The sequence below is a fragment of the Schistocerca serialis genome, chromosome 2, assembly GCF_023864345.2.
Source record: "Schistocerca serialis cubense isolate TAMUIC-IGC-003099 chromosome 2, iqSchSeri2.2, whole genome shotgun sequence".
Classification (NCBI taxonomy): Eukaryota; Metazoa; Arthropoda; class Insecta; order Orthoptera; family Acrididae; genus Schistocerca; species Schistocerca serialis.
This window is the reverse complement of record NC_064639.1, coordinates 554,080,356-554,224,534: the sequence shown is the minus strand read 5'-3', so window position 1 is coordinate 554,224,534 and position 144,179 is coordinate 554,080,356. Positions and strand designations below refer to the sequence as shown.

At 41.9% G+C, this 144,179-nt stretch overlaps 1 protein-coding gene across 1 annotated transcript; it reads left to right on the top strand.

Moving 5' to 3' along the window:
- Positions 1-54,148: 54,148 nt before the first annotated feature.
- Positions 54,149-98,746, top strand: LOC126456207 (uncharacterized). The gene is made up of 4 exons (XM_050091961.1): positions 54,149-54,972; positions 66,244-66,343; positions 95,128-95,423; positions 98,623-98,746. The coding sequence occupies exons 1-4, from the start codon at positions 54,149-54,151 to the stop codon at positions 98,744-98,746; spliced, it is 1,344 nt and encodes a 447-aa protein (XP_049947918.1).
- The last annotated feature ends 45,433 nt before the right edge of the window (positions 98,747-144,179 follow it).

Below are 144,179 nucleotides of genomic sequence, written 5' to 3'. Positions count from 1 at the left end.
TTTCATCTAATTTTTCCTGCGTTTCTCTCTGACTTTGACTTTCGAACTTGCGTTCCATTATTGCTTCGATCATTGCGGCCAAGTCATTTTTTTCAAAAGCGGGAATAGTTTGCACACTACGACCAGCTTCTAAAACCTCGCTCGAGGCTGCTTCTGCCTCCGCTCGTGTACCTATCGCGCGTGATCGTAATGGATAGCCAGGTCCATTCGCATCACCGCTGTCGTGTGCTTTTGTTTGTGTCCGCTGTTTACCGTCAGCCATGTTCATGAATTATTTGTCAAACGTCAAAATGCTACAGATATTGTTTGTCACTGCCGTCAGTCGTTTGTCTGTGACGTAGTGCTATGGCTTACTGGGACCTAAGGTGAAATTTTAACTCTGGATAACAACTGATGTTCATGTACGCCAAGAAGACAAGATGGTTCCTACTAATTACAAACAAATGAAATATCACACGTTTTACCAGTTTTGAGCGTAATTATCCGCAATATCGTAATTTTTTTATGCACTGACAACAATGGTACACTTTCACTGAATTTAACTACATTTAAGAATGGACTATGGACAAATTGAAATAAAGCTATTTCAAGGCAAGGAAAGACAGGTTTACGTTCTGATCAACTCGAAAGATGCAACGTCACTACGAAAGCTTGGCTACTGCGTACAAAAATTTCACTTACTATGGCTGTCTTGATGGTGATACAGCTGGATACTCGCGTTTTTTGGTAATTTCATCAATCGTTCTTCTGAATTAATTAAAAGGTTTTCCCACTTCTCTTTCTCGGTTGAATTGCATCCACATGAAAAACTGAAACAATTATTAGAACAAGCACCGAAAAATTTTTAAACACGTACATGAAATGATTTTTGATCAAGTCCCTGTTCGGGCGCCAAGTGTAGCTTTGCTCTTGGGGAACGAAAATAGGAAGAATTGTTACTTTTTTTTTAATGTCGAAAAAATTAATATTTTGGTGGGCCACTTGGCAACAGAATCAGGGATTGATTACACTATTATAATAACATACGTTGAGCATTGAATACCTGACTAAGAGAAACATTATCATTTCTGTGCATTTTTATATTCGCGATGTAGTCATATCCGGAACAACACTAAGGGACCAGAAGATTAATAGACTAAAAGAAATGCAACACTAGACAATAAAAATAATTGGCTCAGAAATAATAAAAAAAAACGATAAAGTTCCTTCTGCCTCATGCTGCGTTCGGCCCATCAGCGTGATCGTAATTTCTTTTCATATTAAATTACAATAGATGACCATTGTGGTTAAATACTTTATACATAACAGTCAAAATGTCCTCTTGATGCTGCCTGTTCGTAATCAGTTACAAGAAACTACATGTTTTCTGATTGAAAAAAATAATAATTAGCATATTCACTCAATATTTTCACATAAAATATAAAATACAGTTGCGGAACGCAGCAAGTCCGCGTCCGCCTTTCATAGAATACCAACAGTAAAAGGTGAGGCGCCAAAAGCCTCATTTGTCTTGAAACAACAGAATTCTTTTTTATACTATTAATCGATACATGTACATAGAGATTTACAGGCACCGCGCAAGAACAGCAAAGACAAAGAATAATATTCTCTGTCACTGCTATGCGATGGTTCATTTGTTTTACTTTACAATTGTTCGATAACTTTAGGCCATCAGGCATTTACTATTGAGCGTATATTAATGTTTGTGAGGCGAAAACTACTAATATTACAACATTAAGTTCTCCATAAGGCATATGATATACTGGTGGCCGATACTGTCGTCTTGATAGGTGACTGTGAACTGGTTCCTCTGCTCAGCCGTACGTAGACCATCGATTGCAGTGGCGTTGTTCATTCATCAGTTCTGCATGCAGCGACTATACTTTTCTGTGGATTCGTTGTTAGGTGTCAACCTAGCTTTGGCCCCCGCTCTACGGACGACAGCACAATTCTCCCCTCTCTCCCACCCTCGCACCTAAAAAATCATCTTCACACCGGCGTTGTGTAGGGCAGGCGCACATGACGATGGCGTGGAGCGCGGGGGGGGAGGGGGGGGATGTAGGGAGGCAGAATGCGGAGGCAGATGAGCAGAGAGGGAGTGTAACTCTAACCAATGGCTGCTCACTGGCCGCACCCCGGTATCCACCTAGCGAGTCACCGGGAACACCGGCCGTGTGGTCGGTTGAACAGCAAAGCTGTCGTCCGGGAAGACGTGGTGACCGTCCCGGGGGCGGAGCTCCGTCGGGCCCAGAACGTCGGCATCGTTAGTGGCAGCGACAGCGCGTCGATCTTCATGGGCACCACCATGGATGGTGCCAGCCTTGACTGGTAGAGGGAGGGAAGCGACGGCAGCGACGTGACGGGTCTGCGGACAAACATTCTGCTGTAGAGTCACTGAAATACTCAGGAGCGCGCTGCAGCTGGTTTTGGTGGCGCTGCTGCAGCTCAACGGAATCTCGGATGACGTAAGAAGGAGGTCCGATGGCTTGCGGAACGTCTCTGCACTCCAAACGCTGCTTCTTCGTGTGACCTGGCTGAACGAATTGTGTCCGCGGTGGTCGCAAATGATGTAATAGGATACGTCCGTGTAACAAATCTGCCGGCGAATTCTCTGCCGGCGACTTCCCTTCACGTAGAAAGGATGATTAGGAGGGCAGAAAAACCTTTGGAGTTTTCTCTCGTGTACGGGAGGAATGGAGTTCCTGTATGTGGCTTTTGAACGTTCGAACGAACCATTCAGCTTCATCGCAGGTACTTTATTTCAGTTTCTATAGTAATGTGTCGCGTCACCAACAACTTTAATCTGAGCACAATTCAGTGCACCTTTAACCCATACCGATACAGACTCTGATTCATTTCCTTTACGACGATTCCTTGCCCCGAGAACCAACCTCATTGTAGTGATATAGTAAGATGAACCAAGATCTCTGTTATACACTTCACATATCTGAAATGTACGATAAGCAATAACTTCTCGGCTGTTAAAAGTCTCTAGTCCTGATACAGTTTCCACTTTACCACTACGAATTAGACCCACAGTAACCCAGTACGCAATCTCAAAACACTGAAGGACCATGAAGAATAACTTCCACACCTACTCCGCTCTTCGTAGTAACAGATATACTACCGATAACTTTATACACTGTAAGGCGCGTACGCCTTCTCCTCCTAAAATAACGCGGCATTACTGGTCTGTGTCGATGCTACTGGATGTGCGGCTGCTCGACGACTGACACCGTCTTACCAGAAACGTCACTGTGGCTCTAGTTCTTGGCGGTAAAGTGGAAACTGTATCAGGGCTGGAGAGTTTTAACAGCCCAGAAGTAATTGCTTATCGTACATTTTAAATATATGAAGTGTATAACAGCGATCTTGGTTCATCTTTCATGTCTACAATGCCGTTGGTTCTTAGGACAAGGAATCACAGTAAAGTAAATGAATCAGAGTCTTTGTCCGTATGGGTTAAAGGTGCACTGAATTGTGCTAAGATTAAAGTTGTTGATGATGTGACACATTACTATGGAAACTGCAATAAAGTACCTGTCCTTTCCTTGACAAGATATGTACAACTCTGGGTAGCCTGTTGCACTGCCTGTTAACTGAAGACAAAAATAAATACTATTTTAGTCAAGGCTAAGCGCAAAAGTCGTACATACCCGAAGATCGTGCATGTAAATAAACTAATTTGCTGCAATTTGCTTCAAAATGTTATGAGGCGAAACGGCCATTTGGACGCGCTTTAATAACTTTCTGATATTTTGAGCACACTTTCTATTATTTGCAAAATCGCCTTACGATTGTCGACATTTCGCCATTAGGAAAGGCTATAAAATAAAACACAAAACCGGTATAAGATGTGGAAGGTTGTTACACTTCACTGTTGATTAGAGACATAGTATAATGAGTGGAATATTACGTTACATCAATCATACTAAATTGTTTATTAGATATATTGTATCTCGTGAACAATCGCGAGACAAGTACCAACTATTAACAAGGGAAAAGTTGGAAGCCAGGTGGACTAAATCGCTAGGCGAGGATGGATACGTTGCACACGCTGCATTCGTTTCTTTACAACTAAGTTTTCATCGTCACATCGTATAAAAATCAGTAAACAGTTCATGGAAATCACTTTACAATTTTTTACAAAAAGTTATTTCTTTACAAAAGAAATGTATATACAACAGACCTTTTGAGTGGTCGAAAATAATACATTGGAAGAGGCCGCTGAGTGGCGATAGGGTACACGGAGCCAACTGTCCTTAACAAACAATTTTTGACAGCTTTGTTGTTGTTGTGGTCTTCAGTCCAGAGACTGGTTTGATGTAGCTCTCCATGCTACTCTATCCTGTGCAAGCTTCTTCATCTCCCAGTACCTACTGCAACGTACATCCTTCTGAATCTGTGTATTGTATTCATCTCTTGGTCCCCCTCTACCATTTTTACTCTCCACGCTGCTCTCCAATACTAAATTGGTGATCCCTTGGTGCCTCAGAATATGCTCTACCAACCGATTCCTTCTTCCAGTCAAGTTGTGTGGCAAATTTCTTTTCTTTCCAATTCTGTTCAATACCTCCTCATTAATTATGTGATCTACCCATCTAATCTTCATCATTCTTCTGTAGCTTCACATCTCCAAAACTTCTATTCTCTTCTTGTGTAAAGTATTTATCGCCCACGTTTCACTTCCATACATGGCTACACTCGATACAAATACTTTCAGAAAAGACTTCCTGACCATTTTCTGTGTGTTATTCGTGTGTTGCAGACGGTGTGACTGACTGTGCGTTCTGTAAGTAGCAGAATGTCCGGTATTCATGTCGGGAACAAGCCGAGATGTTGCTTGTGTACTGCCAAGCAGATGGAAATGGACGAGAGCAGCACCGCTGTGCCAAAATCAGTCCCCTCGCAGACACCAACCACGACACACAGCATTTCAAGCAATTTTTGGACGTTCGTGTGATAATGGGTCCTTTCAGACATGGAGGGATATGGCGGACTTTGCGTACACCTGGAGGACCGTGTTCTACAGAATACTGAGACGAACCCTAGTCCAGGCTCCAGGCAACTGACCCGCCAACATAGCGTAAAGCAAACTATGATTATATGTATCGTGCACGACAACTGCTACTATCCCTATCACCTGCAATGAGAGTGAGATTTATCAGCAGCTGATTTCCCTTTACGGGAAGGATTTTGTCGATGGATTTTGCACCAGATTATTTACATCTACATCTACATCAGTACTCTGCAAATCACATTTAAGTGCGTGGCAGAGGGTTCATCGAACCACCTTCAGAATTCTCTATTATTCCAATCTCGTATAGCGCGCGGGAAGAATGAACACCTATATCTTTTCGTAAGAGCTCTGACTTCCCTTATTTTATCTTTGTGATCGTTCCTCGCTACGTAAGTCGGAGTCAACAAAATATTTTCGCATTCGGAGGAGAAAGTTGGTGATTGGGATTTCGTGAGAAGATTCCGTCGCAACGAAAAACGCCTTTCTTTTAATGATGTCCATCCCAAATCCTGTGACACTTTCTCCCATATTTCGCCATAATACAGTGATGGGATTTATGCCGTCAGTTCTCTTTACCGATTAGGCAACCTTTACCAGAAGTGGCTTCATCAGATGGCATAATCGCCATCTGGGGTTACAGAAACGGCACGTGGTTAGAGCAACTTTCATTGGACAGCACCATCTACCGTGGCAATGATGCACTTATGGACACGTGTTCATAGGACATTTTTTGCTCCATTTCCAGTCAGGAATCTGTCCCTGCAGTACGTCGGTTTTATTAATATTTATCCCGTATTCAGGGCATTCAAACAATTTGAGAAGGCGCGTTCTTGAAACCCCATCCATCAATTCCATCGGTAGTATATGATAAACATCCCAGACTGCCTTATGTACACTACTGGCCATTAAAATTGCTACACCACGAAGATGACGTGCTATAAACGCGAAATTTAACCGACAGGAAGAAGATGTTGTGATATGCAATTGATTAGCTTTTCAGAGCGTTCACACAAGGATGGCCCCGTTGGCGACACCTACAACGTGCTGACGTGAGGAAAGTTTCCAACCGATTTCTCATACACAAACAGCAGTTGACCGGCGTTGCCTGGTGAAACGTTGTTGTGATGCCTCGTGTAAGGAGGAGAAATGCTTACCATCACGTTTCCGATTCTGATAAACGTCCGAGCGGTTCTAGGCGCTACAGTCTGGAGCGGCGCGACCGCTACGGTCACAGATTCGAATCCTGCCTCGGGCATGGTTGTATGTGATGTCCTTAGGTTAGTTAGGTTTAAGTAGTTCTAAGTGCTAGGGGACTGATGACCTCAGCAGTTAAGTCCCATAGTGCTCAAAAAAATGGTTCAAATGGCTCTGAGCACTATGGGACTTAACTTCTAAGGTCATCAGTCCCCTAGAACTTAGAACAACTTAAACCTAACTAACCTAAGGACATCACACACATCCATGCCCGAGGCAAGATTCGAACCTGCGACCGTAGCGGCTGCGCGGTTCCAGACTGTAGCGCCTTTAACCGCTTGGCCACCACGGCCGGCCATAGTGCTCAGAGCCATTTGAACCTTTTTTTTATAAACGTCGGATTGTAGCCTATCGCGATTGCAGTTTATCGTATTGCGACATTGATGCTCGCGTTGGTCGAGATCCACTAACTGTTAGCAGAAATGGAATCGGTGGGTTCAGGAGGGTAAAACGGAACGCCGTGCTGGATCCCACTAGCAGTCGAGATGACAAGCATCTTATCCGCATAGCTGTAACGGATCGTGCAGCCACGTATCGATCCCTGACTCAACAGATGGGGATGTTTGCAAGACAACAACCATCTGCACGAACAATTCGACGTTTGCAGCAGCGTGGACTATCGGCTAGGATACCATGGCTGCGGTTACCCTTGACGCTGCTGCATCACAGACAGAAGGGCCTGCGATGGTGTACTCGACGACGAACCTGGGTGCACGAATGGCAAAAGTTATTTCTTTCGTATGAATCAAGGTTCTGTTTACAGCATCATGATGGTCGCATCCGTGTTTGGCGACATCGCGGTGTACGCTCATTGGAAGCGTGTATTCGTCATCGCCATACTGGCGTATCACCCGGCGTGATGGTATGGGGTGCCATTGGTTACACGTCTCGGTCATCTCTTGTTCGCATTGACGGCACTTTGAACAGTGGACTTTACATTTCAGATGTGTTACGACCCGTGGCTCTACCCTTCCTTCGATCCCGGCGAAACCCTACATTTCAGCAGGATAATGCACGACCGCATGTTGAAGGTCCTGTACGGGCCTTTCTGGATACAGAAAATGTTCGACTGCTGCCCTGACCATCACATTCTCCAGATCTCTCACCAATTCAAAACGTCTGGTCACTGGTTGCCGAGCAACTGGCTCGTCACAATACGCCGGTCACTACTCTTGTTGAACCGTGGTATCGTGTTGAAGCTGCATGAGCAGCTGTACTTGCACATGCCATCCAAGCTCTTACTCAATTCCAAGGCGTATCAAGGCCGTTATTACGGCCAGAGGTGGTTGTTCTGGGTACTGATTTCTCAGGATCTATGCACCCAAACTGCGTGACAATGTAATCACATGTCAGTTTTAGTTTAATATATTTGTCCAGTGAATACCCATTTATCATCTGCATTTCTTCTTGGTGTAGCAATTTTAATGGCCAGTAGTGTAACTAAAACCCTTTCACCCCGAACATCAGTTTAACCAAAGCATCATCCAAGATAGAATCATTCAAAAACCAGTGGAATATAACTGAGGTCAAGACATCAGAAATGTATTAAAACAAATTTGTTCCTTGACTTGAGAGGTGTTGAGCCATGACTGCGGTCGATACTTGTATTACGAACTGCGGGATGCCGCATCAAACGGCCGCAACTCTGCACTACTCTAGTACTGCGAAAACAAAAGAAATGGTCATGTAGGCGGCTTTACAGCGCTATAAAGGCTTAATCCATTAAGTTTATGATGGAAACTGAGGGATGACACCGCTTCAGAGAGGACGGCCGTCCACCGCTGGAATGCGGGCGCGCTTTATGAGGGAATTACCGGGTGGGGCACGTATCGCGTCGCCTCGTGACGGCTGGGCCGACAGCGGCGCTCGTTAATATTGCAGGATCGCGGATGGAAGCGCGGAGGGCGACGCCACGTTTTGCAGGTGTCTGCCGCGAATCCAATTTCCTTAACGCGCCGCACCGCCCGCTTCGTTCCTGGCGGTGTGGAGTAGACGACAACGGATCCCCGTACGCTGCGCTGCGCTGGCTGCAGCGGGATACGCCGGGCGCCGCCTCTGCCGGCAGTGATCGCTCCTGGAACGGGCTGCCGGGCGTCGCGTTCCTCCACAGGCTGTATCCTGAGGAACGAAATGGCGAGGGAGCACGGTGCAGTCTGGCGGCGTTTCTCATTCTGTCATCGTTGTTGCGGCTCCAGAGACGGCGCAGTCGTGTGCTGTAGCACAAATAACTCCGAGAACACCGAGAAACCGTACGTTCACACTGCCGTGCGCTACGCCTTGTTTCTTACACCTTTCGCAGGAGGTACAACAGTTGCTCTTGCGTCGACAGTTTATGCTGGCACTGAAGGTCGTGTGGTGGCTCACCACTCACTGCGTACGTTAATCTGGAGATGCCCCACAAGGCCCAAACGCGTCATTGCCAATAAATAGATAAAAACAATTTGCAGCCAAGAATGTCCTGTTATAATAAATTCATAACCGGTTGCTGTACCAGCCACCCAGCATGGAATGGAACCAATTTTGCAAAATTTTTATTACAACGTTTTATTTTCACACTAAGTTTGAAGAGTTTGACAGAGCACTGAAAGATCTAAGTCGGAACAAGGCCTCATGAGTAGACAACATTCCATTAGAACTACTGACGCCGGCCGCGGTGGCCGTGCGGTTCTGGCGCTGCAGCCCGGAACCGCGGGACTGCTACGGTCGCAGGTTCGAATCCTGCCTCGGGCATGGGTGTGTGTGATGTCCTTAGGTTAGTTAGGTTTAAGTAGTTCTAAGTTCTAGGGGACTTATGACCTAAGATGTTGAGTCCCATAGTGCTCAGAGCCATTTGAACCATTTTTGAGAACTATTGACGGCCTTGGGAGAGCCAGTTCTGACAGAACTCTACCATCTGGTGACCAAGATGTATGAGACACGCGAAATACCTTCAGACTCCAAGAAGAATATAATAATTCAAATCCCAAAGAAAGCAGGTTTGACAGATGTGAAAATTACCGAACTATCAGTTTAATTAATCACGGCTGCAAAATACTAACGCGAATTCTTTACAGACGAATGGAAAAACTGGTAGAAGCCGACCTTGGGGAAGATCAGTTTGGATTCCGTAGAAAGGTTGGAACACGTGTGGCAATACTGACCCTACGACTTATCTTAAAAGCTAGATTAAGGAAAGGCAAACCTACGTGATGTGTCGACAGAAGTGCCGACACAGTGTTATTTTGAGGGGGCCGATAGGCACGCTATCTAACGCAGACGGGCGTGAATTCTGGAACAGGATAACTATTGAATGGTAGCAAGAAAAGTACGTAGCTGCTTTATACTTAACTTTAATGACTCCTTGTGATACATCTCTCTTGACTATACAAATGCGACTCGTAAGATACATGCACTGTTACAATTGGCGCCTTGCTAGGTCGTAGCCATGGACTTAGCAGAAGGCTATTCTAACTGACTCTCGGCAAATGAGAGGAAGGCTTCGTCCGTATTGTCGCTAGCAATGTCGTCCGTACAACTGGGGCGAGTGCTCTATCGTATATCGAGACCTGCCTTGTGGTGGCGCTAGGTCTGCGATCACACAGTGGCGACAAGCGGGTCCGACATGTACTAAATGGACCGCGGCCGATTTAAGCTACCACCTAGCAAGTGTGGTGTCTGGCGGTGACACCACACTACGTTTCTAGCATTTGTAGACTTAGAGAAAGCTTTCAACAATATTGACTGGAATACTCTCTTTCAAATTCTGAAGGTGGCAAGAGTAAAATACAGGGAGCGAAAGGCTATTTACAGTTTGTACAGACACCAGATGGCAGTTATAAGAGTCGAGGGACATGAAAGGGAAGCAGTGGTTGGGAAGGGAGTGAGACAGAGTTGTAGCCTTACCCCGATGTTATTCAATCTGTATATTGAGCAAGCAGTGAAGGAAACAAAAAGAAAATTTCGGGGTATATATTGAAATCCATGGAGAAGAAATAAAAACTTTGAGGTTAGCCGATGACATTGTAATTCGGTCAGAGACAGCAAAGGACCTGGAGGAGCAAGCAGCTGAACGGAATGGATAGTGTCTTGACTGGAGAATATTATATGAACATCAACAAAAGCAAAACGAGGATAATGGAATGTAGTTGAATTAAGTCGGGCGATGCTGAGGGAATTAGATTAGGAAATGAGACACTTAAACTTGTAAAGGAGTTTTGCTATTTGGGGAGCAAAATAACCGATGATCTCGAAGTAGAGAGGATATAAAATGTAGACTGGCAATAGCAAGGAAAGTGTTTCTGAAGAAGAGAAATTTGTTAACATCGAGTATAGATTTAAGTGTCAGGAAGTCGTTTCTGAAAGTATTTGTATGGAGTGTAGCCATGTATGAAAGTGAAACACGGACGATAAATAGTTTGGACAAGAGGAGAATAGAAGCTTTCGAAACGTGGTGCTTCAGAAGAATGCAGAAGATTAGATGGGTAGATCACATAGCTAATGAGGAGGTATTGAACATAATTGGGGTGAAGAGGAGTTTGTGGCACAACTTGACTAGAAGAAGGGATCGGTTGGTAGGACATGTTCTGAGGAATCAAGGGATCACCAATTTGGTATTGGAGGGCAGCGTGGAGGGTAAAAATCGTAGAGGGCGACCAAGAGATGAATACACTAAGCCGATTCAGAGGGATGTTGGTGCAGTAGGAACTGGGAGGTGAAGAAGCTTGCACAGGATAGAGTAGCATGGAGAGCTCCATCAAACCAGTCTCAGGACTGAAGACCACAACAACAACAACAACGCTAATACATCTGTCTTATTTAAATAAATTTATTACAATAGTAAAAATTTTGTACAGATCTGCCGGTGCCCCGACATTAGGGAGCTCCAATCAGTCACCTTTCTTCTTCTTTCGTTTCACCCTCTTTGGGGTACGCTGGATCAATCATTTCTTTGTGCGTTGTTCTTTTCTTAGGGCCCAGTATTTCTTCATTCTTTCTGATCTTCTGCTCCTCTCTTCTTCCGAGATGAAGGATTTGGACTTTCGTGTGGATTTGTCTTGGAACCTTACGTTTTCATCTTTAGTAATTAATTTAGCAGTTCGATCAATAAGTGAATTTTCTGAAATATTTAATTCCACTAGGTCTTTCTCAGTTTCTTTAAACCAGTTGGGCTTCCTTTTTGCGGTTACAGAAGAAGTCAAAGATTTATTTAGTTAATCTGTTGGAATTCATTCTGAGAAGATGACCATAAAAATTTATTCTCCTTTTTCGCATAGAATCTGAAAGTTTTTCAATTTTCTTGTAGAGAGTTTCATTTTTGATGTATATAATCTTATTGTTTTGAAATTTTGGCCCAATGATTTTTCTTAAAATTTTTCTTTCCTTTACCTCAAGTTTCTCCATTTGGCCTTTGAATTTCATGTTAAGTGTTTCTGCTGCATGCAGTGCTTCTGGCTTAATCACTGTCTTGTAATGTGTAATTTTGGACCCCCATGAAAGGGATTTTTTGTTGTATGTATTTTTTGTTAGTGGAAGGCCAATTCAAATTTATTTTTTCTGGATTCCATTGCTTTGGTTTCCCCAGCATTCCAACTAATCCATTCTCCGAGATATTTGAATTCTTTTACTATTTCAATCTTCTGTTCTTGAACTTTGAGGTATTTACATGAGTGCTTGATGTTTGTCAATATCTTAGTTTTTTCAGAGGAGATGTGAAGACCAATTTTAGCTGCTTGTTTCTTTCGTTCAAGGATTTGCTCCCGTGCTTCTTCCATTGTTTCAGCAAACAGGGCCGTATCATCTGCAAAAGCACTGCAATTTACGTTAAGGTTCTTCTTTTTGCAACCCAGTCTTATACCACTCTTAATATTTGTGTTCCATTCTCTGACTACTTTCTCAAGCGCACAATTGAACAGCAACAGTGAGAACCCATCGCCCTGTCGCACTCCTGTTTTTATTTCAAAGTGTTCAGATAGTTCGCCCATAAATTTAACTTTCGAAAATGTATTGTAAGGGTCGCTTTTATAATATTAGTTGTTTTCTTATCCAAACCCATTTCTTCCAGGACTGATAACAGAGATTCTCTATCAATCGAATCATATGCTTTTTTGAAATCAATGAAGGAGATTACGTATGTCTTTGCCCTTGATTTTTGGTATGCCATAATGTTTTTGAGGTATAGTATTTGTTCCGAATATGATCTACCCTTTCTAAAACCTCCCTGGTATTCCCCGATTTGCGGATCCAATTGGGCTCTGCCCTGCTGAAAAGGACTTTAGAAAGAATCTTGTACGTTATATCCAGCAGTGATATTCCTCTGTAATTGTTGGGGTCTGTCTTCAAACCTTTCTTGTGGATAGGTTAGATGAAAGCTGTTCTCCAATCTGTGGGGATCTCTTCTTTCCAGATTTGATCGAAAACACACTTTAGGGATGTAACTGCAATTTTGTCAGTCTTTTTCCATAATTCGGCCACTATTTGATTTTCTCCGGACGCCTTGTTGTTTTTAAGTTCTGTTCACCTATTGCACACACAAATTTTTTTTTAAATTCTGCACAAAATGCTTTCCGTTCAACCGGTTGCACCGGAATAATGTGCATTAAGTGTGGTCCAGAGAATGCCAGAACGCATTTCAGCAGTTAGATAACGCACTGTTATGTCGTCGATGCTTGATTCATTTTGACCCAGTGAAGCCCGTAGTGTTATCTTGTTACGGGATGAGAGCTGAGTTCTCCCACAAAATTGGTCTTTCTGATAGACCTATTCGTTTTTATTCCAAAACTCCTAACATAGCGCAGTGTAAGTACAGTCAGTTTGGAAAACAGGCACTAGCCATTACCTGTGGTACTACGAAGCTTCACTCGTATTTGTACGATCGGAAGTTTTATTTGCTGACAGATCATCTGCCTTTTACGGCTTTGTTCACTCCTGCCAACCCTGTCCCGCCTTCGACACTGCAAAAATTGCAGCGTTAGGCTCTGATATTGTCCAATTAGCAGTATGAATTATTGTACAGGTCCACAGCCCAACATTCTAACGACGATTCGTGTCGGCTACCGGTCGCTATCGATACAGCGTTTGATTCATCTGAGGATTCATGTTTTCACACCGATTCACAGGATTCTCAATGTCTTAAAAGTTTTCCTCTCAATTTACGACGTGTTGTCGCAGCAATTGCATCTAACGAAGCTCTTCAGGTTGTTTTGCGATACTTGCGCGATACGTGGCCACGCAGTTTGGAAGAAGTCCCTCACCCACTGGCGCGTCGCTGTTTTTCGTAGCGTTACGTGCTGTCCACAGGACCACGTGATCTGCTGTTGCATACAGAGAGCGACGAAGTGCGTATTGTAATTCCTCACTCCCTGCAGCGGAAATTTTGTCATTATTGCACCACACCCTTTCGGACGTATTTCGCACTAAGCAAATAGCTAGATATCATTGTACTTGGCATGGAATGGACACTCAGACTGAGCAAATGACACGTCGTTGCAAAGTTAATGTGGAGCATTAATAAGCTCCCCCACAAACCTCTTTTTGAGTGGCCACGCCCGTCCGAACCGCTTCAGTACATTCATATTGATTACGCAGGTTCGTTTTGGAAAACGCAATGACTGTAATACGCGCCTATTAGAAGTTCCTTTTGTTGTCCCCATACATCCACCACTACTGCTTTGTCTACTACTTTATGTCTTAAAAGTCTTCCAGAGGTCACTGTCGCAGATAATGGACCACAATTCATCTCAGACGATTTCCAACAATTTTGTGCTGCCAATGTCTAAGACATGTCTTATTAGTCAGTATAAATCCACCTGGTGATGAAGGTGTAATCATCCGAAACACATAATAGAGATGAAATTAAACTGTGGCTGGCTACAGTAACTCGTAGTTTCAATTGATATTTCACAACAGTCGCGGCAAGGCATAACCTAAAGTGTTCGCATTTCAAGTTCAATGGTAGTAAACGCTGTACTTTTGATGTTAAGCAAGCACTTATTGTGTGACGTAGACTCTATTTAGGTCGCTCCTGGAGCAATGGGACAACGGCATAGCTATGGACTGGAGATGCCTGTATCATATTTCTTAATCTGAAAATGAATACAGACTTATTAAGAAGACAGAATAAGATTAACACACGGCCACTGTGATAATACTTGAATTTGCTTTCTTATAACAGATTCAGTCAAAGAAACCAGAATAAGTGTCCATCAGAGTAAAAAGTTTAGAGACTGAAGCACTAAAAGAAAAAGAAAATAGTTAAGATTGTGGTTTTCACGCTTCAGATGCTCTTTTCAGGTGTCTCTGCCCCCTCCCCTTTCGTGCTTGAGTACTACGCACAACAATGTGAAATGCTCAGAAATGGCATAGGGAACTTTAAAGTGGCGCGATGTTCGGCCTGGCGCAGCAGAATCTAAGTCTACGATCGACAAATAAGAAGAAGAGATGATATTTTTAGAATTTTCTATAGCTTCTTTTAGGGTTTTTAATGATGTTATAGTCCTGATTTAATGTCTTACGTTTTACGCTTAGGAAGGTTTTTATGTATGAATTATTTCTCTCCATTGACGGCTCTTCTGAGTACTACTGGTTTTAGGATCGCCAGATGGAAAGAGGAGAATTTTTTTTTGTATGTTTTAAAGTTTTTAATAATAATCTCCTCATCTATGTTTCATATGCTACATTTAAGAACATCTTTAATTTATTCTTGAGATCCATGGAGGGCACTTTTGAGCGCCACAAATAATTGATAAAGTTGTTTTAAATTACTTTAATGCCATCAAATTCCACCAACGGCCTTCCGCAGTGGAAAGACTGGTTCCCACAAGATCAACGACGTTAAGCGGTGTCGGGCTCAGCCAGCACTTGGACTCCGGGTCTGCCGAGCGCTGTTGGCAAACGGGTTGGCCAACTGAGGAGCTACATAATGGAGAAGTTGCTGCTCTGGTCATGAAAACTGACAATGGCCGGATGAGCAGTATGCTGACCACATGCCCTCTATATCCGCAGGCCTGCCCGGGCAGAGTTTTATTAAATTCCACCAGTGTTACGCTTATGAGTATTTTTTAAGAATTTCATCAGACCACTCTCTGCAAATAGACGGCGCTTTCCAGTGCTGTAGGTGCTACACGAATCAGCATTCTTTAAAACATCTTTCAAAAAGCCGCAGAAAGCTAGTGTGTGGCTAGTTATCACAGTGAACTTAAAGTTTCGTATTCGACAGGTTACTCTGCAAATTGTATGTTACTCAGCTCTTTTAGTATAGGGTCTAACTGACAACTTAAGAAGTTTGACGCTTTCTCAAGGTAAATTTTTTAACCGCGTGTAAAATGAACGAATTGTAATTTAAAATTTTTGGGAATAGGTCTGAAGATAGGCAGCTGGCCCCACTCGTTGATGAAATAAAGAAAAGCGATCCGGAGACTCAATTTGGACATTTTTGGTCAGAAAAGTCCTTCTTGGAGATACTGTTCAACTCGCGCATCACCTTTGCTTGAATGTCGGTTGCGTCGTCAAAGCGGTGATCCTTGATGTGAATTTCCGCGTTTTACTCTTTTGTGGTAGGCTCGTGTCGATAACGCTAAGTCTCGTTACTCGGAATGATTTTTTCCAGGTAAGAATTGTCTGGGTTTTGCATTTCAGTAAGTCGCTTCTGGCTACAAGTTCGTTGTTTTCTCTTCTTCAAAACATTCTGGAGAATGTCTTGTACATTTCATGTAGAGATGTTGTTCCGTTACGATTTGTGGCACAAGAACGTTGATACACTACAGGCACACATCGACTACTTAGCACTGCCTGCTCACAGATGACTGGTCAAATGCACATCTGTTGTTTACAGTTGTTTGTTCAAGTTGCTACCGTAATTAATGCGCCGATGTAGCTTATACGCCTGGAGTAGAGTCAGGCTCGAAACTTTTTAATCGAACAGCGTGTACTGATGTACGTGTTTAAAAATCTTTCAGAATGTTAAAAAAAGAGGCAAAGAGAGCTCTGCAGCAGGTAAGTGGGTATGTCATGTATTGGGACAGTATGTACGGATGTCGGATGCCTCCCATCACTCTCGAAGATAATTTAACAACTGTACATTATTGGGACGATGTTCTGCCGCCTACTGTCTGGTTCCAGTTATGTTAAGACGATGCGTCTGTCTCAGAAGGCAGAGTAAAGGCACAACTGAAGAAATGCAAATCGACTTCAATAGCGTTTGTAGATTTTGACAAAGCTCTTGACAATGCTGAGTCGCTCACGCTCTTTGGCATTCGTAAGGTAACAGGGATAAAATACAGGGAGCGAATTGTTATGTACAACTTGTACTGAACATGGACTGCAGTTATACAGTCGAATGGCATGGGGGGGGGGGGGGGGGGGACTAAGACGTTAGCGAGACAAAGTCATAGTGAATCTCCTTGTAGTTAAATCTGTTCATTGAGAAAGAGAAATTTCGGAAGAGCACCAACGTTTAGGGAGAAGAAATAGAAATTTTGTGGTTTGACGGTGACATTTTATTTTTGTATTAATCGACAAAAATCTTGGAATACAGATTAAGTAGAATAAATAGTATTATCTAAGTAATAAAAGACGAACATCAACAAAAGGAAAAGAAGGGTGGGTAATGGAGTACTGTCGAATTAAACCAGAAGACGCTGAGGAAATTAGGTTAGGAAATGAGAGACTGAAAGTGAAAGACGACTTTTTTTATTTGACATGTAAAACAATCAACGTTGAAGAATTAAAGGAACTAGAAAACACAGACTGGAAATATCGACGAAAGCGTTTCAGAAAATAAGAAATATTCACGTTGGGGTGTACCCGAATGATTGTTCTTAGAACTTGTTAAAACTTACAATGCCACGGTGGAGGTGGAAACCTCGCACACTGGGTGGTCTCAGGAGGGTCGTTGTCAAATATTACTAACAACTTGAGCAACTACGACTCGACTATCATCTAAAGAGCATACTTAGCGGATTTGTAATATGGCAGCAACCACAGAGCGGAGCAACGTAGTGATGAGTGCTACCCAGCAACATGTTTTGATTTCTCTGGTTTTCAAAGATGTGTATGTAGGAACGGAATACCTTTCTTTAGATGTTGTGCTCTTATCTCTCTGGAAGGATATATCGTTAGACTCAGTAGCTTTATTCTGTCAGATACTGTTCCCCTTGAATACAAGCCTACGCAGTTTTAAGGTAAGGAGTTGGAGCATAACATTTTTGCGGTTTATATTTAGTCCTAAGAAAAGAAAAATGTCCGACTTAAAATGTCCGACTTCACTTATCATTTGATCACTTTATGGCGAAAAAAAAAATCGCGTCAACCGTATTACTGTGTCAGTGAAATTGACTTTTAATTCCGTGCATCACCCTTTAAACCTTTCATGTTAACGGGAGTGATCAATGCTCTTCCCCAGGTGCGTGATTATGTCGCCAACGCGAGGCTTTCCGAATGAACATGAGATAGAAGAGGAGGTTTATCCGCATGTGTGCATCTAAAAATTGTGGTTTAAAGGCCCCAGCCTTTGCTGATATTCTCTTCCTGCTTGCCCTCCCTTGTAACAGCCTGCTGCCTTACCGTTAATCTGATGCACCCCTCCTGCTGCATGTTTCAGAGCGAAGGCTACTACAAAGATCTAAGTCTAACGTTCGCATCAGAAGCTGACTTCAGCTTCTTCTGCACCTCTTCCACCCATGGAGAAACACCGTCTTCCTTATCAGAGGCCAAAGAATTCTGCAGTCAAAAGTTATAACAACGCTGGGGGAAATTTTGGTTTCGCCATTCCATTTTCATTTTCTGGTTTGCCTTTACTTCTTAACACTTAATCATAATCTAAGACATCCATCTTTCGCAATAAAATATATTATAGTGCTTCAAGTGAGCTGTTTTATACATTTAGTATCAGGTGAAAACGACGTTCTGCAGACTTCACATAGTGAAGTGGTCAAGAGTCCATGTCCACTGCAGCTGTAAAGTTGCCAGTTGCGGCCCAACCAACAAGTAGAGTAACCACTGAGTGTAAAGACCAACTAAAATTTCCGGTGACGGAAGGAAGAGTTGAGCTCCTTCTTGAAAGAAATAGGGTATTTCATTGTGCGCAGAATACAGGGTAGCTTGTTCCTGAAGCGGGCGGCAGCAACGGAGAACAAGTTTACAAAATGGTTTTTATGGATGGACACAAGTTACAGAAAACCATTAAATTCTCGATGGTGCGATAAGAATTCCTATGGCCCCTGCGGTTGATACTCATGCTCGACGTCTACTTGTAGATCAACAGAATCTGGTGTTCAGGCTCCATTGTAAGTAAACCTGTATTTGAACAGCTTCTCTTCCTTCACAGTCAGAGCTTCTCTGAGCGGTCGTGACTTGGAAAAACACTTCGGTTTGTAACATGCATTTAAGAAGGCCATTCAATCTCGTATACTTGCTTGTTGAACAAAAATGACTTAGTAAGGCCTTGGATTCACACTGGCAGTTTCAAACGAAGTTTGGTAAGTCTGCAATAACTTCCTCTACCATCAGACCAAAGTTTTTAACACATTCCATGTTAGAGTGTCCTCTAACTGGAAATACTATTCTGGCACTATCTAATCCCTTAATGGTATGAACGACAAACTGAGGGTGCATGAACACTGCATAGTTCTTATTCTGTTCTGAACACGAATCACAGAATATTACAAGAAGCCTTCCTTTTGGACCAAGGATGTACTCACATAACAGTGCAAAAAATTAGAATTTTATTCGCTCCTTTATTCCTTCAATCTTTAGTTAAGTATAAAGTATTACATCACTTTCGGACATTTGATGGATACTGGAACAGTGAAACGATAATTCCGTGTAAAGCAAAGAACATTTTTTGGCAAACAGGAATTTCACTCATGGTATCATTACGTTTGATTCTTACAATGTATCGTAAAGAGCAATCTCTCACATAGGAACTGTCATGCCTAGGCCTTCTACGAGTAATTAATACCATTGAAATTAAGCTGATTAAACAGGAGGATTTGTCATTCTAGTCACCTAAAAAATTGATAAGCTGTCCTCTTTCGTGGAGTCGATTTGTTTGAATCATACAAACAACAAGCATTATCAGTCGCTGCCTAACTAATGAGAAATTGCCCTAAGGTCCCTACATACTTTACTCATTATGTCATAATTTTTTCTCTTTTTAGCTGACTGATTAACAGATACCTTCTGAACTTAATCTTTTGGTGATCTATGCATTTTGTAGATCACAAGAAGACCACACTACTACAACAGTTCAGATTTAACACTGTAACTATAAGGAAACAACACAGAGTAAGAAACTCAACCGATCATATTTGCAGCCGCAGCAGGTGTAATTCGAACAGTTGAATAAATCTTGGACTTGTACCATTCTTTCCACGAGAAGAGCGAATTAGAACGTTCTTTCCGTTACCACTAAAGGCAAAACTCTCCGTATCCTGAAGCCTCGCTACGTTATTCGAAAGTCATTTCAACTGCCTTGTAATACAGACGGCTTGCCATAAACTCATTTTCTCCGTTGGATCTTCAACTATCTTAACAGTTTACGAATCAGAATGTCGACGCACGGTAGCAAAGTCATCTAGTGAGGAAAACAACGAGCAGTTACAATGCTAAAATGCAACTTCACACATAGTAATGTGAAAATTATTAGATACATTACCTATCGTTGCAGAAGGACAAATGACATCATGCGGTTCCGTAATAACACTTTTGTAACTTGTAAATCAGTTGATATCATCAGAAGGAATCTTTTTTTCCCTAACATTGCTGAACATCTAAATAAACCACGTACTTCTGTCTGGACATCTGGCATCACTGTGTTCAGTAGACTATTTGGGACGACCCTAGCATAAAATGTGTAGTGACTCAAGAAACATGGTGACTGGTCAGTTACTTGTTCTTCAGCAGTGTCCCGTTAGATCCTGGCTTTCGGTCTTCTTATTAGAACTTAAGCAATTACAGACATATTTCGGAAGGAGGTATTTTTATGCAGAATTACTTCAATAGCACACTCACTACACAACAACCAGCTGCTCAGAACTAGCTTGCTTCCTCACGGTTTAGTATCGTAATGATGCCAGGCTACAGCATACGACGTATCACGCAATATTTCATTGTTGGAAGTGTCTCGCTGGACCGGTGTTACATAGCAACGACTGTACCACGGCTTTTTATCAACCATACGTAAATCATAGCTAATTTTCAACTATCGCGATTCTTCAGAACAAAAATAATACAATGTTATGAAAACCATTAACAAGGACTTCAAGCACTGAACACACCATTACTGAACGTTAAATCGGCACCGTCCTATCCTTTTATGCAACATAAAGCAAACGTTTCTCGTTACAAATCTGTTGAAGAGAAGCTGATTTTCTGCTAGAAGTAGTTACGATTTTCAGCAGTTACGTGCAAATGTCTGAAGAAACGTTTAATAGCCATTTAATAGCTACAAAACTCCGAATTTCTATGTTACAAAACATTTTACTCTAATGAAGAGATCACTGTACAGAAAACCTTAAAAGCTGTAACTTAGCAACGGTAGAGATGAGACCTTCAGCCTTATCCATCCTTTTAGATAATTTCAACATGCCGTTTTGTGTAGCAGCGTACTTCGGGTCACCAGAAATACCCGAAAAATTATCCTTTCCTTTAAATTTTTGTGCCTATGTAGCTTCCATTTCACCCTAAGTACCATTCACAAGGAAAAAAAAAATTACATTTTTGTACAATATACCGTTTGCCTTGTCATGTAGCCAGAGTAGATGCTCAAACCTAGAGATAAACCAACATCAAATTGATAATACATATAGCTGTATATAGTATTTGACAGAATTAAAGGATAACATACGGGGCACTTTCATACTGAATTGAACCATCAGCCGTAGGGTGAATATGACTGCTATTAATTTCACTCTTTTCCTCAAGTTTCCTGGAATTTTGTACCTAATATGTCAAAGAGAAAATTTACGAATCGTGAATCTCTTCCACAACAATAACGCAATTCATGGTCTGATTTTTGTACCGGTTGCACATAACCTTTTGCTCGCAGTGTGTTACCATTCTTTATTTTATCTTCTGAAAAGAGTCGCAGGATCCGTAATGTACCCCGATTTCTGCGGGTGCCAAAGTGAACTTCTATCAAGTCGGCTTCCATCAAACGTTTCCTTCTTCTGTAGGTATTTTGTACTGCTGTTCTATAAACATGAATTATGACCTGCTGTTACGGCAATTTTCACACGTTCCCTTGCCAGCCATTTTGGTATTGTCAGTATCACAGTTTTCAAAAGTGTTTTCTCCCATATATCTTGTATGCCAGATTGAACAGGTTTATCGACTACGAGGAAGGGAGCTGTTGCGATGCACAGAAATCCCACAAATCTTGGCTACACAGGGCTGTTCCCTTTTAACATCTCGAAAACCGCGCATATAAAATTTTTCAGGTGAAACTTGTGTTGGGAAATCTTTATGCATGAACTAAATAATAAATAAGCTTGATCATGTTGAGCACTACTGCTGACACTAATGTTAATGATTAATCAGAATACCTCAGAACATCTGCACTTATTATTTTACGACCGGTATCGTTCGTAGATCATCTTCAGGTTGTCGAGTACACAACTCGACAACCTGAATATGTTCTACGAACCAAACCGGTCGTACCAGAATAAGTGTGTAATAATACAGCTGAGGTTGTTTTCATTAATCGTTAACGATCATTAATAATCGTCTGTTACTGGAAAAACCATGAAACTAACCTGAGAATTTCAGATACGAAAACGATGTACAAGTATCACCGAAAACAGCTCTAAAAGCTAAACTTTTTTTTAAAAATATATCTGTGGTATATTACATCGATTTAGATGACAAAAGAAGACATTTACAAAATGGTTCAAATGGCTCTGAGCACTATGGGACTTAACATCTGTGGTCATCAGTCCCCTAGAACTTAGAACGACTTAAACCTAACTAACCTAAGGACATCACACACATCCATGCCCGAGGCAGGATTCGAACCTGCGACCGTAGCAGTCGTGCGGTTCCGGACTGAGCGCCTAGAACCGCTAGACCACCGCGGCCGGCCAAGACATTTACAAAACAGATTACAACACTTAAAGATGAAAGACAAATGTTTCAAAGTACTAGACGTAATTAAAATGTTGTAATATAGTCAGTTTTATTTTTTTATGTAATGTAGTGACTCTTCAACTTCTCCGGGCGTAATTCATGAGGATATAGTACAGCCGGATGTCAGTGTCCATGCAAACCTAGCGTACGATAGTCGGAGGAAAGGCGGGAGAAGCTGCAAGAGCGGCGCCAGCTCCTAGGCATTCAGTTCGTCAACGTACTTGATGATACCAACGTCGTCGTTTGCCTAAACGACGTTCCCGTTGGAGAGTGACATCCAGCCGTTCAACTGTGAACTATTTCGTCAGTTATTGTATTTATACATTTAACAATTTTGCAACTACAATTTTTGTTCGGAAAATCTACTTGTTCATACTTCTTACGAAGCTACGCATTTGCGATTCTCGCCATAGTATGCCAAACTCAGTTTTTCTTGACGGCCATGCATTCTATAAATACAGTTTCTCTTATTCGATTTGGAAGAAGGTAACCAGACATGACTCGTCTTGATTAATTCACAAGATGGTTATAAATTAAACTTTCTCTGTTCGAGAGGGCTCCCACGAAAAATAAGAGATCGTATGACAATGAAACGTTGTGAGAACGTTTGTAAGGTAGTACGGATGAGAAAAATGACGAATAAACAATTGAAAGTAACACATTTTAGTTTCCGTATGAGAGGTTAACACTTGTTTACGTTACAGATCATAAACGTTCGCAAGTGTGACAACCGTCTACATCCACAAGAGCCTGGAACAGCACTAGATATAACATTTCACAACTGTTCGCAGCACTTTTCGAATGGTGGAGCATTGAATGTTCAGTTGTCGCGACACAGCTCGTGTACTGCTTGAAGATCGCACATTGCGTCCAGTACTCTCAGCCATGGCAACAGTCACTTCTTCAACAATTTGTGGCGCAATTGGCCGTCGGCCTCTCCCAGGACCAGTTTCCCAATCGACAGACAACTCGAACTTCCAAATCATGTTCTTCAGCCCTGGATCCGAAAGAGGACCTGTGTGTATTCCTCTGATGCGTCGATACTCTCGAAGAGCAGTAGCACTATTGCAGTTGTTTTGATAAAACAGCTTTACAAATAAACCATGTTCACTCCAAGTGTAATGCACACTGATATTTCTGCTTCAACCGTACTTTACCTTGCCGGTCCCCGCTACTAAAAGCAAGTCACGATACTAATACTATTAACAACACATATCCTGCATCAGACAGTTTGAAAATCATTGCTGTGAGGTTTGGTATCCACACGATAAACAGTTCTCCGTCTACATTGCTCAAGTAGCGAAAGTATTTCGAAATGTATCTAAGATGCAGTCTGACTGGCTGCTTCGAACAGCAGCGATATTTCGTCATAACGAAAGTCCTGACAGCCAGGAAACTACTCTTAAGTATAAGGTTGACTGGAATGAAACATTGATCAAACAAATGGTTCAAATGGCTCTGAGCACTATGGGACTTAACATCTGAGGTCATCAGTCCCCTAGAACTTAGAACTACTTAAACCTAACTAACCTAAGGACATCACATACATCCATGCCCGAGGCAGGATTCGAACCTGCGACCGTAGCGGTCCCGCGGTTCCAGACTGAAGCGCCTAGAGCCGCATGGCCACAACGGCCGGCCATTGATTTAACCAAAAACATTAAAATTTTTCTTGCGATAGTTATAGCTATGTAAGGTATAATAGTTGTATTACTGATACGAATAAATTGGTCTATGTAAAGCACAAAGTACAAAATGTGAACCAGTACTCCACAGACAAAATCTCATAGGTTGTTGCCTGCCGGTGTGGCCGAGCGGCTCTAGGCGCTACAGTCTGGAACCGCGCAACCGCTACGGTCGCAGGTTCGAATCCTGCCTCGGGCATGGCTGTGTGTGATGTCCTTAGGTTAGTTGGGTTTAAGTAGTTCTAGGTTCTAGGGGACTGATGACCTCAGAAGTTAAGTCCCATAGTGCTCAGAGCCATTTGAACCATCATAGGTTGTTCAGGATTGTTCAGGAATATTTTCCGAGTATTTTGGTACAGAGAACTCACGGCGTCCGATGTCTCATAACAGAGTAACAATGTAATTAAATGTAATTACGACGTTTTCGGGTTTGTTATCAGAATTACCTTTGTTTCTGTGAAAATTCTTTCACGACATTGATAAAGCCTGTAATACGCAATCATCAATGCGTACCAACACGAATGGATCCGGTTATCCTTGGGCGCCTACGTACACATGCAAGACTATAGTGATGTGATTCTCGTCACTGCGGGAATAGCTGAGAATAGTGTCGTTGTGCGCTTTTCCATTGCGTTCAGTGAACCCATTCGCGAGGTGCATATCTGTCAACCCATCTTTAGTATCCACGCTGCTGTGTGTCACTAACATTGCCGCATAAATAAACCCGAGACAAGAACCGAGCAGTTCTGAATACTTCCGGATCAAGAATAAAGTGGGACTTATTGTTGTGAATAGCGAGTGAAAGCAGCAAGTGAAAGCCACAAATCTGATTCCAAACAAGAACCCCACAGCGCATACCGACGACAATTGTACAGTTGTGCAGATGTTTTAAATGTAGTACAGATGCAAGGGGTAAGAATTTAAACGAAATGAAACTACTCTGCGACGAGCGACAACAGACCACGGTTCCCTTACACCAAAATTCACAGAAAATATCCCTGAAAAACATTCGAAATTTTGTCACTGGATTTTTGGTTCACCCTGTAGCAAAAGGGGGTTTCCTCACAAAAATACTTTGGAGTGCTGAAAACTAATATATCTCCGAATTTTTAAGTGAGAAGTCCTACAGTTTTTTTAAATAAAACAAAAGTATTAAAATTCATCTTTATTCTTCACTAAATATTTGCAGGCTTCTTCTGGTATAGGGCTCGGACCCATAGTGTGTAACGTAACTATGTCGATGCGTGAGAAACAGTCTGCTGTAATCGTGTTTCGAATTCAAAGAATTGGTTCATACATGAGCAACCACGCCTTCAGCTTAATACCATACCACATACGAGCGCTGCGACATCTGCATCAGTTCGACGTCTTGGGTTCACTGTCGTCTATCATCCTCCATAAAGTCCCGACTTTGCCCCATACGATGTTCGTCTGTTTCCAAAACTTAAAAATCGCCTCCAACGACTTCATTTTGATAGTGTCGAAGTGGTACAAGGAGATGTGAGGCCGTGGCCCCGTCAACAACTGTGAAGGTGTCTGTGTAGAGAAGAAAGATGTGGGTTATTAATCACGTTTGTTTGAGGGTTTTTACATAAAGAATTCGGGGGTATTACTTTTCAGCTAGGCCTCCTATTAAGCGCATTGTACGCTTGCTTCCCTTTAACTTTGCTCACATAAATGTTTGCACAAAAGTGTGAATTCATTGTATTCGATATCTGAATGAGTTCAGAACTACACTACTGGCCATTAAAATTGCTACACCACGAAGATGACGTGCTACAGATGCGAAATTTATCGGAAAGGAAGAAGATGCTGTGGTATGCAAATGATTAGCTTGTCAGAGCATTAACACAAGGTTGGCGCCCGTGGGACACCTAAAACATGCTGACAAGAGGAAGAGTTTCCAACCGATTTCTAATACACAAACAGCAGATGACCAGCGTTGCCTGGTGAAACGTTGTTGTGTTGCCTCGTGTAAGGAGGAGAACTGCGTACCATCACGTTTCCGACGTTGATAAAGGTCGGATTGTAGCCTATCGCGATTGTGGTTTATCGTATCGCGACATTGCTGCTCGCGTTGGTCGACATCCAATGACTGTTAGGAGAATATGGAATCAGTGGTTTCAGGAGGGTAATACGGAACGCCGTGCTGGATTCCAACGGCCTCGTATCACTAGCAGTCGAGATGACAGGCATCCCATCCTCATGGCTGTAACGGATCGTGCAGCCACGTCTCGATCCCTGAGCCAGCAGATGGGGACGTTTGCAAGACAACAACCATGTGCACGAAAAGTTCGACGACGTTTGCAGCAGCATGGACTATTAGCTCGGAGACCATGGCTGCGGTAACCCTTGACGCTGCATCACAGACAGAAGCGCCTGCGATGATGTACTCAACGACGAACCTGGGTGCACGAATGGCAAAACATCATTTTTTCGGATGAATCCAGGTTCTGTTTACAGCATCATGATGGTCGCATCCGTAATTGGCGACATCGCGGTGAATGCACATTGGAAGGGTGTATTCGTCATCGTCATACTGGCGTATCACCCGGCGTGATGGTACGGGGTGCTATTGGTTATACGTCTCGGTCACTTCTTGTTCGCATTGACGGCACTTTCAACAGTGGACGTTATATTTCAGATGTATTACGACTCGTGGCTCTACCCTTCATTCGATGCCGGCGAAACCCTATATTTCGGCAGGATAATGCACGACCGCATGTTGAAGGTCCTGTACGGGCCTTTCTGGTTACAGAAAATGTTCGACTGCTGCCCTGGCCAGCACATTTTCCAGATCTCTCAACAACTGAAAATGACTGGTCAAAGGTGGCCGAGCAACTGGCTCGTCACAAAACGCCACTCACTACTCTTGGTGAAATGTGGTATCGTGTTGAAGCTGCACGGGCAGCTGTACCTGTACACGCCATCCAAGTTCTGTTCGACTCAATTCCCAGGCGTATCAAGGGCGTTATTACGGTCAAAGGTGGTTGTTCTGGTTACTGATTTCTCAGAATCTATGCACCCAAATTCCATGAAAATGTAATCACATGTCAGTTTAAGTATAATATATTCGTCGAACGAATACCCGTTTATCATCTGCATTTTAATGGCCAGGAGTATACATGTTTCCACGTTACGTCATTTTCAAAAATTTGATGAGCGAGATACATCATGAGGTGGGAAGAGATGAAATACAATCTCGGATTGTTTAATAACGCAGTGCGAATCCACGGCTAATCAGTAGATTACCACGTTGACGTAGCAAGTTGTAATAAACAAACTGTAAGTTGGGGACGAAGAAAGTTGGTGCTTCGGCTCGAAGCAGCCATTAACGGTGACCTCAAATGCACGGAGGCCTGCAGATGGAAGTTTAATTTCCGTTCCATTAAGGATGTCCAATTCATCTGCGCGGCCGGCCCGCGGGTCCCGCGCCTGCAGCTGAGCTGGCGGTGCCTCCTGAATGCCTCCAGCAGGTAGCCGGCAGCAGCAGCAGCGGCGGCAGGCGGGCACAGTGGGCCTTTGTTCTGCACCGCCTCTGGGGCCCTCGCTCTGCACTCCTGTCTCGCTGGCCCGCCTCGTCTTTAACAAGCACTCGCTGCCAGCGCGTCTCCCTCATTCATTCTGAAACTACGCAGGAAATTCAGCACAATGTAAGTGAAATAACAAGGTCTAGCGAAGCAAATTAACTCAGCGACGTTCCCTAAATATTAAAATAACTTCTTATTCCCTATGATATAAAATGATCCAATTAGCTAAAGTTATTATCTGAGACTACGATAGCAACGGAGACCTGTACCACAATGTTAGATTTGTTCGTTGATTTTCTAGATCTTGAGAAGGAACACCTACTGCGAAGGGCGTTCAGCAAGTAATGCAACACTTTCTTTTCTCGACTAATTTCAGTTGAAAAAATTCGAAATTTGTTGTCGAACACTGTGGAATACACCCGCTTCAAGCTCTATAGGTTTATGGAGTTCCAATAGGTGGTGGACTATATACGTAGGCCTCAAACGGTGTACATTAAAAGCAGAATGCCGTCATTGAGATTCTTTTGGCGATAAACCAGAGCATAACAGATATTCATAGACGCATACACAATTGACCACGGGGGCCTGGCAGTGAACAAGAGCACGGCGAGTCGCCGGCGAGACATCTGACATCATCGCAAGAAGGTCGCACAAACCAGTCCGATCTTCAGCGAGCCGGCTGGCCGCTTACAGCTGTGATCCCGCTGGAACGTGCTGTCACTGTCATCCGAGATGATGGACGGCCACAATGAAACACTTCGCTGCACAACTGGATATCTCCGTTTGTAGTGGTAACACACACGTACACCAGTTGGGGTACTCAAAGGTGTGTTCCCGTTGCGTTCCCCGTCGCCTAACAGAAGACCATGTAGCTGCTTCCGCATTGAGAGGTTAATCGCAAATTTTTGTCAAACATCGTCTCAGGCGATGAAACAAGGGTTCACCACCTCTAACCGGAAAGCGACGGCAATCCTTGGAACGGCGCCAACAACGGCTGCTCCGAAGAAAACGTTCAAAGCCGCACTCCCAGCCCTCACCCGGTAAAGTCATGGCGGCGGTCGTCTGAAACTCTGAAGAAGTTATTCTGCTTTATGTTCTCCCTCACGGTGCAACGATCAACTCTGAAGTGTATAGCGCTATCCTCAGGAAATTGAAGGAACGACTTCGGCGTGTTCTTCGCCGCAAAAATGCAAACGAATTTCTCCATCCTGTAAAAAAGTGAGGCCTCACAAAAGTCTACGCACCCGAGAGCAGCTCACAAAACTTCATTGGACTGATCTTCCTCATCCGCCCTACAGTCAGCCCAATGAAGGATGCACTTCGCAGGAAGAAGTACTTGTATGATGGGGAGAGTATTGATTCAGCATGACGTTGGCTCCCACGTCTGCCGGTAGAATGGTGCCAGTAGTGGTATCGTGCGGGTATACAGGTCTTTGCAGGCCCTGGTGTAAGGCAGTCACAGTGAACGGAGATAACGTTCAGAAACAGTGTTTTGCAGCCGAAAGAATGGGAAATAATATGCTGCATTGGAACCCTGAGTAAAACCGTCCTGCTTTCTGGAAAAGTAGTGTTGCAGTTACTTATTGAATGCCCTCGTACGTCAATTAAATGGCACAATTAAAGTGTGTAGACAACGGCTTGGCGTCGCGAGAATGAGTCAGTGGAAAGCACCAGGGCCCTGCTGTAGGCGAGAGAGTTGGGAGTGCACGAATCACTTATTAAATGCACTATAGTAGTAAGTCTCCGTGCTGTCGTAGAAAGAGGTCTAAGCTTTCCAGACGCACCGGGCTGTCCGGAAACGGCCGCCTTTAGACACCAAGAAGATAGAGGTTCTCGACTGCCCTCAAACAATGCAGGCCGCGCAAAATTCCGTGCGAATCAGCCTCTACTATTAACAAGCATTCAAAACCCGCCAGGATAGCCGAGAGCGCTAACGGTAGCTTCCTGGACTCGGGTAGGCGCGCCGGCCCCGGATCGAATCCGTCCGGTGGATTAACGACGACGGCCGGTGTGTCGGCCAGCCTGCGTGTGTTTTTTAGGCGCTTTCCCACATCCTCCTAGATGAATACCAGACTGGTCCCCACGTCCCGCCTCAGTTCCAAGACTCGCAGACATTTGAAACACATCCACACTATTTCCCGATTTACACTAGACGCAGACAGCGGGGGTACACTAATTCCGTCCCGGGCGGTGTGGGGTGGCGGCAGGAAGCGAATCCGGCCACCACTTAAAATTAATCATGCCAACTCCGTACTTAACCCTGCCGACCCTGCGCACAATGCGGGATAAAGGCAGTAGCCAAAGAAGAAGATTAATAAGCATTCAACATTAGGTTCGTCATTAGTTAGAACAATTTTCCTTTACGGAATAGCGAGGGAACGTTAACAGTGTCCAAAGCTCCCCCAAGACCGCCCACGGAAGAAAATGTTTGCATGTAGTTGTCGATGGTATAGTACAGGACTTGTAAGAATTTGAACTTCACGTTTAAAGTACGAGTGACATCCCCTTTCCGAATCATTTCTTTAAAGTACATAGAAAATTTTCAGCAAATTTTACTTATAGCGGCCTCCGGCGTGTAGCTATGAGGTTACAGTTTCCTCAACACTGCGTTTCTGTGATCTCGTAAGTAGCAGCAGTCGGGAGTTTACGTGCGAAGATCTACCGCTGTAAAGAGTTAGGTGAACAAAAATTATAAAAGAAAATTGCATTGCAGCAGCAACGTATAATCTGTCGCAATTGGTGCATCGCACGCACGCACGTAAAAAATCCGTCGCAAGCTATAACATTCAAAGATTTTCAGAATCAGAACGAAGTTCGCCGGGTATAGCCAGTTTATATCATAAAATTTACGCAGAAAGCTCCTCCCACCCCTCATGCTCTAACCAATGCGCCAAGAAAAAATCTTGAATACGCCCAGACTGTAAATGTCATCGTCAAATCTTTCTCGCTACCTTGCAGTATATAGTAACAATATGTTATGGTGTAAAGTTCGATACTGTAACCTATGTTTTAACTATACACCGATGAGGCTAAACATTATGACCACCTGTTTAATAGTGTGTTGATCCACTTTTGAAACACAGTACAGCAGAGATTCTGCTTGACATGGAAAGCTGTAATCCTTGATAGGATTCCTGAAGTATGTGGAACCAGATGTCTACGCACAGGTCAAGGAGTTCCCGCCACTTACAGGTTGGTGCGTAACGGGCACACAGTTGGCGCCCGATATGTGTTCTAATGAGAACAGATCATGCACATTTACTGGCCACGACACCAATGTGAGTTCACAATAATTCTCCTGAAACCACCGTAGCACTATTCTGACATTGCAACACTCGCAGTCATCCTGCTGGATGATGTCACCTCCGTAGGAGGAGACTTCAAGCATGAAGCGACGCAGGTGGTCCGCGTTAGCGTTCACGTTGTTCACTGCTGTCATGAAGCATTCTATTACCACCACAGATGTCCGCCCCGGTAGCTGAGTGGTCAGCGTGACAGACTGTCAATCCTAAGGGCCCGGGTTCGATTCCCGGCTGGGCCGGAAATTTTCTCCGCTCAGGGACTGGGTGTTGTGTTGTCCTAATCATCATCATTTCATCCCCATCGACGCGCAGGTCGCCGAAGTGGCGTCAAATCGAAAGACCTGCACCAGGCGAACGGTCTACCCGACGGGAGGCCCTAGCCACACGACATTTCCATTTATTTACCACCACAGATCCCATGGAAGCCCAACTCAATACATCCCATGGCATAATTCTGCCCTCACCGGCCTGCATCTGTGGCGTGGTGGATGTTTTGTGCAGCCATTCGCCTGGATGACGGCATGTAAGGATCCCGCCATCGACCTGCTGTAACAAGAAATGCGACACGTTTCTACTGATCCACGTTGAAAACTCAGTGCAGCTGTGCCCACTGCAATCATAACTGACGATGTCTTTGGGTCAAGTAATGTGGAGCAGCATGGGCTTTGAACGGTGTGCTCCGAAACACCAGCACAGGCACGAGCATTGTGATCTGCCGCCGATCGATGCCTATCCTGGATTACACAGTGGGGGACCTCTACGTTTTGTGATGAGACGTGGTCGTCCAACAGCATGCGACTTGCTCGTTATTACACAGTCCTTCAACCATTTTCCACAGGTGCTCACGACAATAATACGCCAACCGGGGGCCACCTTCGCCGTTTCAGATATTCTCGTTTCCATCCGCAGCTCCACAACAATGTGTATCTAGTCAAAATCGCTTATATCAGTTTATTTTCCACGTTTTCTGTCCGTATCTTCACTATAATTACTGCCCACTCGTCCCTCTTTCGGTTACATTGTTTCCTTACTGCGTCACGCGCCGCAACACCACTAGGAGGCGTTCAGCGTCGCGGTGGACAGCCATCATAATGTTTTGGCTTATATGTGTAAACACGATACACGTAAAGCTAGAAAGAACTGGAATACGTCGTTACTAAAATGAATTTCAGTGTGAATTGTTAACGCCTGAATTTTAATCTCACTCCTGAAACTTTCCTTTTATTTCCTTCTTTTCATCTCCGGTTACAGACTGCGCTTAGGTACAAAAAATTACGTGCTTGTGTTATATACTTTCTAATACTAGCACCTTGTTGTAGATCATCCATTCTTATGTTTTCCTCGTGGTTGTTGCGCATATTGTACTTACATCCACTTCCTAAAAATTTAGATCTTACGTCATTCTGCATTGGAGACGTAATCATGGGACGGTGTCTTCTTTCCTTTATCAAGCGCAGCTTAGGAACTGCCTTTCTGGGGTCTTTACATTTCCTACTGTCAAACAGATAGTCATCTAACAGATACCATTAACACTGCCCCATAACGCGGAAGTCATCCCAAGACTTCATCTTACACATAATGCGGAAAGTCACATCCAGCATAACCGCCTCCAATCAAAGATAGCTCGCGACTCCCTCTCACTCTCCCACACTCAGAACTATATCTCCTCGCTAGGCGGCCAACCGTCTCGCTTCTCATTGGCTGTCAGCACTTACGACCAGCGAGAACTCACTTCTAGGGCGCGGCTCGCGCCAAAATCTAGCAAGCACCAACCACTTCTCTAGGCTCATTGACGTCATCAAATTAAGTAACACAAAACTCTAATTAAATAAACAAAACAAAATGAACTATGAGCTTTACTCTACATCTGCAAATTTAGTATGTAGTCGCGAATATTCTGGCTGTCTTATACATAAGCATACATATTTGGACATCCGACATTCACTAGTAGGGGAACCACTAGTGGATTCGTTCCCACCTTACACAGTTGGAACACTTGCCAGTTCCTGTAGAGAATTACATGAATAATTTTTAATAATGCCGAACGTCCCACATACTCTCACGCACGCATTCTCATTCACACGCACCCTAACACACAATACACATATTTACTTAGAATTCTTGAAATTATTATTATTATAGAAAAATTACAGAGGTTTTCTGAAACTAAAGACTTTCCAAATTTATATATGAACTCTGAAAGTGTTATCAGATCATCGTACATAGTCACTGAAGGTGAACTATTACATCACTGTATTTATTTAAATTCTTGACTGACGGAAAATTACGTTTTTTATGGAATTTTACTAACTTCCAAAATACAACTATTTTTGATCTCAAACTTTGACATATTGTTGGTTTTTACAACAGAAGGATGTACATCAAATATGACGTTCCTCAGGTTATATCTTTATTAGTTATTAATATTTTTAGTTTCGTATAACGTAAGGGGCCTGCCAGCACTACTCCACTGCTTTCACACGCGCAGCTGCAACAGATGGTCGTGACGTCAGTCTGCAGGACACAACTCGTTCGTTACTGACCGTATAATACTCTACCGGCTTACATTGCAGCCCACATACATTCTGAAGTAAAGCTTTTAATAGACATATGGGCGATCGCGCACTAGTTGCGACGCCACAAGCTGACCCGGCAAACGTTGTTTTGCCATATAAATTATCTCTAGTCTATAAGAAAATTTGTATATGTGTAACGCAATAGCCGTTGTTGGTGGGAGCTCGTGACACAAACAATAATAATGGCGAAAACTGTGTAGAGAGTGAGAAAAGGCTTAGGGGGAAGTCCGGCAGTATCGGCCACTATTAGTTCTAGCGTTTCTACGGTAGATCACGGAGGGTTTAACAATTGCAGTCGGTACACGGCTAGTCCATGAGCATACAAACAACGGCAATTTCGTGTCGAAACGGGTTCGCCAACATTATGAATAAGGGCAAGTGCACACGTATCGACTTTTATCGTACATATAAATATTGTACGATTAAATTCTTTTAGAGGAACAAGAACATCTTTGTTCCACTAAAAGAATTTGACCGTACGATATAATTCCGTACGATAAAAATCGATGATGGTGCGCTAGGCCTAAATGTTGGATTGGCGAATGACGCCTGCTACCTACTTAAACTTTTCGGTCTAGTTACGTCGGGACATTCGAGGCGGTGCTTTTGGTACATTTTCTTCAATTACCTATCTATCGAATAGTGAAAGACTATCACCAGTAGACACCTGACAGGGATAACTGATCAAGTGATAATTGATCAGTTATCGGCCGGGGTTGAAAATTATTAAATTACTAAAATGCTATTAAAAATAGGGGTTCGTGGTAGAAGGATGAAAATCTAGGGTTGCGTGTATTTTACAATGAAATATCTTAAAAAATATAAATAAAAAGTTGTGTCAAAAAAAAGAAAAAATGTTGGGGTTAGACCACCCTCATCACTTAGGGGTAAGAAAAATAGATTACGACCGATTCTCAGACCTACCGAATATAGATTTAAAATTTCATCAGAATCGTTCGAGCCGTTTCGGAGGAGCGATACCAGTATTTTATATGTAAGGATTTTGACTCAGTTTTCACCATTTAATTTCAGCCCAAATATTTATCGATGTTAAGCAAACACTCATCGAAGAGTCCTTGCCACACTTACTTTAACAAGTATATAGCTGGCGTGGTAATTTGGAAAAGTAATTCGCAACTTCCTCTGGAACACTGCAATTCACAGAGCACAAAGCAAAATCACTTAACCTATTTTGATTTATACTGTTCCTGCTGTAGGGCATTAACCGTCTTAAAGTAAGAATGTCCCCTCAGTTGAGCTGGGAGGATGACCAATTTGGAACATAGTCCTAATATGGGGGTAACATATTGATTTGCTTGTCTCTAAAGCCACCACCGCATTATCTGGTCTCGTACTTATCTTTTCCTTGGGGCATTTTTTTCCGACCTGAAAATTGTCCAGTTGAAAACCAAAGTTCTGGATACATTAATTGATAGAATCTCACAGACTTCAGTTAACCTTCGTTACTTGAGTTAACGCTCTCAATGGATCTAAATAAATTTTTATTGCTCCGAAAGCAGTCGTAGAACTGGTTCCTCAACTGATGCAAGAAAATTAAGGATACGTTTATCCTGTAATATCCGTGCTGTCAGGACTATTGGGTAGATGTATCCTTATGGACACAGGCCTTGGCGCTGTGATTGTCACTTCGACTTTTTCTGCAAATTTCTGAATTCTTTGTCGCTTCCCGTACCATTTCTTGTATGATATTGGATACGCTGCTGACAGATTCCATTGCTGCAACAAGATTACAGTTAATACTTTGAAGTGCCCTGCAAGGAGAAGTGGTCAAGAAGAAGATGTTTTCTGGTAGTACGAGAGAAACAATGAACTGCCTATGACTGACTGCAAGTAACAATGGATTCGGTTTTAGAGCAGTTTCTTTTTAAACAAACAATTAAAATTGTTAAAGAGAATGTGCTATGAATAAAAAAATTTGTTTGCGGTGCAGAATTGCCTTATGTTTACAAATCAACCAAGTGTCGCACATTGCCAGATGTATGGAGTGTTTGGTCGCTGGTACTAAATCTTTGACAGAGCATTTTAGTACGTCATTATGTTTAGCGGGTCTCCTAAAGACATTTACTGTGGATTGGACTGTTCGTGTGCTATTACTGAGAGCCTGTAGAGACCACGAACAAGGTAAGGCTGTATTGAAAGTGTCGGCACCGTAATGTATACAGGGTGTTACAAAAAGGTACGGCCAAACTTGCAGGAAACATTCCTCAAACACAAATAAAGAAAAGATGTTATGTGGACATGTGTCCGGAAACGCTTAATTTCCATCTTAGAGCTCATTTTAGTTTAGTTCTTCTACCTACGCTCAGTGAAGCACGTTATCATGATTTCATACGGGATACTCTACCTGTGCTGCTAGAACATGTGCCTTTACAAGTACGACACAACATGTGGTTCATGCACGATGGAGCTTGTGCACATTTCAGTCGAAGTGTTCGTACGCTTCTCAACAATAGATTTGGTGACCGATGGATTGGTAGAGGCGGACCAATTCCATGGCCTCCACGCTCGCCTGACCTCAACTCTCTTGATTTTCATTTATGGGGGCATTTGAAAGCTCTTGTCTACGCAACCCCGGTACCAATTGTAGAGACTCTTCGTGCTCGTATTGTGGACGGCTGTGATACAATACGCCATTCTCCAGGGCTGCATCAGCGCATCAGGGATTCCATGCGACGGAAGGTGGATGCATGTATCCTCGCTAACGGAGGACATTTTGAACATTTCCTGTAACAAAGTGTTTGAAGTCACGCTGGTACGTTCTGTTGCTGTGTGTTTCCATTCCATGATTAATGTGATTTGAAGAGAAGTAATAAAATGAGCTCTAACATAGAAAGTAAGTGTTTTCGGACACATGTCCACGTAACATATTTTCTTTCTTTGTGTGTGAGGAATTTTTCCGGAAAGTTTGGCCGTACCTTTTTGTAACACCCTGTATAAACAACGAGCTGTCATTCTTTTCTAATGAAAGCTTGTTCTCCGCATAAACGATCACTCGTTGCCATTGCTCCATCTCACCCACGAGAAATTCACGGCCAACGGATCGGTTTCAAACCGGATGATTCTACCTTCGCCAGCCCATGTCCTTTTAAGCGGGATAGGGCGTCAAACGCGCCGGATTGGAGCAGGAGAGGCACCACAGGACTTTTAATTTCCAATGCCTATACTTTTAAAAATAAATTCATGAAACTTTGTCAGTATGACCAAGAAGGATTCAGAATTCACACTCATAGCAGTGGAAGTTCAAAAACATAGCAAAATAATTTTTTGTGTGAAATTTCATAATTTTTTTCACTTACTATTGGCTGCATTTGTTGCAATAGGTACACTTTTTTTCATAAGTAATAGAGATTCTTCGATGAATTTTGCGCAGCATACAAACCATACTTACAGGTGTATATAACTCTAGAATTTATTTAATTTACGAGAAAAATGTATGAGCTGTTACATTTTAAACTTTATGTTTAGAAAACACTCAAATTTTAAAGTTAAGTATCTCAATTTTTACCACAGTTTTTAATAGATATGGAAAATTCTAGAGTTTCACACTCCTGTAAGCATTGTTTGCATGCTGTGGAAAATACATCTACGAATCTCTCGTATTTATGAAGCGAAGTGTACCAATAGCAACAAATGCAACCAATAGTAAGTGAAAAATTTATTAAATTTGACTTGTCAAGAACATTTATTTTATTATGTTTTGGAACTTCCACTGCCATGAGTGTGAATCCTGAATCCTTCTTATTCGTGCTGACAAAGTGTTATGAATTTATTTGTAAAAGTATAGACGGTGGAAATTAAAATGTCATGTGGTGCCTTTCTTGCTCCAAGTCGGCCCGTTTGGTGTCCTACCCCCCCCTTAAGGCTACAACAGGCATAAAGGTCAGGAGGTCTTTAAAGACCATAGGTCTATTTTATTGCAAATCTGCATCACGATCACAAGATGAACTTTGCTCAATTCTTGCAATGTATGGTGTTTCGTCAGTGAGAACGGCTAAGAACGTAAATCATGGTGAACCTTTCCGCTGTTCAATTGATACAAAACACATGTCTCCAATCTTCAAAAAATTGTAAATGGAATCGACATATTTTTTATGATACATTGTCTTTGCATGACCTATTATTACTGTCCACCATTCCCGACAACGTCTACAAGGCGTAACGTACGCGGTACGGTACCGCCGCAAAAATGAGATTTCGGGCCCAGTAAAATAAAATGTATAACTTGTCACTAAGTAACGTAACTTCAATTCCGAGAGGTAGAAGTAGAAATGAAACAAAACAGAAACAAAAGCGGGATTGTTCATTGACTATTTTTGAAGTATTAATCGTAATAATTAATACTGGTTTATTTTATTAAAAATTAAATACATTGTAGTGACTGACAGTCAGTACCAGTAAGTATAGGCCAACATTTCTACCTGTTGACTTATGAATTTATCGAACCTCAGGTACTCCGGTTGATCTCTAGTGACAATGGACCATGTGTCTTGCTTTCTCTGATGCGAAGGCATTGATGTCTTCACTGTCAATGGCTATAGCTGTTTCACTTTCGATACTGAGGATGTTGAGTTGACTGTGTCTTGGGTCGAAGAATTCCGAAGACGGTTCTATTTAAGGCTAAGCTTCGAAAATGCACAATTAGCCGAGAAAACAATGACAGGAATGGTTACAAACAGGAAAAATGCTATTTTGTTAAGTCAGCTACAGAGGTTAATGAGGATATGTCTTCATTCAGAACATTTTTGAAACCTATAACCCGGTCCGCGAATTTGCTATACAAGTATTGTGAATTTCTTCTTCTGAAGCATATATTAGATAAGAAATTAATTTTGAGAAAATTGTTAACATTATGCGTACCCTCAAATGTACTTTTTAATTCGGATACAGTAATAGTCAAAAGGCCATCAAAACAGCAGCTCTGAAATACATATTTTATCCACTTGTCTATTATACTGAGCCGGCCGGTGTGCCCGAGTGGTTCTAGGCGCTACAGTCTGGAACCACGTGACCGATACGGTCGCAGGTTCGAATCCTGCCTCGGGCATGGATGTGTGTGATGTCGTTAGCTTAGTTAGGTTTAAGTAGTTCTACGTTCTAGGGGACTGATGACCTCAGCAGTTAAGTCCCATAGTGCTCAGAGCCATTTGAACCATTTATTATCTTGACACAATTCATCAAAATGTTTTTTTCGCTTTTTGAATTCTTTTACTTTCAAGTTGTGGTGAAGTGCCCCACTTCTCTGTCAAAGATGCAACTGATGACACTGCTTCTTCAAATTTTTTTCGATAGTAAGATGAATTACCAGCTGCATTCTGAACAGGAGTAGACGCTTTAGCAACCTTTACGTTTCCCGATTGCATAATTTGAGGTGCTAAATTAGTAAAATCTAAAATCACTATCTGAAAACAAACTTCTCTAATTGTTTTTTCAAAACAACAGTTGTTCTCTTTCTTCCCGTTTGTTGGATATAAACATTGTTTTTGACATAAGCATAAGGAAGGATTTTAACAGATTACTATCCCGAAGACCAACGTATTGGGCAAAGCTTTTTTAAGGTACAAGAAGGTATAAAAGTTCTCATCTTTTAATACTACCACTGAAAGAAATATACAAACTTTCTGCTCTGTCATAAAAAGACTTCACTTCTTGAATTACACATGTATTTTCGTTAAGTACGAGATTTAAATTATGCTTTGTACAATTAACATATTTTGCATTTCTTTGCCTTTGTTGAATTCACCTACTAACACCTTTGCAGATGTTTGACGTATTGCTACAACGATCATAAACCTCTCCACGGCATTTTGTTAAAAAGTGTCATTATTCATCTGTTGCAGCTATTATTTTCTTTTCTATTCCTAAAGCAATTCAATCTTTTATTTCACAAAAACCTAGAAAGCTTGGGAAACTGTAACATACCTAAATATCTGAGTTAGTTGACCTCTTTTTGTAATGTTCAACGTCGTATTTGTAATAAAGACTGGGTCGGATTTAATGTCATTAATAATTTCAGTTTCAACGGCACGGGATAGGACATTTATTAACACATGATGAATAGAAGGGCTAAGGTACTTTTGCGTATTTTTGGTTTCTTTATTACATCGCTTAATACGGGATCGTGCTTTGCGGGAAGTTCGATAAATGCTAAACAGATTATACTGCTTTTTTTTTCAGTTCCCTTCGTATGACCCCAAAAAGCTATATTATTGGAAGCCAGTGTTAACTTCACATTCACAATACACTCAACGATATATTTTCATAAGTTCTCACTTATCTCTAGCTTTTAATCCATACCCGCTTCAACTATGTTTTTCTTACGACACATCCGCTTTAATGTGCACAGCTAGTTTTTGTTGCACTATCTTTGGTTAGTCACCTCCCTTCCAAGATGACGACAATTTATGTCCTCTAAAGAGCCTAGAAGGTTCACAGTGCTGTGATACTTTTAGATGAATAACACAGTAATTCTCTCCAAATTCTTTATCCTATGAATGTGAACTTTTCGTAATGCTTAGTGGAGAAGGACGTGTTTTCCTGCTTAACACCTTTGGGGAATGGACCCGCCACCTGATAATGGTTTTGTCTAACAAAGACCTTCGTAGTTTCATTGCTTGTATCTAACCGACAAACTGCCCGATCATTTCAACAGTCTGCTGTATTAATAGACCTAATTATACTTATGGCGATTTTGTGACAGTCTTATTTTTCGCTTTCACGACTGCTGTTGCCATTTGCACTTCCGAAGCGCACTCATTTCTATAAGCATTGAGTTAGCACTAAAACTATGAATGGAAAAAAAATTACTCAGTTTTATTAAATTGTTTTTATTTCTGACACCATTTCTTTCATTATTTTATGAGCCAGTTATTTGTTCGTATTTAATTTCAAAAAGTTCCATTTTTCTGTAAAAGTGCACAGATAAATACGGAGAAAATGCTGAACTTTAAACTGTTCAAGATTTGGAATTGCCACATCACTTAATGAAGCACGCATTGTCAAATCCCCGTGTAGAGCCTTCTTCTTCTACTGGACTGGATGTTGACTGGTCGTTACACTAGCACAACAGCAATTTGATAATTGGTATTGTAGTCAAATAAAGGTGTGACAGATGTTAAATGTTTAGAGAAAATGTGCAAATTGTCTCAGTTACTAATACAATCTCATGTAACTACACACTAAGCAAGAATAATTTTCTACTTGCATGTGACATTTTTATATACATTTTCACTGTTTTCATTGTTTTGTAATAATGAATACGCGCTGCTTCTTTGAGACGATCGAGGAACGTGCTGCAAAAGAAGGGTTACGAGAGACGACAAGGACAATCATCTCAGCTCAGCGTCGACCGACTGTACGAAACTGTTTTGATCTGGGCTTTTTTTTCAGACTGCCGTTTGACTTGACTATCTTGTACACATTTCCGCTTTTATGTTTATATATACTTTAATTTTTTTATATGCACCGTTCGTCCGCAGCTCGTGGTCAGGTGGTTGCGTTTTCGCTTCCCGGGTTCGATTCCCGGCGGGGTTAGGGATTGTTACCTGGTGTTGTGTCGTCTTCATCATCACCATTCATTCCCGTTACGGTCGGAGGAAAGCAACGGCAAACCACCTCCATTAAAGACTTTGCCTAGTACGGCAGTGCAGGTCTCCCGCATCGTTCCCCTACGCTCTGTCAAAAAGCATGGGACTTCATTTCCATATGCGCTTTTAACCTTAATGATAATAACAATAATATTTTATTTCTTTTTCTGAGGACTCCTTAAGTACCGGGCCCGCTGTATTGAAAGCCCTGCGAGCCCTAATGTTACAACCCTGACTGGTTTACAAAGAGCGGAACATTTACAAAACTCTGCTCTATGTTCAGAACGTACAAACGAGGAGTACCCGAGGAGCTACTGTTTTTGGAAACGAAAGTTTCTCTTGGAAAATGCCAGAAATACAGTCTTCAGGTGACACACATGGGAATATCAACAGTTTTTCTTTACAGAAGCCATCAACGTCAATGTCGCTGGATATCCATCAATAATTCGAAGTGCTTCATTTACTACAACTCACGTGAATTTCAATTAATTTCGGATGTGTTTTCAATTGGGTCATGACGTTCTTCTTTGAGGTAATAACATTGAACTTATGCATTAAACACGGTAATCACATTCAAAACTTTAAGTTCCAACCCTTGTGAAAATACGACACCACATGCCATAAAGAATACTGTGCGTGGCGTAGCGATATGCATGTAGGAGACTGCATGATTCGCCTTAGTGGCCCAGAGCCCTACAGAGGGCGTGCCCATGCTGTGGATTTGGCATCTGTCGTCTCTGCACTCGCACGTTGCAAGCCCGGTCATGTTTCTTAGATCCTTTTAAATCGCACACTAACTTGGGAAGTACATGTTCTGACACTTTAATGTGACCATTGTCTACGTTCGACGTCATTGTGGATAACTACTCACAGACGGCAGGTGGGTTCACTAGCAGTGGAAGGTACACAACGTGTGTCGGGGAGACACTGGAAACAGTGCACTCGTCGACGTAATACGGAAAAGGAAGTGCTTTTCTGACCAACAGAAGGGAATTATTCATTGGCATTCAGGCGAAAGAAGGATGGAAGAATTTCCGAAACAGCTGAGACTGTAAAACTTTCACGTGGCGACGTAGTTAAACTATAACGTGCGTGACAAAGATGGCAATCCAAAACTGGGGGCGAAGCCGTGTGGTGCACCAGGGGCCATAGATGACAGAGGAGAGCGACAGCTGCGGAGATGTGTACGGGCGAATAGACATGCAACTGTTGAGCAGCTGATCATCCAGATGAACCAAGAGGCTACCAGCGGTGCCTCCTCAAGGACTGTTCAGTGAACGCTGCTGTGAGTGGCCTTCCGCAGCAGGCGCCTGCTGGTCCATGCACGCATGCTGGCTGCTGCTCGTCGGCAACAAAAGCTGCACTTTGCATGCCAGTACCGCACTGAGTGGTGGCAGGTGGCCTTCACGGATGAATCACGTTTTATATCCCATCGGACAGTTAGACGTTGGCGCGTACGGAATGAAACGTCTGAAACCTAAGATCCTGCAAAAGTTATGGTCTGGGGAATGTTTTCGTGGCAGTCCCTGGGTGATCATATCATTCTGGAAGACACACCGGATCAACGCAAGTACGAATCTGTCCTTGGAGACCATGTCCACCGCTAAATGCAATTTGTTTTTCCTCGGTATAATGGCATCTACGAGCAGGAAAAAGCAACCTGTCACACACCCCGAATTGTACGTGTGTGATTCGCAGAGCACAAGTAAGAGTTTACCGTAATCCCCTGGCCAACAAACTCCCCGGATTTAAACCCACTAGAGAATATTTGGGACCACCTCTATTGGGCTGTTCGCGCCATTGATTCTCAGCGGCCGGCCACTGTGACAGAGACGTTCTAGGCTACGGTCGCAGGTTCGAATCCTGCCTCGGGCATGGATATGTATGATGTCCTTAGGTTAGTTAGGTTTACGTAGTTCTAGGTTCTAGGGGACTGATGACCTCAGATGTTAAGTCCCATCGTGCTCAGAACCATTTGAACCATTTGATTCTCAGCGGAGCAACGTAGCGCAACTTGCAACGGCACTTTCGCGTTCTCGTCAATACGGTACCAGAACGTTTAAGTTCTATCACTGTAAAGACGGAAGATCCGCGATTCGGAATGTCAGAACTGTGCAGTAAGTAGCGGCAGGAACACAACTACAAAATTACGCAGCACTAACACTCCAAACCATCGACTCTCGGAGAGAGATTTTAACCGTGTTCAACCTAATGGTAAAGTATCGAACTATTTTTCTCCAAATCATACAGTTTGTGGGACAAACAGTGAGAATAATTACTTTTGGAAACCTTTTAACAGACAAAGCCTGTTTCAACAATAAACCGGATTCCTTAATAAAACGGCCGCCAGCCCAAATCGAGCACAGTGCCTACACAAAAAGATGAAGTCGATTTTCGACACTGAATAAATAACTACTTTCACTTACTACGTAATTTAAACACAACTACTTAATTTCCATTTACTACGGTCACTTGGCAGTAAGTACTATTAATTCCACTTTCTGTTACTTATGGAATTTATCACTATAATTCAGTAATTATTTACAGAAGACACACATATATTTCAACAAGGATACAGAAAATATTATACTTATACCTATCATGCATATGACCAAAACTATTGTTTACCACGACTAAATTTCATTTCTTTAGGACTGTTATTTGTTAATGTTTTGTCTGGCTTTCTTTGACATGGAGAAGCAACACGAACAATTACTGTTAAGATTGTTGCAGTTAAACAATTCAGTTACTTTACTTTCAGAAACGCTATTGAAAACTTATCCTCATGGTCACGCAAAGTGGTGGCCCTTAAACTGATACGTGCAAACTTTAGTATTTAATAATGATTTTCAGAATTTACTACCAAAACAGTACTATTGCCAGTAATTTACTATTATTCAAGCTTCAATAAACATCAGGATACTCGGAATAAATTCGTTTACGAAAGGACCCTACTGAGGTAAATGAAATAGGAAAATTACCGGCCCGCATCTCGTGGTCGTGCGGTAGCGTTCTCGCTTCCCACGCCCGGGTTCCCGGGTTCGATTCCCGGCGGGGTCAGGGATTTTCTCTGCCTCGTGATGGCTGGGTGTTGTGTGCTGTCCTTAAGTTAGTTAGGTTTAAGTAGTTCTAAGTTCTAGGGGACTTATGACCACAGCAGTTGAGTCCCATAGTGCTCAGAGCCATTTGAACCATTTTTTTGAAAATTACGGTTAAACACAAAGGTACATTTAACACTTATATTACACTGATTGAATATGGATGGTTCATATTATGATACACTTCTAAATAAAGTACTTTGCCTGTTACTGATGTCGAAGGTGGTGTGAGGTGGTGCTGCATAGTAACATTGCGCAGGTACGGCTCTTAATGTACATAGCTCGGTCTTCCTCTTGGTGGCGACGATAAAATTGCAAACTTCTGAGCTATTAATTTATTGCCGTACTGCGCCAATCATGTAGAACACTTCCGAGGCCAAAACCCAGTCTTGCAGGTAAATTCGGGGCCTCTAGTGCTTGACCAACGTAATGCGTGTTCACCACTTGCAGGGCAGCTACCGACTGTGTGAACCACTTGCCCGTCAAACTCACTCTCGCTCCCCACCACCTTTTCCATTCCACCACAGAACGGAGTTCCGTTCTGCCTATGATCCCTACACCTTTTCAATTTACACTTCTGCTTACAAAAACCCTAAGTATGAACCATCTACAGTTGCATGACGGCATATACATACAAAATTGACATAATTAATTACAGTTGTACTTGAAATATTACATAATTATTTACAAAATATGTTTTAATACGTTTATTCCACCTACGTCAAAGAGGTTATTTTAAACAGATAAATTACACTTAACAAAAGCTTACTTTCGTTATAGTATTTGCTTAATTTTTCAAAATTATTACGGAACAAAAAATTTTAAAATATACAGATTAATGGCAGTATTATATTTACAATAGCATTACAAACTGACCACGACACTGCAGTCGATATGACTCCTTATCCGTGTCAGGAACTTTCATAATCTCATTGTCTCTCTTCTTGCACGTTCTCCCGAGTCCGCGCTGCAAAAGGTGATTTTTCATGCTTTTGACAGGTGATGGCATTAATGTAACTGGACAGCGTAACCAAATCATTTTTGTGTTTGCTGTCCTTATTCCTTATTTGCTTCTACACTTTTGGGGATTGGTCCCGCAGTGCACTTAAAATTTGCCTAGACATACCAAACCTCCAAAAATAGTAAAGTCGTTTCCCATCTACTAATCGGTATGCAACTTTATGTAGCCTTTCAGAATAACAACTGTTAAATTCCGTACGCATTTCTGTTTTACACCTCAGATATTCAAAATTACCTACGTAAAATTACCTACAAGTTTTCTAGCTTTTGGCCGGCCGAAGTGGCCGAGCAGTTCTAGGCGCCACAGTCTGGAACCGCGCGACCGCTACGGTCGCAGGTTATAATCCTGCCTCGGGCATTGATGTGTGTGATGTCCTTAGGTTAGTTAGGTTTAAGTAGTTCTAAGTTCTAGGAGCCTGATGACCTCAGATGATAAGTCCCATAGTGTTCAGAGCCATTTGAACCATTTTGTAGCTTTCAATTAAAAGCAGCATCGTGACCAATTAATATGTGTTTTGTGCATTCAACAGAAGATGTTTTAAATTAAACATCTTGCCGATAAATTGTCAATTAAATAGTATTTTGTTCCTGACAGTAAAGACATATATTTTGTTTTCAATTTTAAAACCGTTATTATTATTATTAGTTGTTTGACATTATTAGCTTCGATTAATGTGTTGTCAAGGTCAGTGAGGGGTGAATAGAACATTCATGTTATTGTGAGACTTGGTCTTGTCAGTAATTAACGATGTATGGGCGTGTGCATCACATAATGTAATCGTCAGTGTATCATATAACAGGCATGAAATGGTTGTTGTAATTCAGCCAATCCACGGATTCTAGAAACGGAATTTTCTGTCCTTAAGTAAGGGCGGGATTTATTGAGTTTATTTGTTTTCGAAAAATACAAAAAATTGGAAATAATTAAATGATATTCTGAGTTGGGTTTTGGGAAGGAAGGAAATTCTACTCTGTCCGTGAAAATTTATGAAGGTGACTGGCTGCATTATATTTCAGCCATAAAGAATGGAGAACCATCGTGTATTCTGCAAGTAGCAGAGATTTGTTCTCGTTCATGTCGAGGTGTGATGATTGACGATTGGTAGAGAGAAGATAAGTAGTGATAATTTTGTGAAAATGTAATTCGTTTAGTCCAGACAATTATTGTTTCAGAAACTTTACAGATCTGTTGTACATGACGCTTCTGGAAGTTTCGGGACTTATTGACGAAATTATGACTTTTGTGCTGGTGAACTCCACGTAGCAATCAAATTACTGAGTACTAGTGAAGCGTGTAGTACCTTGCGACCATACTAACCTGATAACTATGATGTGAAGTTTCTAACTTTTTACTGACCGGTAAAGTAGCGACTCACTAGATAGCAGGTTTCGAGTTCTGTCTTAGAGAGAGAATGTTCAATGTGAATTAAGGAAGTAATTCAAACTACGTGCAAGTCTATACTTTTACGCCAGGAATTCATTGTTACGGCGGACTTGGTAGAAGGATTTGTATTACTAAAGAGAGAATATACACTACCTGACAACAAACGTAGAAAACAAAGAAGGAGAAGAAATGAGACCTCGCGGGTTGAGACGATGTGTGACGTTATTTGGGTGATTTCAATCGCAGAACCGCGATTCATCGCTGAACACAATATGACGCCATTCATCAGCAGTGCCGGCCTCTGTGGCCGAGTGGTTCTAGGCGCTTGTCCGGAACCGCGCTGCTGCTGCGGTCGCTGGTTCGAATCCTGCCTCGGGCACGGATGTGTGTAATGTCCTTAGCTTAGTAGTTGTAAATCTAGGGGGACTGATGACCTCAGATGTTAAGTGCCATAGTGCTTAGAGCCATTTGAACCATTCATCGGCAGTCCATGCTGCACCTCCACGGCAACACTCTACACGCAACAGTCCGTATTGTGTTGTTAATGGCAGTGTGCGAATGAGAAAGTGTTGCCTTAGTCCGGTTACCCCTAGTCTCCGACCAACTGTACGGGCTGACAGGGAATGTTACATGGAGTTCTCGGGAGTCGAGCGCCGATATGAAGGGATTAGGATGTGCCTCGTACGCAATACGACGATCCTCCATAGTGGTAGTCCGACGTGCTCGACCGGAACCTTGGCGGCGATTGTGTCTAACCTCATGTTCCCATGGAGCCCTCAACCGGGCTACTTCCACAGCCGAACGCCCACAAATCTGGATACCGCACGATCCCACCAGACAGTCAGCTGCATGATAAATCTTTATTTGTGATCCAACTACTTTCACGGCGTTAGAGCCACAGATTCAGGAGTCCAGTTGTATGTAAATAAGAGTAAAAACGAATAAAGGTGCTGTTTCGGTTAAAATGTAGTTGTACTATACACGGAACAACGTAGGAAAAATTATGTACTCACATTTATAATTTATTGCAAACGATAAGCAGTAGATACTTTGTCGCAAGACGTCGGTAGCCCATTTTAAAATAGAGCAGAATGAGTGGAACATCACTCAGAGACAGGAAAGTAGAATAAGAATAAAGTGGTGAACCAAATTGATGCCAGAGATAAAGCAAGTGATGTATATAGGTGGTGAGTACTGGCAAGGTAAAATAAATCTCAAAGCAGAGCTTGTACGATTGTATGATAAGTCAAGTTTAGATCAAACGCTGCACACATAATAGACCGTCATCGAAATAAAATGGATGGAGAAAGGAAAGCACAAAATTTTAAACAGACATAGCTAAGGCGTAACATCGTCGTGACAACATGAAGTTCGCAGCGCCCGCCTAGACTAACTGAGATGAACCGGCACCGGCGGTGGTTAGGAAAACGGACGCAAGCGCGTACGAAACTATGCGAAGGAAGGCGACAGGGGAATAGTATTCGAAACAGTGGCAGAGAAAGTTAGGTAGCATATTTGCAAGAACCTTTACACGTTAAAGGTGGAAGAAACTATAATACAACTGTCATTATATTTTGTTTTTAAAACAAGAGGGCAACCACGCATAGTTGGATAATATAAAATAACTTTAACAATAAACTCCTTTATAAACATGGTTAAAATGGCTCTGAGCACTGTGGAACTTGACTTCTGAGGTCATCAGTCCTCTAGAACTTAGAACTACTTAAACCGAACTAACCTAAGGACATCACACACATCCATGCCCGAGGCAGGATTCGAACCTGCGACCGTAGCGGTCGCGCGCGTCCAGACTGTAGCGCCTAGAACCGCTCGGCCACCCCGGCCGGCGCTTCTTTATAAATCGCCAATACAAAAACAGTGTTGTTGAAATCTCACAGTGCTTAACAATAGTAGAGGTTAGGCACGGAAAAACGGAGTAGAGAAATGTCGCTTCAGGAACGACTATGAAATAGCCGCGTGTAAAAATGGTTTAAATTAGTGAATAGACCTATCTACATCTACATCTACATCCATACTCCGCAAGCCACCTGACGGTGCGTGCGGAGAGTACCTTGAATACCTCTATCGGTTCTCCCTTCTGTTCCAGTCTCGTATTGTTCGTGGAAAAATGGAATTACATAGAACTTTAACAATAAACTCCTTTACAAATCGCCAATAAAAAAACAGTGTAAGTTGTTCTGTTTAAGCAGTAGAAGTTTGATAAACTATTGCAATGACGCAACTTTAGCTGTCCAATGAGGCTATAAATTGGGAGATGCTTTTTGCACCTTGATTTTTCGATCTCTTCGAGAATGTTGAGATTATGTTCCTTCTTTGCCCGAAGAGCAATTTTTAAATTATTTTGCAAATTTGTAATGGTATGTCCCTCCTCACGCCGAAGCTTACTTCAAGCTGACTTATAGTTAGCTCCATTTAGGCTCTCTTTAAATATAGCTCAGAAGCTCCTGCCTGTTTGTCCAAGGGACATAATCTGCCCGTTTTCCTTATCAGCTCTGGCGCCGGTTGAGCTCAGTTCGTCTAGGCGGTCACTGCGGACCTCATGTTGTCGCTACGGTGCAAAGCCTTACGTATTTATATATAGCATATTATGTTTTCCTTTCTCCAGCCCTTTTATTTCGATGGCGGACTATTTTGTATGCAGTATTTTATCTGAACTTGACCTATCGTACATCATATAAGCTTTGAGATTTATTTTAGCTTGCCAGTGTAACGTAGCTTTTACCACCTACTCATATCAGTTTTTATATCATTGACATCCATTTGATTTACCACTTTATTCTTATTCTACTTTTCCTGTATACGGCTGATGTTCCCTACATCGATTTTAAATTGGGCTACCGACGTCTTGGGACAAAGTATATTGGCTCATTTACTGCTTTTCATTTAGAATAAATTATAAGGTGAGTACATAATTTTTCTTACGTTCATCACGGTCTGTCAGACAAACATAATGCTGTCTCACATGAGTACGCACACATGCGCTCACTGTCGTACGTTGGAAAAATTTACTCTTTACGGCCTGTATACTCTACCAGGCCTGATAACAACGCTAATTATGACCAACACTATCGCAAGCTGGTGCACATTCGAACGGTCACAGAGAATTGCAACTCTAAACGTTTTCATAACCCACGATGGTGTATACTCGTAAAAGTCTGAAGTTACATCGACATTCGACCATGTGTTCTGAGTGTTTCAGTCCTTTTTTTCAGGCTGTTCAAATGGTTCAAATGGCTCTGAGCAGTATGGGACTTAACGTCTGAGGTCATCAGTCCCCCAGAACTTACAACTACTTTAACCTAACTAACCTAAGGACATCATACACATCCATGCCCGAGGCAGGATTCGAACCTGCGACCGCAGCGGTGGCGCGGCTCCAGACTGTACCGCCTACAACCGCTCGGCTACTACGACCGGCTTAAAGGCTGTGTAGCATAGAAAATATTACGAAGAACTTATTTAGTAGCTTCAGTCAGTCCTGACAGAACAATATTTGCTGCCTTTGTTTTAAACAGCTTCTCCGTGTTCAGAGCAGGCCGTGGTCCTTGTTAAAAAAAAAAAAAAATAAATTGTTCAAATGTGTGTGAAATCTTATGGGACTTAACTGCTAAGGTCATCAGTCCCTAAGCTTACACACTACTTAACCTAAATTATCCTAAGGACAAACACACACACACACACACCAATGCCCGAGGGAGGACTCGAGCCGGCCGCAGTGGCCGTGCGGTTCTAGGCGCTACAGTCTGGAACCGAGCGACCGCTACGATCGCAGGTTCGAATCCTGCCTCGGGCATGGATGTGTGTGATGTCCTTAGGTTAGTTAGGTTTAATTAGTTCTAAGTTCTAGGCGACTGATGAGCTCAGAAGCTAAGTCGCATAGTGCTCAGAGCCATTTGAACCATTTTGGAGGACTCGAACCTTCGCCGGGACCAGCCTCGCAGTCCATGACTGCAACGACTTAGACCACTCTGCTAATCCCGCGCGGCGTGGATCTTGTGATTTCATTTATGTAAGTGAGTAAATTCCAGGAAAATAACGACCTTGCTCGATCTCTTGTGTACCATGGAAGATAGGATTTTGGAAACGTAGATGAGTAGGGAGAGCTCATTCCCACTGATCAGCTACTGTCGTCAGACAACGCGACCTCCTCTTTTGCATTAGGAACGCGTTAGGAGTTGTTCCACATACGGTAAGTGTGAGAACACAAAGGAACCAGGCATTCACCGTGCCGATCCCATGCGCAGGTCAACGCTAACACCTGCTCTAATGGGAAATCTAACTCCTACTCACAATACTCCAGGGGTCGGTTTGAATCCCCAAACCTGCTCTCCTTTGTGCATACGCCATGCGTTTCGGTGCTGACACGTGCGCGAGTTGCGAAAAAATGTCTCCTGGTTCTAGGTGACCTGTATATACATCAGATCTGTTTATTTACGTTCGATCTGAAAGAAAATCCCTTTCACTTTGGCATCTGTTTCACCTCCATCGTGCCATCGTGGTCTCTTGAACATAATAATGTAGTAATTGAAACAACGCAAAAAGCTGCCCCCCCCCCCCCCCCCCTCTATTTGGAAATTCAGAAAGTGAACTCGTAGAACAAACGTCAGTGGAGTTCAGAAAATTCTCATCTTACGTATGCGAACGATATAGCATAATCTTTTTTACAGAGAAAAAGAGCTAACGAAAACACCGATGATTATTTCACTCACGTCAACGCAGGACCACACACTACCAGTGAATCTATGATAGGGTAACGGAAATTTTCTTCTAGCAGCAGTTTACACTTTGTAACTTGGAATGGTCGTTATGTCACGAGAGGGTGACACGGCAGCATAAACGTTGGGGCGGGGGGTATTGTGTTGCAAGCAGAGGAGCAGTAACACCAGAATGGGTCGTTTAGGAGAGCTTAGTGACTTCTAACGTACAGCAGTCATTGGGGTCATCTAAGTAAAGTCATTTTAACCCTTCGTAGCTGCCCAAATCGACGTTGGTAATGTGATTATGTCTGAAAGCGAACGAACAACCACAGGTAAATCAAGACCAATCAGACCTCGTTTTCTGACGGACCGCGACCGTGGAGCACTGTCAAGGACGGCTACAAAATACCATGAACTCAGTGGAAGGAATCACTTGTGAGTTTCAAATTGCTACCAGCAGTGCAGATAGCTGGAAAATTGTGTGTTTGAAGTTAAAAATAATGGGGTGCATCTGTAGAGGAGCTCCTTATAAGACGCATATTTCTTTCGGCAACGCTAAGCGGTGCTTGACGTGGTGCAAAGAGCGACACTACTGGGCAGTGGATTACTGGAAACAGTGATTTTTGAGTGATGAATCATATTATACTGTGTGGCAATGAAATAGAAGGACTACATTTTGCGAATATCTGGAGAAAGTTACCTGCTATCATGTATAGCGCAAACACTTAACGGAAAAGATGAAGTTACGTTGTTGGGGTTTGTTATCTTGGTTAGTTGTTGTCCCCTCACTGGGATTAAGCAAATACTAAATGCAGAAGCATATGAACACACTGTACACAACTGTGTCCTGTCTACCATACAGGAACTGTTCGGAAACGACGATTGTATGTATCAGCAGATGAAGCAGCATGAGTGACTCAGTGGTTTGTGGACAGTAATATTCCTGAAATGGACTCATTTGCACAGAGTTCTTACTCAATTACAACGTTGATTCGCTCGAGAATCCAGCGTCCAACGTCACTACCGTCTTTGGTTTCATCTCTTGAAGAAGAATTGGCTCTGTCCCTCCACAGATATTCAGACACCTCGTTCAATATGTACCCGGAAACGGGTAGAGAAACCTCAATATTAATCTTCATTAACAGGTATCCTGATACTTCCGATCATATAATGTATATTCCCTAGGAATGAAATTAGAAACAGGTGCGATGAATCTAAATAAAATGAATGAAAGGAACTTGTAACCGAGAAAGAAATAGTCCCAAAAAAATCTGACTTTGTGTCCGGAATGTTAATCATTATTTTGGAAACTTAAAAACTTATAAGGTTTGAAATACGTAGCAGGTGCGTGAAGGGAGCACGAGGAAGAGTTGTACAAGCAAGACGTCAAGAATTTTATGAATCGACCTAAGTTGACATCGTGGTACCAACAAGTAAATACTATGATGATTGACACGGTTTTAATATTGACATTACATTTGTTTTTGCTGCCAGACTATAACTCAGCATTTCCACTGTTATTAATTTTTATGTGGTATTGGTAGAGCTCCTTGTGCTTCTCGACAAGTCTTCTATAGATCCCAATGAAAATTTACGTTGAATATCTTGTCTTAATATCATGCTTGCACTACGGTTCGTATATTCACTAGACTCCATAGAATTCCAGATAGACCAAGTGCACATATGGTAACTTATCATTTGATAACAGAAATAAAGTCGCTGTTACTTTTCATTTGGATGCAGTATATTATGCGCTGTAGGGACTCAAAACCGAGCGACACTAACTTGACAAGACAACGACGCTTACCCAAGGCCATTACTAATCGTGCAACGTTTCATCAGTTTTCCTTGCCAAATTTTGCGTTTTACATTACCAACAGAACCACTGAATTCCTTAGGTTTGTGTTTTCTAGTGTATTGCGTTAAGTTCGTCGGTTTATTCTTATTTTTCTTTTGCTTTCTATGACCTCCCTAGTCCTTTGATTACAGAAGTTTATACTACTGGTAGTGTGTTCGCCATGATCTAGAAATATTAGTTAACTTTCTCGATACCAGTATCTCTTTTCTTAAACTATTAATGCTTGACACGAATTTGTATGTCAAGGAAAGCGAAACGCATGCAAGGAATTGATGTTAAGGTGTTCAGTGTGTGACCTGATGTATAACGCATTCATATTTTCCTTTGTTTTGTCAACATATCAAAAACGTGTCCATGGAACCAGAGTCTCTGGATAAGACCACCTTTACCTGTTCTCCAGATGCAGATGTTTTCCGATCCTTTAAGCACGTGCACATGAAATATTTCACACAGAACTACCGAAACGATCGCTTCATCACCCGCTGAAATATTTACTCGCTGAAAACCCTCTAATTAAGGGTAAGCGTATTACAGAAATGTAAACGGCGGATATAAAGCCTTTGTTTATTCTTTAAGAGTTTCACAGTGTGTGAACAAAAGATCTGCCCGTGCACGTATATTCTGTTTGATTTGAAACTTGTTATTAACTCCACTGAGGCACGAAGCTTGCTATGCCGTGCCTTTTATAAATATCGCACAGAATTTTAAGCTTACCTCCGTATTATACCGCGTTTAATGCCGCAGTGTACCTTCCATTATTACATTCTATGCTACTAATTAGAAGCTGCGGCGTTCGGAAGTCGTATTCTCTCTTTTTTTTCGAGGCAGAATAACAGGTTTCTAGAGAACAGCGAAGAGACGAGAAAAGTTTATGAAGTTTTCTTTCGTAAAGGACGAGTAGGCTTTGTAGATGGATTAATCTACGTTAAGACGCTGACCTGGTTAACATAGGCGGGCCTAAACTAGGTTTTATGATCCACCCTATTATTGCCAAGACTAAAATGGAGCGCAGAAACACACATGACGAGGCGACGGAAGGAGACGTTCTCACGTGGGGAGACACTGCAGACTCTGTGCTGAAGTACAACATCCGCCAGCTGAACGTGTGGGGGGTGTGGCCGTTGCCCGGCTCGGCTCTCTTCCATGCCTACACGGTCTTCATATTCGCGATGGGCCTCGGAGGGCTGGCGCAGGACCTGACGGGCGTCTGCGTCAGCTGGAGCGATCTGCAGGAGGTCACCATGGCCCTCATCCACATACTGTCCGTCTGTGGCGGCTTCGTCAAGCTCGCGTTCTTCATTCGTCGGCGGCCCATGTTCAATGTGCTGGTGCGCCGTACGGACCAGCTGGTATCTGCCCAAAAGGAGTTCTGCGCCTCGGACGAGAGCCTGCGAGCTATGTTCAAGGCGTCGCACAGGAAGGCGGTGTACATCACGCTGCTCGCGTACGGCTACCTATTCCTGCAGGGCGGTATCTGGCTGCCGATGCCACTGATCGCCTACCCTGGGCAGCGGAAACTGCCGTTCGTGCAGGTGCCGGGCGCCGACACCACCAGTGTCTACCTGTACGCCCTCTTGTACACTCTGCAGTGCTTATCGTCGATGTTCATCACCTTCGTGGGCGTCACCATCGATTGCTTTTTCGCCGTCGTCATGATTCACACAGTGGTGCAGTTTAGGATTCTCAATGCCCGCATCAAGGCTTTGCGACCAGATGTAGCAGCGTCTGCCAGCTGTAGAATTGTAGTAGGCAGACAGACGAATTTTCACGATAACATGTATAACCAGCTGTGCCAGTGCATTCAAACGCACCAACGTTTGCTCAGGTATGTCCGTGCAACAAACGGTCAACAGTGATTTTTGTGTGCCATCAAACACAAGAACACCTACCACAGGAACAAACACATGTAAACACACACACACAGACACAGACACACACACAAACACAACACACACACACACACACACACACACACAGACACGCACACACACATTCAATTGATCGATTCCTGTAGTACCATTAATCGAAGTCACATATATTACTGCTCTAAAGACAACAATCTCTAATACAGTGAGAGCGAACGAGCTGGCCTAGTGGATAAAACACCGGACTCCGAGAGAGCCGAGAACCGATTCTACGTCTTGTCGTTCAGACTGAATTTTTCCTTAGCTGACCTAAATCGTTTCCTTTGAAAACGACACAACCGATACACTGATGCGCAATTTCTCAACCACAGCCCGTATAAATCAGAATGTTCCCAAGAGTCTATAAAAATGAATAATTACATCTTATGAACAAAATATAGTACAGGAAAATAAAAAGAAAGTAACTGCGAAGAAACCGTGGATAACAGAAGAAATACAGCTGATCGATGAAAGAAGGAAGTACATGAATGTTCAGGGAAATTCGGGAATATAGAGACACAAATCACTTAGGAATTAAATAAAGAGAAAGTGCAGGGAAGTAAAGGCGAAATGGCTGCTTGAAAAATGTAAAGAAATCGGAAAAGAAAGCCAGCCGCGGTGGCCGTGCGGTTCTGGCGCTGCAGTCCGGAACCGCGGGACCGCTACGGTCGCAGGTTCGAATCCTGCCTCGGGCATGGGTGTGTGTGATGTCCTTAGGTTAGTTAGGTTTAAGTAGTTCTAAGTTCTAGGGGACTTATGACCTAAGATGTTGAGTCCCATAGTGCTCAGAGCCATTTGAACCATTCGGAAAAGCAATGGCAGTCGGTAGAAGGACTGACTCAGCATTTAGTAAAGTCAAAACAATCTTGGGTGAAATTAGAAGCGAGGGTGGTAACATCACGAGTGCACTGAGAATTTCTCTGTTAAATCCAGGGGAGAGAACTGATAGGTGAAAAGAGTACACTGAAGTCCTCCACGAGAGGGAAGACTTGTTTGTTGTGATAGAAGAAGAAACAGTAGTAGATAAAGAAGAGGTAGCGTATCCAAGTATTAGAAAAGCCACAATTTAAAACAGCTTTGGACGACTTAAGTTCGAATAACGCAGAAAGGATACATAACATTCCATCAGAATTTCTAATATTATTGGGGGAAGTAGTAACAAAATGACTAGTCAAGTTGGTGTGTAGACTGACGATATGCCATCTGACTTTCGGAAAAACATCATCCCCACATTTCTGAAAATAGCAAGAGCTGAAAAGGGTGAGAATTATCGCACAGACAAGTAAACAACTCATGCATCCAAGTTGCTGACAAGATTAGTATACAGAGAATGGAAAAGGAGATTGAGGACGTGTTAGATGACGATCAGTTTGGCTTCAGGAATGGTAAAGGTACCAGAGAGGTTACTCTGATATTGCGGTTGATAATAGAAGCAAGACTAAATAAAAATCAAGACACATTCACAGGATTTGTCATCTGGTGCTAGGTGTTCGAAATTCTGAAAGAAATATGGGTAAGCTACAGGAATAGACGGATAGTATACAATATGTACAAGAAGAATAAGAGTGACAAACGGAGAACGAAGTTCACGGATTAAAAAGGGTGTAAGACAGGCATGTAGATCTTTCGCCTCTATTGTGCAATCTATACATCAATGAAACGATGAGGGAAATAAAGGAAAGGTTCAAAAGTGGAGTTAAAATTCTTGGTCAAAGGATGTCAACGATATCATTCGCTGATGCCATTGTTATTCTCAGTGAAAGGCAAGAAGAACTGAAGAATCTGCTGAATGAAATGAACCGTCTAATGAGTGAAGAATGCGGTTTGAGAGTAAGTCGAAGAAAGACGAAAATAATGAGAAGTAGTAGAAATGAGAAAAGCGAGAAACATAGCATCAGGATTGATGATCACGGAGTAGATGAAGTTATTGAATTCTGCTACTTAGGCATCAAAACAACGAACGACGGACGGAGCAAGGAGGACATCAAAAGTAGAGTAGACTGACAAAAAGGGCTTTACTGGACAAGAGAAGTCTTCTAGTACCAAACATAGCCCTTAATTTGAGGGAGAACTTTCTGAGATTGTACGTTTGGAGCTCAGCATTGTATGCAGTGAAACATGGACTCTGGAAAAACCAAAAAAGATGAGTATCGAAGCATCTTAGCTGTTGTGCTGGAGAAGAATGCTGAAAATTAGGTGGACTGATTAGGTAAGGAATTAGGTTCTCTACAGAATCGGCGACGAAAGGAGTAAAGTGAAAACACTGAGAAGAAGGGACAGGATAGTAGGACACCTGTTACTGTAAGACATCAGGGAATAACTTGCATCGTAATAGAGGGAGCTTTAGAGGGTGAAAATTGTAGAGGAAGAGAGAGATTGGTTCTCATCTAGAAAATAATTGAGGACATAGGTTGCAAGTGCTACTCTGAGATGAAGAGGTTGGCACAGGAGGAGAATTCGTGGCGGGCCGATTTTTTTTTTTTAACGTCCCGTCGACAACGAGGTCATTAGAGACGGAACGCAATCTCGTGTTAGGGAAGGATGGGGAAGGAAATCGGCTGTGCCCTTTCAAAGGAACCATCCCGGAATTTGCCGGAAACGATTTTAGGGAAATCACGGAAAACCTAAATCAGGATGGCTGGAGACGGCGGGATGAATCAAACCAGTCAGAAGACCGGTGACTTTATCAGCTGATAGCTGATAGCTAAATGTATTTTTCAGTCTCTTGCTTCTAGTGCAATAACGTGCTCATTGCTTTTCTGTTACACAGAATACATATGAGATATTCTGAAAGAAGGTCAGCTCTTTACATGAAAGGTAAAGTTACAGTCTAACAGAAATTAAAGTTGGAAAAGTTGTACCAAAAATAATGTAAGGATTATGTCTGGAAGACTGAAGGTTGAAAGGCAGCACATTAGTCACAATTTTGCAATGTCTTCAACATTCTCACTCAAGTTACAAATGTGTGGTTGTATGTTGCTTCTGTAACCACTTCTTCTAAAATCACAGTAATTTTTGTAACCTAGTTATTTAATGTACACACCAATATCTCCTCTCATGCATCTATTACGAAATTAATCACTGCAACTGAAGGCTATAAATTTTATGAAGCAACTGTAGGTTATGGTAAGAGCAACCGTTGGCACCATGTTTGAGGCAGAGAACAAAAAATCTGAAACAGATTTGGCTTAAAATGTGTGATCAAAATATGGAAAATCCCACATGAACGATGTATTTCGCAAGTGCACCGCGACTTGAGGTTCTGCTTTTTCTTCGGTGCCAGCACTTCAGAGTTCAAGTCAAATTTATTGGTGGAAATGGAAAAATGTTCTCTTTTCCTCCAGAGAAAACTATCCATTTAATTTTTCAACTTTTAGTGCAGATTTCGATTAACAGGAACTGCTTGTGCTCGGTTTCCCACTACAAGTCTTTGATCGTTCTTAGTGGACAAGAAACGCCATTTGATAGGTACGACATAAAACTAATTTTCAGTGTACTGAAATATCTTAAACATGTGACTGTAAAGATTTTATTTTTTTACAGTTTTTGATGTTACGTTTCTGCTCTAAACTGGATTGACAACGCCTTCGTTTGCTTTTCTCGATGGGGTTCTGGGTTCAGTTGACTAACTGTAAACCGCCATGTTGTTCGTTGATGTAATTTATCTAACTTGGTAATCATTAACATTTCAAATGATAGTAGCTTCGTAAGTTTCAAGTTCCGCTCATTGTATCCTACCTTCCTCTGTACTGAGACTATACATTTTATACAAATGTGCACTTCACAAAAGCGATTGTGTGAAATAATAATACTGACAAATTGCCTGTTACTTCGGTCTCAGTTTCTTCGGCCGACTTTTGTTTGATAATTTTTCTGTCTTTTCGCTACCGTGGTGGCTGGCATTGCCGAAGCTTCTCCCTCCATTGCTGATGGTAGACTGGATTGAGCTTCGCGGTTGCGGATTAAGTGTACCTGGTGCGTCTACGTCCAGGCGTTTTTCTGTGGTCATTTGCACTGTGGTTCTCTCGTTGCTGCCTGCAGCGGTCGTTCTCTGCAGCATTGTGATCCAGGATCCGATCACCTTGAGTCTATCTTCTTTCTTGTTGAAGCTGTTCTCATGTTCGTGTGTTTCTGTAGCTTCTCTGAACGAGCGGGTGTGACAGCTCTTCTCTACAGCAAGAACTTCCGTGGCGGCTAATTTCAGTACGTCGTCGATCTCATACAGCGCGTGTTCCGCCATAGCCAGTTCTCTATTTGCCCGAAACTGCAATTCCGTTTATGTTCAGTGATCCTACTGTTGATTGCTCGTCCAGTCGTTCCAACACAGACATTTCAAAATGTACTTGGTATTCGATATATTCAGGACATAACAAGAGGGTTCCTTGCCTCCTTCGCCGATTTTTTTTTAAATAGTCGTTACACCGTGTATGCGCAGTAGACGACCGCTTCTGTCCGCCACTCTGGAAATGTTTGGCTGAATGATCGAACACGACATTTCTTTTTCCATTGTGTCACTTCGCCGAGTGTTTGATGCTGTAAGACTTCTTACGTAACTGGTGGAGTACCCATTGCTTCTCAGAACACGTGCCAGGTGTTGCACCTCCAGCCTGAGGTGCTGTGGCTCACATATTGGGCTTGCTCGGGTTACAAGCGTGTTGATCGCGTCTCTTCTACGAAATGAGACTCTCGATGGCCTCATGCGGTAAGGAACTTTTTGTTAAGAAGTTTGTTAGCCCCTCTCTCAATACTTACTGCGGCGTCAGCGCCGATCCTGCGATATCTTGAATCAGACGGACAACGCTGCATCTTTTGAACGTAATCCTGCTTGTGCAAAACAACTGTAAGTGACGAAATGAGACTCAGTCCAATGTCGGTTTTCACGGGTACAGGGGAGGCGTAAGGCTTTGTGTCGTGCAGTCATCGAGGGTACACGAGTGGAAATCCCACATCGATGATGTTTCGTTGATTGGTTCGTACGCTGACACTTGGTTGATGGCCCAGCATTGGAATCTGCACCATTTTGCAGAAGGGTGGCACTTCTGTCACGTTGAACGATTCTCTTCAGTCGTCTTTGGTCTGAAGATCTTGCAGCATCTTTTTCCGGCCGCAGTGATGTCAGACATTTGATGTTATACCGGATTCCTGGTATTCACGGTACACTTGTGTCGTACGGAAAAAAACCCACGTCATTGCTACCTCGCAGATGCTCTGTCCCATCGCTCGTGTGCCGGCTATAACACCACGCTCAATCTCACATAAATCTTGATAACCTGCCATTGTAGCAGCAGTGACCGATCTAACAACGGCACCAGGCACTTGTTTTACGTAGGCGTTGCCGACTTCTGCGCCTTATATTGCCTGTTTACATATCTCTATATTCGAATACGCAAGCCTATACCGGTTTGCTTGGCGCTTCAGTGTATGTTGGTCTGGAGACTGTTCAGATGTCATAGGGTGTCACTGAGCTGTTCCTCAGCCTGGCACCACACAACGAAGGTATCGTCGACGCATCTGTACCACACCTTAAGTTTACAAGATGCCAAGTCCAGCGCCTGTGCTTCGAAATTTTCCATGCAGACGTCGGCCACCACTGAACTACGTAGACTACGCAAGGTGACACCTTCTAGATGTTACTGAAAGTTTCCGTCCCACATGAAATAGCTTGTGGTGAGACATACATGAAAGAGCTTGTCTTGCGTGGGAATGGAACCGATATACTCCAGCAAATTGCTCAGTGGCACTTTGGTAATCAAAGGAACGAAAGCAAAGCTGATCAGGATGTCGTTTGGTCCAAGTTTTAGTCTCTACAGCTTCTTCATGGAATGTACTGAATCATTTATGTGTATGACAGCCTTTCCTATGTGTGACCGGACCGAGAAGCCAAGTTTATCGTCGGTAGATCAGAAGCGCTGCCAGTCGGTCTTAATGGAACATTATTCTTATGGATATTTGGTAATCCATAAAGCCGAGGTGGTAGGGCTTCTGTGTTGAGCAGGTTCCCCTGTATGTCCGCCGAGAGAGAAGATGCCTCGATTAACCAAATCGTAGTCCGTGTGATCCACTGCGTCGGATCTGTGCTTCGTTTTCGGTACGTCGTCGGATTTAGCTGGTCCCGGATCTTCTGCTCATACTCTTCGTTCTTCATTACGACAGTTGCATATCCCTTATCGGAAGGCAGTACGAATATATTTTTGTCGGCTTTATGAATCTTGATAGCTTGTAACTCTTCTTTCTTCATGTTGCAAGCTAGTGGTTTTATTCGGCGCAGTATCCTGGCAGTTTCAGCGCATATTTTAGTAGCTTTCCGAATAGCCGCTTCGGCATTAGAAGTGATATTCTCCATAGGTATAATCCTCGAGATAATAACGAAATTCTCTTGATTTGGAAGGACAGACTGTTCCTGACTGATTAGTTGTCGTTCGGTGAGATTGATTACTATGCGTGACATGTCGGTAACTGCCTTCTTAATTTGCTACTCGCATCTCGCAAACTTTTTCTTCTTTCCCTCAGTTTGTTCTGCAGGTTCCTGTCAGTGATTCTGTCGACCTCTTCCCAGTCGTCTCGATGCATGTTGCCCTTAGTCGATAGAAAATGCACAGAAGTTCCTCGTCCGTATTTGCGGAGTATCTCCGTGTTACATGAATTCACTCAAGAAGAGAAGCTCGTTCCATTCTGCCATAAGTAAGATGTGATTGGGCGGTGGTGATTAGGCCCTTACATTTCAAGAGCTCTGGTGTGGTCCCTTCAGCTCGGCACCGCTACAGAAAAGCGAGAGATAACATCAATCACACCCTCTTCTTCCGTCGTTGGTCAAGACGTCGGCAAAATCTCTGAGTCTCCTCCCCATAGAGGCCTAGTAGAAAACTGTTAAGGTTTTCGTGGGCACTTGTTGACAAATGCCTGTTGGCTTCGTCCCAGGTTCTTCGGCCGACGTTCGTTTGAATAAATAAATCCAGCTGCATGATCATTGAATGGTACATGTTGTTCCATACATGTCAGAAAGAATAAACACCACATTTATAAATATATGCGCCTTGATGGTAAATAATGATACCTTCCGGATGCACTTTTTGTTCACCTCCATCGGGAATTAGGTGTGACTGCGAGAAATAAGAATAATGGACAGTAACATTAAGTATGTGGAGTGTGAAATAGAGCTGTGGAAATTTAGGATGGATGGGAAGTATGTTTAGACAGCTAAAGTGATTATTGTGATAAGCGAAAATATGTGTTCCGGTCCCGGATCCGGTACGAATTTTCGCTTGTCACCACTGAATTTATTTCTACGTCCGATTTCAACTAATATCGGAATTTCTCTTTCGTCTAACGTATACGGGTGCACGATCACTAATGGTGTCTGTTCTTTCGGACCTCTTTCGAGGTTTTACGGGAACCAGGTGACGTTGCGGGCAATGAGGATAATTGAGAGAGAACACTACGTATGTAGTGTGCGACATATGGGAATTTGGAATGTACAGGTAGCGCGCTCGGGTAGCTGAAGAGGTTGAAGCGACCGCTCGCGATGATTGAGATATGTGGATTCGTGTCCCAGTCCGGCATAAATTCTCACCTGTCGCCGTTCGGTTTATTTCAGTGGCCGACTGCAGCTGATGTCAGAATTTCTGTCATGTATATACGGCTCAGAATCGTTATGGTGTCCGTAATGAAATGGAAAATAGACAAGGATATCTGGTTAGATGAGTATAGGGTAATATCAACAGCAGCAGAAAATGGTACAATGGGAGTAGGATTCGTTATGAATAGGAAGGTAGGGCAGAGAGTGTATTATTGTCAACAGTTCAGTGATAGAATCGACAGTAAACCAACACCGACAACGATAGTTCAGGTATACATGCCGACGTCGCAAGCTGAAGACATAGGGAAGGTATATGAGGATATTGAAAGGGTAATATGGTACCAAAAATGGAGCCGAAAATCTAATAGTTATGGGGGACTGGAATGCAGTTGTATGGGGAAGGAGTACAAGAACGGGTGACAGGAGAATATGGGCTTGGAACAAGGAATGAGAGAGGAGTAGTAATAGCGAATACTCTGTTCAAGAATCACAAGAGGAGGAGGTATACTTGGAAAAGGCCAGCTGATACTGGAAGATTTTAGTTAGATTACATCGTGGTCAGACAGAGATTCAGAAATCAGTTACCGGATTGTAAGGCGAATTCATGAGCAGATATAGACTCAGATCACAATGTAGTAATGATGAAGAGTGGGCTGAAATTCAAGATATTAGTCAGAATAAATCAATACGCAAAGAAGTGGGATACAGAAGTACTAAGGAATGACGAGATACGCTTATAGTTCTCTGAGGCTATAGATACAACAGTAAGGAATAGCTCAGTAGGCAGTACAGTTGAAGAAGAAAGGGCATCTCTAAAAAGGGCCATCCCAGAAGTCGGAAAGAAAACATAGGTACAAAGAAGGTAACTGCGAAGAAACCATGTGTAATAGAAGAAAAACTTCATTTATTCGGTAAAAGGAGGAAGTACAAAAATGTTCCGGGAAACTCAGGAATACAGGAATACAGGAATACAAGTCGCTGAGGAATGAAATAAATAGGAAGTTCAGGGAAGCTAAGACGCAATGGGTGCATGATAAATGTGAAGCAATCGAAAAAGAAATGATTGTCGGAAGGACAGACTCAGAATACAGGAATGTAAAAACAATCTTCGGTGACATTAAAAGCCAAGGTGGTAACAATAAGAGTGCAACGGGAATTCCGCTGCTAAATGAAAAGGAGAGAGCGGATAGGTGGAAAGAATACATTGAAAGCCTCTATGAGGGGAAAATTTTTTATGCTGTGATAGAAGAGGAAAGAGGTGTCGATCTAGAAGAGGTAGGGGATCTTGTATTAGAATCAAAATTGAAAAGAGCTTTGGAGGACTTAAGATCAAATAAGGCAGAAGGGATAGAATTCCTAAAATCATTGGGGAAAGTAGAACAAAACGACTATTCATGTTGGTGTGTACAATGTACGAGTCTTGCGAGATACCATCCGGCTTTCGGAAAAATATCATCCACGCAATTTCGAAAATCTCAAGGGCTGGCAAGTACGAGAATTACCGCAGAATCAGCTTAACAGCTCATACATCCAAGTTACTAACAAGAATAATATACAGAAGAATGCAAAAGAAAATTGAGGATGTGCTAGATGACGATCAGTTTGGCTTTAGAAAAGGTAAAGGAACGAGAGAGGCAATTTTGACGTTGCCGTTGATACGGAAGCTAAACTAAATAAAAATCAAGACACTTTCACAGGTTTTGTCGACCTGGAAAAAACTTTCGACAATGTAAAATGGTACAGAATTTTCGAAATTCTGAGAAAAATAGGGGTAAGCTATAGGGAGATAAAGGCCATATACATTTCATGTTTCATGAGCATCGATCGTCTTCGCGACCGATATCTGTATTGTTTAACACCGCTAGTTCTCAGGAAAAGGAGAATATAATATTGTGTTACCAGGTGTTTTTCTTTGAAGGTTTTTAACAGGGTTGAAACTGAAACATTTGATGGCTACCTACAAGTCACCATTGGTGTTCGGGTCTGCCCTCCCTCCCCCCCCCCCCCCCCCCCCCCCCCGCTCCACCACCACACATTCCCTGCTACAAACGTCCGTATAGGGGCCCTTGTCCATGGCTTATTGATGAAGCCATTCCATTGACCGCCTGAAGTTGCATTGGAAACCATCGACTACTTAAATCAGGATTACAAAAAAGTTATTGGAAACTCGAGCTTCCTTAGGAGAAATACAGCCTATTAACTAATCATCTACCTCACTCGCTCAAGCCGTCATCAGCTGTAGGTCATATTTGTGAATCCTTCAGGTTTTGCGTCTGTATTCATCATGTAAGCTCCTTTGCATTGAAGTAGACTCCTCTGAAGCAAAATGTAGTTTCTAAAATCTTTTGATGAGTCCTGATTAAAATTTACCTTCCATCACGTGCTTTTCGTACCGAAATATAAAGAGGTTCACTAAATTGAACCACTTGTTACTATGATTTAAATCTATGTTGTAGATTGTGGAAGAATTACGAGGCCAGATTATCCGAAGCGTCGTCACAGAATTCTATAACTGTCATTGTCTCCTACCTTTTCCGCTGAAGAAACAAACGAAATAACTTCAATACATACCGTAGATTTGATGGTGGGATGTGGCGCAGAGAACACTGGCCTCAAGATCTGGAGGACGACCGTTCAGTTACCCGTCCAGCCATACAGATTTGGGTTTTCCGTTATTTCACTAAATTGTTAAAGGCAAATGTCGGATTGGTTACTTCACAAAGGCACGGCAGATTTCCACCCCTAACCTTTCGTAATCCAAGCTTGTGCTCCGTCTCTAATAACCTCACTGCCGATGGGAAGTTAAGTTCTAACCTTCCTTCTTTTTTTAGGGTATTTTTGGTAAGGGCACGAACGATTTTGCCGCAGTGGTAACACCGGTTCTCCTCAGATCATCGAATTTAAGCGCTCCCGGGAATGGCGAGCACATTGATGGACGAGCGTCCAGGTCTGGAGTCTCCAAAGTGTTGTTGGCATGTTGGGTGCACTCAGCCCTTGTGAAGCCTATTGAGAAGCTACTTGACTGAGAAGTTGCGGCTCCGGTAACGAAGTCTGACCACATGCCGCTCCATATCCACATCCAGTGACTGCTATCGACTAAGGATGACAGGGCGGTCGGTAGGTACCGTTAGGTCTTCCGAGGCCTGTTCGGACGGAGTTTGTTAAGTGCAAGATGCAATTTCAGTAGGAAGGGCCAACACTGTACCATCAAACTAGTGTAACATGATGTCGCGAATGAGAGCATTTACCTAAAGGTGGAGGCTAGCTGTGCAGCGAGTCTTTAACTACATTAAAACTTCAGTGATATTTCTATGTACTGTAATAGGAGCAACTGCAGTACGACTGCCACAAGGTGTATCCGCGCGGTCTCAAGTGCCTTGACACGGTTCGCGCGGCTCCTCCCGTCGGAGGTTCGAGTTCTCCCTCGGGCATGTGTGTGTGTGTGTTTGTGTGTGTGTGTGTGTGTGTGTGTGTGTGTGTGTGTTGTCCTTAGCGAAATTTAGTTTAAGTTAGGTTAAGTAGTTTGTAAGCCTAGGGGCCGATGACCTCAGCAGTTTGGTCCCATAGGAACTTACCACAAAATCAAAATGCAGTGCGACTATATTGTCTGTTGCAGGTTTGTCAGCTTCCTGGATTCTGTTATGAATCCAATTGTTATGACACAGTTCACTTTTGGCGTCATGGTTGCAGGAGTAACGCTGTTCCAAGCAACATACGTAAGTTAATGCCCTACTATTAAGTGAACGTTTCTACTAGTTTCGTTGTCAGAAGACGTTGTACTATTGGTCACTAAGGTTGTTAAATTGTTGATGATAGCTATCTGATATACGACTAGTGTAATTTCAGAATTATATTTGATTTTTTAAGTAAAAAGTACTCCAGTTATACAAAATTATTTCCAAAATGGTTATCGATTAAATCCCACCCCTCGAAACCGCTTTAAGCTGTGCACAGTTTATTATAGACTCTGACGGATTCAAGAAGCTTGAAAGTAAATTTTAACTTCACTCCTATGTTATGTAGAGAGCCTACGAAAAATTATAAAATTTACATTCTCACTCATTCAATGTACAATACATGCAGAGTAATTTACAAAGAAATTATGTATAATTTCTACATAGCACTTATTCACCATCTCCTAACAGAATGTTATAAACAAAATGAAAAATTTGCTATTGTACAGTGTGTTACAGGTAAAACGCTCAACTCACAAATTTCCTGAAGCGTTTAAGATACCGTAAATCATCTTTCACCCGTATAAACTGAGAAAAACACTCACAAAGCTACGTACAAAATCTTTTCGTAGCGATTATAATTAAGAAAACACTTACATAAATTTAAATTTTTCAGGCGGAACTTATGTGTGACGCTACTACCCAAAATGCGATTAATGGTTTCGGAGAAACTACAATATTTAAAAATTAATATTTATATGGTTTGTTCATGAAATCTATAGCCTTACACAGAAAGATCGCGTCAGTGCGATGGGGTGCTCCAACTTGACGCAGCTAAATAGAGTCTGCTTACAAAAGCGCATTCGTGAAGAAAATCTTAATTTAAAACTGAAACTAATGACATTCGGTAGCATGAGTTTGGACAGGCACATCAACTAGAAGGTGAAGGACGTGGCGTCTCAGGCTCATTCACCAGTTAACCGCGCTAACAATTCTGCTGTGCCACAGTTTTGAAAGAAAGTTGCACATAAAACAGAATGGACTCGTAAATCGCGGAACTGAGATAAAAACAACGTTACATAATAACTTCACGTCATGACAAACACACTTAAGCCGCAAATTACATCCGCAACAGCAACAGAAGGAAAATCGCAAATAATGTGGTCATAAACACTTCCTTGAAATTACATTTATATCACAAGGTGTTAGAATTTCTCACCGCCTGATACAAGTTTGCAGTCGCTATTGCAAAGAATTCTAGACTGACAGGAGAGCTTCTTATGATATTAATGAGTGTGCTCCAACAATACGATTTTTTGCACTTGTTTTACCCGTTGAGGTTTCTTTAACGAAGCAAGAACCAAACACGTAGTCTCCAATACTCCCACACCGAATGTTCACACTCCGTTGCCTCCGATGTTGCGGATCCTCAAGGAAAAATAAAGCAAACACTACGTGATTAAAAGTATCCGTACACCCCCATAAACATACGTTTTTCATAATAGGTGCATTGTGCTGCCACCTACTGCCAGTTACTCCCCATCAGCGTCCTCAGTAGTCATTAGAATGGGGCGCTCCGCGGAACTCACGGACCGAACGTGGTCAAGTGATTGGGTGGCCCTTGTGTCATACGTGTGTACGTGAGATTTCCAAACTCCAAATATCACTTTGTCCAATGTTTCCGACGTGATAGTGAAGTGGAAACGTGAAGGGAGAAGTAGAGTACAAAAGCGTACAGGCCGGCCTCGTCTGTTGACTGACAGAAATCACCGACAGTTGAAGAGGGTCGTAATGTGCAATAGGCGGACATCTATCAAGATCAACACACAGGGATTCCAAAATGCATCAGGATCCACTGAAAGTACTTTGACAGCTAGGCGGAATGTGAGAAAACCTGGATTTCATGGTCGAGCGGCTGCTCATAAGGCACACATCACGCCGGTAAATGCCAAACGACGCCTCGCTTGGTGTAGGGAGTGTAAACATTGAACTATTGAACAGTGGGAAAACGTTGTGTGGAGTGACGAATCACGGTACACAATGTGGCGATCCGATGGGAGGGTGTGGGTGTGGCGAATGGCCGCTGAACGTCATCTGCCAGCGTCTGTAGTGACAACATAAAATCCGGAGGCGGTGGTGTTATGGTGTGGTCGTGTTTTTCATGCAGGGGGCTTGCACTCCCTGTCGTTTTGCGTAGCACTATCACAGCACAAGCCTACCTACATTGATGTTTTAAGCACCTTCTCGCTTCCCACTGTTGAAGAGCAATTCGGGGATGGCGATTGCACCTTTCAACACGATCAGGCACCTGTTCATAATGCACGGCCTATGGTGGAGTGGTTACACGACAATAACATCCCTGTAATGGACTGGCCTGCACAGAGTTCTGACCTGAATCCTATAGAAGACCTTTGGGATATTTTGAAACTCCGATTTCGTGTCAGGCCTCACCGTCCGACATCGATAACTCTCCTCAGTGCAGCACTCCACGAAGAATGGGCTGCCATTCCCCAAGAAACCTTCCAACAATTGATTGAACGTATGCCTGCGGGAGCGGAAGCTGTCATCAAGGCTAAGGATGGGCCAACACCATAATGAATTCCGGCATTCCGATGGAGGGCGCCACGAACTTAAAAGTCATTTTTAGCCAGGTGTACGGATACTTTTGATCACATAGTGTGTTTCCTACATTCAACTTTCCATGATTTGTAAAACTAACTTCTTTGAAGAAAGAATGTATTGTTGTGATCTCGCATCAGAGTACAGAGCCTGTGTCGCCTGGCCACCAAGAGCTGTTCTATAGCGATTTCATCAAGGAATCCAGTTATATGGCACCTTCCGTGTATTGCGATTTTACGACTATGACGTGTGGGTATTGAAGATGGCATCAATGTAATGCTGGAACTGGTAGCATATAAGAAGTTCATAAGATAAATTTCTACAATACATAGGGCTGTTGGTAGATTATTGCATCCAGAAACTCATGAATCACTTTGGTGTTGTTGCTGTTGTGGTCTTCAGTCCTGAGACTGGTTTGATGCAGCTCTCCATGCTACTCTATCCTGTGCAATCTTCTTCATCTCCGAGTATCTACTGCAACCTACATCCTTCTAAATCTGCTTATGTATTCATCTCTTGGTCTTCCTCTACGATTTTTACCCTCCACACTGCCCTCCAATACTAAATTGGTGATCCCTTGATGCCTCAGAACATGTCCTGCCAACCGATCTCTTCTTCTAGCCAACTTGTACCACAAACTCCTCTTCTCCCCAATCCTATTCAATACCTCCTCATTAGTTACGTGATCTACCCATCTAATCTTCAGCATTCTTCTGTAGCACCACATTTCGAAAGCTTCTATTCTCTTCTTGTCCAAACTATTTATTGTCCATGTTTCACTTTCATACATGGCTACACTCCATACAAATACTTTCAGAAACGACTTTCTGACACTTAAATCTATACTCTGTGTTAACAAATTTCTCTTCTTCAGAAGCGCTTTTCTTGCCATTGGCAGTCTACATTTTATATCCTCTCTACTTAGACCATCATCACTTATTTAGCTTCCCAAATAGCAAAACTCCTTTACTACTTTAAGTGTCTCATTTCCTAATCTAATTCCCTCAGCATCACCCAACTTAATTCGACTACATTCCATTATCCTCGTTTTGCTTTTGTTGATGTTCATCTTATATCCTCGTTTAAAGACATTGTCCATTTCGTTCAACTGCTCTTCCAAGAACTTTGATGTCTCTGACAGAATTACAATGTCATCGGCGAACCTCATAGTTTTTATTTCTTCTCCGTGGATTTTAATACCGACACCGAAATTTTCTTTTGTTTCCTTCACTGCTTGCTCAGTATACAGATTGAATAACGTCGGGGAGAGGTTACAATCCTGTCTCACTCCCTTCCCAACCACTGCTTCCCTTTCATGTCGGTCGACTCTTATAACTGTCATCTGGTTTCTGTAAAAATTGTAAATAGCTTTTCGCTCCCTGTATTTTACCCCTGCCACCTTCAGAATATGAAAGAGAGTATTCCAGTCATCAATTCTGAAAGCTTTCTCTAAGTCTGCAAATGATAGAAACGTAGGTTTGCCTTTCCTTAATCTATTTTCTAAGGTAAGTCGTAGCGTCAGTATTGCCTCACGTGATTCAACATTTCTACGGAATCCAAACTGATCTTCCCCGATGTCGGCTTCTACCAGTTTTTCCATTTGTCTGTAAAGAATTCGCGTTAGTATTTTGCAGCCGTGGCTTATTAAACTGATAGTTCGGTAATTCTCACATCTATCAACACCTGCTTTCTTTGGGATTCGAATTATTATATTCTTCTTGAAGTCTGAGGGTATTTCGCCTGTCTCTTGTATCTTGATCACCAGATAGTAAGAGTTTTGTCAGAACAGGCTCCCCCAAGGCTGTCAGTAGTTCTAATGGAATGTTGTCTACTCCCGGGGCCTTGTTTCGACTCAGGTCTTTCAGTGCTCTGTCATACTCTTCACGCAGTACCATATCTCCCATTTCATTTTCATCTACATCCGCTTCCATTTCCATAAATTGTCCTCAAGTACATCGCCCTTGTACAAACCCTCTATATACTCCTTCCACCTTTCTGATTTCCCTTCTTTGCTTTGAAATGGGTTTCCATCTGAGCTCCTGATATTCATACAAGTGGTTCTCTTTTCTTCAAAGGTCTCTTTAATTCTCCTTTAGGGAGTATCTACATTTCCCGTAGTTAGATAAGGCTCTGTATCCTTGCATTTGTCCTCTAGCCATCCCTGCTTAGCCATTTTGCACTTCCTGTCGATTTCATTTTTGGGGCGTTTGTATTCCTTTTTGGCTGCTTCATTTACTGCATTTTTATAATTTCTCCTTTCATCAATTAAATTCAATATTTCTTCTATTACCCAAGGATTTCTACAAGCCCTCGTCTTTTTACCTACTCGATCCTCTGCTGCCTTCACTACTTCATCCCTCAAAGCTACCCATTCTTCTTCTACTGTATTTCTTTCCCCATTCCTGTCAATTGTTGCATTAAGCGCTCCCTTAAACTCTGTACAACTTCTGGTTTAGTCAGTTTATCCAGGTCCCATATCCTTAAATTCCCACCTTTTTGCAGTTTGTTCAGTTTTAATCTACAGTTCATAACGAATAGATTGTGGCCAGAGTCCACATCTGCCCCTGAAAATATCTTACAGTTTAAAAGCTGGTTCCTAAATCTCTGTCTTACCATCATATAATCTATCTGATACCTTCTAGTATCTCCAGGCTTCTTCCATGTATACAACCTTCTTTCATGATTCTTGAACAAAGCATTAGCTATGATTAAGTTATGCTGTGTGCAAAATTCTACCAGGCGGCTTCCTCTTTCATTTCTTACCCCCGCCCCCCAGTCCATATTCATCTACTACGTTTCCTTCTATCCCTTTTTCTACTATCGAATTCCAGTCACCCATGACTATTAAATTTTCGTCTCTCTTCACTATCTGAATAATTTCTTTTATCTCATCATACATTTCATCAATCTCTTCGTCATCTGCGGAGCTAGTTAGCACATAAACTTGTATTACTGTGGTAGGTGTGGGCTTCGTGTCCATCTTGGCCACAACAATGCGTTCGCTATGCTGTTTGTAGTAGCTTACCCACATTCCTATTTTCCTATTCATTATTAAACCTACTCCTGCGTTACCCCTATTTGATTTTGTATTTGTAACCCTGTATTCACCTGACCTGAAGTCTTGTTCCTCCTGCCACCAAACTTCACTGATTCCCACCATATCTAACTTTAACCTATCCATTTCCCTTTTTAAATTTTCTAACCTACCTTCCCGATTAAGGGGTCTGACATTCCACGCTCCGATCCCTAGAATGCCAGTTTTCTTTCACCTGATAACGATGTCCTCTTGAGTAGTTCCCGCCCGGAGATCCAAATGGGGGACTATTTTACCTCCGTAATATTTCACCCAAGAGGTCGCCATCATCATTTAACCAAACAGTAAAGCTGCATGCCCTCGGGAAAAATTACCACTGTAGTTTCCCCTTGCTTTCAACCGTTCGCAGTACCAGCACAGCAAGGCCGTTTTGGTTAGTGTTAAAAGGCCAGATCAGTCAGTCATCCTGACTGTTGCCCCTGCAACTACTGAAAAGGCTGCTGCTCCTCTTCAGGAACCAGACGTTTGTCTGGCCTCTCAACAGATACCCCTCTGTTGTGGTTGTACCTACGGTACGGCTATCTGTATCGTTGAGGTACGCAAGCCTCTCGACCAACGGCAAATCTCATGGTTCATGGTGGGGATCAGTTTGGTTATGAAGTATATAATCGGGAGTCTCTAGCTCTTTCGTTTTCTCAAGCGACGCTACTATACACGTAGCAATTGTCAAATGAGAGCTACATTTCATTCACATATTATATTTGTCAAATTAAGACACGACTGCACCTACAGAGAAGTCACACAATATTATGTAACGTTATTTCATTCGGGAAAATGGTATTTGTGTGCCTTGAATTGGGATTATCATACTTGAAGAAACATAGGACCTACCAAGTTTCCAAGGTGCTTTGGTTGTTGCGGACGGTGTACAATTGGTTCTGGTCGGCCAGCGGCACTGAAGGGCCAATCTTCCACAACGTCAGCCACTCGTCGGTCTGAGATTGTGAAAAAGAAACCAGCAGACAATAAGTCAACAAGAGGCCGAAAAGCTTTAACAGTCGATCTTTGCTATCTGATTGTGCCTTCCTTTAAACGATAGTTCAGTTACGGACTGTAACACAGACACCTCACGAAGAAGCGAAACGAACTAACTAGTCCACAGCGGTTTCAGAAAGGGGTCGAACATCAGTTTCGACTTAGAGCATTTCCAAACCCGACATTGGCCACAGTAGGCTTGCTTCAGTCTGTCTAACAGCACCCAACAAACGTTCGCACTTTCACCTGAATCATCTGTCCACATGGCGGAGTTACTGGCTCCATAGAGGCTTTCTATTATGGCACACAGACATTCAAACCCGTATTGACCCCCCGACCTTATAAAGCATACTGCGGTTCAGTATTTGATAAAGAGACAAACATGACTTAGACACGCATTGTGAATAGATATCTGTTCACTCTGAATGAAAGAAAAGCATTCTCAATAATGAAACTGTCGATCGCCTCACCTAGAGATGCATTACGGAAGGACAGTTACTCAACACCTCTCCATTATACTGGTCTCAAATCGGCGATTAAGGAAGCTGTTTATCACGACTGTAACTGTGAAAGGGACATATCCCATCACTATAAGGGCTGACACATTGCGACCATACAACCGAACGTCTGTTCTCAGCCACGGTTCTCCTTTGTGAAACTTAGTATACGTCATGCGACTTCTATCATTCGCACGAGGCTGGGACGTAGGTGTTAATCCGTCCACCTAAACCAGTTAAAAATTATCACTTCTGGACACAGCGATAGGGACAAAACGGCAGTGGCAGGTCTGAACCACATTATATTCACGTGTATAAAGCAGACTGCCGCTTTGGCGTTCCTGAAGAGGAAATTGGTTGCTAGGGGTACCCCATACATACAAGTGACAAGCGTTATTTCACTGGTATGACATATGTAAGTACAATTTTCTCGTGAACTATTTAAAAGTCGCCTGTATCCAGCTTTAAACAATACGTTGCTACGGATCTCGTCTTCACATGGAACCAGCTTGGCTCGATAACAGGGTCGTAATTTTGTGTTCGTATTTTACATCACTAACTTATATTTGTACTTCTAACTTTCATCATTGTTCTATTGCGAAATTTACAATTCTCTTAAGTTGTCAGTATTTAACTACTTTTGGCTGTGTGTTACTCGTCATATTGTGTTTTTATTTTACGTTGGGAACTTATGTTTGTAATCAGACTCTCATTACTATTCTACTGTGAAATCTGGAATTTTGTTAATCTGGTACTGTTGTAACTACTGCTAACTGTGTAGTAATTGCTGCCCAGAGGCGATATAAACAAATAAAAAACTGCCTCAGAAGTTTTATGGAATAAAAGATGTTTATCATATGTAATTCGACGTGCTGAAATGTTGTAGCTGCGATCAGAAGCTCCTAGACACAATATCACGCAGATATTGCACACACATTTGCACAGTTTTACATGTAGTTGTAGCACAGCATTTCCCAATTCGGCTACTTGCAAAATGACAAATAGTTACTGAATTCAATGTACAGTCGATATACCGATGATACGCATCCAGTTGTATTAAACCAGTAGAAGTTGGGAAAAGTCCGAAACTAATCTAGGGGTACACAGAGAGTTCGACTTGATTTTGCGTTTATTCAATAAACTATATTATTTGTTCAAGTTAAGAGTCACCGAGGCCAAAACACGCTGCGATGAATTCGTTTAACTGACAAGTTAGTATCAAGGAACATTAAATTTTTCCTGCACGACATAATTTCCCATAACCCTCTCTGTCATCCTCTCGTGACGCAACACATTCCTAGTCCTTTTCCTTTGGACAAATAGTGCCGCATTGCGCTACCTTATCGAAATTTCGTCAATCGCCACACCATTGCCTGCGTTGCCCCAAACAGTTGAAAGTAATCTGGTTTAACAGTAGCTGGAACTGAGCAAATAAATACGAGTGTTCAGTCCACAGAATAGTATACATCTGCGGACAATCAGGACCTTCCAACAGACGAGGCCTGTCGTCACTGTATGAGAATGAACTGTCAGACATCCTACGAATGTCATATTTCATGGTCCAATGGAGGAATTTTCTAAGGTTTTGGCCCATTTTCTACCCATCTGCCGCAGTGAGTGCTACATACAGCTTCTAATATGACGATACAGCAAAATACAGTAGAGAGGACACAAAAATGGTCTTGTTCCATCACAAATTTCTCCTTTGGAATTCTTTGGTACCAGTGGAGCTAAGGTATTTAATGTTGTCATAGCATTCCCTATATTGGTAACTCCTTTACAATCATTCACGCCCATTTCCACACCATGTAGTCACTACTACCATGCATTTATTCGCATTTCAAAGTGAAATCGTGTTTTGATTACTTCTGCTGCTTTCGCATTTCTTGCATACTATCTTAATGGCTTAAATTCTCTCTTTCTTTCTCTCTCTCTCCCCCTGTGTGTATGTGTGTGTGTAATGTTCGTACAATTTCTAGTGTTTCAGTAGTGCCTTATTTCGTGTCTTTTCTGCTGAACGCACAAACTACTAAACCATAAGCACTAGATAGACACGCAAAGTACCATTAAAATTAGCTCTTCATACAAAAGCCCATTTGCAGATGTACTAAAATTGCATTGATGGTGTAGTTTGTTGAACAAAGAGACATGCATAGTTTCTGTTTAGATGTAGCATAAAATCAGGATTGTACTTCCGTTTCTTTGCAGAGTCCGAGCAACAGCACTATTTTCAAGTGTGTCACATGGCTTCCCATGCCGAGCACTCAGATTTTTCTGTACTGCTGGGGCGCCCACGACATCATGGACCAAGTAAGATATCCCATACATTTCTCTATTTAAGTCTAATTCTTCATTTCTACTTCCAGCAGCCGATTTTGCGAATGTGTCCTCTTCACAGCCCCGAGTATTTATGAGGTTAAGCCACGTAGCATCGACACCGGTGAGTCATACCAAGTCTGTTCGACGTTGTGTCCTTGTGTACATGTGCTGTTGGGTGGGTTTCCATTAACCACTATCCGCAAGTAGTGGACACTGTCGTTGACATACTGAGTGCCAATTTTTTGTGTCAAATTCAGCCAGTCTCGCAGAGGCGGGCACTTAGTTGGTTAGTTAGTTACATGTTCATGTGCCTCTTTCCACGATATATTGTTCTTACTCTTTGCTATTTCTTCAGTGTTTATCTATTGTTCATAACTAATAAATTGTGGGCAGAGTCAACATCTGGCAACTGGATATGTCTTACAATTACAAATATGATTCCGAAATCACTTACTAGTATATAATCAATATGAAAACTTCAGGTGTCTCCAGATTTCTTCCACAAATACAACTTTCTTTCTCGATTCTTAAACCAAGTCTTAGCCATGATTAAATTGTCCTCTGTGCAAATTTCTTCTAGGCTGCTTTCTATTTCATTCTTTTTTCCCCCAATCAATGTTCACGTGTTATTTTTCCATCTGCTCCTTTTCCTAATATCGAATTCCTGTCCCCCATCACAATAAAATTTGCTTCCCCTTTAACTATCTGAATAAGTTCTGTTTTCTTATCTCGTCTTTCATTTCATCAATCTCTTCATCGTCTGCAGAGCTAGCTTTTTTATAAACTAATACTATTTGATGAGTGTTGGCTTAGTATCTATCTTGGCTACGATAACGCGTATACTATGGCTGTACTACCCCTGTTTGATTTTGTGTTTATGACCCTGTATTCCCCTTGACAGAGGTCCTGTTCCTCCTGACACCGAACTCACTGACTCCCACTACATATAATTTCAACCTATCCGCTTCCCTTTTTAAATTTTCTAACTTCCTTATCCGATTAAGGGATCTAACATTCCACAGACCTACTCGTAGAACACCATTTTGTGTCTACTTATGACGACATACTCCTGAGTAGTCCCCAACCGGAGACGCGAATCAAGACTACAGGGCTATTACAAATGATTGAAGCGATTTCATAAATTCACTGTAGCTCCATTCATTGACATATGGTCACGACACACTACAGATACGTAGAAAAACTCATAAAGTTTTATTCGGCTGAAGCCGCACTTCAGGTTTCTGCCGCCAGAGCGCTCGAGAGCGCAGTGTGACAAAATGGCGACAGGAGCCGAGAAAGCGTATGTCATGCTTGAAATGCAGTCACATCAGTCAGTCGTAACAGGGCAACGACACTTCAGGACGAAGTTCAACAAAGATCCACCAACTGCTAACTCCATTCGGCGATGGTATGCGCAGTTTAAAGCTTCTGGATGCCTCTGTAAGGGGAAATCAACGGGTCGGCCTGCAGTGAGCGAAGAAACAGTTGAACGCGTGCGGGCAAGTTTCACGCATAGTGATGTGAAAGATTCCGTGTTTAAACTTCCTCTACCAAGAAACGTGCCAGAACTGCGAGGTCGCATCAACAATGCTTTCGAACTCATTGATGGGGACATGCTGCGCCGAGTGTGGGAGGAACTTGATTATCGGCTTGATGTCTGCCAAATCACTAAAGGGGCACATATCGAACATTTGTGAATGCCTAAAAAAACTTTTTGAGTTTTTGTATGTGTGTGCAAAGCATTGTGAAAATATCTCAAACAATAAAGTTGTTGTAGAGCTGTGAAATCGCTTCAATCATTTGTAATAACCCTGTATTTTACATCCAGAACATTTTACTAAAGAGGTTACTACCATTATTTAACCATACAATAGAGCTGCATGCACTCAGGAAAAATTACGGCTTTAGTGTCCACTTGCTCCCAGCCATTCGCAGTACTAGCACAGCAAGACTATTCTGGTTGATGATACAAGCCAGACCAGTTTGTCATTGAGACAGTTGCCGGTGCAATTACTGCAAAGGTTCCTCTTCAGGAACCACATGTTTGTCTGGCCTCTCAATAGATACCCGTCACTTGTGGTTGTACATACGGTACGGCTATCTTTATCGCTGAGGCATGCAAACCATTCCATCAACAGCAAGGTCCATGGTTCGTGGTTTAGTTTCGTAATGGTTCAGAAAGAGTTACCCATAAGAACCTAGTTCTAATTTAGTTTACGTGTCAGGCAGTTAATACCCTTGGACAAGTGATCACAGAGTCTGATAGCAGCATTATTAATCCTTTTTGAGCTAAAGTCAGGCAGTAGTAGCCGACCGCGACAGATGCAGCAACAGATAAGTAAACCGCTTTTGTGACAAAAAAATGTTCAAATGTTTGTGAAATCTTTTGGGACTTAACTGCTAAGGTCATCAGTACCTAAGCTTACACACTACTTAACCTAAAATATCCTGAGGACAAACACACACACCCATGCCTGAGGGAGGACTCAATCCTCCGCCGGGACCAGCCGCACAGACCATGCTTTTGTGACATTTACGAGTTGCTAACCAGGAAGGAGTTTTATTATATCATCTGTGTGCTTTAGTAGTTTAGTTTCTTGCGTTACTGCGTGTAAATTTAAAATCTAATAGCCACAGTTCTCGTGTTTTCGTTTGCGTCAGAAAGTAAACTGATTTTGTGACATATTACAAGTTCCTTATCAGGGGCAAATTATTTAGTTTTTATCTGAGTGCTTCGGTAGTTAGGTTCTTGAATATCTGCATATCACTAGACACAGTTCATGCGTTTTCGTCAGGGTCTACATTAGAGTTGCGCAGCACGTGGCAATAGTCCGTTTATCTGCGTAGTTTAGTTTTCCACGGTCTTTGGTATGGACAGGGACTGCGATTGTTGCGTGCGGACGCGAGTCCAGTTGGTGACACTTCGCTCTCAACTTCAGGCTGTGATGGCTTTGGTTACACAGCTTGAGGCTGCAGTGGATGGGCACCACTGTTGTGGGCCGGCCGTGAGGATCCAACGGACGTCCAGCGCGTCAGAGTCCTCCGATCGGTCCTCACCGATGGCCAGCCCAGTTACTCCTCGTACTGACCGCTCACCTGTGGTCGAGTGGGAGGTCGCCCCGGGGCGAAGCAGGCGGTGAAAGACTTCCCAGGCGGCCGCACGTAAGGCCTCCCCGGTTTGTCTGACAAACAGGTTCCAGGTGCTGTCTGTGGCTGACACTGTCGCTGAGCATGATGCTGTCGCCTGTCCCGTTTTAGAGGAAACCACTCAGCCTGCAAGATCCGGGCAATCGCAGAGGGTGGGACTATTGGTAGTTGGGAGCTCCAGCGTCAGGCGCGTTATGGGGCCCCTTAGGGACTTGGCTGACAAGGAGGGTAAGAAAAACAATGTCCAATCCGTGTGCATACCGGGTGGAGTCATTCCAGATGTGTAAAGGGTCCTCCCAGATGACATGAAGAGCACAGGGTGCAGCCAACTGCAGGTGGTTGCTCACGTCGGTACCAATGATGTGTGTCGCTTTGGATCAGAAGAGATTCTCTCTGGTTTCGAGCGGCTAACAGAAGTGGTAAAGGCTGCCAGTCTTGCTTGCAAGATGAAAGCAGAGCTGACCATTTGCAGCACAGTCGACAGGACCGACTGCGGACCTCTGGTACAGAGCCGAGTGGAGGGTCTGAATCAGAGGCTCAGACCGTGTAGGCTGCAGATTCTTCGACTAGCGCCAAAGGGTGGTTGGGTTTCGGGTTCCGCTGAGCAGGTCAGGTGTCCACAATACGCACGAGGCGGCTACACGGGTAGCAGGAACTGTGTGGCATGGACTGGGCGGTTTTTTAGGTTAGAGGGTCTCGGGAAAACACAAGATGGGCTTCAATCACAAAAGGTGCAGGCTGAACACAGGAAGAACATAGATACAGAAACCATTGGTATAACAGTTGTAAATTGTCGTAGCTGTGTTGGGAAGGACCAGAGCTCCAAGTGCTAATAGAAAGCACTGATGCTCAAATCGTTATAGGCACTGAAAGCTGGCTAAAGCCGGATATAAGCTCAGCCGAAATTTTTGCGAAGAACCTAACGGTGTTCCGAAAAGATAGCCTAAACACGGTTGGCGGTGGCGTGTTTGTTGCTGTTAGAAGTAGTTAAAATTGTCGCGAAATTGAAGTAGATACTTCCTGTGAGTCAGTGTGGGCACAGGTTATTGTTGGCAACCGGAATAAAATAACAACTGGATCCTTCTACCGACCTCCCAGTTCAGATGATACAGTTGCTGAAAGGTTCAAAGAAAACTTGAGTTTGATTTCAAACACGTACCTGACTCATACGATAATAGTTGGTGGTGACTTTGATTTATCCTCGATATGTTGGCGAAAATATATGTTTAATTCCGTAGGTACGCATAAAATATCATCCGAAATTGTGCTAAATGCATTCTCTGAAAATTATTTCGAGCAGTTAGTTCATGAGCCCACGCGAATAGTTCAAAAATGGCTCTGAGCACTATGGGACTTAACAGCTGTGGTCATCAGTCCCCTAGAACTTAGAACTACTTAAACCTAACTAACCTAAGGACATCACACACATCCATGCCCAAGGCAGGATTCGAACCTGCGACCGTAGCAGTCGCGCGGTTCCGGACTGCGCGCCTAGAACCGCGAAACCACCGCTGCCGGCCACGCGAATAGTAAACGGTTGTGAAAACATACTTGACCTCTTAGCAACAAGTAATCCGGAGTTAATAACCAGCATCAAAACCGATATAGGGACTAGTGAACACAGGGGTGTCGTAGCAAGACTGAATATTGTAATCCCCAAATCCTCGAACAATAAGCGAAACATATACCTATTCAAAAAAGCAGATAGAAATATGCTCGACGCCTTCCTGAGAGACAATCTCCACTCATTCCAAATTAATAATATAAGTGTAGACCAGATGTGGCTTAAATTCTGAGATATAGTATCGGCAGCAATTGAGAGGTTTGTACCAAATAAACTAACAAACGACGGAGCTGATCCTCTTTGATACACAAAACGGGTTAGAACACTGTTGAACAAACAACGAAACAAACATGCCGAATTTAAACAGACACTAAATCTCCAAGATTGTCCATCATACACAGACGCTCGAAACTTAGCGCGAAGTTCAATGCGAGACGTCTGTAACAGTTTCCACAACTAAACTTTGTCTCGAAACCTGGCAGAAAATCCAAAAAGATTCTGGTCGTATGTGAATAGTGTTAGCGGCAAGAAACAATCAGTGCCTTCTGCGCGCGATAACAATGGAGATACTATCGAAGACAGTGCTGCCAAAGCCGAGTTACTAAACACAGCCTTTCGCAATGCCTTCACTAAAGAAGACGAAGTAAATATTCCAGAATTCGAATCGAGAACAGCTGCCAACATGAGTAACGTGGAAGTAAATATCCTCAGAGTAGTGAAGCAACTTAAGTCAGTTAATAAAAGCAAGTCTTCTGGTCCAGATTGTATACCAATTAGGTTCCTTTCGGAGTATGCTGATGCATTAGCTCCATATTTAACAATCATATACAACCGTTCGCTCGACGAAAGATCCGTAGCCAAAGACTGGAAAGTTGCACAGGTCACACCAATATTCAAGAAAGGTAGTAGGAGTAATCCAATAAATTACAGGGCCATATCGTTAACGTCGATATGCAGCGGGATTTTGGAACATATTTGTGTTCGAACATTATGAATTACCTCGAAGGAAACGGTCTATTGACACACAGTCAACATGGGTTTATAAAACATCGCTCCTGTGAAACACAACTAGCTCTTTATTCACATGAAGTGCTGAGTGCTATTGATAAGGGATTTCAGATCGATTCCGTATTCCTGGATTTCCGGAAGGCTTTTGACACTGTACCACACAAGCGGCTCGTAGTAAAATTGCGTCCTTATGGAATATCGTCTCGGTTATGTGACTGAATTTGCGATTTCCTGTCAGATAGGTCACAGTTCGTAGTGATTGACGGAAAGTCATCGAGTGAAACAGAAGTGATTTCTGGCGTTCCCCAAGGTAGTGTTACAGGCCCTTTGCTGTCCCTTATCCATATTAACGTTTCTGGAGACAATCTGAGCAGCCGTCTTCGGTTGTTTGCAGATGACACTGTCGCTTGTCGACTAATAAAGTCATCAGAAGATCAAAACAAACTGTAAAACGATTTAGAAAAAATATCTTAATGGTGCGAAAAGTGTCAGTTGACCCTAAATAACGAAAAGTGTGACGTCATCCACATGAGTGCTAAAAGGAACTCTTTAAACTTCGGTTACACGATAAATCAGTCTAATCTAAAGGCCGTAAATTCAACTGAATGTCTAGGTATTACAATTACGAACAACTTAAATTGGAAAGAACACACAGAAAATGTTGTGGGGAAGGCTAACCAAAGGCTGCGTTTTATTGGCAGGACACTTAGGAAATGTAACAGACCTACTAAGGAGACTACCTACACTACGCTTGGCCGTCCTCTTTTAGAATACTGCTGCGCGTTGTGGGATCCTTACCAGGTAGGACTGACGGAGTACATCGAAAAAGTTCAAAGAAAGGCAACTCGTTTTGTATTATCGCGAAATATGGGAGAGAGTGTCACAGGAATGATACAGGATTTGGGCTGGAAATCATTAAAATAATCTTCTCACGAAGCCCCAGTTACCAACTTTCTCGTCCGAATACGAAAATATTTTGTTGACACCGACCTCCATTGGGCGGAACGATCACTACGATAAAATAAGAGAAATCAGAGCTCGTACGGGAAGATATAGGTGTTCATTCTCCCCGCGCGCTATACGAGATTGGAATAATAGAGAATTTTGAAGGTGGTTCGATGAACCCTCTTCCAGGCACTTGAATGTGATTTGCAGACTATCCATGTATATGTAGAAGATGATTTTGATGATCTGTGTGGTTTAAGAAGCTCTAAAAATATGTTATTTCTATAATCTAAATTGTCTTCAATAATCATCATAAAAATACATGCAGTCTATTATCAATGAAGTGTGACATACATTTTTCTGTATTTCTTTTTGTTACGTATGATGAGAGGCAAGTTTTAGCTGCACACTATTTCTTCTAACAAAATGAAGTGATTTATACGCCAAACGTCTTGGACAGTTCACAGAAAACACTGAATGGTGCTCTTTTTTTATTGAATCCTTGTAAACTATGGCGAGTGACATATTTATAGCACTATCAGTTTAGTATCTGTTTTGAAATCAAAATTAATAACTGCAAAATATATTGTTATTACCGAGATGGAGTAGTATTTTCTAGAGTAAATTACTTTCTCAAAAAATTTTAAAAAGACTTCAGCAATGAAACAAATCAGTAATTACTAACTCTTATCATTTCTCTTATAATCGGGATTAATTATTACATATGTTAATCTATATGAAAAGTATATCCTGATTTAATGATGAATTAAATCTCTTAGAGAGTATGATGCTTACTATATTACGCATCTCTGGAACTTTATTGCCGGCCGCGGTGGTCTAGCGGTTCAGGCGCTCAGTCCGGAACCGCGCGACTACTACGGTCGCAGGTTCGAATCCTGCCTCGGGCATGGATGTGTGTGATGTCCTTAGGTTAGTTAGGTTTAAGTAGTTCTAAGTTCTAGGGGACTGATGACCACAGATGTTAAGTCCCATAGTGCTCAGAGCCATTGTTTGGAACTTTATTGACAAGACTATCAGCTCCGTATCGGTTTTGTTTTAGAGACAGGTTACTATTTTCTTAACTTCAGGTGATGAAGTGTGTGAGAGAATCAGATTACTAAATTTTAAGGAAGTTGCTTTCTCGATACTTTACTTTGACTTTTTTGCTGAACTTTATCATACTACAGTCTTTGCGAGAATAGCAAATGATAGTTTTTAATATCTGTTACCTGTGAATCACCTTCTTCCAGACACTTAAATGTGATTTGCAGAGTGTCCATATATATGTAGATGTGAAACCGCTCCATTCAAATCAATAGGTATATAATTTTGTTGTGCTAACTTTGTTTGCTCTGTTTCTTGTTTATAAATTTTCATTTTGTATTTATGAGATAATATAATCTTATTAGAGATCCATGGCTCTTTGTAAGCTATTTAATGTCTTTCCTAATTAATGTGCTGGGAAAATCACTTTCAAATATCGATACATACGTATTTGAAATACGTTAAACGTGGCGTCGATCTTTCGTTGCCAGTAAGTGTTACAGATGTCTTCCTTCTTCAATTACTTCATATGCTCCTTACTAGAATCGTTAAATTTTTCTAACCGGTTACCAGAGTGATTTCTCAGTACTGTGACAATGTCCCATTTATTCTAATTACCTGCACTTCATAATCTGAGAGTCGATAACTAATTGCATACATATTTATTTGCTTGAGTTAAATTTTTTCTATAACAAAGTTATCAATATGTGTTGTACTGTTTTGATCCAAATATATTAGGAAGTTAATATAATTGTATGATGAAATATTGTTTTTTGTTATATATCCTGTCAGAATCCGTTGAGACACTGTCCTGAAAACACACACCATTATTTATTTATCTTTGTCTAACATTTAACATAATGGAGACACGTTGGTGCTTTTACGGTTATTACAATTTAAGCAGCAAGACGAATGTCAAATACACCGGCATATGGAGGAACTCGATCGAGTAAACTGTGTCGGAATCTACGTATCAAGGGCAACAAGCACTGCATATCATAAATTTTAAGTCACAAGGTTCTGTCTCCACATCGGCGAACTCCAAGAGCCAATGTAACACGCAGACAATTGCGGAAAGAGATACGCAATTCTTTTTTGTAGAACGATGGCTGCAAAAGTTTTTATTACTTTTACCTTCGCATGAGATGTAGTTTTGATCAATATGGGATGAAGTTGATTCAACAATCCTCCATCTCTTACTGTTAAGGATTTATGTATTTAAATGCAAACCTAATGCATGCATTTTTGTCGTAGCATACCCAAGCTCTGTTTGATTCATTACCATGACATTTATGCGTTCTGATTAAAACATATGGGGGCTTTTCACGTTTTCAAATTCTCAAGGTCTGTGATAATTTACAGTTCCTAAAAGATAATCGTTTGTCTTTTGTCTTGTACCTTATCTGTGGATAATGATCAACCATATCATATGCGACAGTCTTAGCTTTACAGTGTTCACAAGTCTTACTGTAATGTAGATCTTTGTGAACAAATAAAAATACAAAAATGTAAAAAGTTGTAGCTCTATAACTACAAAGAACGTGTAGTCGAACCTCTCAACGAAATTACGCTGCAGTTGACCTGAAACAGAATAAATATCATGTAAGAGTTGCTAACATATACATATAGTTACTTATTGGGTACAAGTAAATTATTTTGCATCAAAACTCCTAGTCCACAATCATACAATTCACCCATTTATTAAGTATTTTTTTACTTTACCTTGCTCTGATTTTATTTTATAGCCAAATCGCTTGATCCTACTTCAGATTACCTTACTATAGATTAACAAAGTGTTCTTCAGTGTTCCCCTGAAAATGAATAACGGCGTTAGATCAGGAGATGTGGGTGCAACTCCACTTCCTCGTCGGCCTATCAACCTTCCAAAAAAATTAATATTACATCCAGGAACTGCCGCATGTCACGATGGTAATGCGACGGTGTACGGTCTCATAGGAAAAAAAAGAAAAGAAAAAAAAAACACAATCTTCATCTCGGCACATTTGGTGGATAGCTGGTACAGTTCATTCCTGCGACATGATAAGGTACTTCACAGCTGTCACTGTTCCTTCGAACAACAGTGGTCCTACAGGTTCTCTGACGGAGGATAATAACAACTTGTTCTTCCGCAACCTGGGATTTACCTCTCGTCCAGCACACACAGCTACGGCGCTTGACGGTTCCACTCAGTTTAATGCCTTATCGGACCGTACAATGACATGTTGAGAAGTGTCCAAGCAGCGTGCCTCAACTCTTCACATTGCGCATAACGTTATTAACAAAATTAGCTTCATTTTCGTATTTAGAGACAATTCGATATGCAAATTAATTATGTGCCAATTTAATCTAATCTAAATCGTGGAGACAGAGGATACTCATGTTTGCAGTGAGGTGACAAGTGTCATGATGTACTTCCTAATATCGTGTCGGACCTCCTTTTGTCCGGCTTAGTGCAGAAACTCGACATGGCATGGAATCAACAAGTCGCTGGAAGTCCCGTGCAGAAATACTGAACTGTGCAGCCTCTATAATCGTAAATAACTGAGGAAGATTCACCGGTGCTGGATTGAACTAATCTCTCGATTATGTCCCATAATGTTGAACTGGATTTACATCGGATCATATGGGTGGCCAAATCATTAACTCAAATTTTCTAAATTGCTCTTCAAACCAATTGAGAACAGTTGCGGCCCGGTGACATGGCACATTATCATCCATGAAAGATCCATCTTTGTTTGGGACTTGATGGCCGTGAATGGCTGCAAATGGTCTCCAAGCAGCTGAATAAAACAGCTACCAGTCACTGACCGAGTCTGTTCCATGTAAACACAGCCCACACTATTATGGAGCCGCCACTGTTTTTCACGGTGCCTTGTTCACAACGGGGGTCCATTGTTTCGTGAGATCTGTGCCACATTCGAACCCTACCATCAGCTCTTCTCTCAGCCGAACAGGCCACGATATTCCAGTCGTCTAGCAGCCAACAGATATCGTCACGAGCCCAAGAGAGGCGCTGCAGGCGATGTGACGTCATACTGTTAGCAAAGGCACACACGTTGGTCGTGAGCTGCCGTGCCCAAGTAAAGCCATACTTCACCGCCGCACCCTAACGGGTACGTTCGTCATACGTCCCACATTGATTTCAGCGACTATTTCACTCATTGTTGCTTATCTGTTAGCACTGACAACTCTCCACAAACATCGCTGCTCTGGGTCCTCAAGTGAAGTCCGTCGGCCACTGCGTTGTACGTGGTGGGAGGTATCGCCTGAAATGTGGTGTTCTGGGCACACTCTTGACGCCTTGGATTGCGGAAGACGGAATTCCAAAACGTAATGTGCCATGCGTCTAGCTCCAACTGCTATTCCCCGTTCAAAGCCTGTTAACTCCCGTCGTGCGTCCATAATCACGTCTGAAACCTTTTCACATGAATCAACTAAGTACAAATGGCAGCTCCGCCAATGCATTGCACTTGTATACCTGATGCACGCGATGCTACCACCATCTGTATATTTGCATGTCGCTACCCATGACTCTTATCACCCCATTGTATTTACAATTGCAGTACAACACTAGTGATGATGTGGGTGATTTCTTCGGCTGCCTTCATCTCTGCATTTGTAGACATATCTTGTATATGCACTGAGTATGAGCTGTGTCAGTCTCAGAGCAGAACGTTGAAACAGAAGTACCGAACGAATCTCTCACTGGCTCAGGAGGTAGAGGAAGCACCGGCTCTTGCGTATGGAAGATATTTGCTGAGCCACGAGCTGGCTGTTGTGCCGCCCGCTTCCTGGAGATTTGTCGGGTCACACGCCTCCACCTGACATGTTTACTGTTATCGATCTCTGCAAAACGTTTCTCAGCTAGAAGGAGGATACTTAAACAACATGGACTGTTCACTGTTCTTTGATTCATTCTTAACAGGAACTTTCTGTAGCAGATACAGATCTTAAAAGCTTCCTAAAATACACCAGCAGTCTCTGGAAACAATGGTTACAAGATTCGGCCGCCGGTTCGGCACCTAGAGTAACATTTTTTCTTATTTTTATGTTACGACGATCGAAAATAGCGCGCCAAAAGTGATCCTTTTGGGTTTGTTGAAACTAGTAACATTAATTTTTTAGACGCAATTTTTGAAACTAGGACATTAGTACACTTGACTGGGACGTCCGCATTTTTCCTACGTTGCTGGGTGTACAGCGGCGTCAGCATAATTGTTTCATTGGCGGAACACCAAATGTAATTTTTTCCTGCACACTTCTGGTTCACACCTCATCCGAGGGCGATGCAGCAGTTCTGCCCACACAGGCGCACTTAGCGAACCATCGGCACCACCAGTAGCTAGCGGATTCATACTTCAATAATGGTGGGATTTGCGGGTGTCACCGGCAGTACAGAGCGCCTTGAACCATCCACACTTCCACTGTTACATTCAACGTCTCAGCAGATAGGCATAGCTTGACAACAGCTTCTTTTCCAACCATGATATGAAATCACTGTTGTCGTTTCATGGAGTTTCGTCAGTGAATTTTTGACGTGGTAGTGAGCTCGACTTACTATTATGTGCTTCCATTTCCTAAACTTTATCAACCATAGGTCAAGCCAGTTTCATTTCTTTTTCGTTTATTACTAGTGTTTGTTACATCCTGAGTATGTTCTTTATTGAATTATTTGACAATGTTTACTGTTAATAAACTCAGGGATTTGTATTTGAATTTGATGTTATAGTTAATCACACCTTTGCATAATTACTGAAAATCTGTGATTATCCATGCATTTATCCATGGGTGAGCCAAAAATTAGTGTTTTTAATTCCGTTTAAGATATTCTAATTAGTATGGTTCTTATTTTTTATTTGCAACATACTCCATTACAATTTTTCTAATACTACATGTACAGTACGTGTCGTACGTGTGTCGGTGTGTTTTGACCATGATAAAATGGAGAGGGTGAAATGCGGTGCTGGCACATAGCCTGCTCCTCCCGAATAGCACCAAAGGGGCCGCCAAGCTTAAAGTCCACATACGACGGACCGATCATCGTCAACTTTGTCACATGTCCTGACATCACGAGGGTTTAATGTTTAAACCAGGACACTGGCGAAACGTGTGGTGATCGAGAACTTAACACCACCACGTACCCAACCCGTTCCGACCAAATGCTGCCACGAAAGTTTCTTCCACAACCATAATAATGTCTAAGATGGCGGCCACTGAGTGACCCGCGTTTCTTTGGCTCGCGAGTTTTTCCGCTCATTGAAGGTGTTACAGAGAAGTGCGGCAGTCCACAACGTGTACATCCGACTAAACAAGTGTTACTTGCCGTGGTGTGTTGTTCTCCGTTGATTACCAAAAGTGATAAGTGATAAGTGAGTGAAAAATGGGAAGAGCACGAGTAAGCGGCAGCAGGCGAGGCTACAGGGGCGCAGGCAGCGCGGGCGCCCGGTCTCCGGCGGCAGGTGAGGCCTCGCTGCCCGACATCGGGGAGCTCGTCCGGTCCCAGGTGAGCGCGGCGCTGCACAGTAAAGACACGCTAGACGTAATAGTGCAATCCATCACGGACTCTGTGACGGCCGCGGTCATGGACAAACTGCAAGAGTCTGTCGGGCGCAACAGCACCGAAATCCAGTCTCTTAAAAAGTCCTTGGCCGCACAAGAGAAAAAAGCCGCCGACCTAGAAGCTAAACTGTCTGCGGCCACCGATGAAATTGAGCAGTATCAGCGAAGGAACAGCTTGCGCTTGTTCGGGGTGGCTGAAAACGATCGTGAAAACACCGACGACCTGGCCATTAGCCTCGTGCGTGAAAAACTTGGCGTGCAGATCGACGTGGCCGATATTGACAGAAGCCACCGTGTTGGGCGCAGGATACCAGGTGCGATGAAACCCAGGCCCATAATAATTAAATTTGTGTCATACCGGAAAAGAGCTGAAGTGTTTGCTCAGAAAAGAAAACTCGCCAGGAGTGGGTTTACCCTGAGGGAAGATCTGACGCGCGAAAGACTAAAGGTTTTGAACACTGCGATCACACAGTTCGGCCTTCAAAATGTATGGACCCAGGATGGCAGGATCGTAGTCAAGACGGAAGGAGGGAGGAAAACGGTGACGAACATGTCCGAACTGAAAGACTGAGCGAAATCTCGCGAGACACAAAGTCTCATATTTTACTCTGTCTAATATAAGTTAATTTTTATTCTTTCTTTTCATTTTTTTTACGTCAATATTGCTTCGTTATTTCTATATTTACCATAAGTACTCTATTTAAAATCAGTCAATTGTTTCACATAAATATTGCTTCTTTAGTTGCCTATCATAAGTGCTCATTTATTCATATTGTCAGTCAAACGGGAATTAACATTCTCCATTAACAGGAATCTCCTTAAAACCGCCTTTCTATATCTGTTATTTTCATCCTCGTCACCACCACTACTACTACTACTATCTTTTTCGTAACCACTACTGCCACTTTCCATCTTTCTTTTCGCTCCCTTCTCCGATACCTCCAGCTTGTCTTTCACCTTTAGCCCACAGACGCTTGAGTCAGTCACGACCTTGGACACACCTGTAAATATGTCTTCCCCCGCGAAATCCAGCTTTTGTCCCTCTTCCGGCCAGCAGGTAGACGGAGCACGCTCGGTCCTACAGGCGGCCACAATGGGACGGACCGGTTCCGGCGGCGGGCTCTTTGTGGCCCACGCGAACGCTCAGTCGCTAACGGCTCACTTCGACGAGTTCTGTGACCTGTTCTGCCAATCGCTGTTCCATATTATCCTCGTCTCTGAAACTTGGTTGAAACCAAACATTTCTTCCGACGCTATCCGAATCACTGGTTATTCTCTCCTAAGGGCAGATCGTGAAACACGACGCGGGGGTGGTGTGGGTGCCTATATTCGCTCTGATCTGAGACCTACTATACTATGCACATCGGATGCAAAGGGCGAAGGAGAAGCAGAGTTCTTGTTATTCGAAATAAATACATCAAATCAGAAACTGCTAATTGGAGTAATCTATAAACCTCCAAACGTCGGTGCTATGTCCTCCTTTCAGTCTGCCCTGTCCTCGCTCGTGACACTGTATGAACACATAATCATTATGGGCGACACAAACATCGACTTACAGTTAAAATCTCCCTCTGCGGAAAAACTTAGGAGACTGTTCCACTCCAATGATATGAGTTTAACACCACTGGACCCAACTCATCACACGCCACACAGCCATACACTCATAGATATAATAGCAACAAAGCGACCAGATAAAATAATTCGCGCCAGTCAGACATCCGCTCCAGGACTCTCTGCTCATGACGTGATTTTCTTAAATTACTCAGTACATACTACCAAAGAAAAATCTCACCTGTTAACCTACAGAAACCTAAAAAATGTTAACCATGACGCTCTTCAAAAGGATTGCTCAGACATCCCTTGGCATGATATAAGCAATGAACCGACTTTAGACGGAAAAATTCGGGAATTATGTCGCAAAATTATTGCATTGTATGATAAACATGCTCCTCAACGCACTGTCAAGGTAAAGAGAGCTCCCGCTCCGTGGCTCACCACTGCATTACGCCAGTTAATGAATGAACGTGATGCTGCACATAGGGCCTTCAAGCGTAACCCAACTCCCGACGCGTACGAAGCTTATAGGAAACTCCGAAATAGAACCAAGCAAAGCGTGAGGAATGCCAAAATCAGACATGCCCGCTCTGTCGTATGCGGCATATCAAAACCTGCTGCACTGTGGAAAAAGCTGCGCAGTTTCGGTATAGGGAAGCGAAGATCTGACGCTGTTTATCAAGCGTCTGCAGAAGAATTAAACGATTTCTTCTCAACAGCCGTAAACTGCCACGCAGCGACAAATTATCAGCCCCAAGATATCAATCTCTCGAGAGACAAGTTTTTCCTAAAACATGTCACTACCGGCACAGTACACAAGGCAATTATGAGAATCTCTTCCGAGGCAGTAGGAAATGATGGAGTGAGCATTGGCATGATTAAGAACGTCGTAAACACTATTACTCCAGTTATCACAGACATCTTCAACCTGTCTCTTGTCAGTAGTACATATCCTACTGAGTGGAAGCAAAGCTTAATTCAACCTATACCCAAGACTGACAACCCTAAGTCGCCAGGTGACTACAGGCCGATCAGCATACTACCTGCAATATCTAAAGCCCTAGAATACATCGTCCATGAACAGCTGACGGATTACCTCAAAACTCATAACATCCACGACAAATATCAGTCAGGCTTTCGAAAGCACCATAGTACAGCAACTGCATTAATCAAAGTAACTGATGACATTAAACATGCTATGGACAGACGTGAAGCTACCATCCTAACACTGCTTGACTTTAGCAAGGCTTTTGATACAGTTGACTTTGATATATTACTAATTAAAATGAAGCAGCTGAATTTCTCAAACAGCGCAATACACTGGTTCGACAGCTACCTCAAAAACAGAAGTCAACAAGTCATTTGTGGGTCGGAAAAGTCATCATGGAAAAACGTGCGCTCTGGAGTTCCCCAAGGCTCCGTCCTTGGTCCATTACTCTTCTCACTGTACATTAATGATATTTCTTCAGTGATTCACTCCTGCAACTACCATCTATATGCCGACGACATCCAACTGTACATAAGTGCAAGCCCCAAGAACATTGCTGACGCAGTAGCGAGTATGAACGCAGATCTTTGCTCTGTTTCTCGGTGGGCACAGAACCTAGGTCTGAAACTAAACCCCAAGAAATCCCAGGTCATACTTATATCTCATCCAAAGTTAATCAGTCGGTACTTTCGCGAAACAGTCCCTCAAATACTCCTCAATGGTACCCAACTATCATACCAAAAAACAGTAAAAGACCTTGGAATAATCTTGGATGAACACCTAAACTGGGAAGAACAAACAGTCACAGCTTGCCAGAAATCGCTCTCCTCCCTACATGCAAATCAAAAATTTAGAAAAATATTTCCAACCCATGTTAAACAAAAATTAGTCCAAACACTAGTCTTGCCTAATCTTTACTACTGTGATGTAGTTCAACATGGCACAAATAATGAAAATTCGAGATGCCTAGAGCTAGTGATGAATGCTTGTGTTAGATACGTATGCAACATACGGTTGTATGATCATATCAGTCCTTCATATTCCCAGCTAGGTTGGATACGCCCACATAAGGCACGCGATCTCCACACGATGTGCTTACTTCATCGATTTCTTAGCCACTGGTGCCCCCAATACTTATCTTCTCACATTAAACACCTATCATCATTCCACAACCGCAACACCAGATCGGATACGTCTAGCATCTTGGCTGTACCTTTACATAACACAAAATCTTTCTCCGTGTCATTCTCCATCTCAGCCATACGACTATGGAACGCGCTCCCCTGTGATCTGCGTCTTATCCAAAACCACTCAACATTCAAGAGGGAACTTAAGACTTACATATTAGGGACGGTATAGCCACCATTGTTGTGCCCCCCCCCCCCTCATCTTTTTCTTTCTCCTCTCCATCACAGCTTCGAATTTTACCATTCTATTTCTCTTCCTCTAACCTATCTACCTCTTCTATATCTCTTTCACCCCATTCCATCGTCTTATGTCTCTGCTTGATGAGAATAACTCACAAGCTGCAAGAATATAACGAGAAAATTCCCAACTAGCAATAGGACTGACACTCATAAAAGAAAAATATGTTTATTTTCATATACATAGTCATTATTATTATTATTATTATCATTATTATTATTATTTTTATTATTCTTGATTGTTATAATTATTTTTTGATTGTTATAATTATCATTGTACTAGTTTTATAATCTCTATTTTTTTTCTTTAACATTAATACTGTATAACATGTTATATGTCCTAATTTTCTGTAGACACTGAAATTTGTTGAATCTGAGTATGCCTGGTTAGGTGTAAGAGAGGGCCTGAAGGCCCTAATCTTGCCAGGTAAAATAAATGCATAAATAAATAAATAATTCGAACTGCTTTAAACCTGGTCGAGCGACAACGCACAAGCCTGGCGTTAGCGTCTTCGACCACAGAGGCGGGGAAAGCCGTAGGTAGGTGACGAGCTAACATCTTTAATCTCTCCGTAAAAGAGGGGGAAGGGGGGGGGGGGTGGAGAGCAGTCCACATAATTAAGTGAGCCCCACCTGTCATTTCGGACATTTGCGTGGTCTTTCGTGAAGTAAGAAACAGTCAACTGACAACAATGATTTGATCTTAGTCATAATTTTTCTTTCTTTCGTTGCATAATGTTTGAGATACGTTAGAACTAGGATTTTATAATTTTCGTTTAAGTTTATGGCGCCAACACTTAACACAGAGATTTTCCTTATGGCTTTTCTCTTTTTTTGTGGATTATATTCCACATTCAGTGAATGCCGGCCTCGATATCAGCGTTGTATCTTTTGTATGTATATGTGTGTTACGCACTTTTTGCTCTATTTGCGATTTCACAAACGCATTTGAGTAGTTCGTGGTTTTAATGAGAACGTGAAGACCGACGGTCGTCAGCAAGGGTTTAGGCTAAAGTTGACCAAGTAACAAACATGAGGATAAGAATTGGTAGATACTGGCGAGGAGCAGATACGTTTTTCATGGAATTAGCGAGCACTCTTGGTTATGATAGCAAGGATGAGGTCACGGTCGCCTCACGTCATGCTAAAGCTACAGTAAAAATAAAAAAATACAGGATTGCGGAGAAAGATAGGCCGGACACGCTGCCACAGAAACAGACTCGATTTTGCTTGCGGATGTTAACTCCAAGTAGAAGATAGGAGCAGGAAGGCATAGATTTTACTGTATTACAATTTTCGACAGGAATCAATGAGAGGAAAGTAAGACTAGAAAAGATGATTGCAGGAATTTGACACAAAAACTGGAAGAGTTTAGGAAGAGGTAAGAAGAGAAAGGCTAGGAAGGAAGCCAAAGAAGGAGCAGCGGAGACTAGGAGGGAAGGAAAATAAACTAGGAAAGTGGCAGAAGAGACAAAGGAAGAGGCTAGGGAAGTGGAGGAGGAAGCAGAAAGGACGAGAAGAGAAATCAAGCAAGGTTAGAAGGTTCAAATGGTTCAAATGGCTCTGAGCACTATGGGACTTAGAACTACTTAAACCTTACCAAACCTAAGGACATCACACACATCCATGCCCGAGGCAGGATTCGAATCTGCGACCGTAGCGGTCGCGCGGTTCCAGACTGTAGCGTCTACAACCGCTCGGCCACTCCGGCGGGCAAGGTTAGAATGTATAAGTAAATAAGTCATAGAAAAAGTTAGGGCATTTAGAAAGTAATTTAGGGACAAATAAGAAATAGCATTAGCAGAAACGAAACAAGACAGGAAAGTAGCGAAGGAAGCAAAGGCTGAAGCTACAGAGAGCAGGAAAGAATCGCAAGCGGTTAAAATGATAGCTACGGAGGTAAAAAAAAGGTGGAGGAAGAAACTTGATAGATTAGAACAACCTCCAGTCATGGAATGAGACCTTGAGAACATTAGCGCTAAGCAAGAGGTGTAAGAGGAACGTACAGGAGGGAAAGAAGGTCGTGATTTTTATTGATTGCTTTACGTGTGGGGTGGCTCTCTCGGTAGTACGTCGACTGTCTGCGCAGGGTGAGGCCGTAAGCGAGGCGCTGTACAGCTGCGGCTGGGTGGAGGCGCCCGCCCGCTTCAGGCGCGCCATGAGGATCGTCATGTGCTGCGCGCAGCGGCCGCTCTCCCTCACCGCGGGCCGAGTGTACGCCATCAACAGGGCCACATTCATCTCTGTGAGTACCACTCCACTCTTTGGTAGGGCTCTGGCTGTCAGGTACAAGGTGTTCAGCCACGACAGCCTGGTACTGCCAATACCAGGGAGGCTGCTTCGTATCGCCGCTTTCGGTCTGGCGCGTTCCTCGTACTGCGGCAGGTGCTAGAGGTGACGGAAGTAGGAACGGCCTTCGAAAGGAGCCTAAGAAATTCGTTCAGACAGTGAATCACCTGATACCACCCGTCTGCTTTAAACCGTGATGTAGTTACATTAACTGCCACGTTTTCCACCACTCAACTATCATCATTTTGCATTTGATTTTGAACTTCTTATTACTTCATTAGACAGTAAAGGACAGTGTCATCTGCAAACAGTTTAACAGAGCTGCTCAGGTTGTCTTGCAAAGTGCTTATGCAGGGTGTAACAGGTATATGTGCAGATATTTTTATATAAGGAAACTGAATATGTGCATACATCAAAGTCATGGTTGTTTTTTCTCTGCGACGAACACCCTTCCCACAAAACGTCATAAGCCCTACGACTAGATATTGTCTGCATGGTCGTACTGCACCACGCCTCTCAGTATAGATTAACTGTTTTGTGTCCACACATCCACACTTCAACACCTGACCTCCTGCCCAGGGAAAATTAAGCATTAATGGCTTGCTCTTGCCAGATGTACTGACTGGTGTGCATACTGTAAGACCTGCAGCACACACACCGTCAGATTATTTGACTTGTCGCTCTAACGAAGTAAGAAAGTGTCAGCAATATGTCTCGTGGACTTATCGTGGGTTGTTTATCTTCTGCCGTTTGGTCAGACGATAGAAATGCCACTTGCACGCTTAGAGTGACCAACTATTCTCACACATATCTCTGATACTTGACAAAAGTGTCTATACATTTATCTTGATGGCTGTGTACAGGAATATGGTAATCTTATTAGGTGCAGACTGAAACTTGACTATAGACTGGTACAGACAAATGTAGAACTCGTACAGACTGGTACAGACTAATGCAGACTGGTACAGACTGATGCAGACAAATGCAGACTGACTAATTGGAGGTCTGTACACTTGTTATAATAACTCGCGCGTTCATGTATCACTGCGCGAGTGTGATCCGTGAGGAGAAAAGGTTCTACGTTAGCCGCAATCTCATTGGCTGCGTTACATATTAATAAGCGGATCGGCGGAAGCAGAATTTTGTGCGTCTCTATGGCAGCGCCATCTTGTAGTGGGGAACCGGATGAGCGCTGTGCCTGCGCTGTTGTGCTTAACGGGGCGCGCTCTAGTGGGAAAGTTGTGTACCCGCTGACTACGTGGAACTATGTACACAACACTGACCATCCTAAAAACATACATATAGCTACTAATGGCTATAATTAATATTATGAAAATGACCTAAATATTGATGCGAAGTTGTTCAGTACATTGTAATCATTCACCACTGGAAATATCACTACCTGTACGCATTACACCCTGCTGCTGTTGTGGTCTTCAGTCCGAAAACTAGTTTGATGCAGCTCTCTATGCATCAACTCTGATCCTCACCCCATCCTTTCCTCCGTCCTTTCCCTGGGCTCCCTCTTCCTCCTCCCTTCCATCCTGTGTTTTCTCCCCGCCCAACCTCTCCCTTTCTCCCTCCCCCTCCCCAAGTCCTTTTGTATTCCCCTCCTCTGCCTTCCCCACTCCCTGGCACGTCTGCTCAGCACCCCCCACCCCTCTTATGGGTCCTCATTCTCCATTGGCTCCTTTCCCCCCTCCCCCCTTCACTTTTCCTCTCCTTCCCCCCTTTTTTATTTTCCCATCATCTGTCCAGTTCCCCCCCCCCCCCCCCCCCCACCTGCTCTCGGCTGTGGTATGTCATATTTGTGCCAACTTTTTAGTGCAGTGTTTAAGTGAGTGTTCAGTGTTGTGCGTCTTTCCACAGTGTTGCGAACAGAAATCATGCTGTCGCTGGGTGTGCATTCTATATCTCTTGAGAACAGAAACTAGACTGTCGCCTTGTTTTTTAATTGTCTGTCATTTTTCTGCTTCCTGTGTATTTTCTTAGCATCATCAACCCTGTGTTTTATGTTCTAAGTTCCAGAATTTTCTGCTATTTTACCTTTAAGTCACCGATTTTATCGCTAACTGTTATTTTTTATTATCTTCATCTTTTTAAAACAAATTCTGTGGGCTGAAGAGCGCGTAGTAAGCTGCTGCCAGCCCACCCCATTCAGGGGGAATCGAAACTCAATAAAGGGGGAAAAAAACTCTCTATGCAACTCTATCCTGTGCGAGCCTCTCCAACTCTAAATAACTATTGTAACCTACATACTTCTGGCTCTGCTTAGTGTATTCATCTCTAGGTCTCGCTCTACGGTTTTTACCCCACCAAATTTCCCTCCACGACTAAACTGATGATCCCTTGACGTCTCAGAATGTGTCCTATCAACCAAGCCCTTCTTTTGGTCAAATTTTGGTCTCCCGAATTCTATTCAGTATCTCCGCATTAGTTACGTAATCCACCCGTCTAATCTTCAACATTATTCTCTAGCACCACATTTCAAAAGCTTCTATTTTTTTTTTTTTTTGTCCAAACCGTCTATCGGCCATGTTTCACTTGTTCGCTGTGCTGGATGATAGTCGGTCAAACAAATTTTAGGGAAATGGTTTAAAAAATTTATTTCAAAGACCCCCAGTCAAATCTTTACAAGTTTTCTTCGAGAACAGCTTCCTCTGTGCCTACGTGACACAAGTTGCCTGCCTTTCAGCACCGAGGCAGTTCAGTCCAGCTAAAGCTGCTGACGAGAGATGTCCTGAGCTCTCTGCTGAAATTGCTAGCGAATTCACGCCATTGGTTTTAGCCAATAGCGTGTGTGGGACACAGGTCACACATGTAGACGCTGGAGGATTCTGCGGAGCAGAACACGGTTGCTTCGTTCTCTTGATATCCAGACATCGACTAGTACAGACGTTATTCTGGGGAGGCAGAGCCGCCAGCTCTAAGCCGTGTGGCCGGCCACCAACATAACATGAACCACCACCCCTTCCGGTGCCCACCTATTTAGTTGTTCGTCCTCCTAGAGTGGCCTACAACTGGTAACGTCCTCCCTAGGCGCGACGCTCGTGTTCAGTACAGCAAAATATATTCTCTTTTTTGACGAAGTTTCCTGTTTTGTCATTTAACGTCCGCCCGGGATGCCCACTCACAAGTCCTGCCACTCGACCTCCTGTATATTGTTGTCATAAGCCGGATGAAACAACCCTCCTCCCTCTCCCTGCACATATACATTGGTGAGAGAAACGCGATTCATTCCCACCGTTCGGTCCCTTTTACTTTTGGTCATATTTGACGTTGTGTGGTCGGACAGTATTCGCTACTGTTTGCTGCGAGCCGAGCTTGGTTGCTGCAGCGCGTCGGCCATGATGCCGCTCCAGACGATGTGTCCGCACGTCAGCCCCCAGGGCGTAGTCCAGTGCTGCCTGCCGCTCTAACATGTGCACACTGAGAACAGCGAGTCGCGCCTCTCAGCACTCAGCACAAGCCGGCCGCATTAGACAGTCGTAGCTGGCGCAGCTTCTCAGTCGCTGCCAGGTTACACTGAGCAGGGCGCCGAGTTAGGAAGAAACTGCATGATGCGTCCGTGCCGCTGAGGCTCACGGGGCTCATAGGAGCGCCGCCCACTGTCTGCGCCGCTTCCCTGCCACTACATCGTCCACTGAAGCCGCCCGTTGGCTGACTGCAGCGTGGCAGGTCAAGAACCATTGCATCCACGCATCGGGCGAGATGTCCACGTCGCGGACCATTTTGCTGCTGGTGTTGCTCACTAGCTATGTGACCCACCTGCCACCGAGCCGCCCCACGTTCGCCACCAGTCAACCCCTCGCTGCCATCTGCGGAAGGGTCCTGGCCTCAACGCCCGGGTCTCGTACTTTCGCCGCCGTGCAGCCAGCCGCCGCGACGCCAATGCCGCAGCTACGCGGGTACCGCGTGCGTACGGCCCTGGCGCGTTGGCCTCAGCCGCCGCCACCGCCGCCGACGCATACTGTGCGTCGCGACGCGTCGAAGTTTGTAAGTGTTGTGATGTACTGAGGCACCACAGCCATTTGCTCAGAGAACAACGCAGTGAGCGAATAGGGATTCTCAAGCAATAAATTATAGTATAAATTTTGAATATTATATATAGTTATTGCCTTTAGAGTTTTGACGTGTCTTTACTTACAAGAACGATTCAAACTTTAAATTTTTGTGAGTGCAGTTATCGGGAGGGACGTTGAATCTATAATTGTTGCTAGATAAGCACTTCAGATGTATGTTGTTTGGATAGTTAATGCCTGTGTAATTTAAACTCATAATCCCGTTGAGCCTGTGGACTGCAGTGAATTTCTTATCTTTGATTTAAATTCTGTTCTCGTAGAAGTATTGCGTGGTTAGTTGTTGAGATGAGAAGTTTCAAGGCGTATGTTTCTGAGAACTTTCAATTAATCTCCACGGATTTGTAATTGTAACGTATGTTCAGCAACGATAGAAGCTCCCAGCCGTTCATGCCATTTTATTCCTTTTACTTTTCGCGTCATAATTCCATTCTTTTTTCTTTCATCTTCCCTCTAAGCATAATTTCTGCGCCCCTGATGAAAGTAGGTTCCTACTCCTTGCTCTACAGACGTGAGCGCTTCAAGGGTTCTGCAACCCCCTGTGCCTCCATACCGCGTCTGCAATATTTCCGAAGTCGTTGGCGCAATAAATCGTTGTACTTTGATGGAAGTGTGTTTTTATTGCAAGACCAGGCCAGATGCTAAATCTTCTTTCTCGTCTCTCTACATGCTCTTTCACGATCTGTTGTTGTTTTTCCGTCCATGCCTTCCGTTTCTCGTAACGGGCAGATGCTAAAATTGGTTAAGCCAATGCACGAAGCTAAGATGTATAAACCTATGAACCGTAATAAGAGTTATAATGAATGTTGAAAGAGACCTGATCTTTTGTACGCCTGTAAGTTATTAAGTAAAGATACGACGACTTTCGGCTATTATCCCCCAGAGGAGAGAGGAGTATTTTTGATGTGAAGAGATGTATGAGGTTGTTTTTTAAAGGTTGTCTGCGAGCAGCAAGAGGTCCTGTGGCTGATGTGGTTGTAGGTAATTATGTGCAGAGAAGAGTTCCTATCAGTTGTTTTAAGTTATGTTATTTCTGTTGTATAGATAATGTTTTGTCATGGAAGCTGAGATGGATACAATGAAAGCTAATTATGTTGCTAACTGTATGAGACAAGACGACTGAGTGACGATATAAGATCTATTTTTCCTGTCGCCCCCAGAGGTCAGAGTAGAACAGTGGACCATGCTTAATTTTACCATGCAGCTAGTTTCCAGTCGAGTCAATGTGTTTCCGAAATCTTTTAAAATGCAGCATCATGTTACCAGTCAAAGAATACTGTAGGCGGAGATCACATTATATGAACACGTGGACCGCTACAGCTGTCGCGTGCGATAAGCCAGCCACGTAAACACGTTACGATTTCTCTCCCACTTCTTCGTCTTGTCTGTCGTAATTAAATCCAATTTTCATATATTCTTATGATTTATAAGTCATTTATGGCATAGGTTTTGAGTGACAATGTACTGAGAGCATTATAACGTGTATAAATTTTAAATGGTTGCAAACGTTAATAGTTAATAATGGTCCATGTGCATACCTACTTGTACTTTGTGGGGAGCTTAGATATTTCTCAAGATTCTCATCTGCTGTATAGATCTATGTAATTTGATTATATGAAGAAATTATGCAGCTTTTTTGTAGATGCTTGATATACTCTATTTCATTCGTAAATCTGTTTTGTTGACAAGCATTTTGTTTCGAAATAATGCATTAAGTTTACCTTATTAAAGTTTTTCCGTAATTCTACTTTTTACAAGCCTGCTTTGTTGAGTGTTTCGTTTTGTTGCTAAACAAAGAATGTTCAGCCCCTCTTTTCGGTGTCCATTCTGTTTGTCTTTTACTGTTCAATAGATTGTGCTAAGAATTTTCATCTAGCTTTCGTAACTAATGTTTTACTGCTTTGCAGGTAAGCTAATTCCACTGACGCTTCAGAAGCTCCGTTATTTTCTTTCAGGGCGCCACTCGTAAGGGTTAAAAGTAACTGCATGTATTTAATTCTCATGTCCGCCGAAATGACCGTTTCCCTACAGTCTCTCTTTATAAAACTGTCCTAACCTTTGTCCAGTGAAATTAAAATTTGATTTTCTCTTACGTACGTGTTTTACACGGTATGAAGTGCTGCAGTGCTCTATCACACTCCAACACCTACGCATCAAAATTTTCGTCGTGTTGAGGTGACTCTATTGTAGTTCTTATACAGACGAATAGCTAACACGACTGGCCAGCGTTTTTTTAATTCTGTGTTTGCTGAAATTCAACACTGAGATTCTCTGAGAGATGCACTCTATCACCTGTTTCTGTTTCAAATCTAAAACAGGTACTGTCCTGACGGTCCGAGCTAATCCTTGTGGACCTTTCTTTTTATCACATAAAAGTTAAGATCCTTTCATGTACAAATATAAAAAATGTAAAGTCAGACGAAAGCTGGCAAGACATATTTCTTTCTTGAACTTTGTCGTCATAGAGGAAAAAATTGAGGTTGTAACCGATCCTGATTTTCTGTTGACAATCCAAGAAGTGCTGTTTCTGGCCTTGTTCTTCAGTATTTCTTGTTATAATATTAGTTATGCAGAACATTTCGTTAATAATTACCGTAACAAGCTTGTAGAACACTGTGGTTGAGTGACACCATTGGGAAAAATTTTGTTATCGTGAGCACTAGGTCTTGTGCAAATATACTAGGCGTTATGGTGAGATCTTAAACTCCTGGTGTATTTTCTCATTTTACCTCCATAGATAACAGAAATTAATAATTTTTCGTGTGTTTTCCTGCCACAGGGGCAGAATGGTACTGAATCAGCGGATTGCAGATTAACACAGTGTTGACTGGTGAGCAGTATTCTTACGTAAGATAATGGATATTAACTACTTGTCATAGATCTTTTCAATCTCCCCAACCCCCCCCCCCCCCCCCCCCCCGCCCCCGAGCTCAGGGGTGTGAAACGTCATAACGACAGAAAGGTGTGGTTTGGGAGAGAGGGACGACTCACATCGAAGCGTGCGCAGAAACATAGGCAACTGTGTCAGAACTTTATTTTGTTGTCAGAGTTCGCATCTCCCTCTGAAAATATCTTACAATTTAAAACGTGTTTGGAAGCTATAACCGCCATTTGACTGTACAACAGAATTTATTTCACATTTTAGATTTCGGCCTAAGGCCATTTTCAAGTGTTACAAGATTCAAAACTAATTAGACTCGAGTGGAAATCTATATTGTCGAATAAAACCTGTTATACAGTCAAATGGCGGTTATATCTTTCAAAAAGTTTTATATGACTGTGGCTCCACACCAAAGTAAAATCCTAAACCTCTGTCTTACCATTATATGATTCATCTGAAACCTTCCGTTGCCCTCCAGGTATCTGTCACGCATACAGCCTTCTCTTATGATTCTTAAACCATCTGCGATGATTAAATTATGGTCTGAAAAAAATTCTACCAGGTGGCTCCATCTTTCATTCCTTTCCCGGTGTCCGTATTCACCTGCTATTTTTCCTTCTCCTCCTTTTCTTGTTATGTAATTCCAGTCCGCCACAACACTGAAATTTTCATCTTTCTGTTATTTCATCATACGTCTCTTCAATCTCTTCATCATCTACAGAGTTAGCAGGCATATAAACTTGTACTGCTGATGCAGGCATGGGCTTCGTGTGTCTCTTGGCTACGCTAATGTGTTCACTTTACTGTTCATAGCAGCTTATCCGCATTCCTATTTTCTCATTCGTTATTAAACCTACTCAGCTTCCGTGGTGAGTCTGGTGTTGGTGCCACTTACTTACATCAGGCTCCTCTATTTTTATCTTTCCTATCTCGCCATCCTCGGCCTGTCCTTGTTATTTTGCGTCCCCGAAGCTCTTAGGTCTCTAGGGCTATCGCATCTTTCATTTTCCGTCCTCTTCCTGTTACATATTGTCAACGGCTTGGAAGACGGAGGAGGGCAGTCTGCAAAGCCTCAACGATGGAAAGGGCGGATGAACCACATTTTCAACAAAAAAGAAGTCCTAACTCGCAAGTGCAGCGAAGATGGAGACCATCGGTATGGTGTAGTTGGCAGATAATTGAAATAATAATCATAAAAAAGTTGCGTCTGTTCTCCATGTCAGGAGAGGCCTAAATTAATGCTGGCAGCAGCTTCTGAAATGATTGGCGACACACTTTGTGACAAGCCGGCCGTAAATCCACCATCCTTATGGAAATGCTATCCAAATGTTTTGGTACCACTGTTAGGGCGCCCTCGAAAGCGACCGTCGTTGGCAGGGCCCTGTCAGTGTATGCAAGCATTATCTTCCAAGGCCTGCGACGGCTAAACAAGAGAGCCCACACTCTGTCTCATTTAACAAAGTCGGAATTATGACTGCAGCGAACTAGCTAAGGCACACGGAAAGAGGTGTATTGATGTCTGTGCAGTTCAAGAAACAAGATGGAGTGGGAAAAAGTCGTATAACATTGATATACCGCTGAACAACCAACGGCGCCGGCGTTGTCGTATCAGCGAAATTCGATGGTTCTGTCTATGAGCTGCAGCGTTACGGCGACTGCTTTATGACAGCTGCCTACATTGCAGACAGACGAAAAATCCACTTCTTCAGTGCCTGTGCCCCACAAACCGACCTGAGTGCGCAAACCAAAGATGCCTTCTGGGCACTGCTTGACGAGAAGACTACAGAAGTCCTAGCAGCAGACTGCTCCATAGTCGGTGTTGATCTGAATGGACACGTCGGGCAACGGAAGAAAGATCCTGACGCAAATGGTGGACATGGGTATGGAGAGAACAACGATGAAGCCAGCGAATCATCGATTATGCAGAAACTCATGACTTAGTCATAACAAACAATTGGTTCAAAAAATGCAAAATACACCTAATCACCTATTATACTCGATCAAATGCAACTCCGATAGCCTATGTCCTAGTAAGACGTCAGAAGCTCGAAGATATGTTAGACGCGAAAGTTGTCTCACATGAAACTGTCGCAATGTCAACACCGACCAAATTCTAATCTTAGAATAAACCCAGGACAGGATTCTCTGCCAGAAAAGGAACATAAAGAATCAAATGGTTGCGCTTCAAGGAGAAGAAGGCTGACGTTATGAGAGAAATAATCGAGCTACCAATTACCACAGTCGTAGGTATCTGGACTAAATTGAAGACCTTTGTTCACGAAGCTGCAGGCCTATTCACGGAACAACGAAACGAGGACGACGAAGGATCATTAAACAACTTGGCTATGGAATTACGATATTAAGAATACCGTACGCAAGAAGAAAAAAAAATTGCCACGAGTTTCTTGCAGACAAAAGATTATTCAATTGGAATGCTAACAGACGATCCCGTAGAAAGGCGAAGGAAGTCATTGCAGTCACAAAACAAAACGGGTATTCAGATCTTTACACTAAACAAGAGACACGCAAAGGAGAAAGTGACATTTACTGACTAGCCAAATCAAAACATTGGAAAACGGAAGACATCCATCACCTTTACGGCATCAACGACGCAACGGGTGAGCTGTTGGTCGACAGAAAGAAAGCAAGGGAACGCTGGCGGAACTACTTTGAGAGACTTTCTACCGAGGAATTTCCCCATCCACCAGCACCAACCATGTCATATGTTGAAGGGATTAGTTAAGGAAATTAACATTGCCGAAGCTGAGGCTGCTCTGAAGGAGATGAAAAGATGGAATTCCACTGGCCCCCGATGACCTCCCAACAGTGTTATGGTGTTCTCCACAGTGGAATGAGGCACGTTATGTAAAAGATCTTTTCAATCAGATTATTAAAGAATGTAGAACACCAACAGACTGCTAGTAGAGCATCACTTAACGAGTCTTCAAAAAAGAAAGGAAGGCGTACTGAGTGTTCTGATTACCGCCCGATCACATTACTGAGCCATGCGATGAAGATTCTTTCACGTATTCACGACAAAAGGATACATGAAACAACTCATATCACTAGGAACCAAGCTGGATTTGTAAGAAATTGTGGCACAACTGACGCAAGATTCCGATGGGAAACTATTTTACCTCCAAAATAGTTAATTCAAGAGGATGTTATCATCATTTAACCACACAGCAGAGCTGCATGCCCCCGTGAAAAGATAGGGCTGTAGGTTCCCCTTGCTTTCAGCCGTTCGCAATACCAGCACAGCAAGGCCGTTTTGGTTGATGTTACAAGCCCAGATCAGTCAGTCATCCAGACTATTGCCGCTGCAGCTACCGAAAAGGTTTCTGCCCCTCTTCAGGAACCGCATGAATGTTTGGGCTCTCAACAGATACTCCTTCCTTGTGGTTGCACTTACAGTATGACTACCTTTATCGTTGACGCAGGCAAGTCACACCACTGACGTCAAGGCCTGTGGTCCATCTACTCTGTATAGATGAAGAATAGGTAAGGGTGAAAACCAGATATCAGTTCTGTTTTAATTTGTTGACTTTCCGTGAATTACTACGGTCTTTGACCTTTCTGACAACAAATCAGGAATCCAGTCGCACGACTTACATGATATTCCGTGGGCGCGCAATTTCATCAGAAGCAGGAACGGTGTCAAAAGCCAGTAAGGAACCATGTACAGACCCAACCAATGTTGAGACCCCTATCGATAGCACTCATTACTTTGTATGAAAAAAGATCTAGTTGTGTTTCAAAAGAACGATATTTCCTGAATCCTTGATGACTTTGAGTCAGTATATCCTTTTTCTTTTTTTCAATATAATTCATAACATTTGAAGAGAGTTTGTGTTCGAAAATCCTGATGCAAATTGACATCGGTGATATGGGTCTGTAATTCAGCGGATTGTATTTGTGCTACAGACGCACATGAAAACACTGCATCCTGGTACATATACACGTAGTGAAGGTTGAAACTTTTGATAATTGCTTGAAAACGCCTGACGGTCGAAATTGGCTAATAACACAGACAATAAATAGATTACAACCTGCTTGCCCCATGTTTTTGTCTTTGAAACGTACTGAGGCAGTGGTCACCCATAAGACCAAAATTCTAAATACTGTTATTTCCTTTTTTATGACCTGAATATTTCGTCCATCGGAGACGTCTGTTCTTTGCACCAACACCAGTCATGTAAGCAAACACGTCTCCACCTGAAGATGATGGTGTGAACAATCGGAACGCATAGTCACAAAATAAACAAGCGACTGACGCAGAAACTCCTTTATTTGTACTGGTGTGACATGTGCTTCTCTCCATTATTAAGGTACGAGACGAGTGAAGTGGTGTGGCGCAGTGGTTAGCACACTGGGATCGCGCGTGGGAAGATGACTTCAGATCTGCGTCCAGATATCCAGATTTAGGCTTTCGGTGAGTTTCCTAAATCGCTCCAAGCAATTGACGGAATGGGCCCTTTTAAGGGCGCTGCCGATTTCCTTCCACATCGTTAAACCGTTTTCCTTCCTTTTAGGTACAGATATTTATTACTGCCAAGTTTTTAGTGTATCAGAATGGTCATGTTGGGACCTGATTGCATAAATTCCAGACCGGAAGCTGCACATTTCTTAAGCCGTTTCCCTACGCCAAGGATATATACTTCTAAATGACTCATATTGGCAGCTGTTCTTGATTCGAATTCTGGAATATCCGCCTCGTCTTATTTGATGAAGGAAAGTCGCAAAACCATGTATAGAACCTCTGCTTTAGTGGTTCAGTCCTTTACTGCGAGTAGTCACCCTTATTTCAACAGCTTCCTTCAGAACATGGTGCCAAAATAACGTGATCTGTCGTTCATATTTCGTTGAGTCCTCTGTAGTTAAACAGTGTTGCGCTACGGCCGATTTTGTTGATTGCTTTTGTGTCTCCTGTTCTATTGACACCTTATTTCAAAAGTCCTCACATTTCGTCCTATGTAGGCCTTAACGTGTTTGTAAGGAACACGATAGACATCCGCTTTACGGAGCGTCAGGTTCTTTAACCGTAAGTAATAATAAATGAGTTGTCGGAGGTAGATGGAAAACACATATAAATTTACGCCAAGTCAATATTCTGCCGAGTGAGGTCTATACTTAGCCGACGTACAACGTATTTTCCGTTGTCTTAAACTCCATGTGGTGTTCGGTATGTTGGGCCTAAAACCAGTTACTTGGAAGCCGTTGGGGGCGTCTCCACCGTATCCGTTCTTAGTCATTGCATTCTTAAGGTGGCTGAGTATCGAAACTTTTGCTTGGTGTTATAGAAATATGATAAAAATCAGGTAGACTGATAAAATAAGGAATGAGGAGCATTTACACATCAGAGAATGACGTCCGTGGTACTACAGGGAGCATTAGTGGATAAAAGCTGGAGCGGGTATAACAAATGAAGCGTTATGGCTACTTTTAGTACTAACCGAAGTTTTCAGTACCATCTTCTTTTCAGTAATGCTTATTTCGATTCTCGACTACAGCAGGAAGAGAGTCAAGTTTCTCATTTCTGCGTTTATGAAATTTTATAATTTTCCAAATTTGTCTGCAAAGGTAAAAATATATTTCCATGTTGCTGTGAGATAATATTTTACTATGAAAATTGGTTACCCTACTGATTTCGGTTTGTATTGCTGTCAACACAAATTGGATTATGTACTAATGCAAAATATGGCCTGGTTTTTGTTTTCTCTTCATTTATAGCAAAGTACATGTATTTCGAATATTTTTCCAAATGTAATTTACATAGTTTTCCATAAAGTTTTCTAACCACTAAATATAAAACCATTGCTACATTTCAGAAACTCATGTATATATTTCATCAATAATTATTAATTACATATTTTGCAAAATCTAAATAACTAGCACCCTATAACTACATGTGTTATATTCCATAATTTTTAAAGTCATGACAAATAATTATTTGGAACAATCTATATTACTATTTTCATCTTTATATTTTTGTAAACATCAAAATATGCATTTGTGTTTAAATTGTGCGCCTACAAGAAGCTCCTGTTCGAATACATGTATCTGAAACTGCACCAAAGCGATCACTTCAGTTCATTTCAGTTCCTCAAGTCAGTGGAGACACATCTTGTCAGCCTCTTTGTGCTGGATGACTGGTCTGAATTTCTACAGTCGCAATATGTTAAAATATGCAATTAAAATTTGTGTCATGATATTTACTATGAAACTAATATCCAGGGTCTTAGAGCTACTTCTAGACTGAGTACGAAAAGCCTGAAATCTGGAATTCCAACAAAAATGAATATAATTTTTACCCACATAATTATTCATCTACAAACTTCTAGTTATTGTTATCTCTTTCCACGTAAATTGGGTATGTAATGAAAGCACTATTAGTTAAAAATGCTAGAAGAGTACATTTTTATGACACTAAGTTTTAGCAGAGATTTTGATGCAGAAGAGAAATGAGCACCATTATATGCGGATCCATAGTCCAAGATCCAGTACGTATTACTGAAGACACTCAAAACATTTCATGTTTAAGAAGAAGGAAGAAAAATATACATGTTTCTAAAAATTTGTTAATCAGCAGCAAGAAGAAGAGAGTACTAGAAGTAAACTGGATATAAGAAAGGTAAAAATACAGATGAAGTAGGTATGAATAATAATCACTGACTCTCAATGAAAGTTATAAAACCATTAGAAGAATAATAAGCTTAGCTCTACAAGAAATGAAATCTTAAAACATGTGCCTTTTGGTTTTATTGGTTTTTGGAGTTAAAATTATGGTCTAGTCTGAAGATATGCACAGTGAAACAGTAGGGAATGTGTCAGATCTGAATTAGACTAAAGAGGGAGCACAAGAGATAAAGAATCCAAACTAGGCAAGATTATTGGAAACATTTTTGCTGAAAACAATAATTAGTTGCATGAAATGAAGTTAGCAATAATAGACAAGAGTGAACACTTAGAGATTTAATTGTTGGAACACAATAATCAGTTAAGTGAACTGAAGTCTGAAATGAAAATTTTTCAAAGACAAAATTAGACAGTGAATATTAGATAAGACTAATCAAATTACAGAAGTAAAAAGCTATTGCGAGTCTAGGGTGAGTGTACATGACAGTGACAATAGTTTTGTTGAAGGAGAGGATCCAGTTGAGGCCACCAGTAATGTTGTTGTACAAGATCATGATTTAAGCAGTAGTGTAACAGTAGAACTAAGCAGTGCATTTGTTGATACAGTATCACCAATTGCAAGATTACCTGTCATCCCAAATAGGAAAACTTCCTATTACACACAAACCTGTTATCAGAAAATGAGTTGAAAGCAAATCTGAAAAACTAGCGATCTATATATTGAATATATGAACAGGACCAAAGATTAAAGTGTCTGCATGTTATATCTGTACAGCGAAGAACTATTGGCTATTTTAAGGTCTTTTGAAATTATTTACTTTTAAGATGGTTTGAAAAAAACTAAAAACTATTTTTGGCAACATATTGTAATTATGGAAATATATTGTTACTTTTTAGTAACATACTTACATACAGATTCAAATAAGTTCAGTTAAAAACACCTTTACGTTGTCTCCTTGGTAATATGTGGTAAAATGCTATATATGGAAGCGTTATAACATTGGGTTGCTAGTAAAACTATGACAATATTTGAAACTGATGGAGTACAGGAAAATGGTGGTGAAAAACGCTAATAAAGATATGCCCAGGGTGTCACGAGTTATGTTTGTGATTAGCATATGGTGAACTGAAGGTCTGGAAGCTAAAGCACTATTACTTCTAAAATTTTCTCTTTCCATCCTGCAGGTGTTCTCAAAGTCATGCGTTTAACCTTTCAAATTATCTTCTGCTATCGATTTGTTGGCTTCTTGTGTGGAAATCCTGTAATAAGTATAGCAATTTTATCTGATAAAAATAATCTCAATAGCAGGGAAAATTATGTAGTATTTGAATCTACTGAATCTTAAAGTTTCTTGTTTGTTAAAAGTTACAGTTTAATTCTGAGTAAGTTTAAAAACTCTTTGGACATGAAATAAGTGTTGTTGCACATTGAAATGTTATTCTGTATTAATTTCAGGAGGGTTAATGAACAATAATTTGGTTGTATGTGGGGAACGTCTCTGCTCCGTTCAAACAAATTTAGCATCAAGTATGGTTTATTTACACAGAGAGGAGGTGTCCCATATTTACCTCAGTTGGAATGTGTAGAATGTAAATAGATGTGAAGTATCACTGCTTTTGGAGAATTTTTGTGCAGTTTGCAAAAGAATTTTGGTTTTTGTAATACGAAAAGTCAGACTGAAAATTTTACTATTTTATTGCGATTATAGCTAGCCATTTAATATGGCTACTGTGAAAGCATCTGAAGTATCAGTGTGAGAAAGTGAAGGACATGGAGACGCTTTAGTTCTCATAAACTGTATCAAATTTGCTTCTATACTCACACCATTGTAAAAGGTTAGTAGTAAAGATGTTTATCAGGTCACAACAGTGACCATATTGTCAGAATTAAGAGCTGTATAAGTACTTAAAAGAAATGCTTCAAGAATAAGTTGATATGTGAGAGGTTTCTTGGTTTCAGGAATATACTATGATGTTATGGTATGAGAATGATCTTCAGAACACTTTTATATTTGAGATAATATGATACAGTTTTGTGGAAACTATGGAGAAGAATTATTTCATGATTACGATATTAGGTGACAGATGATGGAGAGTTGACGAAATTATGGTGATTTATCAGGTGATAATTATCAGGGGATTTTAAGTAATAGTTAAGATTAATGATGGTAAGTTGATGGTGTATTGTATCTCTACACGCTCATTGAGCAGAGTAATGCTTTTCTTGAAGCAGGAGCATTTTTTTCTATGTGTTGAAGTTAAATTTTGGTCTATGGAAACTGGTATTAGGTATTTGCTATGGGTCTGACATGTCTCAAGTATTTTAATTCCACTTGACTAATTTATAACGATGGCATTATTCGGATGTGAAAATTATAATAATGATCTATGTGAAATAATGGTCATATGGCTATAGCTGACTAGAAATAGATACCAACTGCATCCAATTTTTTAAAAAAAATCCTATCAATTTGTAGGTAAAGTAAAAGAACAGAAGCCTGAAAAAGTACTTGAAGATTATGCAAATACAATTTCTTTGAAAAAAATTGGAATGGTTTTTGCAGTTCTCAGTAATGATGTGGAAGATGTGTCCAATTTGTGTAGGGCTTGCTATGAAGCCAGGTTCTTTAGTTCAAGGTTCTTTGGGGGTATTTAAAACACAATGTGTGATTATAACTTGTCTTTACATTTTAAAAGATAAATATTTAGCACAATGTTGAAACAAGTATCATTTTCCATTTGCTTTTGTAGTAACATTTTCTGAAAATAGATGTGCATTCCTTGTTTGATTAAACATTCTTGCAAGAACAGTTTTACTATGTGATAAATTTCTTAGCTATTATATGACTCTCGATAGAAGAGCTATTTAGAATATAACTGTAATAGTGGGCCAGGAAAAATTGGCTTCATAAAATTTTTCAGTTTTGTATTACTAGGTCTTCTCATTGTAATATGCTTTCTTGTAAACAGTTTTCTACAGTTTTTGAAAAATTGTGACAGTTAGTTGAATTTTAGTCCAAACCGCTACCAATTACACTGAATAAAAGATCTTGCAAGTTTTTTGAATGATAATCAATCCAGTTTGCATAATAATTTTTTCTATTTACAGCTAAGTTTCATGTTTCAGTAAAGATTTGTAACATTATGTTATATAAATTATGTAATCAACACCCAATGCCAAAAAATCTAAGACAGTTTTTGCCTACAAGTACGCCAGAATTCCAACCAAATGCAGTGACAAAATATTTTCAGCTGTGTGTTTGATATGACCGGACAGAGCGTAATAGAAACGGAACTGAAGATGATTTCATTCAGGCTAAGGCTGACACATGTCAAAATGACGCAATTCCCAGATAAAAGGCTGTGTATACAGTGTAGAAACAATCAAAATGAACCGGAATAATAAAGATCATTTTCGTTGAACATGTAAATAAATTATTACTTTCCTTTATATTATCTTCATCATTGAAAGAAAAATTATGGACCAATAAGTTCATCTCCATTTGTAGAAGTGATAAAACAATTTTAAATATTGTAAATTTCTATTTTCTTTGTTGATTCATTGATAAGGAAAGGTCAAAAGATAGTGTCTCTGATTGGTAATCGAAAAGTCCTTGATCCCAACTTCGAACCCCACCTCCGCATAAATTCTGAATAAATAGCATCCAAATAGTGTCTCATGGCATATGGCATAAGATGTCACTCTCATTCTGCGAACAATCTTGTCAAAGATGGAGGATGAGCAGACAGAGATTCAGAGCAAGTTTGCCTTTTGGATTAGTAACTGTCCCTAAAGTTGGAAGAACCAGCAATGACCAGTGGCATGAAGAAGCAGAAGGCACTGCAAATCACTGCATTAAAGAAGACACACAATGCGTGTCCACAGGACATATGGCCTGTAATCGAGAAACTGTCTTCATGATCTCTCCATTGGCAAAAGTTGTCAACAAGTCAACCACTCAGACCTCCAGGAGCCTACTGCCGAGGGGGAGGCACCATGCGAAACATATTGAAAAACCAGTCAAAGGATAACATTCTATGAGTTAGGGCATGGAATGTCAGAAATTTGAACATGGTAGGGAACCAAAAATCTCTGAAAAGCGGAACGCTAACGTTTAGTCTAAATATAGTGGGTATCAGGGAAGTGAAATGGAAAGAAGACAAAGATTTATGGTCAGACAAGTTTAGGGCAATATCAACAGCAGTAGAAAATGGAATAATAGAAGTAAGATTAGTTTTAAAAAGGAATGTGAGACATAGAGTGAGTTACTGTGATCAGCTCAGTGATAGGATTGTTCTCATCAGAATGGACAGCAAACCAACACCGACAACTGTAGTTCAGGTATTCATGCCGACGACACAAGCAGAAAATCAGGAGATAGAGAAAGTATATAAGGATATTGAGTGGGTAATTCAGTATGTAAAGACAGATGAGAATATAATTGTCATGGGGACTTGGAATGCTGTTGTATGGGAAGGAGTAAAAGAAAGGGTTATGAGAGATTATGCACTTGGTGGTAGGAATCAGAGAGGAGAGAGATTTATTGGTTTCTGCAGTACTTTTCAGATGGAAAAACATATATTGTAATTAGTTATGTGAAATTTATAATTTACTATCTGCTTTTAATGACATACTCTGAGTTATGAAAAAGTATGCAAAATGTTTTACATCCAAGCATAAATTTTATGCCATTTAAAACCAAAGTTTTTCTTTATTTCCTGAACATTCTTTTAAAGAATCATTGTAGTTAAATCTAAAGACGATTTGCCTTAAAAATTTTACACTAGCGAACTTTTCAAATTGTGGATTGACAAACTTTTATAAAATCGTATGCTCCACAGAGTCATGTAATCACATTCTTATTATAAGCTCAACATTGTGTGAGCGGATTTCATAACAAAGAGTTAAGAAAATGTTCTGGGTAATGCTTCTTCACTTTCATTAGGAAAGCAATGTCATCAGAATTACTTAACAATGGTGTCCTTTCTGAAATTTGCAGTACAATCTTCTGTTCAGTAATGATTATTGAAATTTTTGGCTAAAAAAGTACGAGTGTCAAATGTAGGTTTTACAACCTAGACTATTTTTGTCTACTGAAAATCTATCACAGCAGCTGCACCATGGCAATAGAGTATGAGGATTTATAATGAGACGAATGTTTCTCTATTAGTGATGTTATACATTTTGCATTTTCGAAATTTTATATCTTTCCACATTCGTCTATCAAGTAATAGCGGTTTTTACATTTCTGGGAGATAATGTCGCGCTATGAATATTAGTTGTCCTATTGATTCCGCTCTGTAATGATGTGAATCCAAATTGCAATATGTACTTTTACAAAATGTGGCCTGATCTCTCCATTGGCAAAAGTTGTCAACAAGTCAACCATTCGGACCGCCAGGAGCCTACTGCCGAGGGGGAGATAATTCATACCAAAGGCCATATATTTCTAATGTTTTTCCAAGTGCAATTTACATAATTTTCCATAAAGTTTTATTATTCGCAAAGTAGAAAACTATTTGTATAATGAAAAGACTTGAGAAATTTTTTCAGTGATGTTTATTAATTTATGTTTTGTAAAAGCTAAATACATATTGCATTATTTATGCAGTATTTTCAATAATTTTAATGATTGTGCATCACAGTTATTTAAAACCATCTATATTACTATTTTCATGCTTGTATTTTTGTGAACATCAGAAGATGCAAATTGTTGAATCTATTCATTTAGTTTGAACAGAAAATTAATGCAACAATTAATTTGGTCAATTACCGCTTCTAGAACACGCCAGAAGGTCACATTCTAGTGGATACATCTGAATCCAAGCCAAAACAACCACTTCTAGATTTCAGTTCCTCAAGTCAGTGAGACACATCTTGTGAGATTTTTGTCTGACATTAAATGTATTGCATAGTTAGTTCATGTAGAAACTCTTTTTAGAACAAAAAGGAAGGTTGGTGTGAATTTAAACTGTCTCAACATGTCAAAATGTGTAATTAAAGTTTGTGTTGTGTGGGCAGAATATACAGTTTGGAACTTCGGCGAAGACGAGTATAAATTTCACTCACATTATCATTCATCTACGAAATTTTAGCTAACGTTGTCTCTTTCCACGTAAATCAGGTATGTACTGAATTAATTAGCAATTAAAAGTGCTGGAAGAGTTCATTAATATGACATTAATATTCAGCAGTGACTATTATGTAGAAAAGAGAATAATAAGAGGAGGGCCATGCAAAAGTATCTAGAAGACTTATAACTTAAAAGAAAATAAAACATGTTTACGGTTAACCTATACATCTGTTACGTACTGGCAACAGAGCGTGGTTGTACGGATTGTGGCCAGATGATTGCTAATATTCGATTGTCCCTAAACTGAATTTAAGAAACTGTCCTGAATTTTCTTTCCCCGTTTGATTTATTATTGTCGGATGTACTTTTCTCTGTGTGCTGGGCTACGGACTTAACTCAGGCAGGCGTCAGATTCCGCCCTTGCGTTGTGGGAGGCTTCGGTTTAGCTGGTTGTTCTCTCTGCTCCTTCAGAGAAAGAGATGACTGCGGCAGTGTCCCATATTGAAGCCATGTTGGAGTAAATGGTTTCTATATGTTCTTTCTTTGAATGGCTTAAGTTCAAGCCAGCTACAATAACTACCTATAGCAAATATTTGGAGGCATTATATGATGCTGGTGGCAGAGTGGGGGGTTAGCGATTTGTCATTGTGTTAAAATGGAGGCACTGGAATTTTGTAAGCGTGTGACTCGCATGCTAACAGGTAAAATGGTTAATGAACAAGGGATCGGTTTGTCCATTTACTGGAAACCCCACTCAGATGGCTGAACTGGGTGTCAGCAGTATTGATCTGCTTGTCAATCTGCCTCGCCCTATCCACCGTGCTATGAAGGAAGAAGGCGAGTTCTTGGGCGGTACGTCGTCTCAAATTATTTTTGTTGTTGTTGTTGTGCTTTTTGATAGAGCTGCAGAACGAAGGTGAGATTTATAGGCTATTGGATGAGCAGTGTTACCGTCTTCTGTAGCCACTGGTTTTCGGTCGCTTCAGCTATTGGCAAAGACTCTAGTATTACTGATTTCATTGCCAATGTTTGCATTAAATTTGTATCAGCTATGAACTTACAAGAACTGATTAGGATTCACTACATGCACATACATAGCGAGCAGAAGCTCCTCTGCGAGTACGTCAGTAGCGCTCGACGTGTTGCTCAAGCATTCTATTTACCGCACCACGAAACCGAGAATGTCATTAAAAATGACGATAGCCGGCCTTTGTGGCCGAACGGTTCTAGGTACTTCAGTCTGAAACCACGCGACCGCTACGTCGCAGGTTCGAAACCTGCCTCGGGCATGGATGTGTGTGATGCCCTTAGGTTAGTTAAGTTTAAGTAGTTATATGTTCAAGGGACTGATGACCTCAGAAGTTAAGTCCCATAGTGCTCAGAACCATGTGAACCAACCAAAAATGACGATAAAACCATTTCCGTTTGCGAACGTTGTTGCAGTGTGCTTGCAAGCCAGTGCGGTTGTATAAGCATCGAAGTGTAGTAAGAGTTCATTGGGACCATCGAAAGGAAACTTTTTCATCGCCCACGAACGGAAATATTTGCAACACCAAAAATTAATTTATCTATAGTTATTAAATTTCGTCAATAAATTTGTCAAGGTGACATATTTAAGTGATTCACATTGCAATATCACAAGTTAACGAAAGCGCGAAATAAGCCGTTGAAAGTTCAAATGTAATAACTGATGTAACTGCCAGAATGCTGTACCATGCACACAAAGGTGCAAGTATTGTGTCGTACAGGTGTGGGATGTCAGTTTGCAGGATGGAATTCTATGCCTATTGCACTTGGTCGGCTAATACAGGGGCGATTAACACTGGTTGTGGATAACGTTTTAGTTTTCATCCAATTATGTCCAGTATGTGTCGCCTGTAGACAGGCCTGAACAGGCCAAGGCGACATGGTGGCACTGTGTAGAGCATATTGGGTTAGAACAGTGGTATGTGGCCGATTGTTATCGTGTTGGAAAATTCTGTTCATGAGTGGCAGCAAAAAAAAAACAAAAAGGCAAATCATCAGACTGACGTAAAATTTCTCGGTATGGGTGCGGGGTATAACCACGAGAACGCTCCTGCTGATATATGATATCGTACCCAGACCATAGCTCCAGGAGTGGGTCCATTGAGTCTTGCATACAGACAGGATCGTTGCAGGCGCTCACTTGGCCCTCTTCTGACCAACACACGGCCATCACTGGTAGCGAGTCAGAACAAGTTTTCAGCAGAGAACACAACAGACCTCCACCTTGTCTCGGATGAGTTCTCGCTTGACACCACTGAAATCACAAATGGCGATGGTTAGAGGACAGTGGAATGCACTCTGCACGGCATCTAGGTCGGATCTGTTCTTGAAGTAACCGATTTGTAACAGTCCTTTGTGTCTCCGGGATACCAACTGCTGCTCAAATTGCTTCTGCAGATACAGTACGAAACGCCGCAGCCATACGCCGGACATAATTGTCTTCTGGGGAGTAACGCTTCAAACAGTCTGTGCTTTGAACCTTTCCTGGGAGTCCAGTATTAAATTCATATGCACCCTCTCGGTAGTGCAACGTATTGTCGTGACCACTGCTATCACTAATGATATACAGTAGCTACATTCCAGCCAGTCTTTCTGTAGTATCGCAGAAGGAATATCAAGCTTCTCGTAGCCCTATTTAGACAACCTCGTTCAAACTCAGTGAGGTGTTGATAATGGCTTCTCTGAAGCTTTAAATTCTTTCTTGACGAACATCAACTCTAAACGTCCAAAGGTAACTAAGGCTCACAACCGTTACAGCCTACATATAAAGCAAACCTAACCTGCATTTTTACAGTGGCGCTATTAGCGATTGGCGCAAACTTTGAAGAAACGTCGTGTACCATCTTTCCTTTTTGTCACACAACTTCTCCTACGTGTTGCGACTTTTTCTCCGTCAGTGTATATTAGAATGTATCGTGCCACATGATAGTTCACGCGTACTTATCGCGTCTACGTGACCTTGCTAGTTAGAGCTCCAACTACCTATTCAGCAAGTTGAAAATATCAGACAGGTGGGTGAGCAGCGCCGTGTTAAACACGGAATACGAGAGGCAGGTGTTTTGCTTGAGGAAAGGGGTGCTGGTGATATTAGTTCCCGATTGACCGGTAAACGTTTTGAATGTAGCAGTACCAGCCATTTTCGGGGGAGACCTCCCAATTTTAGTTTCGCTTAAATCTGACAGGGCCAGATGACTAAATAGTGGGTCTGTGCCGCAGGAAGTTTACTGTGAAAGGTTCCTCGTTGTGTAATAGAATAGTCTACGCTTCAAATCTCCACGTTCTTTTAATTTATGTGACTCTATGTGAATATAAATGACGAACTATACCGTGTCTCTTGGATTCGGACTGTTATGTGTAGTTGGACAGCGAAGCTTTTTATTCTGTCACTTGTGCTGGGTATAAAAGAGCTCAATTTTTAAAACTCCCAACGACCAACAAATACAGTTCTTAGACGAATTATGATACTGCGGACTGGTAATTTCATTTGGAAATTTAGGTTTAATGTGGTACGTGGTTTAGCTGCTCCAGTTATGGCGGCTTCTGATTTTATTCAGCCAACTGATCTTATAGAGGATTGGAGGGAGAGGAAATTTACCTTTGGTTTTACTCAGAGCAGACCATATTATTTTCACAGCATTGTTTCTTTTTTTCCGTTTGAAATTGGTTACCGGTGACCAGTTTGAATACCTCTTGCTTCAACAAGCTATCCAACTGTGAGAGTATATGGGTCCTGTCCCGACGCGATTACCAATAAATATAGGTGACAAAGCAAACTGAGTAGTTCACTTATTACTCATAAAACGACCGCCAGGTGTGCTGTATTACGACGATGTTACCTCTCTCCACCCCAGTATGTTAACGATGTATCTATTGTATTTACATGTGATTGAGGAAGCGGGCAATGACAGGTTCGATTAAGAACAGTTATTGTTAGCTACTTAAAAATTATGCAGTTTACTACAGAAATTGTTACTCACTCCAACACTCTTAAAGACAGTGGTTTTTCGCAATATTCCGCGTGGCACTGTACGACATTAATTGATTCATACTGAAACTTTTAAAATGAACAGAACGTGGTTTTAATAATTATACCTAAAGCAAAACAGCAAATACGTTCAAGCATGCCGGCATGCACTCCTTCTGAGGTCCACTTCCCATCTAGCACTGACTCGATCATCATAGTGCTGCCAAATGTAACAAATATGTTATGCCAAATCTTCGTGTAGAAAATGACAATCATATGCTGAGGTTTACGAAAAATGTGCAATAAAAATGTCAACACTATTACTGTAACTACAAGAAAATAACTACACTAATAAACAGTTCCGCGTAATGTCGTTTCTATTACTATTACAAACTCTACCGCGTGAAAACTGTGTCATAAGCATCTGTACCATGGTAATATATACCAAATACAATATCTGCCGTAAATGTGAGTACCAATTTTGCACTCTACTTATCGCAAGGCTATCATTAACAGGTTGAGCAAAATGAAATTTTACAACTTTAGCAGAATAATTCTATACACCTAAACAGCTTTAGCAAAAAACCAAAAAGCGACAAAAAACTACCTTAAGGTAAAATTACTATTTTCTAACACAAACGAAATGCAGCTGTACCAGGATTGAATAGTATTAGAAAAAATATCGCATGGTACATACGTCTAATGGTGATAGGCGAATTTCATCTTCAAAATTATGCGAAACAAAACTTAAATATACACTCCTGGAAATGGAAAAAAGAACACATTGACACCGGTGTGTCAGACCCACCATACTTGCTCCGGACACTGCGAGAGGGCTGTAAAAGCAATGATCACACGCACGGCACAGCGGACACACCAGGAACCGCGGTGTTGGCCACCGAATGGCGCTAGCTGCGCAGCATTTGTGCACCGCCGCCGTCAGTGTCTGCCAGTTTGCCGTGGCATACGGAGCTCCATCGCAGTCTTTAACACTGGTAGCATGCCGCGACAGCGTGGACGTGAACCGTTTGTGCAGTTGACGGACTTTGAGCGAGGGGGTATAGCGGGCATGCGGGAGGCCGGGTGGACGTACCGCCGAATTGCTCAACACGTGGGGCGTGAAGTCTCCACAGTACATCGATGTTGTCGCCAGTGGTCGGCGGAAAGTGCACGTGCCCGTCGACCTGGGACCGGACCGCAGCGACGCACGGATGCACGCCCAGACCGTAGGATCCTACGCAGTGCCGTAGGGGACCGCACCGCCACTTCCCAGCAAATTAGGGACACTGTTGCTCCTGGGGTATCGGCGAGGACCATTCGCAACCGTCTCCATGAAGCTGGGCTACGGTCCCGCACACCGTTAGGCCGTCTTCCGCTCACGCCCCAACATCGTGCAGCCTGCCTCCAGTGGTGTCGCGACAGGCGTGAATGGAGGGACGAATGGAGACGTGTCGCCTTCAGCGATGAGAGTCGCTTCTGCCTTGGTGCCAATGATGGTCGTATGTGTGTTTGGCGCCGTGCAGGTGAGCGCCACAATCAGGACTGCATACGACCAAGGTACACAGGGCCAACACCCGGCATCATGGTGTGGGGAGCGATCTCCTACACTGGCCGTACACCACTGGTGATCGTCGAGGGGACACTGAATAGTGCACGGTACATCCAAACCGTCATCGAACCCATCGTTCTACCATTCCTAGACCGGCAAGGGAACTTGCTGTTCCAACAGGACAATGCACGTCCGCATGTGTCCCGTGCCACCCAACGTGCTCTAGAAGGTGTACGTCAACTACCCTGGCGAGCAAGATCTCCGGATCTGTCCCCCATTGAGCATGTTTGGGACTGGATGAAGCGTCGTCTCACGCGGTCTGCACGTCCAGCACGAACGCTGGTCCAACTGAGGCGCCAGGTGGAAATGGCATGGCAAGCCGTTCCACAGGACTACATCCAGCATCTCTACGATCGTCTCCATGGGAGAATAGCAGCCTGCATTGCTGCGAAAGGTGGATATACACTGTACTAGTGCCGACATTGTGCATGCTCTGTTGCCTGTGTCTATGTGCCTGTGGTTCTGTCAGTGTGATCATGTGATGTATCTGACCCCAGGAATGTGTCAATAAAGTTTCCCCTTCCTGGGACATTGAATTCACGGTGTTCTTATTTCTATTTCCAGGAGTGTATTTCCTAGATGAAAATAAGAATAAACAGCAAAATCAACAAATAATCTCTGATCTGGATTCGTATGTAAGTTTCGGCTCTGAACTTCAGGATTCTCCTATTCAACAACACCAACGAAATAGGAAGTCCAACAAGTATGACGTTATCTTACAAGATGTCACATCGAATATCGATTAAAGCCATGCTGTGGCACGGTGGAAACTAAAACGCTCCTGATAACGCAATTTAATTTTTTTGGAACGAAAATCGTTGACTTATCACTAACAATGCTCAGAAATACGCTGTATGCTAGACTGAATTTTACGTTCTGTCTCGTAGGAAAACATGTTAAATTTAGCCATCTGCGATGAAGCAGTCGATAGTGTTACGACCAAATGTCACAAAGACCGAAAAATATGTCCACTTGAGAGGATCTAACATCCTCAGAGATCACATTTATTGCCTTTCACCACTCTGAATGAAGCAGGTGAAGAGGTTAGTTGACCACATGCTGCAGGAGAGAATAATTAGGCCCTCTACCTCACCATTCTTCGCCCATATTTTTGGTGCTGAAAGGGCAGGGGGAGTCAGGTCAGTTGTTGATTTTAGGATAATAAATAAAAACGTAATTTTACACTATATCCTGTTTCTTGATTTACACTGAGTTTTTGTAGCTCTGAAAAGCCAAATATTTTACGACCTAGATCTTAATCAAGTGTATTAACAAATTCCTTTGGGAGAAGAATGTAAACCGTTCATTGCCTGACGGCTTTTGCCGTATTTTGTATAATGTTGTTAAGTCTGGATTTGTATACCACGGTTTAGATGACCTCTTTCTTTCTGGTCAATGATTCGAGGATCATCTGCAACATTTTGTCGACATTTTGTGGCGACTTCCTCGGCCTTTGTTAAAGATTAAACCATCCAGGATGAAGTTATCCCCGCCTCAGATACCCCTTTTAGGGGTTATTGGGGACCTGATGGCTTTAGTACTGTTCAGGATCGCACTCAAGCTACTTACAACTGTCCTACACCTAGAAATACTAAGGAAACAGACCCATTTATCGGCAAGGTAATTATTCCTTTTTCGCAGATTTACACCATATTTTGAGCACCCCCATAAGTCAACTCAGAAAAATAAAAAGCTAATATCCCAATAAGTTGAATTCCAAGTATCAGCATTGCAGTGTTCATAAAATGCAACGGCCGGGGCACCAATCCAGGAAATTCCAGATTATATCCAGAGTAAGTTCTTCAGACTACGTTTCTACAGCCGAAGTTAGCGTGGTATTGTAGCGGAAATACCCAAAATTCCTTCCTTCTTCGAATATAAGTTCGAACAGCAGATAGTAGATAGGCTGCTACATCGTTGTCTTAAGCTGCCTTTTATTCGAGCACTTCTTTCTTCCATGCTTCTTGTTCTTGGTTCTTGTGAATTGTAGTACGTTACCTCTTTTCTGTATAGCCTATGCCTATTTTGTGAGAACTGCAGTCATGAACCACTGAACTTTGTTCTATAGTTTTATAATTCGACAAATAATGTGTCATGATTTTTCGTAAGCTGTGTTTCCATCACCAATTGTAACATCAAAAATACCTCCGATACCTCCTGGTTCTTCATCCTCCCTATGGCCAAACCGATGCTCATCTAACATTGCCACAATTATATGATTCTTTACCTCGGAGCAGTTATTTCTTGTTCATTAATGCATGTTTAGTACAAAAGAGATCAGTTAAATGCTGACTAGTGTGCATGATGTAAAAATTCTCTCCAGATGATAGGAGAAAGGAAGGTTAAATTGAACTAGCTAGCTCTTCTACAGTTTAAGTATGTAGAAATAGTTTGTATGATGAATTTAGAGTGTATGGACGCAGGCTAGATGTCGCCGTTCACGACGTGTACCACTTTCCGCATTTTGTTCCTCCGTGTGGAACAATTTTCTTGCGTGAGAGGAAGGAAGCCCTTATATTCTGTTGATGCTGGCACAGCCTTTTTCGTTTAAACTGTCTTGTGTTGTTAGATGGAGACGCAGATGCAGTCACTGATTATTCTGAGAATTGCTTAAAAATGTTGTTGCAGTTCCATTTAGAGAATATCCCTCGCAGGACGTTTGTCTTTCAGGTTTCATGATACTCACTGCAGGGAAAACAGTTTTGTGAGATTTTACTTTTGCAGGTAAAGTCTTGCAACATCATCATGGTTTTTAGAGGCGCGTAATTAAAAGTTTCGGGTAAGAATCTGAATGCAAAGTGACGGAAAGCAGGGGCAGAAAACAATACATTTGGCCTTTTCTCATTTCCGCCTGAGAGTCTCGAACTCTACCACGCTCATTATGGCTATAAACCGTCAAATGTAAACCTCTCTCTGTGGTGGAAAGAGAACAGTAAAATAACACAATCCAGCCTGAAATAGCGTAATAGAATGCACAAAGGAAAGCAGATTCTACAGATATTAGATTACGCAGGCAGTCAACAAGAAAATTTCATCTGCAGAACTAACAGTGCTGAAGAGCAATGGGCAAATTCGAGAATATTGTACGACATGCTTCAGACAGGTGCGTGGCAAGTAAAATAGTCAGGAGTGGAAAAGATCCACCGCGGTTCAACAGACTTATTAAGAAGATGGAACAGAAACAAAGAGTTTTTCACTGCAATTTTTAAAATATTTGAAGCCTCACACAAAAATTGAATTTGACCGATGTCAAAATGAGAGGAAGATGCGCCTTACGTGACTAAAATTCCATCTACCGGCGTGACAGAAAATCCTACAATGTTTTGCTCTTATGTTAAATCAGTAAACGGAACGAAGGCAACTGTCCAGACACTCTGTGATCGCAATGACTTCGAAACGGAGGATGCCACAAAGAAGACCTAAATACTAAACGTTTCCAAAATTGTGTCACTGAGGAGATCCTCAAAAAATGGCTCTGAGCACTATGGGACTCAACTGCTGAGGTCATTAGTCCCCTAGAACTTAGAACTAGTTAAACCTAACTAACCTAAGGACATCACAAACATCCATGCCCGAGGCAGGATTCGAACCTGCGACCGTAGCGGTCTTGCAGTTCCAGACTGCAGCGCCTTTAACCGCACGGCCACGTCGGCCGGCGAGGAGATCCTCCTTTGAACTGACGCATGTATGCCAAAGTGACATAGCGAAATAAGTGAACATAGAATAGAAAAGCAAGTAAACTACAGCTGACAGCAGACCAACACCATTCTGAAAAGAATATGCTAAAGAACTTGCTCCTCTTCTAGCAGCAGAGTGCCTTAGATCGCTGAAAGAGCAGAGCGTTTCTAATGACTCCCGCTTTCAAGAAGGGTCGTCGAACAGTGGCACAAAACTATTGGCCTGTCTCTCTGACCCTCAACATGAACAAATGTAACGTGTTGCGCATAGATAATTTGTTTTACCTTATGAATTAAGAACGATTATTGGAATCAGTTACTTCCACAAACAATCCAGACATCTGCAAGCGGAGTGAATGAAAGTGGAATGATCACATAATACTAATCGCAGGTAAGGCAGATACCAAACTCAGATGCTTTGGAAGAATCCTCCGGAAATATATTCCACTGACAATGGAGGTAGCTTACAAAACACTCTTTTGATCAGTGTTTCTATGTCACTCATCAGTCTGAGATCCGAACCAGATAGGTACGGTAGAGGAAATAGAAAATATCCAAAGAAGAGCAGCGCGATTCGTTATAGGTTTATATAGTTAGCGCGAAAGAGTCACGGAGATGCTTAGCCAACTCTAATACCAGACGTTCAACACAGACGTTCTGCATCACGGTTCGACCTGTTGATGAAGTCCTGAGACTGTACGTTCCTAGAAGAGTAAGCCAATGCATTGCTTCGTCCTCCGCGTATCTCGCGAAAAAGCCATTAAGGGGAGTTGGAACGCCCTATCCCGACAATGTTAAATTTAGTGACTTGGCTTACATGTGTTTCGGGAACCACTGTAGCCATTGACATGAAACTTTTGTAGGACATTAAACTGTATGTTCTGAGTTCACTGAACTAAAATAATTGCATTTCAGCCACTGCTTTCGGAAATACAGTTTTTGAATTTCACTGTTAAAATTTTGTGTGCTTGTTTTGTACGTTATTCCAAATAATTTTAATTATACCTAACATTATGTTCTTCTTTTAGTTCAGTATACTCAGGATATGTATATTATTACCGCCGGAAAATTTGAATACTCTACTAGAAGTGGTTTCTGAGATTTACGGAGAAATGCAACAGAAAATGTAAATTTTCCTGAATGGCTTCTGAAGTTTCAAGTGACTGTAACTTTATATATGCTTAATTTTTTATTTTTAATCACGCAGAAGCACCCTGCACCATACTGTATATTATCCTCTTGATCTTTTTTCCTTCTTTTTTTCTTTATGGACTCCTTAGTGGCCAACTGTGCTGCATATTCCGCTTTATTAATGCGAACCTTGTCCATCCGTTCAAGTTCTCTGATGCAAGTTGCTCCAGGATTAATTCCCATATGATGTAGCACTTTCATCCTACCAATTTTGCCATCATTAAAAGCAATAACAGCATCACTGACCCCCCCCCCCCCCCCTTTCGTGTCTTCATTCCAACAAAAACATTTTTTGGTAAGCGAGTCCATATAAGATTATTGAACGACTCATTGGGAGTTTCAGTGTGACCATGCAGACACTTCTTCAGTAATTCAGGATTTACCAGGCCTCTGTAAATAGATTTTATGATATCCATGACTGCTGCTGGGCTGGAGGTTCAAATGGCTCTGAGCACTATGGGACTTAACATCTGAGGTCATCAGTCCCCTAGACCTTAGAACTACTTAAACCTAACTAAACTAAGGACATCACCTACAGCCATGCCCGAGGCAGGATTCGAACCTGCGACCGTAGCGGTCATGCGGTTCCAGACTGAAGCGCCTAGAACCGCTCGGCCACCACGGCCGGCCTGCTGGGATGGAGTCTTTATGGCTGCATGAACTGTTTGAATATTGGGCTTAGCAGTAGTTGTACCATGAATCAAGTCCTGGAGAGCAAATGTGGTGTACTGGTTTCTCATCAGTTGACAATCTGTGGAAGAAGGTAGCCGAAATTGCCTGCTTCATTTTCAACAAATCCTCAGTATTTATTCTAATGGCCATCCCATACTACTGCTGTAGTTCATCAAACATTTTGTCTGTCAGCCTGCCTCTTATTGTTTTACCATCAGAAAATTTCTTGTCTCTAAAACTTTGTTTCAAGTTCCTCAGCCTGGTGCCCATCCTCTTATGGACAATACCAACACATTCCAGTTTAGTTATAATCTTCTCACCATAAGGCTGTGTGGCTAATACAGTGTTCTATGCTTCTGAGTCTGCATCACCTAAGAACTTAGTGTAACACACTCCCCTTTCGTTCACAGATCGACTGAAAATTTCAAAAGCTGCCGAGGCCTCCATACCACCACTTGTTCCTTCATAATTTCTGTCACAGATATGCCCTTTTCATCCCCGATTTACACTTACAACGATGTTTGGTTAAAATCCTTAGATCAGTTTCCTTTCCAGTATCCACACTGGCCCCCAAATCAACAGAATTCTTAGAACTGTAGCTGCACTTCTGTCAAGTGCCATCAAAAGCTACTAGTATGTCAGTCATACCATCATTTACTTCAACAGCTTCGTTTGCAGCACCCTTTATACAGATTCCACAGCAGCTCCAATAAATTCAGCATACTTGTCGATTTTACAAGGTGGGCGTGGCATATTCATCACGGCACACACTTTTTCTGCTGCAGTGTGTTCTTTGCCAATAGCTCTCAATCCATAAAACTACCTAACATTTTCTTCAAAATAATTATCTTTACATTATCAGAATTTCAAAGTGAATGAGTATATTTACAACTGGCACAATTAATGATAAGTTTCCTGGCTTGTCCATTTGATACCTCGCTGTCTTCATGTAAACTAACTGGCCATCCAAATATTTTACAACACACACATTCATCTAATACCCTTCCTAGGATGTGCAAATCTATAAAAATATAACCAAACCTACCATTTACATCACTTTAGTTTTGAGAAAACTGTGTATCACAACGTTTTATTCAAATCTTCGAAGCACTAATCGGTGTTTCTCTAGATACTGACGAGTTTCCCTGTATTTCATTCTCTATAACTTCACACGCCACATATTGAACACAATGTTTGCCTTTATTCGAAAATCTATTACCACGAAACCCAAGTTTCTTAAAAAAACTTCGGTTTGGCGTCATACTTTACTTTTTCAGAGATTTACTAATCTATTCGTCACTTTGCCTCGGAAAAACGTTAGCACTTCGACAAAGAACTCGTGTTTTTCTATGAAACGATACGATACTGTTTCTGACAGTGCTACCAATACAAACACATAATTTAAACTTTATAACACTACAATGCACAGCCTTCTGTATAAAAAATTACCGATTTTGTTAGATCTTGAAGTAATGCACGTAAAAGTTTTAACACTTTCGACCAGTGTAGATTATATTTAAAAAAATAAAATAAAGTAATTCCTATGTTGGTTTATAAGTGATATATATATATATGTTGTTGTTGTTGTGGTCTTCAGTCCTGGGACTGGTTTGATGCAGCTCTCCATGCTACTCTATCCTGTGCAAGCTTTTTCATCTCCCAGTACCTACTGCAACCTACATCCTTCTGAATCTGCTTAGTGTATTCATCTGTTGGTCTCCCTCTACGATTTTTACCCTCCACGCATATATATATATAATTTTATTTGGAAAATTGCAAATTTTATAATGAAATAAAAACCGAAAATATGAAAGAACTTTTTAATTCCGTTCTAACTCCCCTTAAAGTTAGATTTGAATTCACAAGGAGACTTACGCCTAGCAGTAAACGTTCTTACCGTGAACCATTCGCGAATGGAACAGATAAGTCGGAAGTGACGGTGCTACACAAAGGACCCTCCACCCAACACCATAAGGTGGTTTGTGCAGTACAGAAATGGCTCTGAGCACTATGGGACTTAACTTCCGAGTTCATCAGTCCGTTAGAACATAGAACTACTTAAACCTAACTAACCTATGGACATCACACACATCCATGCCTCGAGGCAGGATTCGAACCTGCGACTGTAGCGGTCACGCGGTTCCAGACTGTAGCGCCTAGAACCGTTCGGCCACAACGTCTGGCTAAAGTACAGACTTAGAAGCGGATTGACTAAAAAGAGGTCTGGATGATGATGAAATAAACTGTGTTTTGTCCCTAAAATCTTATTTTCCAATCTTTTTGATGCACATGTATGGAAGAACTGTGAGTACACAAGAACCCATGGAAGTGATTCTCATTTTCCTACACTATAAATTTGATCCAGGCATGTGTTGTTGTTGTGGTCTTCAGTCCTGAGACTGGTTTGATACAGCTCTCCATGCTACTCTATCCTGTGCAAGCTTCTTCATCTCCCAGTACCTACTGCAACCTACATACTTCTGAATCTGCTTAATGTATTCATCTCTTGGTCTCCCTCTACGATTTTTACCCTCCACGCTTCCCTCCAACACTAAATTGGTGTTCCCTTGATGCCTCAGAACATGTCCTACCAACCGATCCCTTCCTCTAGTCAAGTTGTACCGCAAACTCCTCTTCTCCCCAATTCTATTCAATACCTCCTCATTAGTTATGTGATCTACCCATCTAATCTTCAACATTCGTCCGTAGTACCACATTTAGAAAGCTTCTCTTCTTGTCTAAACTGTTTATCGTCCACGTTTCACTTCCATACTTGGCTACACTCCATACAAATACTTTCAGAAATGACTGCCTGACTCTTAAATCTATACTCGATGATAAATCTATACTCGATACGTAAATCTATACTCGATATAGTCGATCTATACTCCTTTACTACTTTAAGTGTCTCATTGCCTAATCTAATTCCCTCAGCATCACCCGAGTTAACTCGACTACATTCTATTATCCTCGTCTTGCTTTTGTTGATGTTCATCTTATATCCTCCTTTCAAGACAATGTCCATTCCGTTCAACTGCTCTTCCAAGTCCTTTGCTGTTTCTGACAGAATTACAATGTCATCGCCGAACCTCAAACTTTTTATTTCTTCTCCACGGATTTTAATACCTACTCCTAATTTTTCTTTTGTTTCCTTTATTGCTTGCTCAATATACAGATTGAATAACATTAGGGATAGGCTATAACCCTGTCTCACTCCCTTCCCAACTGCTGCATCCCTTTCATGTCCCTCGACTCTTATAACTGCCATCTGGTTTCTGTACAAATTGTAAATAGCCTTTCGCTCCCTGTATTTTACCCCTGCCACCTTCAGAATTTGAAACAGGGTATTCCAGTCGACATTGTCAAAAGCTTTCTCTAAGTGTACAAATGCTAGAAACGTAGGTTTGCCTTTTCTTATTCTAGCTTCTAACGTAAGTCGTAGGGTCAGTATTGCCTCACTTGTTCCAATATTTCTACGGAATCCAAACGGACCTTCCACGAGGTCGGCTTCTACCAGTTTTTCCATTCGTCTGTAAAGAATTCGCGTTAGTATTTTGCAGCCGTGACTTATTAAACTGATAGTTCGGTAATTTTCACATCTGTCAACACCTGCTTTCTTTGGGATTGGAATTATTATATTCTTCTTGAAGTCCGAGGCTATTTCGCCTGTCTCATACATTTTGTTCACCAGATGGTAGAGTTTTGTCAAGACTGGCTCTCCCAAGGCCGTCAGTAGCTCTAATGGGATGTTGTCTACTCCCGGGGCCTTGTTTCGACTCAGGTGCATAGTATTAATAAAAATTTATAATATAGACGATCGTCCTACTCTGTCACGACCACACGGACATACCGGGGGGAGGGAGGGTGGTTATAACAGAGGTGCAGCTATCCACAGAGGTCTAGTGTACTCTGTAATTATCGTGTGTCAGTGAAAGGCGTTAGCTATGCTAATACGTTAATGCAGAACCGCTTAAGGCTGACAAAAATATAGTTCTAGTTTTAGCCAGTACGTGCAAATCTGGCGCTGTGAACGCAAGAAAGATGTCTAGAAATGTTTCCATACGTAATGGCTTCGTAACAGGACGAGGGCAGAAAATTTCAAACAAGTAAGTAAGGGATAATATTGCTGCTAACACAGTTTGCTCAGTATGAGCACCGGAGACGTCGACGAGATGCTGTACAGCGTTAACGTGGCACGTAGTGAGCAAATTTTGAACCAATTATTTTCCTGCGTAATGGGTTCACCAAGTTTCGCTGCCATGCGATAATTACATCCCACACTGGACCCCCGTGAGTAGTTTCACTTTAATTACAACCATCCGATTGTGTTCTTAGATCACTATCATAATGAAGTTGTGGGAACTGAGTTCAGTGCAAATCTTTTCTTCTTACCCTACTGCAAGAAATTTCTCCAAATACGCTTAACATAAAACGCTTTGACGATCACCCCAGTGTCAATCACTGAAAGGTCAGCAGTAGGACCACGAATTTCTGCATCCTGTACACTTTTCGAGTAATATATTGGAAATTCCTAATTTGTAGACTGATTACACATTTGTTTATGGTATCGACAAAATACTGCTGTATGTTTTATTTTCATCTGATTCAGAGTTCTGTTTCGTTTATGTTTCAGCTGATGAATGCAGCCTACTCCTACTACACTCTGCTGCGTCAGGTGAACGGACGCGACTAGCCTCATGGCTTTCACCTGGCATAACGCAGTTGGACAACTTCCATGTAAATCGCTAAGTAATAAGTGGAAGAGTAGTGAACGACAACAGGCCTTCAGTTTCTCGCCTTCGGTGCTCAACTCACAAGCGTGCACTGTCAAATCACGAAATGGTTTGATGATTCGACAACAGTAGGAACAGCGCAATATAGCCAATGATTTACCGCGCTCCTTGGGAAAGCATTTTGTTATTAGAAGCACATTGTTTAGAGATGCACCCAGCACCAATACACAGAATCAGAAGCTTTCATGTGTCGTTCCGAGATATATAAAGTTACCAGTAAATCTCAATATAGAATGCAAAATTTACTGTCCGATAGAATGAACCGCTATATTAGCAATACAGAAAGGCAACTTCAGCTGAAATAAATCAAATATGGAGATGAAACAATTACGAAAAGATTACTCATGAAACATAAGATGTCTCATCAGGAACGAACAATTACCACATAGCAAATTAATGTAAGCGATAAGCTAAGAATATGAAGCTATACCACCATGTATGCTTACTACTGACTTGCAAAAGACATTAAATTTTAAACAGAATAAAACTTTACTTTCACTGACTCTTCGGTAACAATGTTTTGTTTGGTTTTTCCTCAATCACGACTCTCCCGTCTCCGTTTCAATACCTCACTGGAGATTTCTCAAGTGCAGTTTTTTCCATTCGTAGCCATTTAAGCATAAAAAATCAACTATTAAACGGAGATATTTCACATAAATTGCGACAACTAATCTAGCATACTTCAGGAAATTTCCTTTCCAAATGAATATGCCACACATTTCATCCACTCACCATGAGTTAACAAAGCTTTCCTCATTGCTCGAAGGAATGGTGTAACTTGAAACGATAGAGACATACTGTTCTACAAGATTCCCAAGAATTCTGCTGAAACTTCGCTGAATATTGAGAGTTTCAAAATTCATATCGGGCTTTTAAGGCTTCGTAACATTTATCGTATTCAACTTACAATTATAAATAATACATGAAATGCCAGAGAAACTCAGTTTTGTGTATACCTGTATGAATATGTATGCACTGTTTCCTACGTCTTCCTTTAGAATATGCTAGTAGCATATGCAGTGATCAATGAACATAAAGTCTTCCATGCTTTAGCGTTTGCAAGGAATGAATCTGTTGTTACTGTGGAATGTGCATTCCATATTAAGTAACCAACTCGTAATTATAACATCCGTAGGATGTTTTATCAGTCTAAGAGTTCGGGATGACCAAGAGTCAATGAAGAACGTGTTGAACAAGAGTCTTTCATGCGTATCGCCAAGAAATCATTTCGGAAGATTAGTCGTGAATTAGCAGATCCATTTACGCCTCTGTGGAGCCTTTTAAGGATACACTTACAACTCTGTCCGTGTCGTTTGCAGCTGTTACATGCTCTGTATCCTACCTGTTTAGGTGCCAACTCTGCAAACGAAATATTGCTGAATGACGATGAAGATTTTCTGGATTGTGTCGTCTTCAGTGATGAGTCGACATTTCACCAATACCTGGCTCGGAACAACAAAGCGATTGAGAGTGAAGCACATTTGAGCGTGAAAGGGGGCGGCGATGTTTGGTTTGCCGGTGGGGGCTCGCAGTATGGCTGTAGCAGCAACAGCTATACTTTTCCGTACTGTACAAACTAGTTTCTTAAGCTGCCTTTGAACTGCAGTACTGAGTTCGCTTTACGGGATCGTAATACCGGTATCCCTGTCACTTAACGAACGCACTCATGTGTATAAAATGATATCGTGTTCATGTTATTTGTATATCTCAATAAAAGCAACAACAATCAGAATGATTCATGTTTAGTTCACTTTTCCTAATGAAAGGGGTGCTGAAATGGATCTGAGTCATTCTTTCGTTCGTGTAAATACAGCAACTCACAACATTAAAGTAATATGAACTGCATAAGTATTTACCAATCACTATGGTGTGCATGTAGTGCGTCATGCTTTTGCAGAGTGGTTTTCCTTAATAACGAGGTGAGATTTATTGTGGTTGGTTGGTTGCTTGGTTGGTTCATTTGGGGGAGCGGACCCTTGGATTTTTGTGGAAATGCGGTAGCCACTACTCAGTCAAATACGTGAAACACGAACGTAAAAATTTAGACAAAAGGCAAATGCCGCTTAGTTCAGTCCCTTTCTTCTTCTACACCGTCGTTATCTGTGTTTTAGTCCGTAGAAGACTCACTGCAATTGCCCAATGATGTACGATATCGTAATTATGTTTTAGGTTTTACTTTTACTTTTTCACGCTTCATCGTGTCTGTGTTGCGTACAATATTATTGCACTTCTGTGGCGTTAGTTGTGCCACTGCTTCCTCTAACAGTCTGAATTTTTGCAAACAGTGAAGATTTTGTTATTTGTTACCACTTAATGTCTAATCTTTGCCAAAATCATTTCGATAACGCTGAAGTGGCGTTGGTACGGTGGAAGTCTAACAACCCTCTGGCCATGTTCTTTATGTAATTCGTCCACAACATACTGTTCAAACTGTGGCTTAATTTTTCGCACTTATTTCATGCGCTCCTCCTTACATAAACTGTCCTGTAACCGTTCAATAATGTCGACTTCTTTCGTTGCCATCGTCGAAGTTTTATCTTTAGTAACAGTAGTAGAGTGCATTAGCCATTACTATGATAAATAGCCAAATTAAGTTTTCTCATAGTTTCCCCTTGAACGACTCCACAAAATTATCGTACTGCATCTCCTCGTGGTAGTTGCTTGTTTCCTTTGATTTGTAATAGAAGAGACAGTTAAGTACGAAACCAGAAGACAAGTATTCTTGTGACCTTTTCCACAGTAACAACAGAACTTCCAAATATGCCATCATCTGGCCAGTTTTTTCTGAGGAAATGACCGGCTTCCATCCATATTTCCTTGAGCCACACAGTGTCGCCAATCGGTACTTTAACAATTTCTCTTAAAAATCGACCACACTATGCTACGATGCCACCTATCCCCATAATAATTCTCCGTCCAGTAGGCTAGCCTTTTTGCACCGAAAACCGTTAGCAAAGAACTCTTGCTGCTATCGAATAGTTCTTCCAGTTCCCAGCATTTTTCCTTACAAACTTTTACAACAGTGTTTCTTCACATCCTTAAAGTGTCTGCAGTTCTTTCAGCTTCCTTCATTGGAGGCAGTAGATTCGCACCATTGTGTCTCTTCTTCTAGAAATACTCCCGAGCACTAAACCTCACGTGTGTGACGACTCAAAACATGACCAGACCACTAAACTTTCTGTTTATTCAACCACACTTTTCTACACTCTTCCGCTGCAAGCTGTAGCATAAAATAAACTCGACCCAAAAAGAAACAAAGCACACAACGAAACGGATCACAACTGTTTAGGTTACCGGCCGCAGTCATCGTCTACAAATGAATATGTTACCTGTAGCACAGAGATTTAACAATAGAGAATGGAACAGAAGACGAGACCAAGAGCGTTCTCTGATTGTCTGCTGCTAAGTCAGCAATCCTGTAAACAGTTAGACGTCAGTCGCTTTGGTATTCTGACGTGAGTGGAAGTGTGAACACATATAAGGTGCGCCACTGGGAGTCAGCAAATTCCCACAACGCCGTACATTTGCAGATTCCTCTAAATTGAATGTGTCTTGTGCCATGTACAGGTGGAAAGTTTATGGGTCTTTCTTTTCCGGTGGAGCAACTGTGACAGGTGTTTCTCATCTTGATACATTGTGCATATGGCTCTTTCCTTAATTGGAAGCACTTGAACTACAGAACACTATCTGGCAGCAAGATGGTGCGCAATTCATTAAACGATATTGTAACCCACTGGTAGAGTGGACGCAAGAGGCTATTTGATGACAGAGCTTGTTTCCCACGGCCTGCACATTCATCCGATCTGACGCCATGCGATTTTTACCTTTGGGGTATATGCCTCCACCAGACTTGAGAAACAGGATTGAAGCACTTGTTGGCGCAGTTACCCCAGACACTCTGATCAAGACTTGGGAAGAACTTGCCTGTCGACTCGATTTGTGTCGTGTGGTGAATGGTACTCACATTGAACATTTGTGAGAAAACCTGTTCCAGTTGGTTTTTCATATGATATATTTTTTACAATTCTGATCTGAATGTCATAACTGCTACAAAGGCTTACAACTTGGATATTCATTTTGAAATATCTCGTAGACAAAAGTAACCACAATTAAACTTTAGATTACAACAGTTCAATAAAATATTTTTGTTTAAATACAGCACTTTGTTAATATATTAAATAACCCACGAATCAACACCTAATTAATAAGGTAGCGTTTAATATTCTCTCCAGGAAAGCCAAAGAAAACAATATCAAGTGATGATGTGACAAAAATACTGTTAATCCTAGAGTAGTTTGTAATGATTGTTTCAATTGAACCTCTAGGTTTACCTACACAAAGCAAAAATAAATTTGCTGCAGATTGTTTCTTTGTTAACTTTATTCATATATTCAGACAAGAAAATAATTTACCTTTGTATATGTAGGAACGAGATAGATCGGGGAATTACCGCACGAATAAAAGCAGGAAACAGGTCAAGATTTACTCTGGGAAAGCTGTTAAACTCCCGGCCTTTTTCGAGATCCTCAGAGACCAAGATCTACAACCTGTAGTCTTATTTGGAGTAGACACCTAGACCATCACCCAAAAAAATGGGAAGAAAATTCCTGACCTTTGAGAATGCCATCCTTAGACAAATTTTTGGGCCAGTAAAGGATGGAGATGAATAGAGGAAAAGAAAGAATCGTGAATTGTAGGAGCTATACAAGTCGATGGACATCGTGGCAACAATCAAAGACCACTGAAGTGGTATGGACACGCAATACGTTGAGAAGGCCAGATCATCATGCAGGTAGTCGAGGAAGATGGTTCAAATGGCTCTGAGCACTATGGGACTTAACTTCTGAGGCCATCAGTCCCCTAGAACTTAGAACTACTTAAACCTAACTAACCTAAGGACATCACACACATCCATGTCCGAGGCAGGATTCAAACCTGCGACTGTAGCGGTCGCGTGGTTCCAGACAGTAGCGCCTAGAACTGCTCGGCCACCTCAGCCGGCAGTGGAGGAGGATATTAGAGGCAAAAGACAAGGGGGAAGGCCACGACTCCGATGGACTGATCAGGTCAGAGAGGATATGAGTTCGCTGCGGCTGTCTGAAGAAGAATACATGGACCGAGGGCGCTGGAGGAGGCTGATTGGTGACGCCAAAGACCGACTGCGGTTTGTGTGGCCAACGCAGTAAGTAAGTGTGTAGGTTTCAGGTATATGAAAAATTACAATTTTGTGATTTCATTGCGACAAATATGTTGGACATCTGCTTCATACATAACCTCAGGTAAGTTTCTGGGCCAACTTAAAAACATAAAATTCTGTAATATATGAATCATGTCAGTTAGAAGAGATTTATGTTTTCTTTGTTTACTACTTTAGTTAGGAGCAACTGCTGCGCTGACGCAAAAGAGAAACCATTCTACTAACGCTAGCAAACCGATATTCGTAACTTCCGATGCTCTGGCATATGTTGATTAAATTTTCGCCCATGTGAGAGTTTAGTATCTTCAGTATGGAAAAACACCATTCCTACAGTTTAAAAATGGTATGAATTCATGATGGCTGTTGGATATGTATAATGTTAATGAAACCTGAAGACTGAAACAACCAGAGGATATGGACGGTAAGCTTTTTGCCGTTTTTCGAACTTAAAGAATGGTCGTATCATTGGCATGAAGGAGAGGAGAGTATCCCCGTACGATGGTTCACGCAGACATTTGGCCGTAATATGGTGGCTGCTGTACGGCTGACGGGAAGTTGACACGGGACAGCAATGTAGCAGGAAGAGTCGGAAAAGTCGCTTAAGTCAACGGAGTCCTCCATCTGCGTCCCGTATCGCATCTATAATGTTTCCCCATGCGTCTATGTATTGTGTATTATATTCAGAAATATTATTGTTGTCCTTAGGGTAATTTTAAGTTGGATTAAGTAGTGTGTAAGCCTAGGGACCGATGACCTCAGCAGTGTGGTAGGATCTTACCATAAATTTCCAATTTTTGTTCCGCGGCAGCCATGAAACGGAAAGGAGAAACTTCCTGGCAGATTACAACTGTGTGCCGGACCGAGACTCGAACTCGGGACCTTTGCCTTTCGCGGGCAAGTGCTCTACCATCTGAGCTACCCAAACACGACTCAAGACCCGTCCTCACTGCCTTACTTCCACCAGTACCAAGTCTCCTATTTTCCAAATGGTTCTTCAGCATCGCAGGAGAGCTTGTGTGAACATTGGAAGGCAGGAGAGGAGGTACTGGGTGAAGTATGGCTGTGAGGACGGTTCGTGAGTCGTGTTTGAGTAGCTCAGATGGTAGAGCACATACCTCTTAAAGGCAAAGGTCCCGATTTCGAGTCTCGGTCCGGCACACAGTTTTAATGGCTCTGAGCACTATGGGACTTAATATCTATGGTCATCAGTCCCCTAGAACTTAGAACTACTTAAACCTAACTAACCTAAGGACAGCACACAACACCCAGTCATCACAAGGCAGAGAAAATCCCCGACCCCGCTGGGAATCGAACCCGGGAACCTGGGAGTTTTAATCTGCTAGGAAGTTTAATATCAGCGCACACGCCGCTGCAGAGTGAAAATTTCATTCTGGAAGAAAGGAGAAAGTTTACAGAAAACTAGCGTCTCAAACTTCTCTCTGTGGAACTGTAGACGACTTATTACAAGCGTGACATTAACGCACGAGTAAAGGATTATCCTATTCAATGCATATAGGATTTATGTCACATTAATTGTAAGTTAAGCTTTCAACAGACTGCCATCATCATATTCAGAAAGAAAGACATTATGAGTTCATAACATATCGTCTAATTTTTACTGAAAATGTGTATTCACAGAAGAGCATTATCTTCGTATTACCTATGTGATGAGATTAGGGTTAAATAAACAAAAATAATGCTCTACTATAGATACGTTACAGTACATAATATTACATTTTCAAGCGTACCGCGTCCGTTGACGCTTAGCTGAGGCTGTGTACTTTTTCTTTCGCCAGTGGTTCTCTTTGAACTACACCAAGAGCAGCACGAGTCAGGACACTGTCTTTACGGAACGACAATGTAAGGTGGCGTACGAGGCATTCGTTTGTGTTGGAGTAGAGGGTCCGACAAACGATTTCATGGATCACGGTCGATGTATACAGGATGGTCCATTGTCGTGACTGGGCCAAATATATCACTAAATAAGCGTCAAACGAGAAAACTACAAGGAACGAAACTAGTCTAGCTTGAAGGGGGAAACCAGATGGCGCTATGGTTAGCCCGCTAGATGGCGCTGCCATATGTCAAACGGATATCAACTGCGTTTTTTCAAATAGGAACCCCCATTTTTTTTATTACATATTTGTGTAGTATGTAAAGAAATATGAATGTTTTAGTTGGACCACTTTTTTCGCTTTGTGATAGATGGCGATGTAATAGTCACAAATATATGGCTCACGGTTTTAGACGAACAGTTGGTAACAAGTACGTTTTTCTAAATTAAAAATTCAGAACATAGGTACCTTTGAACATTTTATATCGGTTGTTCCAATGTGATACATGTACCTTTGCGAACTTATCAATTCTGAGAACGCTGCTGTCACAGCGTGATTACCTGTAAATACCACATTAATGCAATAAATGTTCAAACTAAAACATTCATATTTCTTTACGTACTACACGAACATGTAATAAAAGATGGGGGTTCCTATTTAAAAAAAAAAAAAAAAAAAAACGCAGTTGATATCCGTTTGACGTATGGCAGCGCCATCTAGCGGGCCAACCGTAGCGCCATCTGCTTTTCCCTTTCAAGCTAGACAAGATTCGTTCTTCGTAGTTTTTTCGTTTGACGCTTTTTTCGTGAGATATTTGGCCCAGTTACGATCAATGGACCACCCAGTATGAGATATTTGGATTAAGTTATGTGTATTTTTGTTATATATATAATCTTCAATTCAAGCAATATTTTCCAATAACATCTCTTGTGTGAATTGTATTTTTAAGATCTTTGAAAGCTTCATTTACCACATAGTGGTTGTTGATCATCTCCAAAATATTTGCTATAAATTTCTGCGAACACCAGTGACCGGAGCAGAAGACAGACTCATATTAAATCACCATACTCTGACGTTTCGACTAAGCACCTGCTCAGTTAGAAATATGATAATAACTGCATGTGGCTCGATGGACGAGTGCGAGCCTTTCAACTGGACGACAATTTAGCGGTTTGTATGTCCCAAACCTACCCCATATATCCAACAGGTGAAAGGGAACCTACAATTTGACGTGGAGTCCAAGTAACGTGTTGTTCTGGCTAATCCTCACATCGTTGAAAGATAAATTGCAGATTAAAGGCAGACTGAAAATTTTCGTAGTCGAAATGGGATTCGGATCCACGACTTCTCGGATTCCAGGCACGCACTCACCTCTAGACCAATGATCAGACGATAGGACGTTTGATTCGTGATGTAACGACTTGGTGTGTGTGTCTTCGAAAGGATAGCCATGGACGACTATTATCAGATGAATTCTAACAATGTGAAATTCCAGGTTAAAATTTAAAACAGGAAATCGTACTGGTTACGGGATAGGGCCATTGTTAGCAATAAATGTAACTTACGGAAGTGATTTCCATCACTCATCGGTCAGTGTCATGATTGAATATTAACGAACTATAATAGTAGCAACGTGCAGAGAGCTTAAACATTACATCACATGACAGTACGATAACCAGAATAGCAACTAATGTTACAAATGCACGCAGTGTAATTCAAGCGTCCACAGATCATGCCGTGGACTACCTCACTCTTTCGGTTAATCTACCATGTCACGAAGTTGCTTATCGAGCTACAGTGAATGTTTGCTGATTGGAAATCTAGAAATAGTTGAACATTCTTACGAGATTTTTGACGATGCACAAATTGCGACTAGTGAGCATGTTATGCTACTGGAAACTCCACGTTCCACTATTTCCGTGGGTAGCTGTTACCACATATTGCCGAACCATAACACACACGAGTGACAGACCACAATTATTCTTCAGTCACATCCGTTGTCGTAGCACTGACAGTACGTAGTAAGGCACGGAGGGCAATATATTTTCTAGTTTCTAAATGATTTTGTCACTAAAGTGGAAAAAGACGGTGCCTCGTACTCGTGAGAAGTGGGTTTCCAGTTATTCCCGTCGACCCATGTGGAGTTCGGCAAGCGACTCTAAACTTTTTCATCGTTGCATTTACTGACGAACAGGGCCGTGGTCTGTATCCATTTCTAATACCAAATAAGCGCAAGGCTGCACTTGTGGCTTACGAATTCTGATAAACTGACTACATCAGTAGTGTTACACAGAGGCTCTCAAGCTGATTCGACACTTAAAGGTTTCTAGAAAAGCCGTTCAGACCATTATTGAGAAGCGGCTTCTAACCTAACTGCACGCTTATGGAGTGTCGTTACAGCTGTGCGACTGGATTCGCGATTTTCTGCCAGAATTGTCACGGTTTGTAGCTACTGACGGGAAGTCACCACGTCAAGCAGAACTTACATGTGGTGATCCGAAAGGATGTTGTACGGATCTCCTCTGATGTCCCTAATTAACATAAACGATTTAGGAAACAATCCGAGCAGCCCTCTTCGATTACTTGAAGGTGTTCCCGTCATTTACTGTCTACTAAAGTTATCAGAAAGTCAAAACGAATGGTGTAATGATTTAGACGAGATATCTGGGCTGTGCCATATGTGACAATTGACCCTGAACAGTGGATCGTCAGTTCCTCCACATCAGTTCAAAAAAAATTCCCCTAAAATTCAGTTACATCATAAAACACTTAAAAGCTGTAGATCGAACTAAATACCTATGGACTACAATTGCGAACGAGTTAAAAGGTATCATCATATTGAAACTGTTGTCGGTGAGTTTTATTGGCACAACACTTATAATATACGGTAAATGTACTAAAGAGGAAACATACAGATCTATTGTGTCAGAAAGGAAGACTGAATTCTATGTAGAATATGTAGTTATAACCAACAAGGAGAGGTTACCACGAGTGCGTTCGACTTTTTGAAGGCAACTATTCGGTTGTGTAGGTTATGATTCTACATATCATAAAATGAACCACAATTAATTGAATGAAAATAATCGTGACAGTCATTTCCATAAGGAAGTAAACAATAACATGTAACACGAACAGCATGTAACCCACTAGCTTCAGCATACCAGAAAAATGACTTAACCATCAAACTAAGTAGGTTTTTCAAAAAACGACGTTGTTGTTGCAACTCTTGCCTCCTAGTCGATCACAGGAAATTCTTCTGTGTTGATTACTCGGAAACGAGCGCCCAGCAGCATAAATTATTTCAGGATGTGATACCATTAATACCTGGTTTCTTAAATCACACAGTCACATACTATGTGGTTTCCAAAAGTCGTTAGCACCCCTGAGGATATCGTCTTATAAGGGAGACACTACCAGGAGTAGTTGCTGTAAATAACGGTGCTTTTACACACGAAAGCACGATGACCATTCGAAGCTAATTCAGACAACGGGGATAGCGGTTTCAAAGTACTGTCAAACTGAACTTGTCTCGTGGTCTGAAGGATAACGTGGAGCAAATTTTTGCTCTCCTGCTCATAACATTCAGCAACATTATTAATTATGTTTCTAGCTCCACTCCGTTAAGTACCAAGTCTTTGCCTTTTCCAAAGAGTGAAGAGAGTATTTGGTACTGCCCGTGATGGGCCAGAACCTCATCGTCAATCATCAATAGATATGTTACTTTGCGACACAACACAACATGGAACAACAATGGCTACAGACTCTGGGTTACGTATTAGATCGCTGAGTTCGGCATGTGCCAGACAGTAAATACATTCGTGCCAAAGTCGACCAACTTCTATCGCCTTCTGCCAATCCAGAACTAGGAAGCGACTTTCATCTGTTTCTCAAGAGGCTATACGCTTGTTCGTTCTTCTCTGGAGTACTGCTGGGCGGTTACGAAACAGCGTTGTTGGAGAACGTCGAAAACGTTCGAAAGAGCACAGGTCGGTGTCTCACGAATTAGGGGAAACAGTATCAGAGGTATTACGAGCGATTTTCTGTGGCAACCACTAAAACAATGGCATTTTCCATTCCGGCGAAATAGTTTGCGAAATCACAATCACCACTTTTTCCTACGAGTGTCAAATCGTTTTGTTGATTCCCATCATGGGCTGAAAGGGCCATCTTGATAAAATTAGAGAAGTCTTTTCCCCCACGTGCCACGTGGAACGATAGACAAATAATTAATATACGAAGCCCCTGCCAGTTAATTAAGTGTTAACTGCAGAGTACTTAATGTGGATGTAGCCGTAAAGAAACAGGAGGCAGCTGCAAACGCTGTGTGGAGAAAGCTTAATTGCTCTAAACACTATAACTGCAAATGCTATCCGTCGCAGTAATGGAAAATTTATTAACGACTGCAGTGCCGAACAGTCCTACTATGATGTTCTTTTTAAACAACCTAGCGTAGCAGCTCCGAAGGATGTAGCGTCATCTACCAGTGAAAAATGTAAATCTTATATTTGTAAACTTGTTTTTGTCACCCTATGCATGCCTGTGGAAATTACATTTTGTTACAAGTAATATTTTTCATGCTATTGATTTACCAGTTTTTCTGATACTTTTAAGTCACCTGACCTGCCATCATCTTTTATGAGAACGGTGTGAAAGAAGAAATACGTCTCAAGTGTCTTACGGCGAGTTTCAAAGTATTACAACCAAACGTCAACGGAAGTCGATTGGTTGATTTAGGGGACGAAACCAAACAGCGAGGTCATCAGACCCATCGGATCAGGGAAGGATCGGGATGGATGTCGGCCGCGCTCTTTCAAAGGATCCATCCCGGAATTTGGCTGAAGTGATTTAGGGAAATCACGGAGAACCTAAAACAGAATGGCCGGACTCGGATTTGAACCGCCTTCCTTCAAAACGCGAGTGCAGTGACCTAACCTTTGCACCACCTCGCTTGGTAAGGTATTACAGCAAGTATGTTCTTCTGTAATCGTAATAGAAGAACATGTAACCGAGAAATAATGCAAGACAAATAAAGGTCGCAGTGCAGCGTCTGATTATATAAATGTTTAGATCACAAACTAATAGATCCATACCTTACACAAATGAAAACATGGAAGTGCGCCGCAGTCAATCATACTGACTATCAAGCAAAAAGACAAAGAAATAAATCAGAATATAGTATGCTCGACAATAGATATTCACTTAAGACAGTACACACTTTGCGTGAAAGACCCCTTGTTGAACTATATATATCATTATTGAATCAATAAAATTTAATTTCCATTTTCTAAAATAATATGAAATTTGGGAACAGGTTCGAAAATATCACTCCTATAAATTTAACTACCAAGAGAGATATAGATTTAAATTTCCCTTTTCAGAAATAAATTAAAAGTATTTAGACATCTTAATGCTGAAAAACTGAAAAGTAATCGTAGTATATAAAATTCTTGCCCGTAACTATTTTTATCCCAAGAATCAGCGTTTGTTGCCCCTGAAGCACGCGCTGTAGGTTGTAGATATGCTCCACTGGCCAGTGATTTACCGGCTTCCCACAACGAAAGGAATGCCGAGAAGTACGCGTGCGATGAACCCTTCTTATGTATCTAATACATACCAATGTGCCACCAAAGAGTAGCTGGCATAGGCCGTCCTTCAGTTCTTGTAGGACTCGCCAGCCTACAGGTGAACGATGGGAATTATACTTTGCATGTTCTCCTAGTTCATACATTATTTTACCGAAAGTTTAACATCTCTCACACTTCTGTTGCTTCTACTTTTAAAATGTAAGTGGAAGATAAAAGAATAAACAAACGAACAAAGACAACTAATTTTTGTTCGAATTGTCGGGGAGATTTTTTTCAGTCTGTATTTTAAACGCTTCCATTGGCATTTTTCATGTGGAAACATTCGTACGTTTTTTCAGCATCTTTGCAACTAAGTAATTAAGGCTTTTATATTAAGAAACATTTAGTACATTTATGCCACCTGGGTCAACCTACTCCACACATGGGGCAAAACGGCCCGGCAGTTGGGGCAAACTGGCGAATATAATTTTAGAATTCAGTGACGAAATTGATTATGTAATTGCTAATATGTCGACTTTAATACTCACAATTTAATATATATTGCTACAACTCTATGTGAAAAACTACAATCATAAAATATATTAACGGTTTGACAGAGAAGTACGTCCAAAATTTTTATCAGTGTTCGTCTT

Coding starts and splice junctions, on each gene's coding strand:
- LOC126456207 (XM_050091961.1), top strand. CDS start 54,149: ATGGAGCGCAGAAACACACATGACGAGGCGACGGAAGGAGACGTTCTC. Junction 54,973..66,243: donor ACGCACCAACGTTTGCTCAG/GTATGTCCGTGC, acceptor TGTCTGTTGCAG/GTTTGTCAGCTTCCTGGATT. Junction 95,424..98,622: donor CGTTCCTCGTACTGCGGCAG/GTGCTAGAGGTG, acceptor GTGGTCGGACAG/TATTCGCTACTGTTTGCTGC.